The sequence below is a fragment of the Alosa sapidissima genome, chromosome 1 (genome assembly GCF_018492685.1).
Source record: "Alosa sapidissima isolate fAloSap1 chromosome 1, fAloSap1.pri, whole genome shotgun sequence".
NCBI classification, from domain to species: Eukaryota; Metazoa; Chordata; class Actinopteri; order Clupeiformes; family Clupeidae; genus Alosa; species Alosa sapidissima.
The window spans coordinates 48826227-48933621 of record NC_055957.1 but is presented as its reverse complement, the minus strand read 5'-3'; the positions used below and the strand labels follow the sequence as shown (position 1 = coordinate 48933621).

Below are 107395 nucleotides of genomic sequence, written 5' to 3'. Positions count from 1 at the left end.
GGTGGAGGAGAAGACTGAAGCATATTCCAGCTGTGGGTCGGAGGACGTTCTATTAATCTGGTGAATGGCAGCTCCCAGGTGGGCCTGAGTACAGCTTTGCCCTTCACAAAAGGCACTTAGTCCAAATTACTTCAGCAAAACTTTAACCTTAATAGCAGCCATAGTGTCTCCTGTCAAAGACAGATCTTAAGCATGCCAATCCAGATAATGTGATAAAAATAGGAATCACTTTATTATGACAGCGAAGAATAGTTTGCATCTGGACAATGTTTATCTCTGCAGGGTGGTTTTTCACTTCCTCAAATTCTGTGCCATTCCTCACAGATCTGCCTGATGTCTTCCTCCCCCCCCCCCATTCCCAACACAAATCAATTAGCAACTGAAAAAAAACAGAAATTCAGCAAGAAGCTCCATATGAGGTGTGAAAGTTCACATGTTTTAATTAAGCGTTGTGTCTTTCAACAGTGCGAAGGTCTCTACTTCTAACAGAAGTTGCAATGTCTCTGGGATGGTAGAAGAAAGTAAGCATAAAGCATAATTGATCCTCATTTCTTCAGCCTTCCTCTGTTCTCCAACTGTAATTTCATCCATCTATCTATCCATCCATCCATCCATCCATCCATCCATCTATCTATCTATCTATCTATCTATCTATCTATCTATCTATCTATCTATCTATCTATCTATCTATCTATCTATCTATCTATCTATCTATCTATCTATCCATCCATCCATCCATCCATCTATCTATCTAATCATCTATTTCCACTGCATTTGTCAGCAAAGCAGGGTTTTGAAGGTAAATAGTGACACAATAAAGAGCTTAAGATAGCTAAAAATAGACAGAGCTTTGGCTCCCAAATCATTTTTTTTTTCTCCTAACAAGCAATGGATTAGTGCTTCCCCAGGGGATTTTCAGTCCGAAAGCCTGATCTGGAGGATCGGGCAGCTGACCAACTGGAGTTGTTTTAATTTACAACAAGCTGACTAAAGCACTGAATGCCAGACTCAACCAAAGTTGATCAAACTAGACCAAAAGGAGAAAAACAGGGGTGGCTCAGGCATAGAACTGGAGATGTGGGCTTTGGGAAATCTGGGGCATGTGATCTAGAATAGATTATGCAAATATTGTTGCCAACCTTCAGGTGGTTGTAGAAGATTAGACACAAAACTTGGTTGGAGTTTAATTGTGTGTGTGTCTATGTGTGTGTGTGTGTGTGTGTGTGTGTGTCTCTGTTTGTGTGTGTGTGTGTGCGTGCACGCACATGCTTGAAGCGGGATCAGTCAGGATGTGTGCAAAGAGTTTAGACTAAGACACTGCCACTGCAGAATCCTCTTAATCTAACCCCATCTAATCAAGGAGAGAGGAGACCACCCCACAATTGCACACACACAGAGACAGACAGACAGACAGACAGACAGATGCACACGCACACACACACACACACACACACTACTGTCCATATATGTGGTGCTTGCTTGCTTCTCCATCAGGCTTTCATTGACTTGCACTGGACAACCCCAATCAGCGGAGCCACAGCACACACACTGGAGCTCAAACAGACTCACATACAGGGCGCCCACTCCCTCTAATCTGAACCACACCAGAGGCTGAAACATGCCGTGCAAAACCCTTGCAGCGACTGCAGTAATAAGCAAACTAAACAAGCAAGCCACAAAACAAAACAAACAAACAAACAAACAAGCGTGCAAGACAGTCAGAGCATGCAGCACGGCAGGACATTGCACACACACACACACACACACACACACACACACACACACACACACAGAGAGAGAGAGAGAGAGAGAGAGAGAGAGAGAGAGAGAGAGAGAGAGAGAGAGAGAGAGAGAGAGATGGGCATGCCTAAAAAGCAGTAGCTGATGGCAGATCTGGGATGACAGCCTCAGTAGGGCTGCTTCAGTCTATTTATAGCTGGGCAACATAAGCTGGGGTGACTGGCCAAACAATAAACTGGCCACTACAATAAGACACATGCACTATACATAAGGAACCAGCAGGACCATATATTGCAAAGGAGCTACCAGCTTCAAGAATAGAATCAAATAGAATAAAATGGAATGAAATGGAATAAAAAGCAAAGCACTGAAATGATTAAAATGTTAATCTGCTAAAATGGCAGTCCTGCCTACGTCTAGTGTATGTGAGAATAAGATGCAGATGATAGAGAACATCTATAATCAATAATCAGGAAAGGGGGAGAGGTGCCCTAATCCTAATTAGGCAGGGTTTAGGGGGAGATTAACAACCTGTGTACCTATCACAAACAACCACGGGACAACCAACCTACCTGGAAGCCAAATTACAGAGAAAACAAGCCTTACAGAAAAGGGGAAGCTGGCTACCCTCTCTCTCTCACACAGCACCCCCCCCCCCCCTTTTGTTGATTGGTTGCTTGCAGACTATTTCCCCTTTTCCGATTTCACTTCTCAGTAAATGTGTGCATGTCTGAACTTGCATTCCCTCTATACTTCAATCCAGTCGGCACTAAGAACAACTGCAACAAGACAACAGCCCACTGCTGTGATCAAATGTAAGCTGTCTCTCTCCATCCGACACAATATGCTCCAAATTCATTCCCAATCGTGCCCAGCCTCCCATTCTTGTCGCTTGCTGATGGGGATATGTGATAAAAGGAATCGACAAAGGGTGCTCATGGGAAACTGTCATGGCTTCTTAAATTAAAACAGTTCCCATGGTGACAGATTAGCAAGAAACCTGAGTGTCTGTGGCCCAGCACAGTAAACAGCAGCAGTTCCCAGTGAGGTTGGAGAAAGGAGATTATTCTCTCTTGCGCTCTCTCTTGCTCACTCTCCCTTTCAAGCTGTGCTTGTGTGAGAAGCAGCCACCTTCAGCCTGTAGTTTCAAGGGAGGCGGCGTATTGATGGTTGCTATAAATAGAAGCCACCTTGGTAAGCCTCAGCAAGAAAGCATATTTGACAGACAGCTGTGTGTGTCTGTCCCAATCTCAGACATTCAAATCCATAAAAACATATTTATTCACAATGCTATTAATGCAAACTGATTCTGATTAAAAGGCATCTTTCAGTGTTGGGCGAGGCTATTTGATTAGCATTTGACTACAATAAAAACTGCATCCCTGTGTTTCCTTGAAGCTTAATGAGGCAGCACATTTCCTCATCTTGAATCTACTGTCTGTTGATTACTCGTGCACATGATCACTCCTACCATCTATTTGTGAAGAGTAGGTCTGTCTTTTGTTAACAGACTGTAGCTGTGGGTCATAGGCTAAGCCCTGGGTGTCCTCCCCTGGACATCTGCCATGGCCTGGTCATAGACTGGCAGAAAGGACTGCACTTGCTCCTGTGCGGTCTGTCCAGATTGCTTTTCTTTAAGTCTGGGACTGATTAACACATCTGGCCACGGGCACTGATCCTTGGGCACATTTATTAAGCCCCAGAGTGGAGAACACAGAGAACCCTGGCAGGGCATACATACTACAGGCCATAGTAGATAGATCTCTAAACTATATTCCACGCTGAACCACTTTACATCAAGCAAAGAGCTCTTTTGTGAATCAGGAAGGGATCATCTAGCATAATATTCAGTCACACCCGCTTGTGACGCCACAATGGATCGATATTTATGATATGCAACCTTTCACATGGCCAAGAAGTCATATTTGACCAAGATGACCTTGCACGGACGAGCAAGAGAGATAACATACAAATGTACAAATATGTGTGTTGAGACATATTTTCTTTAGTTTCAGAGCATCTAGTCTTAGGTTGAGCCACGCCTCTCGTTTAAATTTAAATCAGATGCCTTGTTTCATCGGCCCCTCTTTCTTTCTCGCCTGGAGGAGCGAAGGGATATTCACAAAGCCCCAAGGCAGAAAAAAATCACTTCATTACCTCACTCATCAGTGGGTCACACTGTAGGCTACTCTCATCACCCCCACCCCTGCTCTCCACAGCAGTGTTCCCTGAATGAGCTGCCATTATTCTTTGAGTACAAGGGGTCATACTCATACAGCCTATCACCACAGGACTGCAGCAACTATATTGTTCAATATTTCTAGGACATTTATCACAGCCATGCTAAGTTATCATATGCTACTGTTTACTATGCACCCATTGGTTTGTCCACTGGAGCATTCATTCAATTTGAACTAATGTATTCAAAATAAGTAGAAATCGCAGCGACTTCCCGGTGTGCTACTGTATGTATCATTAAGTGCTGAAAGAACATGGCTCTCTGTCACTTGAGATAATAAGGTGCATGTTCATATATTAAATGAAATAAAGGACCTTAGATATTCATCTACGTAAGCAACCGTTGCAATTACCACATCTAAATTCAAAGCGGTTAAGCTAGGATCAACTCTACAGACCTCAATTATAATCATTACATTGACTTAGCACTACTGTTAAGCAATACCATAAAATAACAGCTTCAAACTCATTTTGATGCTAAACTGACTTACAATATGCAGAAAGGAGTCTATGACATTGATTGTACGTTCCCAGAACGCTTAGTATGCAACATTGAAGTCATGGGTAGGAGGCTAGGAGCATGACCATTTTCCTTGTTTAGAGATGAATTGATAAAATTGTCAAAAAGTGTAATTTCTACACTGTTACTTTAAGACAACTACATGAACTACATGACTCCATTAGCATAAACAATAAAATAGATAAATGACATACCGATAATATTTTCCAACAATGATATAAGATTACCAAATTCACACAGTTCATGCAAGGAAACACATCTCTAAGTTCTTTATTAGGATTCCAGATAAAGGATACACTGTCTCCCAAAGCATCATGCTGAGTCCTGAGTGTTATATGTGCTAAGTTTGTATTAATGTGTGCGTAATGAGAGTGTGTTTGCATTTAATTTCAGCTGAAGCGAAACACAGTAGTGATGCATAGCTATGCTTCCACAGTGATGTAAACAACATGTAGTTTGGATTGCGTTCGGATTTCATTGCACACTGAAGAGACTGTTCAGTTCATTAAAGAAGAATGTTATGAAATATGCATGCTAGATTTGGTCAAAGCTTGGTCCATCCCTTCTCCAATAAACAGTTAATATCATAGACCCTTGGAGCATGTTGAAAGACACCAATAGTGCTTCTGGACATAAAATTACATACCACACAGAGACGTGCTATAGCTTAACCACGAGGAGATCAAGGAGACATCAAGTAGAAGTGAGAGTATAAGTGACAAGAGACAAGGAAGGATGTCACTTGAATTGAACTTATAGAGCCATTGTGTCAATCATCACCTCAGAGCACATTCAGAGAGAGTCGGAATATTGCAAACTGTGAGAATTGTGCGTACACAGCCAAAAAAAAAAGAAAAACAGTTTTATATATATATATATATATATATATATATATATATATATATATATATATATAAAGGCAATATTGGCACTTTGGTCACCTCTTTAGACCAGTATAGAGATCCTCCAGTTTTTACTAAGGTTTGGAATGTAACAGAATGATCCGGACATAGAAACGTAGCAGTGTGAAAGGATCCCCACCCCCTCCTCTTAATCTCCTGGGGTTTTGGTACTCATTTAGAAAGCCTCCATGGCTTCCTCTGTCATTCCATTTGTTATCAATTCATATCGTTCCTCCATTACACAAAGTGCTCCATACAATGTTTGGTTAATCAAGAGTAAGGCAATAACTGTAAACTGCTTTGAAAGTGCATTGTGTTTATGTAACTAGCCATTGCATGGCATTTAAAGCTGCACTGCCTGGCTGATCCCTTGCATATCCCATGCACAGATAATGACACACTTTGCTTTGTCACTTCCAGACTGATTGTTGAAGCTCTCAGTACGTACCATCCTTACAAGTCACCCTGCGAACTGAGTGGGTCTAACCACATAGCTATGGCAGACTTTTTAATCTCCCTTTGCAGAAGCAGCACTTGAAAATCATGACTGTTAATATCCTGTGAATAGTCTCTAATGCACAGTCTGCACTGATATACAACATAAGAGTAGCAGTGTAAAACTAGAAGACACCAAAACGCGTCCCAGCACCTATGATAAGAGATGACAGCATTAAATGTAATGTGACAGTACCAGCTCATGTGAGATGACAGCAGTTCCCTCATTCACCCTACAAAAAAATAAATACAGCTCTGCATACTACATTTTATCACACTACAAACCCACTGTTAAACCCCTCTACCACAGTCCCACATCCCATTCAAGTTAAGGCCACGAAATAGAAGCTATTCCTAAAACTGGAGAATGTCTCCAATGACAAAATTGGCAAAGTCTGATGAATAAGGCAGTTGAAATAGCTTTCCAGTTGTCCAGAGAGACGAGGTGTATTTGTGCAGCTCCAGTGACCATGAGGGGTCAATGTCCTCTGGCTTCAGGTGCGTGAGTCGTCAGATGACCTCCGACCCATGACGTGCTAGGGCAAGAGGCAGCGTTGTTCCGCATGGCCCTCGAATGTGATGTCTGTAAACAGCCAATTGTGACAAGGACTAACAGTAAGGTTTTGCCAATGGTCATTGTGCTAAATGTACAACACACAAGTCTATCAAGATCTCTGCAAATATCATTTACAACTACATTTTACAAATGCTATTGGATTGATTTCCTTGTATGGAAATGTTTGTAATGCGTTTGGAATGTTTGTTGTTAGGCTGTTAAAAGTGAAATTTCTCTGCTAACCAGTGACCCGTTTGCTGTATTAGAGATTGATGTTAATACTTGACTGAAATTTGGCCTATATCAAAACCAGTAATAGCCATTAGAATAATCTAAATTCAGCCCCTTTTTTCAATATCACATGTTTACAAGATAATACACAATGTTTTAATGTTCCACTTATGTTTTCTGCTATTAAATCAAGTTGTATTGATATGCTGTGTTGAGGAGGTATCTACCAGTATAAAAAATGTTTGGGAAAGTACCAGGGGAAGTTGGTTGTAAGTTTGATGTAAGTTTGAAAGTACCAAGGGACAGTTTGTTGTAAGTTTGAAAGTACCAAGGGACAGTTTGTTGATAATATGAGCCTGTGGGCAGGAGTGTGACCACTATATTTTTTCCTTGTGTTTAATACTATCAGCTATGGTCATTCTACTGATGTAGCCATATGACCTACTGATCACTTGCTACATGAACAGAGTGTAGAAAGAACTCCACCTCGGGGGGGGCAGATAACTCACGTGAAGTAGGTGGTTTTGGGGGTGATGTTGGTGTTGAATTCAACCACGGGAATTCTCCGTGATGCCACCTGTGGGCCAAACATCGCCGCCGGGTACACCACTGAGGACGTGCCCACCTGAGCAGAAGGCAAAGAACCGCTGACAATTACTACACACCTTCACAGTCACACCATCAGATATTTCACACCAAAACTATCTTTCACAGCCCTTGACCCTGTGGAATTTTTGTACGAACCAAACAATTTAATACCATATATGTGCCATACAATTTAACATACCTTATTTTTATTTGCTGCTATTATTTTATATTAATTACAGTGCATGAAAATTGCAAAGGCCAACTCTCTCTGTGTCTCTCCATTCTACAAGAATACAGTATAAGGCAGATTCCATCCAACTTTCTATCCATTCATCTTCCTCAAACCATTCACTCATCCACCCATTAAACTATCTATCAATATCCATTAAACAATCTGCCTATCAACATCCATTAAACTATCTACATTCAACTTTTAAACTATCTACTTGTCTCAGGCTTTAAGCATACAATCGGGCTCTCTTAAGACTACAGATCCTGTTCAACTGTTTCCTTTGCCCACTACTGTTTCAAAACAACAGTTCTCAGTACAATAATTCCCTATTAAACAATTTAAACTATCCAACTATTTAACTGTTCAGCCATTCCAACTCTCAGTTGTCATCAACTATAACTTGTGCCAACTGTTTCCTCTGCCCACAACTGTTTCAAAATAAAAGTCCTCACTACAATAATTCACTATTAAATAATTTAACTGTTTAAACTATCCAACTGCTTAACTGTACTGCTGGGGATGGGCATTGTTAAGAAATTATCGATATAGATGCCATTGTCTGCTTATCGATGCGATTCCTTATCGATTCCGGTTCCATTTGCTGAACACTTATAGGATGGCTTTGAGAGTTGTTGGCTTTGAATGTCTAATTAAAGTGGTTTTAGAGAATGAATACCAAGTGTGCAATATCAATACAGAAGCTGAATGCTTTAAAATGTTCTAAATTTTGCATACTGTGACGTCGTGCTGCGACGTGGGAATGGACGGAACGGAACGTTCGGAATCTTTAGTGAAATCGTTAACGTGTGTACGATTCCGATCGGAACATTTGGAACCGGTTCCAAACCAGAACCTGGAACCGATTCCTAAGCCTTCTGCTATTCCAACTGTCAGTTGTCATCAACTATGACTCCCGCCAACCGTTTCCTCTGCCCACAAATGTTTCCAAATAAAAGTTTGTTTTGCATTTTATGTTAATATATGTTTTGCATTTTTATGCACTGATAATTCCTCGGATTACATTTTCTAGTTGATTAATGTACTATGTACAATCAGTGACCATGTCCATTTGTAAACACACTGGGTCTATCAGTTTCATATTCACTAGCGATCTGTGCTTGGCCATGCACTACCTCTCTACTAGTGCCCACTCATCCTGTGTTTGCCTGCAGGGGTGCTTAACCCGGGTCATGCTGTGCATGCAGAGAGAGTGTTTGAGTGTGTGTGTGTGTGTGTGTGTGTGTGTGTGTGTGTGTGTAAGACTCACCACCAGGCAGAGGTCACACATGTCTAGCTCCTTCTCCACCTGCGTCAGAACATTGGAGTCCAGGGTCTCTCCAAACCAGACCACATCAGGTCGCAGCAGACCATTGCAGCCACTGTCCTCGCACCTGCCTCGCCACAGGACAGAATCAGTCACACGCTGTACAGTAGTCCCCACTCGCCCACAGGACAGAATCAGTCACACGGTGTTCAGTAGTCCCCACTCGCCCACAGGACAGAATCAGTCACACACACACAAACACAACAGTAGTCCTCTCTCCCTCACATAACACTCAGATCTGGCTTCTCCACTGAACAAACCTATCAGGTGGATGATGCTTTGTGCACCCTTCTGTTTAGAAGGGATTCAGGTTAAATGTTCATCAAATTCTTACTTCCCCGAATGTTTGTTCAAGACTATGTAAATCCCATTTTAGGGCAGATTATTTAGCCAGTTGGTAAACATCACATAACACATTTTTTTAATGAGGGCTGTGGTTTGATATGAGCACTCTGCCTTGCTGTAGCTGCAGGTGGCGCTTTAATAAACCACACACGTTCTGAGAAACCCTCCCACTGCGGCCATTACATTCACTTTAAAGGATAAACAGTGTGGAATATGACTGCTCTTTAAACTGACCCCCTCCCAGCTAAACACAGCATTCACAAAACGGTGCCATCTTGTGGACTTATACGGTACTGCATGTTCCCCTTTAACTTGTGAAGCAGCATTCCTTCTGTACAATGCACAGACAAAAAAAAAACATCTTCATTGTCCTTAGAGAACAACATGACACATCAGGAGCTAAGAAAATGTTCTTCGATCACTCATGTATGGACTGGCTTATGTACCTGGGCAAATCATTGACAGGAATGCGGGCATCACTGGTTACTGGGTCAGGTGCACTGGGGTTTCAATACAAACATAAAACAAACAAACAAACAAAATAAATAAATAAACGAGACACATCAAGAAATGACCAGTGTTGTTGATGCATATGTGGTGTATCGAGTGAGTGAGGTGCTGTTGCAGTGTACCCTTTGCCCAGCAGCGCCGGACAGATGGGGCTCTTGTGATTGGCTTTTATACTTCCACAGCTGATACAGCGGGTCTTGAACAAATTACCTGAATTAGAACAAGAGAGAAGAGACATGGTGTCAACTCTCTTTAGTTTGAGCCTTATCTCTGCATGCCATTTATGAAAGAATCAGTATCAAAATCAAGACAACCCCCATATAGATACATTTTGGAATATTATGTGCTAGAAATTTCACTGGAAAGAATGTCACAGCAGTCACAACATTACACACCTTCCTGATGATATTCATGTTAATGAATGCAGTACAATAATTAGCATGTTTTATCAGCGTGTTGATTGCACTGTGATTCTCAGTGCACCTCGGGGTGTGTCGGGGGGGGGGGGGGGGGGGGGGGGTTGTACTGTAATGTATTCAGCACAGTTTGGAGAAGGCTAAGTCGAGAGGAAAGAAGTAGCACAAAGCAAGACCACACCACCATGCTTTACATAATCTCGCCGTTAAAAATAATTTGTGTTACAAAATGTTGACAAGAATAATTACATAGTCTTATACAAACTGGTGGTAACACAGTAAGGACAGGCAGCGTTTTAATGCTACTATGATCATGCCAATGCTGATGATATTGTTGTGGGATCACCTGACTGAGGAAGTGTATAGTTTAGTGGGTGAAAGGTGACAAAAGTCATTATGACAAAGAGCCAAAAAAAGTTTGTTTAAAAGGGAAGGGTTTTAAAATGAATACAGGAAAAGAAAAACAACTCTAACGTTTCTACTTCTTTTTCAGCCAGGCTAACAATGGGCTTCCTCTTAGCATCCATACCATGGATCTCTAGCACGTGTTTGGAGCCAGCTCTGGTGTGGAGTTCGTCGATGTTCTGGGTGATGACCACCACGGAGCGGCCCTGCTTGCTGAGGCGCGCCTCGCACTCGGCGATGGCGTAGTGTGCCGGGTTGGGGATCTTGCTCAGGGCCACCTCGCGCCGGTGATGGTAGAACTCCCAGACGCGGGACGGGTCCCTAGAGAAGGCCTCTGGAGTGGCCAGGTCCTGAGAGAGAGGGAGAGAAGGCACAAGGCCCATCAAGATGAAGGGTCAAGAGCGATAGAAAAAAAGGGCTGGGTCCAGAACAGAACTGTGAGGGCCTGCTAGAGATGGTGCCAAGGGATGAAGAGGATGTGCAATCCTGATATGAAAGATCACCTCCAACTGTAATTAATACATTCTCTTTTATTACTGCCATTTGGTGCAGCAGGGGCAGCCGTGGCCTACTGGTTAGCCCTTCGGACTTGTAACTGGAGGGTTGCCAGTTCATACCCCGACCAGTAGGAACGGCTGAAGTGGCCTTGAGCAAGGCACCTAACCCCTCACTGCTCCCCGAGCGTCGCTGTGACAGGCAGCTCACTGCGTCGGGATTAGTGTCTGCTTCACCTCACTGTGTGCTGAGTGTGTTTCACTAATTTGGGATAAATGCAGAGAGCAAATTTCCCTCACAGGATCAAAAGAGTATATATACATACTAAACCAGTGTTTCCCATACATTGACTTATTTGTGGCGGCCCACCACACTATCAACATTGACCACCACACAATGATTTTCCAGGTTGTACTAAATTGTGCTTAAATCTGGTTAGCATCATAACCACGCTGCGCTAATTTGTTAAAAACTGCTGCATTCAAGTTAATTCTACAAACCTACCACCACAAGTATAATTTAATTCTGTGGGAAACACTGTATACTTATATATAATACAAGAAAGACATATATACAGTTAGTAAGAAATTAATCTCATTGTGTGTGTGGCTTCAAAAGGAGCCAAATTAGACTTCTGACTTTCCCATAACATTACATTGCACACACAACACATTCAAACAGCAGTGATATTCATATTGACACTATGAAAGTAACAGTTTCATTTAAAACTGGTGCAGAGATGCTTGGAAACATTACTGAGGGGGTTCAACAGAGCAGGGGATGGGGTGGTGGGGGGGTGATGACAGCAAGACACCTGCAGCATCTCTGATCTCTGCTCTCGCAAATGGAAGCATCTGCACAGCTGCGGGTGTCTAACAGCATTGACTTGGGATGGATGGATAAGCCTGGTGTTGCACAAGTTGTTATTGCAAGCTCATGGATCATTGATGGGATCAGCGCGGAGGAAAATAACCACACAGCCTTACTCAACACTGACACACAGATAAAACATAAACTTTGACCAATCCACTGACGACAAAACAAGACCTTTGATGGTGGTCTGACATCCTTCATGTATGATGAGTTGAAGAAAATGTCTTGCCCTAGTCAATATTTACCCCCAGTCACAGTCAAGGTCACTTCATAACTGGTGAGGCTTTCACGAGTAATAAATGTCAAGATTTCAGCTGGTTAAAACAAAAGCCAAACTATCAAATTGTCTGAGCAGCATTTTAAATCACTTCGCTATTTAACATCTGGGCCTGTATTCACAATGCATTTCATCTTACTGCTAAAAGTACTCCTAAATCACACTAAGAGTTTTCTCGTACTGTAAATGTTATTCAAAATCACTAGGCTTTTGAGACCAACTTTTAGTATGGAAAATGTCATCTCCTTAGATTATCATGCACGAGCTTGCTTGCAGTGACCACTGTGATTGGCTGATGAGTGACAGCCTGTAGCCTGGTGATTAGACACGTGCTACATGAGAACCCCAAAGGACAGAGATAAATAGACAGAAATGACAGGCTACTAATTGATTGACACAGCATCTTTGCAATGTATTAAATTGATCTGTGTGAAGACATGTCTGCATACATAGAAAGTAATTCAATTTGATTTACAATAAATCCTTACATTTAGTTTACATTTCGAAAAACGAAAGGAAAGGCCAGCGTTATTGCATCCTTTACAAACTGCAATTATTCCTTCACCAATGCACCACCTGATACCAGCAACATAACTAATGGTCATTGGGCCTTTTTCATAACTACACCCCCGCCAAAGACAAAGAAAAAATAAATCAAACGTGTCAGACAGGGGGGGTGGTGTGTAGGAACAACTGTCTGATAGTTCGGGCATGTCCATCTTCTCACCTGTGCTTTCCATTTCCGCCAGAGGCCCCCAGCACCCCTGAAGGTGGGAATACCACTTTCGGCACTGACACCTGCCCCTGTGATGATGGCGATGTGCTTGGCCTTAGAGAACACCTCCCGGAACTTGGCCATGTCTGCAAGACCAAAATGAGAGGTTTAGAATGGCCTCTTGTTGTTGTTGTTGTTGTGGTAGTCTGGATTTTGGCTAAGCAATCTTGTGTATTCAATTATATTATAATTGATATAATAATTAATATAGTATAATTATATTAAGGCTTTTTGTTCAGATTTTTTTATTCAGATAGGACAGTGAAAAGTGACAGTAAGCAAGTGGGAGAGAGAGAGAGATGGGGTGGTATCAGGAAATGACCATGGGTCAAACCAGAGTCCCCTAGGGCATTTGGACCCGAATGTGGTATGGACAGTGCAGCCACTTGCACAACAGCTTCCAAAGTATTCGGTAATCTTTGGATTTTTGAAACAGACATTCCAAATGCCACCAGCAATCACAAAATGTTGTGACATCTACCTAATACTTTACCAAAGATAAAGAACATAGTGATAGCCTGATAGTGATTTTGACATCAATTAGGGTAATGATGAAACCATGGGCAAAGTCTCTATCTAATCCCAGCCCAAAGTATGGTTACTGTACAGGCCAACAATAGCCAACATGGAAATCATCCCATTGATAGCTAAACCCTGCATGTTCCATCACATGTGAGAAAAGGGCTATGCACCTCATCCATTCAATTCCATTCCATAGAGCTTTCATGTCATGACAAAAATACACTTTGTATTGCCAAAGAATTTCTACTTAAGTGACAAGATAACCTCTAGTACTGTAGGAAATAGATGGACACCTGAATTGTACCGCACCATCTCAACCAAAGGCCTTGAGGAAGGTGGACGGGCCCTGACTGCATCACTCAACCGAGGAGCTAGGGACCTGGAGGCAAGGTGGCAAAGGAGCATTTGAGATGATTCCAAGCTGCTGAAATCAAACAAATAATGAAGCATTCAGTTTATTTTTCAAACAGATCCACTGTGTTTAAACAGATTTCTTATTAAACCTGTTTATTAGCACCTCAATATCCATTCATTCAATTTCACATCATTTTTACTCCAACAGTGCGGCAGATAATACACGTCAAAAGCACTAGACCAGGGGTCGGCAACCTTTTCTCTTAAAAGGGCCACTAGACCAGAAATAAAAAATAAATCTGTTTGGGCCCGCCAATATATCGGAGGCATTTTAAAGAAATCAGTTTAAACATCTATCTTTATTAGCCTTAGGCATATGGCATTACTCATCATACTCTACATATGCTGTACAGTATAATATTTTCACAAACTGTTAATGTGTTAGGACAGCTTGAAACTTAACGACTATATGAAATTGTTAGAAATATTGTATCACTTCCATTTTTAGAGAACGCCAGGGAGCCACTAGAGAGGAGCTAAAGGGCTGCATGTGGCCCTTGGGCCGCAGCTGCCTTCCCCTGCACTAGACACTGGTACATATCAGCTAAATTCAATAAATCGGTATTTTGTATCGGAGGTTACAGTGTAGGCCTACAGCGCAATGCTATTCTTTGTCATGATTATTTTGACATTCACTTCCACTGGAACTACATGAGCTGTTTGCTAAAGATAAGTTACTGGCGCCAGCATTTCCCGTTTCATTTACAGAGTAAACTAAAATGTTATAAGGCCGGCTCTTATTTCGTGATTGTGGTATGGCAGGGCGATTATAAAACGCCTTTGGGAGTATGGTTGGTGCCTTACATCATTTTAGCATGATTCTCTAAAGTAACACAGTCGGCCGTAAACTCGTCATGGGGATGTCTCAACAGGTTAGCCATATGCCCATTGACAATGCGTGCAAGATTAGGTAACTTGTCAAAACAATTACATTGGGAAGAAAAAATGCAAAGTACGCAATGCAAGCAGCACGCTGTAGTTGTTCCGTCTCACTGTTCGAGGTTAACACTTTAGCTAGCTATCGTTAGCTGTAACGTCAAAACTGACGGTGAACTAGGCTACCACCACCACCACGGAAGAAAATAATCCTCCAAGATGAACTAAACCTGGTAGTAGCCGCCTACTACACTATAAACTGCACTAACACATGCTATGTCATTTTTTTAGCTGTTATCAACGGCAAACATTTCCCACTTAGGTACACTTACCTTCCCTATTAGATGTTCCTTAATTAGATCTACAGAGCCTCAGTTTGAAAACTTTATAAGCCAGTCAGTAAATGTGTGTTTACTGTATTTTATCTTGGAATGCCGTAAACATGGTAATCATGTCGTGAATCGTTGTATTCTGATACAAGTGAAGTTTAGAATGAAATAGCAAATGCTGAGTGGGCCACCTGCTGGTCAGTAGTGAGTATCGCAAAGGAAACCATGCAGTGAATTATTGTTCTGTGCGTGTTCATGGTCGTCACTGATACAATCAATAGTAAGTAGGCCTAAGTAAGTACATTTTATTTATAAAGCACATTTAAACTGACCAAAGTGCTGTACAGTGGATAACTAAAGATAAAGACTAAGACAAATAATACAGAAAAACACACTGGACCAATAGTCATAAAAACATAAATAAAAAGAAACCTTCAATATCAGGGCACACAACACAGAAATACATAGGATGAGCAGGAGTACAGGGTGAGGGAACATAGAAGGCCAGGGAGTAAAGGTGGGGTTTTCGCCTGGATTTAAAGGCAGAAATGAAGGAGGCGGATCTAATATCCAAGGGGAGCTGGTTCCACAAATGTGCAGCAACTGCAAAAGCTCTATCACCCCTTTGTTTGAGCTGTGAGTGCGGCACATGCAGAAGCTCTTTATTTGAGGATCTCAGGGACCTTTCAACTGAGTAGGGCTGTACAAGGTTGGTGATGTAAATACTTGTTAACAGGACAAATGTTAAGTTATGGGTTACTCTAACTTTTAACATGCGTGAGTAATAGCCTCATTAACCTCCTTTATCATAGCATAGCTTACAACCGTGGTTTGCGTTAGGTAGGCTACCTGTCCTCTGTCTGACAGAGAAGGTGCAAGCCTACAAAATCTTGCAACATTTATCCACGAGGTGGCGATATTTTGACTTAGCCCCGACTGAACCTAAACCATAACTTCTAATTTACTCAATACTCAAATACCCATGACAAGTCTTAAAAAGCATGAGATCAGCAAGATACCTTGAATTTCCCCTTGGGATCAATAAAGTATCAATAAGTATCAATAAGTATCAATATCTATCTATCTATCTATCTATCTATCTATCTATCTATCTATCTATCAGCTTTCTACAATCACACTTTATTCAGGCCTATAAAGTTAAAAGGGGCCAAAAAAGGGGCCAGGCTAGGTCCTAACCACACCAAAACAACCTGACATAGAAGCACCTGCTTTCCTACTGTTATATCACCCCATCAGTTATCATTATTCTGGCTTCTTTATACAGTCATTACATGCTGCTTCACATCTGCATTATGGTATTGCACTTCATACTGCATTTGACATGTTTATTGTGTCCTGTCTGTATGTCTGTGTGTATATTGTCTATATGCCAATGTTACCAGAGTGAAACCAACAGCCTGAACCAAATTCCTTGTACTACTTGACAAGATAAAATGTGATTCTGATCGTGGTTAATCGAAGACAACTCTCAAAGGCATTCTGACAGCATGGCAGGTTGTCACAGGCTTGTATGGACACGAAGCAGACATTACGGGTGAACAAGATGCTAACACATTGGGGCATAAATCATAATCTCTGTAAATCATCTGTAATTGTTAACAAAAAATACATAAAAACATTTATTTATTTACGATACATCTATATGCTTCTTTAAAGGAGACCACAAGACATTCCGAAATAGAACTCACACATTATGAACACTGCATCACCCTAGCTGCACCTGAGGCAGCATAGCAGGGATCATTGCACACATTTAGAGTACATATATGTCCTGGTGATAACTCACTATATATCCATACACAGTTCTAAATAGCTTGGAGACACGTACCCTAACCTCTCCGACCTCCTCATTCGCCACACTCCTGCCTGCCGCCTCAGGTCTGTTGATGCAAGCACACTGAAGATCATCAGGACTAAGCTCCGGACCTACAGTAGGGCGACAGGGTCTTCTCAGCTGCTGCACCCTCCCTCTGGAACGCCCTCCCCGACCACATCAAACAGTCAAATACACCATCCTTCAAACAGGCCTTCAGAACTCTTCGAACTTGCCTTTTCCTGTTAATGGACTTTCCCAGCTTCTCCTTTTTTTCATTGCTCACCTCTCTTTTGTTTTCTGCGTTGTTCATGTACTTGTGTGTTTTTTTTCTCGGTTATTGTAACCTTGTCCATGTACCTTGTCTGTTTGTATGTACCTATGTAAAAACGTCAAAGTGTCTTTGAGTGTAGAAAAGTACTATACAAAATAAATGTGTTATTATTATATTTTGTCAAGTGGCATAAATTGATCTTAAGTGTCACCATCTTAATCCTGAAGAGAATGTCTTTCAGTCTGGTATGGAGTTGAGAGTGCTCTGGAAGTGTTTCCAAGGCCAATGGCGAGTCTCTTGTGATGCCAGCCCCCATGCCAGCCACAGGATCCTGGCTCACAGGCAAGGAGGCACCAGTAGCTGCAGGATCTTGAGCTAGCCATCCGCAGTCTGGCACCGGTACTTGGAGATGGCTGCTTGTTGCTCTGGAAAGACCCACTCATTGGCTGGAGAGCAATTTCGCTGGTCTGGACGATTGGAGAGGCTTGCTCACTGCTCTCGCCAGTTGGGGAGTGCTACTTCTGGACAACTGGAGACACCTGTTCTTGCTGCTCTGGATGACTGGTGAGGGCTTTTGACACATTCAGACAAGGCAGCTTGCAGGACAGCCACCACAGGAACAGCAGTGCTCTTTTCTTTATTGGGCTGAAGAGGCTGGTACTATTCTGCTTCACATGGCTGTTTAGACATGTCTGCATGACCATTTAAATGGCTAGTTCAGTGATGAGAAATCTTGAGGAGTCTCAAGTCACAAAGCCATCTGAACCCCTCCAGATCTTTGAAATTCATTAGCCAGGCAAGGGATGTGGGATCAATGTACAGCAGGAAATGTCTTCCATCGAGGTAGAAATGGCAGATGCTCAGGATCGCCGGCAACAGCTCTCTTCAACCGTCACAGTAATTTTGTTCAGGGCAGCTGATTGAGCAGCTAAAGTAGGCGACTACTTGTTCACTGTAACCTACCTTCTGGGAGAGCACTGTAAGGAGTCCTAATGTTTCTATACTGATCAAACTCCTGATCATGTGAACTGTTGATTAATTACTCTACCACATGATGGTATGACCTCATGGTGGGCCCATTGTCACATATGGCTGCTACAACAACTTTTGATTATATCTATAACCTTTGCCTTTTTCACAGGAGAAACTAACTAGGAAGTAGGAAATGTAATTATGACCGCCGCGCAGCAAAGCGGTGGTCATATAGGTTTAGTCAGATTTTTTCTTTTCCGCATGTCCAAATTTCCGTCAAGGATTCCCGGGACACTGAAAGACCGGGGTATATGAAACTTGGTGGGCATGTAACCCCATATGGATAGCATGGAACCATCGTTTTTCGTTTTGATCTGTAGCCCCCCCGCTGTACTGGACCCCCCGAAAGGAGGGTAGGGCAGACACAGTTTTCTGTGAATATCTTGAGAACTGTAGGGCCTAGGATGACCAATTTTTTCCGTATGTTTGCCTCCAGGGGTCATGTTAACCCATTCCATGTGCACACATGTACATAAACAGATACACACGCACACACATACATTCACAGTAATCATACGTATGACACATACTCACACAGTAGACATATGTACGCATGCATGCACATGCACAAACACACATACGCAGGCAAACACACAAGCACGCACACACACACACACACCCACACACATAAACATAAACGTGTACACGCACACATGCACACAATTCAAGAATTTTTCAGAACTATGAACAGGCAAGATGGGGGGTGGGGTTGTATAAAATGAATTTTACATGTGAAATCTATGAACTAATCATGTTTTGGTACTTGTCTAGCAGATACCAGTGAGAATTGAGTGTGGATAATGCAATTTAGTAAGACAGTTAGAATCATATAGGCCTTTCAGCGTGATTTATTTTTGTGGAAAAAATGTGCTGGACTGGGCGGCGGTCATATTTTGTACCACTCTGCGGTACATCTAGTTCATTTAGATGTACCTTCTATAATGTATTGGATGAATAGCTTGTATCTGACAAATAAATTGTTATGCTTTGACCCGCATAGTTTTCTAGAATTTCTTTAGATATCCCTCAATGTTTAAGATGTGCCAGGGGGAACGGCTAGGATTAGTCCCTAGGGCCGTGGGGGCTAAATCAGTGAAAGTAGGCATGCTACCAGGAGAACTGGCCATCGTATTGTACTGTGGTGGGTCACTGATTTTATTAGTAGTCTGGAATTAGACAGCTAACCTTAGCACACCCTGAACCCTCTGTAGCTTCGGTAAGATGTTCTGTCCAGATGAGTATAGTGGTCCAGGCCAGCACTATAGCCTCTGACCAACTTTCACACTAGGATCATTACTCAGTAAATGGTGCCTCCCGAATTAATCGGCCGAGGAGGGCCTTGCACACTATTCTTGGGGAAGTTGAGTCTAATTAAATAGCTAGAAGGCATTCTTGTAACAGTATTGTGGGTAGGCCTACATCGGCCTACTATGGATAGTAATATTACTTTGACTGAAACTTCTCCATATCTAGCGGGGTCAGATTCATTAGGTTAACAGGGGTTCTATAATCAATTGTTATTTCCAACAGCGCGCGGAAGCTTCACGATTTCCTTCGACCACTCCCAGTTCCCTCATTGGTCCTGACGAGTGACGTCTTACAGCACTAACCAGAGCCCAACATCCCTGGAAACTGTGTGGTGGCCATAGCAACTCGGGGTAAGGGGGTACCACCACAGCAGCCACAGCCAGTGTAGCCCAAAACTGGTCAAATGCAGTGGTGCAGTGCGTAGTCCTCTCCCCAAGGGAATGGCTCGCTATCTGCGTTAGTCAATGCAGCAGCAGGATGGCGGTCGTGGCAAAATCTTTGACAAACCGTCTGTAATAAGACACCAGCGCCAAGAAACTATAGCTACATGTATGTAGTTTCTTCCACCTCTGACAGGACACTGGCAATGGTTGGCAACACAGGCAGTCTCTGGACTTTGAATGGCATAGAGATGGTGGTGGTATATGTGTGTGAGTGTGTCTGTTGTGACGCCCCACCTCTACCGTGCTGGGTCTGCCTCTTTCTCCCTTGCTGGCTATGATATTGTTTGTGGCTTGATCTTGTCTGTTCCTGTCTTGGCCTGTAGGAGGAGCTGTGGAGGTTCTAACGAGTGGCTAATTGATGGACTAATAGACCTCTGAAGTTCGCCTACAAAAAAGCTGCCATCTTTGACATCCGGTATCTGGCGATTTTTCCTATGGGAAAATAACATGGAGATTTTGAATGATCACACCTGTTAAACTCTCGCGGGGATGAAAAAGTCTGAAATGTAGACATTTTCCTGAACACACTTTTGTCCTCTGCCTTCGAGTGGATACTGTGATCTCCGGAAAGCGGCACACTTAGATTTTTGGAATGCAACTTGCCATAGGTAGTTAGGTTCAATTAACAACCGGATCTCCTTATATGGGCAAAGATGGCCGTTTTGGTTCATTTTTGTAGGCGAACTTCAGAGGTCTATTGGAGATTGCATAAAATCAGTGCTCTCCAGTTGGTTCTGTCTCTCTTGCACCACACTCATGAACACACTCTCGGCAGGGCTGGCTGCAGCTCTGCGCCTTTACTTTTTGCACTACATACCCATATGCTGACATATGGCACTTTGCTTTGCCTTGCACATACTGACTTTGTAAATATCTCATTTAATAAATATACTTTCGTTTAAACCACTTTGGTGTGGTCTCCCCTTCATGTCGTGCTTACTCCGAGCCAAGTGGTTTCAACACTGTGTAGAAAGCCCCTACATGGGCAGTGGATAAATTTCAACAATGCAGGCCTCCTGGATGTTGGCCAGTCAGAATGGATGCTGGACTGCTTTACTCGCAACAAGCACTTATTGGATGGGTCTTTTCTTTCTTTCACCATGGCTATCTCCTGTCACCGTGGAGATGACCTGGTGGTCTTGACTTCTTGGTACCTGGGAGGCGTTATTTGAGGATGACAGTCCTCCCATTGGGTCACTGTGTTTTAAAGGTGCTCTAAGCGATGGTACATGTTTTTTAGGCTAAACCATTTTATGTCACTTACTGCAAACAACACCTAACCAACCGCTAGCTGTCTGTGTCCTGAATACACTGTAAAAAAACACGATCTCTGTGGACAGCCCAGGCTCCAAAAACAAAACCAACCTGGGCAAACTTATCCGATAAAAACATAACAAACCGTTCCAGCAAATCACAGACGAGATGCGCGTTTAGGAGAGATTAAATTGCACGGGAGCAGCACGGGAGGGAGGAGGAGGAAGTAGAGAGCTAGCTCTCTGTTTTGTTTGAAAGTCAACAGAAGTGACTTTACCCACCATCGCTTAGAGCACCTTTAATGTGGGCTGAGGAGTGGGTTTATGGGTCACTGATTCTGGGCAGTAGTGTGCCACATGTGCAGCCTGTCCACAAGGGTAGGGGTTGCATCTAGTCTTGCAGCTCCCAGAACTCTGGTTTAGAGCACTGTGGGATGCGTGTTGATGACATGCTTCGCCTGCCCATCCACAACCAGACAGGTGGGAGAGTTTTGGGCAGGTGTCTTTCAGTCGCTTTTGCCACAAACCGCAGATGAATGCCTGAAGTGTGAGTTTCTTTAATTGGTTGTAGCTGAACCTGGGGTTGTCCCAATGAGTGTGGAGCCACAAATGCCCCCAAACTTTTTCTCTCACACCTGCGTTGAGTCGGGAGATTATCTAGGGCATCGTCTGCAAACACCAAGCAACCTAATTGGTGATTGTGGGCCAACTTACTTGTTCTCCTGGTGGCAGATCGATCAGCACCGAGAGGGCCTTTTCAGAGTGAGTGCCACTTGGACACAGGTTTCTTCTACTGACCATTGAGGTTCGCTGCCAGCTGCACTTGGACAAGGCAAGATTAGTAGCAGGCCTTCGCCATTAAATGCAGTAGCTTTGTGGCTGTTTGCTTTGGCATCTCCACTGTCATCAAACTGGTGACTCGCTGGTCGAAGTAGTTTCTCACCGAATGAGCATTCCTCCAGGCTAGTGCAGCCTTGCAGGTGTGTCCAGTCCTCAGTTTGACTCCAATGCAGGTGGTACGTTACTCTATTCCTGTGCTGGTTATGGGACTGACTGACACACCCAGGAAAACGTCACTGGGCTCTAACTGGGCAAATCACTAAACATTTTTTATATAGCCTAGAATAGAGTGATAAACCACTCCTTCACTCACATTGCAAATTAATTCACACAACAAGGAACACAGCACAAGCTAAAATAATCTGTATTTTGGTGTAGGAATTAGGAGTTGGCCCACATGTTTGAAATATGCAGAGGAAAACAAGTTTGTGCTATGGCCCATATAATGCATTTTTGTATTTTACAGAGATATTGTGCTTCCAGAAAACTCAACACTTGATACATTGTGACACTGAATAGGGCTATGGCATACAGGCTTTGAAATCAAAATGAATGTGTCTGCTATTTTATGTGAAAATCTAATCTATTTTAGAAATGTTGATATCAAATGCAGTGGATCATTTTGAATGTTTGAATGTTGCCATTGAGAGGAATGAGTAATGCTTGCAGAAAGAGAGAGAGAATTTCTATATGCAAATGATCATAATTTTGAGAAGTTTTGATATTTGGGAAAGCAGTTATAACAGTGTCCATCACTTGGAGTTATTTAACAGTGTGTCCTCGGCATTCTGAAATTGCACTATTTCGGAAATGTAGCCTATAGGCTACATAGCTATAGGCCTATTATATAGCCTATAAAATGAAAAACTAGTTTGAACTATAGGAGCCATTAGACCAAAATGCCAATGACATTCCAGTTTATGACGATTCTGTTTCAGCTGGTTGCAACTTGCCGTACGAGTCCAGTATAGGCTCATTGATTGTCCTCTATTAATTTCGCGATGTTCTCATAATAAACCATTGGTTTTACCGGTGGGCGGGATTTACAATATTGAGTTTGTATTCCTCTCCATCTGACGATTATCACAGTCAGATGGAGTGGACGCAGATCTCGCCTTTTCGCCTCTGAAATCCATCTCTCCCTTCCCTCCCTCCCCTCCATTTTTCCTTTTTTTTTTTTTTATAAAATCCGTTGACAATTCTCCTGTGACCGTGGCACTGTGCTTCCCTCAGCCGGTCAGTCGTCACTGGACGCTGCTCAAATTAATGGCGGCCTCTCCGGAGGGAGACACAGATCGCCGACCGATCAGAAGAGTCCGGTCCAAGAGCGATACGCCCTACCTCGCCGAAGCTAGGATCTCTTTCAACCTGCAGACAGGTAGGGTGCTTCTGGAGTATGCATGCGCGGATTCAAATTGTATAGTATCCTGGTGACTTGGATAGCCTCTAACATAGTTGGATGTGAGGTGCCCTGTAATGAATTTGGTCCACGACGAGCAGTTTTGTTCAGGGAAATCAGTTTTGAGCAATGCAATTGTTGGGGTTGTTCTCTGCGGTGCTGGATGCTCGGGCTTCAGCTGTCTGTCTGGCTGAAACATGCAGCTTAATGTCACGGCATCTCATTTCACACCATGACTGGTATAGCCTACGTATCTCAAACACCCGTTTTTAAACAGTAGGTTTAACTTAAGCAGAGTTTTAAAACGTGTTGCTACATTCTTTCCACAGATCAAGCTGGGTGGGATAAGATGCCTGGCTATTTATTTTAGTGGAAACAATGTAGGCTATGTAGCCTATTTTACAAATAACAAATGTAAAGTTTGATTATGTCTATAGGGTAGGCTACCTAAGAGCTGTGTAGGCTACCCTCGCTGTCCAATTCTGTTAGCTACATAATAAGACAAAGTCGAAAATCACAGTGTGAGCGAGTAGTCACATGATTTTTTGGTAGCCTACATCAGATTGTTTCTGCGTTTGATATAACGGTGCATGCACAATCTTGATATTTTCGTATCAGATATGAGTTGAGGTGTAGTATAGGCTATGGCTCATTAATTGTGCAGATGTTTTACCGCACGAGGTGCATTGCATCTCTTGTTGCCATGGTGACTTGGCATAAATGTATGGCTGAGTCATTAGCCCACACTGTTAGGCACCTGCAAGTCATCGACGGAATTGAGAGGTCTTTTCATTGTGTTAACTAATCTTCTTCACCGCGTTAATCAGTAAAGGCTAGTGTTAAATGCGCGGCATCTAGATTTAAACTCAGAAACATTTTCCTTAGCGCATCTCTTGTGGCGACATGTTCATTTTATGTTGAACTGGATTAAATTGGCATGAAGAATCAACACTCTTAAAATGTCTTAAAACTCTTAAAACAGTGGGATTTAGGCTATGTTCGCGTCTGGCTACTGCTTCACCCGCACAGCAGCCTGCGTTTGTAGCCTACGTGCGTGGTAAAGTAGTGTCACACCCCCTGGGATCCACTAAATGTTCATCAGTTGTTGTCTGGCCTTAGCAGCATCATGTCCCAGGATGTTTTGACTGAATTAGCCTAGGTCTACTGCATATCTGATGTAGCCTAATGGAGCTGCCTTCTCTGCGTTGCTGTAACTCACTGTGACATTAGATAGTCCTAATTGCTCTGACATTTACCTTGTTGTGTAAGCACAACCGTATTGATTTAAATAGAGCTTTGTGTGCCAAATTTAGATAGACTGTCTGGTCACCTCAGATGCACACGTCCACCCCTCCCATCCTAACCACTCTTACCAAATAGGCTTATGCTGTATTGGTCATAGCTACTACGCCCTGTGATTGAGCACATGGAAATACAGAATAGACTGCAATGCTCATCAGTCAGTCTTGTCTATCTGTCTTCAGAGACCAACTCGTCATTGTACCGCTGTTCTTGCTAGAGTAGTATGAACAGGAAAACAGAGAGAGTTTTCTTCCCACTCATAATTGTTGTTACAGTGTGCCCCGGTGACTATTTTTCAAGGCAACCAACTTGCCATATGGAAATTTGTCTCTGCTGGTCTTTGATGATGCAATACTACTATGAGCAGCTGTAATGATGCAAGACCTAAGATCCTGCTGCATCTTGAATCTCTGATGAGAGATGGGGAGAAATCAGCAAAGTTGGCTCAGATGGAGAGGGGGGGTGAGGGTGCTGAGTTTAGCAGGTGGTGCGAGGAGAGAGGAAGATGGCCAGGTGGTTGTGTGGAAACAAGGTCACACTCTGAGAAGCCCCACTGTGACCCTGTGCTCTTCCATCAGGCCTCTTTAATGAGCCCTCCACCCTGCAGAGAGGCGCCCGCTGCGAGGACTAGATGTCGCATTAGGAACACCCAAGGTACAGTGATGTGACTCATTTGTTGCCTTGATGATTTGAGCGTTTTTTGTTGCTGTTGCTGTCTGGATCCCAACTTCATAATTCTCATACACACTCACACAGCAGGATGAAAGATTATTGTATGTCCATCAAGTCTTTATGTTTAAATGATTGTAGACTTAGTGAGTTTTCATTGTATCATTTAACATTGTGTCTAAATATGACTGTATGCTGGTCTTTACATGTTTTATTTCATACTGATACACACACACACACACACACACACACAGACACACACACACAATCTCTCTCACACATTCTCTCTCACTCTTTCTCTCTCGCTTTCTCCCTCTCTGTCTCTCTCTCTCTCTCACACACACACACACATACACACACACACACACACACACACACACACACACACACACACGTAAACACGCACACTCAAACAAATCACAACAAGTAAGCAAGTCCTGCAGGAGAGACATACTTTAAAGATACACATTCCTGCTGAGGTATGCAGAGTGAAGCACAGAGTTGGTGAGACTGTATTGATCTGGAGTCAACAAAGTGTTTGCACCAACATACACAACAGCACCTTCCTCCTGCATCGATAAAATGCTAGCCCTCTCAGTTTCTCTGGGTCTAATTCTGTACCCCCTGGATGAGATCAGGCTGTTCGGTTGGGACTGCACAACCAGACTTTTGTTAGTTGGGATGGGATGAAATATTTTGGTTTGAATAAACAAATGCTGGAATGTAAAAAGGTTCTGAATGTCAAATAATTTGCTTATGTGAATGAAGAAGTTACATAAAGTAATGGGTGATTCATATCAGTTTATCCACCCCTAGAATAAATTAATTCTATCTCCTAGAAGGAAATAATCAAAACAAAAATCTGCAAAAAAGCTAAATGCTACAGATAAAAAAGGCCTTTAACTTTGTTTTTCCCAACTGCCTTTGACAGGAGTGCACAGGCTATCTGCCCTACTAGGACTGGCAGCCTCTTATCAGAAACAATGTTAATGCAACACTGCCAAACTGTAGCAGCCAATTCATCCCTGATGCCTGATCACCTCATAATGCAATCAGATGCAGGGGTGAGCTCTCCAGATGTAGTGGCGGGATAATCTGATCTCAGCCTGAGATTAGATAAGACTCCACATTGCCTGCCATTTGAATCACACTTAAATCTCAATTTGGATGAAGCATTGCTTTTAATAGACTTTGGGGGCTTCCTGTCTCTAGTTTCACAGTTGGTGGTGACTAGTATAAGTATAAGTATATATACTCTTTTAATCCCATGAGGGAAATTTGGTCTCTGCATTTATCCCAATCTGTGAATTAGTGAAACACACTCAGCACACAGTGAGGCGAAGCACACACTAATCCCAACGCAGTGAGCTGCCTGCTATAGCGGCACTCGGAGAGCAGTGAGGGGTTAGGTGCCTTGCTCAAGGCCACTTCAGCCGCTTACTGGTCGGGGATTGAAACGGCAACGGAAAACGGCCTCCGGTTCCAAGCCCGAAGCCCTAACCAGTAAGCCACGGCTGCCCCCCCCCAAGGTTAGGTAATGTATCAGTGTGAAGACACTGTGAAATTGCGGGGCTAAGTCTTGGATCTGAATGCCCATTCCTTTAAACATTGTGAAATCTTTGAGTTGAAACAATGTCAAACATGAGACGGCAGATAGGGTGAATTTCGGAGCGGTGCCTGAGTCACAGGAGGGAGCCCTCTGATTGGTGTGGGTGAGAATGCACACTGCACTAGCCCTGGGGCCAGCGGGCTGATGACATCATCGCTTTGTATTGTGTATATGGCTAGCTTTGGCACAGCTGTTCCAAAGATCTTGGAATACTCACCGCCTCAATCCTCCCTGGCGGTTCCAATGGCAAGGCCAGCTGGAATGGACCGACTGAACAGATGTGATCCTGAGGAGGACCAGGAAGGAGGCAGGGGAGGAAGAAAGGGCATGTCAGTGCGCATGCATATGAATACACAAGTAGTGACTCAGAAGAAAAACCCTGAACTCTATCTCCCTGTGCATACCTTTATATATGTGGGTATAAAGGTATGCAATCATGTGCATCATGTGTGATCCCTAAATATGCAAACATACACACTGATGGCCATGTTTGGAATCTGTGTAGAGACATATTGTGCTCCTATTGTAAGCACTGAGTCTTCAGAACCGTATTTATAAAGGACATCATCTTGCAGACCTGGTTAATCTTATGCTGTAGATATATGTTATTATGTGACCCTGCAACTGGTTATATAATCCCATCAGCCATCTCCACTTGTCCGGGTATTTTGTAATCAACTAAGCTTCCTTACCTCTCCTTCATGCCATGCTGTGTGTGTGTGTGTGTGAGAGAGAGAGAGAGAGAGACCCTGCCATCTTCCTAGCATGTGTGTAATTCTGTGTACTGTGTTCTGTGCATTGTATTAGCACGCATGAGTATCATTATCAGTGACCAACTACACTAAGTAGAGAGAGCTTTTGTGTAATATACTAATAATTCATAATTCATATAGACAAATCTAATATCTATGTAAACATCACTCCCTCTGGAGACAGAAACAGATGTGTGGGGATAAGCCTAGGCTATTTTCTGCTAACTGAGACTAAGTCCTCTTTTAGTTATTTTGTAGCAGATTAGATAGAGATGGATTAAAGTGAGATATTTTAGTGTGTTAGCGTTTCATGCAGAACACAATTTCTCTGCCATTCAGCACATTCTGTTATTTCTGTGTGCGTGTGGAATCTGCAAAAGGTAGTTCTCTCCTTATGTGTACACAAACCACGCATTACAGCTGTGTGTGTGTGTCTGTGTGCTACCATGCCCTTTTGTGTAATGTATTATTGTGAGATGCAGATGGGTTTGGGCTGCTTGGTCAGAATGCAAATAAGAGTCTGCATTGCAGAGGGTGGACACACACACACACACACACACACATACACACACCTTTACAACTACCCAGCAATTACACACACACACATCTCTAGGCAAATAATGAAGTAGTAGATGGTATGTAAGTGTGTTTGTGGGTGTGGCTGTATGAGAGTGTGAGTGTGAGTGCAATGTCTGATACATACAGTATTTGTATGGCTTTCACAGCATGGGTTCGGAGTGTGCCTCCAGCTACTCTCTGAAATTCCAGCCTGTGGGAATTCTCTCCCAGGAGAAAAAATCTTTCCTGCTCGCTTTCCTACTACTCTAGCGGTTTCTCTCCACCTCTCTCCATCTCTCTCTCTCAAACACAGAGAGCCAATTTACAGAACAGTAGCCTATATTCCTATATTAATGTTTTATGATCTTATTTCAAAGCCCTCCTAAGTTAAGAATAGTCTGGTCAGTTTAGGGCAAATGGCTGAAAAAAATGAATAACATTTGAGCCAATGTTTTTCTGTTCATTTAGGGCCTAATAAACAAAAAATGCAAGGAGCCCAAAAAATGATGTGGGGGAAGGCCGTGAAACGGTCTGAAAAGATGCAGAAACACCACATTTATATTAGTGTTATGAACAAGCATAGGCCCTAAAACATTTACTTTTTGAGATCTTCTCGAAAAAATAGTTTTCGAATGGTGCACAGGCCACGTTTCATGTATCATAGATTGATTGATAGATACGTTATTGATCCCCAAGGGGACATTCAAGGTCCCAGTAGCTTAAGACATCACAACATACACTACAACATAAACAGGATGACAAAATAACAAATCCACTAATAAGGACAGTAAAAGACACTAAATCAAGGATCCATGTGAATGTACGAAGGATGTATAAGCATGAAGCTCTTGCGTGACAGGGCAGGGACTGACCCTGTGTTTCAACATGCAGTGGTAAGGTGCTCTATGAGGTGTGTGTCATGGTGGTAGTGCAAATAAGTCCAACAGTGCAGGGATAAAGTCTAGAGACCAGCAATAAAAATGGACAATATAAGAGACCTGCATTAAATATGGACAATATAAGACAAAAATGTAAGCATAGTAATATAACAGTTATAATTATACAATAGGTTTGAAGTATTCAGCCATTGGTCAAGCATGAAGTTAGACCACAGTGGAGGGAGGGGTTGTGCATGTGGGTAATATAGCCCGTAAAGTAAACAGTGGCGAGTGGACAGTCCGTACACAACATTGTAGGATGTCATAAATGTGTAGAAGAGGGTGGAGGCAGATAGACTAAGCAGATAAGTCAATCTCTTCTCTTCCCTTTCGTGAAGTATTGAAGAGTCTGTCAGTTGTGCATGGCAGTGAGCGTAGTCTCCAACTGGTCAAGCTCTTCTGCTTGATGATAGTGCTGTGGAGTGGATGACAGTCATTGTCTAAGATGTTGATTAGTTTGTTCAGGGTCCTTTTGTCTGATATTGAAGTGAGGCACTCCAGTTCAGCTCCCACAACAGAGCCAGCTTTCCTTACCAGCCTGTCCAGTCGTCCAGCATCCCTCTTCTTAGGGCTTCCTCCCCAGCATACCACAGCATAGCAGAGGCCGTGGCAACAACAGACTGGTATAACATCCAGAGGAGCTTGCTGCAGACATTGAAGGACCGCAGCCACCTCAGGAAATACAGCCTGCTCTGCCCTTTCCTGTAGAGTGCTTCAGTGTTGACTGACCAGTCCAGTTCATTGTCCAGGTGTAACCCAGATACTTGTAAGTGTTTACCACCTTCACATTGACCCCCTCAATGGTGACTGGCAGCAGAGCGGGCTTAGACCTCCAGAAATCCACCACCATCTCCTTGGTCTTAGCCGTGTTGAGTTGTAGGTGGTTGAGTTTGCACCATTGCACCAGGCTCCTGTATTCCTCCTCTTGCCCATCCCTGATACACCCCACAATTGCAGTATTATCCGAAAACTTCTGCATTGGGCATGACTCTGTGTTGTAGCAGAAGTCTGACGTATACATGGTGAACAGGACTGGAGAGAGCACAGTTCCCTGTGGAGCTCTGGTGCTGATAATCACAGTGTCAGAGAGGCAGTTCTTCAGTCTGACGAACCGTGGCCGCTCTGTCAGGTAGTCTGACTGCAATCCAGGATACCAGGTAAGCGTCCACACCCATCTTCAGGAGCTTGTCACCCAGTCTGAGGGGTTGAATGGTGTTAAAAGCACTGGAGAAGTCAAAGAACATGATTCTCACAGCACTTTTCCCCTTGTCTAGGTGAGAATGTGTCCTGTGTAGGAGATAAGTGATGGCATCGTCCACGCCCACTTTTTCCTGGTATGCAAACTGTAGTGGGTCTAGTGCATGGCATACCTGGGGTCTGAGTATCCCAAAAACCAGTCGCTCCATGGTCTTCATCACATGTGATAACTGCCATCACCTTATAAAAACCTATAATTTTTGGACCTTCACTTGGTTTGCATTGTTTCTTAGAAGGTTGTTGGGGTCATCATCTTCTAACAAAGAGCCTTAATCAACATAAGCACTAGTACTGTATGCCCCATGAGTAGATTTAGAGCCTTTGCCCAAACAAACTGCATGGCTTTCATGAGTAGATTTACAGAAAAAGGTGGCTTGGGCGCTGACTGATTCAGTGATAGAAAGGGTTTTTCACGAATATCTCAGAAATAAAAGGTTTTAGGGCCTATGTTTCTTCATAACACTAATATAAATGTGTGGCCACGAACTGTGGCCGCTCTGTCAGGTAGTCTGCAATCCAGGATACCAGGTAATCGTCCTGGTACCACTAACAAGGCTCAAAATAGCACCACACTTCCACGGTAGCATAATGAGGGGCCCTACATGTAAACCGAAGCATTGAGAACGTTGTAAGTGTACAGACAGTTTATTAAAAAGATAGTTTAGAAACAGTACCGTTCACGTATACAAGCGGGTGCCATCTTGGGAAAACAGTCACGTGACAGTTCAGCTCGCGTTGCTCCAGTCCAACATCGTGCAACGTGAGCTGAATTGTCACGTGACTGTTTTCCCAAGATGGTGCCAGACTAGCGTTTAACGCTTATTAGCGGTTTGTGGTAAAACTGGTCACGCTCGATTAGCATGAAAACATATCCCAGAGAACGAACGAACTCGGTACACATGTGTTATTAACCCCTAGGTTCATTTTGCGCCGGAATTGTCCTTTAATCAACTTAAGCACTAGTATGCCCCATGATTAGATTTAGAGCTTTTGCCCAAACAAACTGCATGGCTTTCATGAGTAGATTTACAGAAAAAGGTGGCTTGGGCGCTGACTGATTCAGTGATAGAAAAGGTTTTTCACGAATATCTCAGAAATTAAAGGTTTTAATAACACTAATATAAATTTCAGCATCTTTTAAGCCGAAAACCAACTCTCTGTGACCTTCAGGAGCCAAGATACAGAAGTGGGTCTAAAAAGTGGGCGTGGCCGTTTCAGGGCCTTCCCCCACCTAATTTTTTGGTCTCCTTGCATTTTTTCTTTATTGGGCCCTAAATGAACAGAAAAACATTTGCTCAAATGGTAATCATGATTTGCAGCCTTGACCCCATTTTTGCCCCAAACTGACCAGACTACAAGGAGCTACTCACTTTTGTTTTCACATTTGTCTCTTCATATTAATCTTTAGTTGGCTTGTATATCTTTGAGAACAGAAGTGCATAATCATCTACAGTACATGCATTGTCAAGTGACAAGTACAAATGTCTCATCTTGTGGAACCCTTGTGAAAGTGAAATTAACTGCAGATGATGGACTGGTTATTTGCTTCCACAATGCCTTTCATGTGTAGCCTACCCCAGTGGAAATGAGTTCTCATGCAGTTTGCACTTCTGCTTCCCATTCCAGATACACAAGGTGTTAAATGCCTTGTGCTATAGGCAGGGGATTTCCCACAATGGCCAATCAACAACCAAGCCTATTTCACATTACACAGCATGATGCAAGATTCAACGACGGCAGTCACAAAGGATCCGGAAAGGCTCTCCTTCACGGTACAACATGTACTGCCACAGGGACAAACATCACATCAAACAAAGAAGTGCCACTTCAGAAACACAGCGACAAGATTAGCATATCTCAGAGTCTAGGAGCGCCTCGCCCACTTTGCTAACTTTGCTACAGTACAAAGCTCCTAACACTTTTTCTCCACTGGTCTTAAGTGTGTTTGCCAGCCTAGTTAGAAGAATAGAATATACTTTAATGTCCCCATGGGGAAATTTGTCTTGGACTCATCAGAGCATAACCCAGTGATAGACATACATCAACAAGTGCATGACAGAGAACACATTACATAATAAATAGGAACATTGACAACATGAGCTACACAACACAGAGGAGCCCATTGGCACAATAATGTAAACAGAGATTTTATAATGAGAAGACACAGCACTCAAAGAATCTCCCATAGAAATGTATGGGGTTAGTTCGTAACACAAACATGGCAGTTGTCTACACATATTCCCCCCCTTTTGCTGCCAAAAGTTGACATGTGAATACATTGTGCCAATCATGTGGTATGTTGTGAATACATCGTATCAATCATCTCGTGATCTCGCAGCTGGAGCGAGGTTGGTGTGTCGTGATTTGTGAAGCCCCACGAATCACGACACATGCAGTTCTGTTCACATGCAGTTCTGCTCGAAATAGATGCCCGATAAGTGCCTGAAAAGCGTTACAATATGGCCGCGGAGGGACTTGCCTAAAAGGACTTTGATGTAAACTGCCCCCTTGCTGGTTCAATTTAACTTAATCCTTCCAGAGACTTCCTCTATCGTATCTTCAAAGGGGATAGTTAGCTTGATACATGTGATGTGCTCATTCTCAGACTACAACACCATGTCTGGGGTGAAAGTAGTCATAACAATACATTGTGGACCTTCTGTTGCCTTCCAACATCTATCATGGGTTTCCAATCCCATGCTTTTCCCCATCTTACATATTACTTGTTTTTGCCCGATTCACACTTTTCTGTCCCTCTTGCAAACATTCTACTATCCCTGTCACTAACCGGCAAAGAGTTATCCTTAACTCTCTTGTTCTCAAGCAAAAAGACCAGTAATTTAAACATAGTTATGTCTCCAAGTGTAGCGACCCGGGTCAAACTAGTTTTACAATGAGATATGTTTTAAATAGTAATGATCCGTTCATAGCTTCCAGTTTCCGTCTTCACCAACCCATTGACAGAGGTTCTATGGAGTAGGAAGAACATTATAAGTGACTCCAACAATTACTTTAATGCAGTTAGCAACCATGGCACATAGTTCTCTCCAGCTGATCTTCCTTTATAAACACTATGCTAGTTCCTTGAGACACCACTGTTGATCGTGCTGTTCTTGTTTGCGATCTGTCTCTTCTGCTGTGCTGTAGTCTTACTCCATGATTTACTATTAGCAGACCAAACCCTGCGTTTCCACTCTGCACCTGCTGCAGTGGGCCTAGAGCATACAGTACTTAACTGCACCCTGCTGCAGTGGGCCTAGAGCATACAGTACTTAACTGCACCCTGCTGCAGTGGGCCTAGAGCATACAGTACTTAACTGCACCCTTGCTGCAGTGGGCCTAGAGCATACAGTACTTAACTGCACCCTTGTTGCAGTGGGCCTAGAGCATACAGTACTTAACTGCATCCTTGGGTTCCACTTCATCCCTTTTTCACTGCTAGGGCAGTGTTCTTGATGACTGGATCTTTAGACAATGAATTTCTAAGGTTCAAGACCTTTCCTCGGTCATTCAATAAAAAATTGAACCACTTGGCTAAACTCTTCACAGATTTTTCCAAAATAGATGGAATGACCTCAACATCAATATAAAAACTTGTCCTCCACCAGATATCTCCTCATAACTTTCTACATTTGCTCGGTATTGCTTTTTTAATTGAAGCATTACTGTGCTCTCTGTGTTGATTTGTTTTCGTTCTCATGCACCTGTGGACCTGTACTGCCTCGGCAGTAGTGGGGCTGGTAGCCTGTGCATGAGCCAGTATGGGAGGTTGGGAGGTGGAGCACCCAGACTGCAGTCATCCATCCTGGCTGTGGATAGGCAGTCAGGCAGGATCAGCTGTGTGGCCGACGGAGTGAGCGAGTGAGCCGTGGGCGAGCGGCGGCGTGGTGCGGCGGCTCACACAGCACAAGCACAATCACAGCGAGCTGAGGGCGGCACCAGGCCAGACCAGACCAGATGTCTGCTCAGAGCCCCCTGGTAATTATCAGGCTTGTTGTGCCACAGAGGAAGGTGTTGTGTTGTTGTCACACCCTGCTGTGCCTGACACGTAGACACACACACACACACACACACACACACACACACACACACACACACACACGCACACACACACACAGGCAGAAATGTGCTCCCTCATCCACACACACACACACACATGCACATGGGGTTACACTGCAATTGGAATCCTTGTCACATTATTTACATGGATGTCAAGTACATGTCACACTGCAGTCAAGGTATAACATCATTACCTCATGGTGTTACATAACGGTAGACATATTGTGGAGTTCTTTACACATTGAAGTCGGTATATCCATTCAAAGGGGATTTACAAAACATAATTTTATGGGGACCTGCAAATTGTATTTTCATTTAATTTTGAATGGTTGGAATAGTATGACTGAGGAAATGGTCAGGGTCCTTAGTTATTGGCAAGATGCGTGTCCTTGGATGCCTTTTAGATGCTTCCCAGTAATGTGACCATTTGGGAGCCAAACACTTGTGTGCTTTTCTAACTCCTCAAGCAATATGTAATGTCATTTTGGTGTAGTAATGTCATTTTCATTGCATAACGCAACCCAACAAAATTGACACCATTCCCGTCCTGTAATAGCTCGTGTGCACACCCAGATCCTGTCTCTCCCTCTTTGCTGCTTCCCTCTTCCCTGTCAGAGAGTGGAGAGGCAGTAGGATTCTGCAGTAATGGCGTGCCAGTGAACACCCCTGCTGTGCAGTCAGGCTTTTTCGGAGAGGGGAAGGCGGCACGGCCATAAAGTTATTGATCATAGTCGTAGTCACAGTGGCAGGTCTTCTCTGCGGCACGCTCTGCATTTCAATGAGGAAGGCAGGCACGCTGTTCCTCGGAATAGAAACGTGTTAGGAAGTTCCCCCCGGCTGACAGTGTTCGCTCGCGACTGTTACCCAGGCCCTTTGAGTCGTCTTCACAGTCCTCTCATAGATCTAACCTCACTCACTATGGGAGACTAGGTAGGTCGCGGGGTGGTAAATGTTTGAAACAGTTGCCTTGATATCTAATGAAGACAGCAACGTGCAGATTCACTTGAAAAATACCAAGTTGATGAGGAAAATGCATTCATTCATTAATTTTTTGCTGTGTTATTGTCCTGTATTGCTCAGGCTCTCGTACGTCACTGGGACATTTCTGGGTGTTGATGAGACAGCAGGCATCATGTTTGTATGTTTGGCTGGCTGAGTGCCAGGTCAGGAGTATGAAGTATACACTCTGTTATTAGAGGGTTGGTTGTGGCTACTGAACCGTGTGTGTGAGGGTCATTAATCTATAGTCTCTGGCCTGTCTCCCTCCACACGTACACACACACACACACACACATACACACACACTCACACAGACACATACTCTCTCTCTCTTTCTCTCACACACACACACACACAATCATACACACACAGACGCACACACACTCATGCACACACTCACATAGGCACACACACTGCCACTTGCACACACACACACACACACAAACCGAGCCTGCGGGTAGCAACTCCAGAGCTGAGTCATCATACGAGCCAGTAAGGCCAGACGGGCAGCCAGGGAAACAGAGTGAAAGAGGAGGAGAGAGTGGGAGAGGGTGCAGAGAGAAAGGGCTTGTAGTACTACCATACTCATAACAGTCCTGTGCATCTTACAGATAGTATGCCTCTGCATAGTGATCCACAAGCATTCAAATGCCCCTTACACTGCAGACTGTAGACTGTATTGGAGTGTAAATTATGCAGTGCAAAAGCATGAATAGACAGTGGCAAGAAACCAATTCATTTGTCTTGATGTAAAACCTCATGGTCAGTCCTCTTTCACTTCACTAGTTCACTGAGCACATCTGCTGTACAACCCCCCCCCCCCCACACACACACACACACACACACAGGTCCATGTGTCTCTCAGTCTGTCTGAATACCAACTCCTTTGTCCGACACAACAACTGTTTCTGAACCGGATGCGGCCCAGATCAGAGCCTAAGGCCCACCACACTGGGAGCCATGATCTGTAGCAGCGCAGCACCGGGCTGGGCAGGGCAGGGGCTCCATCCATAATGCATTGTGTTGCTGCTGTGTGGTTAGCCACCTCTCAGGAGATCGGGAGATCAGACACTCTCCTGGCAGCGGCTGATGTGCTGCGGCCTTACCGCCCGCTCGCTCGCTCACTTGCCACAGCGCCGCTGCTGCTTGCACACATTTGCATCATCTGGGTGTGGAGATCAGAGGCAGAGCTCTCCTCAGCACATCATCTGGGAGATCAGAGGCAGATCTCTCCTCAGCACATCATCTGGGCGTGGAGATCTCTCCTCAGCACATCATCTGGGCGTGGAGATCTCTCCTCAGCACATCATCTGGGCGTGGAGATCTCTCCTCAGCACATCATCTGGGCGTGGAGATCAGAGGCAGAGCTCTCCTCAGCACATCCATTAGTGATGAGTCAGGCTTGAAGTGGGGGATGCAAAAATAAGGCTAAAAAGTGGGAAAGCAGTTTTGTTTTGTCTTAAGATTTTGGAAGTGATTCAAATGGATTTTTGTGTGAGGGAAAAGTTTCTGGAAAGTTGTGTTCTTAACTAGATTTAAAAGTAATCTGTTGTTTTTTTTTTTATAAATAGGTGTAAAAGTATATATTTTACTCTACAACAAACAAAAAATATATTAAGTCACAGTGACTGTACTCAAACTGTAACCATATTGTTTCTTTTGTTTTAAACTTATTTTGTATTTCTACATTTTCCCCAAATTTATATACCAACAAATAATGACCAAGTATATTGAAAGCACAGCTGTATGTTGGCTACATCCTCATAAATCTCTCAGAATGAAATTATTATTATTTTATGTAGTAGTAGTGTTGGCTTGAGAGCTATTCTTACCTTTGAACAGTAGAGTAAACATACTAGGCGTTGCATAGCTTGTTGCCACTGCAAGGCATTCATTTGTAATCACAATATTTTGTCAAAAGAACATGTTCATAATGAATGAATGAATGAATGCATGTTTAACCTGTTGAGGAGTGAATTCTTTAAGACAATGCCGTTCCCCAGAGAGTGAATTATTTTCCTGGCTCCTTCTAGAATTCTACGCGAACGTTCTATAATTTCAGTGTTCTGCAGAAAAGTCCCTGAGGGTAATTGTTGCGTAATGTTATAGAACCTTTTTTGAAAACGTTCTAATCACATATTTGTGATCGTACTCCCAGGGGCCCAGCTGCATCTGATCACATATTTGTCACCGTACTCCTCAACAGGTTAATGCCCTTTCAAAGACCCGGTAAGGGGAAGGTTATAGGTTATGTGCATATACTTCTGGTCTGCTCTGATACCATTTTCTTCAATTCGAAATGTGTCATATTGTCCATGATATTATACCAGTAGAATTCCTCCCCATGATAAGAATTTTGGCATACTGCAATATCAACAATATAGTTGAAGTTACATATATGCCAACATGTTGGCAGCTCCCATATAGAACAGATGAAGCTTAACATCATTAATGTGTGTGACTACCGAAGTAGTTACTCTCACTTTAGCATGTGTGATAATTGTGTGCGTGTGAGAGTGTAAGTGTTGGTGTGTGTTCAAGTGTGTGTGTGTGTCTGTGTGTGTGAAAGAGTGTGTGTGTGAGAGCGAGAGAAAGAGAAAGGGAGCTGAGTATGCAAGTAATTGTGTGCTGTTCACTGCTTTTGCTGCAGTGCCTCCAGACACCTATCCTGCTCAGCTGTCAGACCCAACCGAATGAGCTGGAGTGAGACATCTCCATCAGCCCAATGCAATATGCATGATGAACCCAGAACAGATGTTTTCAGCTCACATGTGCCACACGCCAGTCTTTTTTAATGTACAAATGTACAAATATATTTTTCTAATCCTCTTAAGGTTCTCCAACCACTTACTCAATGCCCCCTTCATACACTCACACATACACACACACACACACACACATTCATTCATTATGAACATGTTGTTCTTTGCACAAAATATCATGAATGAATGCCTTGCAGTGGCAACAAGCTATTCAATTTCTAGTTTCTCTCCCTGTCACAACACATATCACAGCACATTATTTCATGGATCAATAATTTTTCGTCCGAATATGATATCACAGCCGTTGTTGGTTGTCAGCACAGTATGTTTTCTTACAGATTTGTGGAACACATTTTGAGTTGAGGCTGGCAGGTGTCATGCCCGTGAACGCTTGTTGCAGGGTCAGTCACTGCACCTATAACAAAAAGCCTCGCTACACACAGTCCGACACGTGCGCTGCCTCGGCCAGACCCCCTTTTTATATTTCTGCAGCATTGTTCTCATTTGCATCTCAATGCTTTCCCTGCTCTTGTGTGCCTGGAGCTGAGGAGGAGAGAGAGAGATTCTGGGCAGGTCTTCACACCACTGGCTACCTCTTCTGAGTAAGACAACAGAGTCACAAACCATGTGAACTAGCTGTGCATGGTACCGCATGGCTGCGTTATGTGTTCATGTTCCCGCTGAGAGATGTGTGGATGGGGCGACACAGCTCCACAGTGAAGAAGCCTCCAGCACTGTTCTAGTCCAAAGCCTCACAGAGCAAAAGAATGCAGCCTTTTAAACCAATGAATCATGAAATGAAAATGGGTTGTTTGAATGGTTACATCCGTTATGATGTTACTTTTCATTATATTCCTTTGACTCATCTCTCTTGTTGGCTCAGAGGTTTTGTCTTATTGAGGTGCGTTTGCCTGTATTTGACTTTTCTTCCATTTGGAGAGGGGATATGGGATTTTTGTTCATAACAGAGATTGCATCTACAAAAACATCTACAAAAAAACAAAAAGAAAAAAAAAAACCTTCAAAGGCTGACATTGCACCAGTGATCCAGTAATACCATAGGCCATTGAATAAGTACAGACACACACACACACACAGGTCTATTAGAAATAGTTACAGTTGAAAGAATTCAGAACCTGTATCAACTGCTGTGCACAGCTGGTGAGAACACACCCTCTGGGACTGTCAACCATGAACTCATGGTGAAGTACTGCCACCATGTGGTCCTTCTTGGAACTTTTTGTACTGTGAATGCTGCACTCTTTTGACTCACTTGTATGGGCATAAATAAATCAATGTTCTTCTGGTGTAGAAGTCCATACAGAGAAGCCAAGTTGACTTCACATACCTCATTGCAAGATAATGCATGATATTCATGTATGTGCATGGCTCAGGAGCATTATTTTGGTGAACTTGCCCTGATTTCCTTCTCCTCTCCTCCTTGCCTTTCTGTCAGTTCCATTGTGTTTGGAGCCATGAATAATCTGGAGAGCAAAAGCAGGGGAAATTGGAAGCTAGCGAGATGGATGAATATTTAAAAAGCGTGAGAGGACTCTGTAAATGTCATTACAGTAAATATCCTCTTGTATCACCACCAAACACAGAACTGATGCATCAAAACAAAAGCCCTCTGTGCATATCCTCTGTGCCATAGAGGTCAGAGGTACTCTGGACTTCACAGCGTCTCCTAATCCTCTTGAGGAGCTGAGGTGTAAGGGGCAGTCGTGGCCTACTGGTTGGGGCTTGGAACCGAAGGGTTGCCGGTTCGATCCCCGACCAGTGGGAACGGCTGAAGTGCCCTTGAGCAAGGCACCTAACCATTCACTGCTCCTTGAGCGCCGCTGTGGCAAGGCAGCTCACTGCTCCGGGTTAGTGTGTGCTTCACCTCACTGTGTGTTCACTAATTCATGGATGGGATAAATGCAGAGACCAAATTCCTTGTATATGCAAGTATACCTGGCTGAGAAACCTGATTTACATTTGCAGGTTTTTTTTTTCTCAGAAGAATCTCTCCTCCAGGTGGTCTAGGTCCAGGTGGTTGTCGAGAAATGATCTTTGTTTATCAGAGGCTTTCAATTTTGTGAAAGAGGGATGTTGCCTAAAGATAAAAATGACAGAAATGACCATTCATCAGCTGTATTTTTCTGTCATTCTGTTCTGCTCAACGTCATTATACACACATTATACATCAACGTAACATTCACACACTTTGACTGGCAACGTTGTTGAGAAGTATGTGACTGGTATGCTCAGTCAGGGAAGGATCTCTGAAGCACAGTGGGCTGTCTGGCAATAGCTTACCCTCCTCTCTATATAAGTACGTAATCTGAAATGGTAGTGAGGAAGTAACAAAAAAACATTCAAATTAATTTCTAAACTCACCTTTAAATGATTTTTTCTTGTATTTCTTCTAACTCAAACTCATTGACCTTGGCTCATTTTCTGTGAAGAGTGTGTGTGTGTGTGTGTGTGTGTGTGTCTGAGTGTAGGTGCCTGAGTGCGGCAATGTTGTCTTTCTGCACCTGCTGCTATTCCCACACAAAGTATCAAAATTGTTACATTTCAATCACTTTCACCTGTTCTGATTAAGTTCTAAGAAATAAGCACGAATAATGATCAAAAATCTTGTTTCTATTTTTTCACCTTTTTTTTTAAATGGAATTTCCTCATTTTCTCACAAAAAATTAAAATGATCATATGAACAGGGTTAAATGGCAAATATGAACCATAAATGATGTCTATATCGTTGGTAATTGAGCTAAAGGAAACATCTGTTAAGTATTTTTACATAAATTGTTATGGCTGTATTGATTTAAAAGCCTAATAATGTGGTTGGTCCACCAGACCCAGGAACATCTGCTGTGTAACAAAAATATGAACACCTTACAAAGGTTAATTTACCTCAGTGGTTGCAGAATGACTCTCGGCTTAGTCAAATGAGGCTCTGCAGCCCTCAGGTTTATGAATGCGTATAGTGCCCCCTGAGGTAGGGCGTGGTACTGAAGTTTTGCTGTTTGTATAACAAGTGGCCACTAGATAGAGCTATTGGCAAGCCTTTTTGCTCCCAGAGAACATAATTTGGGGCAGACACAGTCATTAACAGATTGGCATTTATCTTCCAGTTGATATGTAGAATGCTGAAGGATTCTTCAGACACATACAGCACATTCTGTAATGGCGTTACACATAATGCACACACTATAGACAAGCGTTACATATAATGCTCACACTATAGACAGATAACCGTAGTATTGGGACACATGCCATCACACCCACATTCTAAATCCATTGGTATTAATATGGAATTGGTACCCCTTTTGTGGCAGCTTCCACTATTTTGGGAAGGATTTCCTCAAGTATCTGTGGAAATTGTTGCCCATTCGTTCAAAAGAGTATTTGTGAGGTCAGGCATGGATGTGGCCTGGCATGCAAAGTCCGTTCTAGTTCATCCCAAAGGTATTTGATGATTTAGAGAACTCTGTTCTCTGCAAGCCATTCAAGTTCTTCCATACCAAAATCACTTAAATATGTCTTTATGGACCTTGCATTGTGCACTGCAGTCATGCTGTTGGAGAGATACTGGCATAATGGTTGTTTGTCATGTAGGGACAGGGCTTAGGTCAGTGAAGGGAAATCTCAATGCTTCCATATATCAATACATTTTGGACAATTATGTTTCCAACCTTTTGGGAACAGTTCAGGGAAGCCCTTTTCGGTTACAGCATGACTGTATGCCAGTACACAAAGCAAGGTCCATAAAGACATTGTTGGACGAGTGTGATGTGGAATAACTTGACTGGCCCATTGAGAACAGGTCTCTTTATGCCTTCAAACACTTTTGGATTTAACTGGAAGATTGGGAGCCAGGCCTTCTTGGCCAACATCCATGCCTGACCTCTTCTGAATAAATGGGCAAAAATGTCTATAGACACTCTAAATGTTGTGGAATTTTTCCCAAAAGAGTGGAATATGTTACAGCATTCTCTTTGGCAAGTGTCTGAATACGTCTGTATGTAGTGTACCTGTTTACACCTCTATAGATGAGGGGATTTAGTGCACAGCTATGGATAGCTGTTGTAATGCACACAAATGCAAAAAGAAAAGACAAAAAAATAGCCCCAGTCCTCATGGATATCTAAGCCAACACAGATGTGCTGTTTGGGGCTATATAAACCCTAACACTTTCTCTTTGCATTCTGCAGTTGCATATCTCTCTGAATGGGCTGTTGTATCCAAGTGCCAAGCCCTCTTCCCCTTCTTTGTGATGTAGATGAGAGATTTTACAGAGATTTACTGAGCAGCATCACCCTCAGGATAGAGGTTTTGTTTTGTCTGTGAATGTGTTGCACATTGACAGTTATAAACAAATCAGATATAGCTTGATTTTTTATGCATGGCACATAATACACAGAAGTGTGCGCACTAAAGATGCAGACCACAATACAAATCAAACACACTATTTTTTTGGGGGGGGAGGGGGGTGAGTGGGAGAGAGAGAGATGGGGAGGGGGTTCGAGAAATGACTTCAGGCTGGAATTGAACCTGAATCTTCATGCACTGCCATATGCAATCACTACAATACAGGACATTTCACATTCACAGTTCAGCTATTTGCATGCGACATCGCCCTGGGACTGCAGGGTTGGTTCTCAGGAAACTACAAAAATGGGATTCAACCTATTCCCGCCAATTAACACATTGCAGCAGAAGTGTGATATGAGTGCAATTTAAGTTGAGCAGTTGAGCGCAAACATCAACATCTTTGCTCTAGGATTGTGAACTTACTGAGGTATTGGGAACTCTAATTATGAAACAACTGAAACATGCACAGTAGCCGTTGTGACAAACCATATCAAATGTTCTGTTTGCTGAAGTTCCTTTATTCCACCCCAGAGTGCTCGGTGTGTGTGTGTGTACTGATGGAGGTAGAAAAGGCATGAGAAAACAGAGGTTCTCCTCTCTGTCAGCTGGTCCCAGCACTCAGTACTTTGGCCTCCTGCATTGGTGCTAATTGAATTTGCACTCCCTGCTGTAGCCAGACCCTTTTGTCTCCACATCTCACAACACTGTGCAGGTGTAATGGACAAAAATGGAACCAAGCTGGATCGCTCTTTCTTTCTCGGTGTGTGTGTGTGCTTACAAATCACATTTGTATGTATTTGCAAAGCCCTATTTACCCAGAGAGAGTGACATACATACAGATGGATGTGTGTGTATATGTGTGTGTGTGTCTGTGAGAGAGAGAGAGAGAGAGTGAGAGAGAGAGAGAAAGAGACTGCCAAGAAATTTGAAACGTTACTTTGTAAAGCACTTGGAGTCTTGGAGCGCCCTATCTTAGTCAACCCCTAACATTGACAATGTCAACATGGTTAAATATGATAGGAAACGTCTCTCAGTTCCATTTAATTCCATCTAATTTAATTACATGGTATACTGTGCGATTTGTTCAAATATATAAATGCCTTAACACAAAAAGTACAGCATATTATATTTCATGAAACAGTAATGGGTCTCAAGTTAACCTGTTTGAGATTGTACAGTTGCATTTACTAACAACAAGGGCTTCCAGGGTAGATACTTCAGAGACAAACTATTTATACAGTCAAAACATCATGACATGCTTAGTCTTTTCAAGTTTTTGTCCTCCGACATTTGACTGAGACACTGAGGGGTCAGTGTGAAGGTCGAACATCAGCCTCTCTCAGAGAAATGGGATATAGATCACAAGAGCCTCGTGGTGCGCTTGTTGTTTTCTTTTTGTTCCTTTGAAAGACAAGATGCAGCATCTTCAAAATGCCTGTTCTGACCTCTGCTGTCAACAACGGAAAACGAATAAATAAATAAATAAATAAATAAATAGATAGATAAACAAGCTTTACATAAGCGATTACATGCTGCTGCATGTCAGCCTAAGGAAGACTGACTTCAGTTTGTGGGGTGGAGCCAAGATCTGCCCAGCTGAAGAGCAACAAAATTAGGTTCAACCCAGATTATAATTACATAACTCCTTCACTCTGCCTAAGGGACATGGAACAAAATGAATCGGGCAGTTATCACACCAATTCCAATTAAGATTGTAAGGTTTATAAGAGTGTGTATAGCCTACATCTGCGTATGTGTGTGTGTGTGTGTGTGTGTGTGTGTGTGTGTGTGTGTCCACAGGGTTGCATGTGAGCATGGATACATGAGTCTCGCATGAATTTGCATTTTCATGATGACATACAGTCGAATGCAAAAGTTTGGGCACCCATGCTAAAGTTGACTAAAAAGAGGAATAAAAAATCATCTTTTGGAAATTGATCTTAAAGGGGTGGTTCAGGATTTTGGACATAGGACCTCATTTCCAAGTAAGCAAGTGTGATATTTATCAGTGGAGACCGTTTTCAACACGTTTCATCCAGTCCTTCTAATTGCAGAGTTCGCAGGTGCTAGGCTAGCGCAAGTCAACGGTATGTGCTAGCCTGCCACTAAAGACAGTCTTACCCACTCCAAAGTACACCCGAGGCAAATAAATTATAACGCCAGACTATCGATGTAAATGTCTGTATTGACAGTGTTATTTCTAACGTTATTCTATCCTTGCATTTCAACGATCGCATTACATTTTGAGGGACTAGTTTCTTAGCAGCGGCGGAATTATACTTGCTCCGGTTAGTAGTACTGCGCCGAAAAGTAAACAGTAAAGCGCACTCCAATGGGGATAGTAGTACTAGTACCTAGTAGTAGCCTTGGTAATATCAGTCCGCCGCTGAGTTGCAAAATGACTACTAACAACTTTAGGGACCAAAGTATAACTATTGCAACGCGATGCAAGGGTAGTTGTATTTCTTACACTATTCTATCAACACAGACATTTACATCGATTGTCTGGAATTTGCCTCAGGTGTACTTTGGAGTGGGTAAGACTGTCTTTAGTAGCAGGCTAGCACATACCGTTGACTTGCGCTAGCCTAGCACCTGCGAACTCTGCAATTAGAAGGACTGGATGAAACATGCTGAAAACGGTCTCCACTGATAAATATCACACTTGCTTACTTGGAAATAAGGTCTTATGTCCAAAATCCTGAACCACCCCTTTAATGCCTTAAAGGAACCATATGTAAGATTGTGGTCAAAACTGGTACTGCAACCACTTTCAAATGACTGTAGAGCGGTGTATCCCCTCCCCCTCCCCCCGGACTTGAGGTTGCCAACCCGGATGCCGAAACACTACTGACTTCGTGATTAGTACATAGGTGGAGGGTGGCGCATCAGGCCAAAACACAACATGACATGACAAAACACAACATCAACATCAGTTGAGGGCTGCAACTTCACTTTTTAAATGACAATATCCTGGCCGGACTGCTGTTGTCAGTGATATACGTGTTTGAAATGAACATGATTTCTTAATGTCTAGTGACATATCAGGGCCATTTTATGATTAATTGAAATTCATTTCTTACATACGGTTCCTTTAATTAAAGAAATGAGTAAACATCCAACCTTTAAAGACACCAATTTTCTTTGTGAATGAACAATGTATCGTAAATAAATAAATGTTCTTCCGTAAAATACAGGGTGCATAAGTTTGGGCACCCCTATGTTAATTAATAGAGGCAGACAGATTTTTATTTTTAAAGACCAGTTATTTCATGGATCCAGGATACTATGCGTCCTGATAAAGTTCCCTTGGTCTTTGGAATTAAAATAGCCCCATATCATCACATACCCTTCACCATACTGTACCTAGAGATTGACATGGGGTGCTTTTCTCTCAATGCAAATCAAACCAGCTATTAGGCTAACTAAAATAAAATCATGCCAATTCATTTTTATTCCTCTTTTTATTCAACTTTAGCATGGGTGCCCAAACTTTGCATACGACTGTATATGGAACAAAAATAACAATAATTTCCATACCTTTCTGGGCCGCATACAGTCCTAGTCTGTGCACAGAGAGGCAAAGGCAACTCGCTCTGAAGGTATTCAACTGGACCCATACCACATTAGTTCACCCTGAGGCCCAGGGGTATGACCCAGGGGAGCCAAACTTACGGCCAATGATCAGTTATTATGCTCAGCTGACTAAGATGGTGCTAAACACGCACAGTGTAGGAACAGCATTTCCAGAAATGGTGAACTATTGCGCCGCTTCGATAGTTCATTATTACATTGTGCCAGAAACATTTTTTTGGTAACTACAGTTGAACTGTTTGGGTGTTTGTGATTTGTTGAAGCAAGCTGTGGGAAAGAATGCATGGCTGGGAGCATTTTATCTGTCTTGTGATGTTGCTTTAGCCCTGGTGGACAGTGGAGACTGTAGTTTCATTCATGTGCCTTAATGGCTAATCGAGCATGATGTGCAAATAGATGAAACTGCTTGTGTGACGTACCTTGAGGTCAGCAATATGAAAAAGTGTGAAATGCACAAAAAGCATCAGCCATTACATTTATACAAGTATGTTTGTGTCTGTCTGTATGTATGTGTATTGGTAGGGCTGTTCTCTACAGAATCAATATTGTGATATTGCTGATGTTGCGTATACAGATGCTGGTGTGGAGATGATGCTGATGGTAAAAATAGGAGACTACAGAAAACGTTATTATGAGTTAGATGTATGAGTTCAGAATTATTTAACGATACTTTCAAGATTTCCATAGGCCTGAATGTTACCGTAATTTCCTAACTATTAGCCGTGGCTTTTACATTGATTTTGCAAAATTGTTGTCAGCTATGAGGTTAATACACGGGGACAGGTATTAATATGATTTTGTTTTTTTTTTACTTGCACAAAACACTGTTCTGCAAGATATACACAATGCAGCTAATCAGGAAATCACTGTAAAGATCCCACAACTAAAATATACTTCCAGTAATTTCCTGTGTATTAGCCGCATTGTGTATAAGCCGCAGGACAGTGTTTTATGCAAGTTAGAAAAACAAAACCATATTAATATAAACTGAATAAATTTAGCAAAATCAATGTTTAAGCCGCGGCTAATAGTTGGGAAATTATGGTAAGTGTTGTCTTTGCTGTTATAAATATTTATAAAGAATAGCTGTTAGAGTGAATTCTGTTTAGGACATAGTCATTATTATTCAACATTACTGGAACATGTAGTGTGACAGGTATTGTACCGACTACTGAGCCTCTGAATCGAGTTTGCTGGCAATTCCAAGCCCCTACTTTTGGGCATGTATGTTTTTGACACTGAAAGTTGTTTAAGATGTTTCTAACTAATGCTTTTAGGAAGAGCCGCACAACTCCCTGGCAGAGAAATAAATGTGTGGCTTGAACACAGCACAGTCCGGTTACTTTTAACAAACTACCCTGCTAAGGGGCTGGGGAAAAAAGCTGAAAACATCCTCTTTCCCCATGAATGAGCCTAGCTAATATGCTTGGGTGGACAACAGCTTTGTCTGCATAGTGCAAAGATGAAGTTATGCAACCGTGGGGTACTCAGTCCTTATGTGTAGCCCAATGTGACCCGTCGTCGCCTCAGTAGCTGACTATCCCAGCGCATGAGGGATTTAAGTGGAGGCGAGTCGTGTGGAAACGTTTGTTATGAAGACAGGCTTACTACGCATTCCTGAATTAAAAAAAGAAAATGTAGCCATACAATTGCATATAAATTTAAATGGTAAATTTTGTACTTTGGGGGAGTCTGACACACACACACACACACCACACACACACACACACACACACAATCCACGTGATTCTAAACAGTGTATACATACTATGAGCACACATAATGTGCTAGATATACACTGGTCAAGGCTTTGTCCCAGGGCGGATTGTTATGTCAGTAACAGGAGGGAGTGACTAGGAGAGTAATCACTGGGCAACTAGGGATCGCAATGGCCTGACTGTGACATGTCTCGGGACAGCTTTCTTACTGATTTTCTTTTTTTGTCTAGTTATAGGCCTATGTGTATTCAATATAAGTTGAGATTGTGAAGAAAGTGTTAAGAGTCTCAGAATATGTAAAAAATGGCAATAGCAATAACAACACTAGTGGTTTTGTAAAGACTTGCACATATGCTGTGATGTGACGCAGTGGTCTTATTAGACAGATACAGTTCATTTGGGGCCAGAATCCACACCAGCACTATTGACAACATTCCAACACCCCCCCATGGCTGCTTCTCCATATCTGCAGCTACCAGATCCCGCATCGCGCAGTGCTAATTTTGGAACTTAGCTCAGGGTGGGATTCTGAAATTGGGAAGGAAATGTACGAGAGATGTGACTGGTGCTCTCTCGACTGCAGCAGTGGAAGGAGAGCCCCATCCCCATCCCCAGCCTCCCGACCCTTTGAAGTCTGCAGCTGAGGCAAAGGCTTGTGGCGAGAGGCATCAAAGCCATGCTGCCGTGAACATAGCCTGCCTGTAACTTGATTATAGAGGGATGTGTGCAAGGGTTTTCTAATCTCTCTCGGCTGTGTGCATAGTGCTCATTCTTAGCCTTATGCACAAAAATGGAGGAGGTGGAGGATCGAGGAGGATGTGTCTTTGGGCTGTGTGCATTTGTTTCCCCTGGAATGTGAATGAAGCAGCCTCTGAATTACAAGCAGCATTGTATGCCTGCATGTATGCATTGATGCCTGGGGATTGACTAGTCTAAATGGGATGGAAGTTCAGGGATATGGCCAACTTCACCGGTGTTCATGGCAGTGGATATGAATATTCCTTTATTGGGATATAACCAGATAGAATATGACTTGGTCATCATTTGATCACCTTGGTCATCATTTAACAGCTTTTATAGTTATTTCTGCTGTGATTAACATAGCCTACTTAATTGTTTGGTGAGAAGAACACCTGTTGTAGAAGTTGTTGTGCTGCAATTATTGCTCTTACTGTGACAAAATGTAATTTGCACGTTCTAGGGCATTTGCAAATTCTCCAATTTGGAGATCTAAAGTCAGCGACACCTTTTGACCCACTCAGGATGCCATTGGCTAATAGCCTCCAGTAATAAAGCCTATTTATTCACAAAGTAGAAATCTACAGTAGCCTATATCAGGGATTAATACGCAGTGGCAATGGAGAATTATCTAGCTTCGCACGTTTGTCTTCTGTCAGCACCGGTTCATCATGTCCCCGCAGGTGAGGATAGAGGAGGACAGGTCTGAATCAGTTGTGGAATTGATAGTGATGCTGACGTAGTTTGCAGTGGGGCTGCCAGTGACAGGATTGGTTGTTGCGGCATGGGCAGGAGGGGGTGGACGGGAAGCAATCGGAATCTGTTCGTTTAAAACCGCCTCCTCACACGGCGCGCGCTGAGAAACGCAAATCCTCTCTGCTTTCTCCATGTTTAAGTCTGCGAGCTACCCGATGGCGGACCCTGCGCCTAATATCATGCATGGAAACTGGTTCACCACGGGATACAGGGATAACGCTACCACCACGCCCGCGGGGGTGTTTGTGGAGAAGCCAAAGAAGAAGGGCTTTTGCCTGGTTAAAATGATGTCCCTTAACCACAAGAAGGAGACGAACAATCATCAGCACCACCACAACAACAACATGCCCTTCATGATTCATTGTCATATTGGGAAGGAGATCAAGCATATATGCAGCAATTGTAGCCGCGGCAATGATACACAGGATGGTGAGTGTGCTTGTAGCACAGTACCGTGCGCCTCGGGGGCTCTTGCTTCCCAGTAGGGATTTTCTATGAGAGTAGGCTACAGCTCTTTCTCTCCAGGTCTGCATTTATGCGAAGGATCTCTCTGGACACCACCGTTAAGGATATCGCTAGATGTGATAGTTTCTTAATATTCGTTTATGGTGCCATAAACGTAGGCCACACAGTACCCGTACTGAGCTGAGAGTCGTTTACTGCACTGTTACATCTTAGCTTCCTATTGATTTGATACGCAAATGCGCTGCAATATGCAGATTCAACACAAGTTGTGAATTTCTTGTAATGTAGCCCATTACACGGATTTTGCATTACAACTCCGCAATGTCCATCCATGCTGACTAAATCATGCTGCTCCCAATTGTTTTGGTCGCAGCGTGTGGAGGGGTCATCTGGTTTGCCACTCGCCACCGTAGTGGTCAATGGCAGAATGCTTTTCCATTGTAACGTTATGTCCGTTGAAGTGTTGTATTGACCTATTATGACTATATATTTAAAAAAAAACAGCATTTGTAATACATTATTTTATTTCAGGATTATCTAAAAAAAAATCATTGAAGTTTGGCTTATTTTCCTCTCAGGGAGGCGCTGCTCATAGCATTAAAAAAATTAGGCTAATGGCCATTGTACATTTAAATCTGTTGAGTGTTTTATTTGCTCTGTCTCCTTGCTTTAATCCAAACATAACCAATGCATTCTTCCTACTCAGTTTCTTGAGTTGAAGCTGCTGTCACAGGGTTGAAAGCTGCCTAGATACTGGGATAGGGGAATGGTGTTGAAATAAGGGACAGCCTGAAAGGAATGGATGTTTAACTAAGTGAGACGGTGTTCTATAAGACAGATGGGAAATAGTTTCATAGTGGTGGATTTAAACAGAAACAGAGTGGAGTTTGAAAGGTTACAAGGTGAAGGTGTACAGCACTGTTTCCCTTTTCATCTAGCCGCTTGCTCAAACATCTCATCATGCAAAACACTGATAGTACAGTAAGAGAAGTCTAATTATGGATATTTATAAGTATTTCCCAAGAAGAGGCATCTTTGGGAGACAGTCCTGCCACCCAGTCTTCAGCAGACATGGAAGATGCACAGATGGTCAGAAGCAGATCCCTTTTCGAAGCCTCTGCGCTTTCCCTCCTATTTCCTTTGATTTAATTTGGGCAAGACTGATTAGCTCTGCAGCTCCACGCCGAGGCTGCTGCTATTCCTGGAGATGTACAAATCTTTAGCGTGGTGCTTTGAGTAATGAGCAGAGACTGCCTTAGCCCTCATTCATGTCCGCCCTGCCACGGGTTTTGATCGCTCGTTCGTCTTGCCCCATGCTGACCCCCCACCCCCCAACCCAGTTGCAGTCCTGTCTCAGTGGGGTGTCCAGTCACACGCCAGCAGTGGCTTGTGGGATGCAGGCTAATATTTAGTCTGGGATGTTGTTGCTGGTGGCCATCTACTGGCGTGAAATGTGAATATGCGAGTGCAGTGCCTGTCCTGCTGGCCGCCCTATGGTTTGGCAGCACAAAAAGCCTACATGTGGAGCGGCACAACGTCAGGTGTCCTGTTGACATGGACTCAAATCCTTAGCTCTGGCCAGACATTTTTCCACTCTTGACACAGGCCTGTGTCTGTGTTTCAAACCTTAAAAGCTCGATGACAACACATGCCGTTTTTCAAAGTTCTTTGTCATAATGGTCCTGAGTTCCCATTTAAATGTAATTTTATAGCCTTTTCATCCATTCACCTTTTTTTCCCACCCTCATCAAAAAGAGTGCACATGAAGTCAAGCCCCAAACGGTTGGCATAATCAGTGCAGTGTGTTCAGAGTTTGAAGGTCGTCCCCTCCCATGTTTTTGTATTTTGATACTGGTCTTTAAAGATCGCCTTCATCCATTTTTAACGGCTGTGGTTGGAGAGGCTGGGGAACAAATGGCCCACTTCTGTTGCACTATGTGTGGTGCTGCTTGTTTGTGTATTTATTTATTTATTTATTTATTTATTTATTTATTTATTTATTTATTTATAATATAATTTATTACGTGTGCTACTGTCTTGCTCTGTATGAGATGCTGAAATCATCCACTGCAGGCCTGCTTATTAATCTGTCCCCTTCAACCCTTTGCCAGACCTCCCAAGAGGGCAGTAGTGTGGCAGGGTAGGCGTTTAGCAGGGCTTCATAATCCTCTATGCCCAGGTGTCCCACACTGACTTGTTTTTGCAATAAAATGCCTTGCTGGCCTTTACCCCAAACCCCTAGCCTAAGGATGCTTAGGCTTGTGTAATAAGATTACTGTCACAATGTGCCATATTTTCCCTTCGCGAAGTGGAAATAGCTATGACGGCATGATGCTCCTTCATGATTTGTCATTAAATAATAGCAGCTTGGCTTATGCACACCATTTTTGTTCTCTTCTGCTCCTTTGACTCCGTACTGTGCATTTTTGGTCACACAGCACTCTGTGTCTCCCCTTGCAGCTGAGGAGGTGGAACGACTGTCTGCCATGCGCTCTGAGTCCCTTGTCCCCGGCACCCACACCCCACCCATCCGCCGGAGGAGCAAGTTTGCCACCATCGGGCGCCTCTTCAAACCCTGGAAATGGAGGAAGAAGAAGAGTGAAAAGTTCAAGCAAACCTCTGCAGGTAAGGTCCCGCTCTTCCTCTCTCCATGCCCTTACAACGCTCAGACTACCCTACTCTGGGCTTGGGGGCTTTCTTTGCCTCTCCCTACCCTTTTTCCACCCCTCTTTCTTTCTTTCTTTCTTTCTTTCTCTTTCTCTCTCTCTGGTGGAGCAGCTCTCTCTCTCTCTCTCTCTCTCTCTCTCTCTCTCTCTCTCTCTCTCCTCTCTCTCTCTCTCTCTCTCTCTCTTCTCTCTCTCTCTCTCTCTCTCTCTCTCTCTCTCTCTCTCTCTCTCTCTCTCTCTCTCTCCCCCCCTCTCTCTTCCCTCACTGGCTCCTGCTGGGTGGAGCTTGCGTAAGCGTTCTTTTAAAGCCAGCCCTAATGGCATCACCTGGAGTCTGACCAAGCCCTTGGCAACATTTCGCTCATTTGGAGGTCGGGGTCCTGGGTGCCTGCTATGGTAGAGCTCAGAGGCAAATATGCCACAGATTGACCATCTCATGTTAAAAGTATAGACTTGTGCTCTGTCCTCTGGACAAAGCAATGTGAACCTCTAGGTGATGATGCATAGGGCAACATTCTGAGCAATATTGTTGAGCAACCACATACTGTAACTGGTTCTATGTGCTCTGATTGTGCTGATTTGGACAACCAACACTTGCCCATTGCCCAGCAACATTGCTCCCAAAAGTTTCCATGTGTATCGTCAGCTTTAAGTGTTTTATCTTTCACATCAGAACATGGACAGAGAGCCTCATTCGTATTTGATTGTTAAATGTTGAATTTCTGTGCCTACGATGACATCTGCCAGAGCAAATAGAGTTTCTTTCTTCTTCTTTCTTTCTTTTCTTTCTTTCTTTCTTTCTTTCTACCGACACCCTTCTCTCTTTCTAGACTAAAAACACACAGACAGACAGCCCTTTCCACCAATATCTTGTCATCTCATTGTCGTCTTTGCACAGTCAGTGTCGGGGCTGTTTCTCACTTTAAATAAGGTTTTAGGATTGAGCAGTTCATTAGTATATTGCTTGCAAAGCAATCTGTTATATTGTGAAATGATGATCAAAGTCTCAGTAGAGCGCTGATGAAATATGTATGAATGGAGTGCTATTTGCAGAAAAGTCTGCAAGTTTTTTTTTTTTCCACCACACAAGCTCAGGATTGAGGAATGATGAATGCAGTTGATATATCATGTTCAAGGTGATTGAGACTGAGTAAAAATTGATTGAAGGAGAGTGCTGTCTCCTTTGCCAGGGAGCTATTTTTAAGGCCATTGATGTGCTGGTTCACTGGTCCATGGTGGTCAGTGGCAGGTTAAAAGCTTGCTTTTAACAGTGTGACAGAACTCTGCACCTCTGTGTTGATCTTGTTTGACAGTGCTGAAAGGTTAACTTGTTGTCCTGAGTGCATTTTACCTTATAGCTTAGATTCCATTAAACCCTGGATTCTGGACACTTGTGCATCTTGTGTACATTCATGAAGAAAAAACACATTTGTCCTTCAATTATTCTTGACTTCTTCCTGATTTTTGCAAGTCCGAGTCCAAGATTTTTGCCTCGAGCTACATGTTTGGTGTGAAGAGTCCGGAGGTTCATTCCTGGTTGTATATGGCCTCAGTGCGACTGATGTTCTTCTTTATTTGGCAAATTAAATTTGGAGATTAAAATGACTTCAGTTTGTTTTAGGGATTAAAGCAACAAGATCCTCTTTTAGATCTATAACGCAGTACTTAAAATGCTCTTAGCTGTTTTTTACATGCCATTAAACTGGGGCAATGAATTCAGTACTTTCCCCGAGCCACAAGTTAAAGTACTTTCCCGAGTTGTGCTTGTTTTTTTCCCCCACAGAATGTCACTGAATGATCAGAGGAAGCCCTCTTGGCATTTACGCCAACGTGACTTAAACCCACACAATTAATGGAACTGCTGGGAAAGGTTTCTGCTGTCTGTTTTTGTAGCTTTGCTTAGTATGTAATGAGCTATTTTCTTTTTTTTTTCAGGTAGTGGTAAGACTTGGTCACATTTAGGAAACTCTTCTTCTTTGCTGTCAAGTCTTTTTGGGATTTTCAAAAATTGTAGTTTGCCTTATCTGACAGATCAGTGGATGTATGCTTATAAGGGGTGGAAGGGATTTGGGATTCTTGAAGCAAACAATTCTTAAAGTGCCCATATTATGACTATTTTTCAACAAGTTAAAATAGGTCTAGGAGTTCCAGAAAACATGTTTCTGAAGTTGTTTGCTGGAAATAGCTTGTAGGAAAAGATTCGTACCTACCTCTATTACACTCTTTTTCAGTCCCTGTCAAAGTGTGCCGTTTCTGCTGCTCATTACATATTAATGAGCTGCTGCTCCCTTACCCACCGCCCCACTCCATTAACTGTTACCAGGGTCATTCGTGCCAAATCAACAATGCCTCCAGCCTAGCCTGACCATCTTGGCTACTGTGCAAAGGTATCTGACATTATTTTTCTTAGATATGTAGGCTTAAAATACAGTTGAACTCGTAGGCTTGGTGTGGAGAGGTGGGGTGTTGATTATGCAACGTCTGAAACACGCCAATTCAAAATCCCCTAACATCTACTACACCTTCGTTTTACATAGTACATCAGTAACACTTAGCCTACCATAATCTCTATGTAAAACGGTTAGCTTGCTAGCTAGCTATCTAACAGTGGAACTTCAGTAGCCTACAACATAAGCTTAGCTATCTCACCTAGATGTAGGAAATATGTAAGTGATGGAATAGAATGAATCCCATGAACAAACCAATAACTACACCAACCTGATTTTGTGCCTTTTATTCACGTTTGTTCAACGATTTATTAAGTATAAATCATTTTCCCCTGCCCACTTCGATGCAGTTCCATAGATTTCCATTATATCCCACGTAACGTAATTGCCCTAAAAGGAGGTGGTGGGTGGGAATATTGAAATGTTTCGGCTTGTGACGTCAAAAGCCTTGCCGATTTTGACCAGCTCACCCTGGAGGCTGAAGGCAGGATGCATCCAGAAACCCTTATCTCACTCAAAACAGCATGGGTGTTTTTTTTCCTAAGTTTGTATGCGTGTGGAAGCACCAGAGACACACAATAACACATCAAATCCCAGAAAAATTGATTTTTTTCATAATATGCACTTTAAAAAATCAATTAAAAAATCAATTCCCTAAAAACTGGATCTAAATAGAAGCAAATGCTTTATACCACTAGCCTGGGTGCCAGATGAACTTAGCCCTGCCCACAACATTTGAGGACTAGAATCTAAGAATGGCTCGCCAGGCTATTATACCCCTAACAGACTAGTATAAAATGGAATCTGGTCTCTTTTGTATAGGGAACTTTATCTAGTTTAGAAAGCTTAAGTTTGTAAATACATTTATATATTGTTATCTATATAGTATTAATTTAAATCAGAAAAATCAATATTGAATTGGCAACTTTTTGTTAAAAAAAAAAAATTGTAATATAGAATTGTGAGATCTCTGACCATTTGGACCCCACGGATGTATGAATTTATGTCGGTCAAGTTGTTAGTGAACAGTAATTAAAGCAAAGATCTTCAGTTTAGGTCATACTCTTGGGGTTAAATGTGGACTTTGAGTTGGTCCTGTCGGCCTACAAATCAGGTTATACCATGCAAACTCAGGATTCTGTGTTGTGTGGTATTTTAATATTTGCCCAGTTGTTCCATGTAAACTGATTGCCATTGTGGCCTTTTACATTGGACTCCCACAGTGTAGGAAATGAGAACTTTAATATTAGCACATGCTGGTCTCTGATATTATGGCTAGAAATTGACTTGTATTGGGGAGGCTAATGGGACAAATCAATGGAAGAGGTAGGCTAGTAGAACAAATCATGGTTTGTTATGGAAGGGGCATCAGTAAGAGGAAAAAAAGTGCCAATATGTGTGGTCACTGCTGTGTTCAATTCAAATGGAAGGGAAATGTTTTTTTTTTTTTCTTCAATGTCTGCATTGGAGAATCCGGTCAGTGTCTTAAAGTGGTGCACTATCAGTCTAAACACATAACCCTGTGATGGACATCACAAGCCTTGATCAATGGAGAGTGATGTTAAGAAGTTGACCCCTGGGTTGAGGCCTGTCCCTGTGGAGAAGTGACATTCGGACAGCCTGCTGACTGAGTGCTGATGGTGGGGTTCTTTACCTCGGTCCGTTCTCTCTTGCGCCTGCCATGTTAGTTTTTCTACCCGACTATTGAACTTTTGAAAGCACTTTGTGTTTGGCCCATCCTATATTTGCTGGTATGAAAGAAAGTTCAGTATGAAGGAAATGGTTTTCAGCGTATGGGTTTGTGCATTCTAATAGTTGTGCTGACCTATTTTTTTTTTTTCAGTTTCAGTTTTCAGTTTCTTGCCTAATCATCACATTAGACTTTTCAAAGAAAGTGAAATCCCATCAGACCTGTGTACGGTTTGTTTTATGGCAAGGTGTGGTAGTCCATTTAACTGTGCGTGTGTGTGCGCTTCTCTATACTGTATGTGTGTGTGGCCTTTGAGGCTGCTTGTGGCTGGTTGTTGGAGTGCTTTGTTGTGCTGTGCTGTGGGCAGTAGGGAGCTGAGGCTGAGGGTGCAGATGCTGCAGGTAATTGAGGGAGAGGAGATCACAAGAGGATTAGGTCAGATGCTGCTGGGGACGCTGGATGAGAGCAGACTGTGGGGCTTACCTCACAGCAGTGTACCGCCACTCCCTGACAGCTGTGTGTGTGTGTGGTGTGTGTGATTAGGAAGGAATGGATGGAACTGAGCAGTTGCTGATTGATCTATCCACTGGAAATTCAGTCTTTCTTACTGAAGTAGATTTCATAGGCATCCATAGTGAGGCCGTTCGTTTATTCATTCATTCATTTATTTATTTATTATTTAGCCTCGATATGGATGTAAATGCATGAAATCTACTTCAGTGAGACAGACCGAGATTCTAGTGGATAGATCCATCAGCCACCACTCTGTTCCCTTCATTCCTTCCCAATGACACACACATACACACACGCAGTGCGTGCGCATGCACACACACACAAAAGGGGGGGCAGTACTTTCGCCATTTGCCTTTATGCATTGTACTTGTCTTTCTGACATGTACAGCCTGGGCTATTGAGTATGGCTGTGGGAATGAACCCCTCTTTAAAAGCCTCGATTTGGAAGGAGCCTGAGTGGTAAGAAGAGAGCTGAATAACTAGGTCACTTTTCCTCTGGATATGACTTAAAAACCCACCCTTCACAACACCACTTAAAAGTAAGGGCCTTTTGATCACATGCTATGGTACATTTCTACACTCCATCCTGTACATATGAGTTACATTTCTCATAGCATTTGAATCTTTTGATTCTACATGAATGTTAATGGGCACGGGGCAAATAAATGCATACATCAGTGACGTGGGAGCAGCGCCAGGCGACTGGTTGGTGTGAGGCGCCGCAGTGAGGCGCTTGGTATGCCTCTGGAGGCGGCACGCTGGAACCTCTGAGGGGGTTTTGGACACCTGGAGGGGGGCTGGAGGGGGGCCCAGGCATTACTGCATTGAAACCTCTGCCATCTTTCTTTCTTTCTTTCTTCTTTCTTTCTTTCTTTCTTTCTTTCTCTCTCTCTGACATGGGGGCGGGTGTGTGTGGGGGGTGTGTTGCTGCTGCGGTACTAAAACTGTCGCTGTGCTGCACTGACCTTGTTAGCAGCAGGCTCAATAATGGAGTGTTGGAAAAACGAGAGCAGCAGTGTTGACCCAGCTAAGCGCCCTAACTGGTGTCGTCTCTGAGGGGTTCCGATGTTGTGTTGTGTCTCAACTTTTAATGCTTCCAGTTTGTTTGTTTACCACTGTTTTAGAGAAGCCTTTCAGCAAGGGGCTGGGTTATCACATTGCACAAGTCATTTAGAGCTTGCTTTATTCCTGTTGTAAAGTTGACAGTGTGTGTGCAAGTGACTGCATGTAAGTACTCAATTTAATTAGTGTTAAGATAAACAAACAAACAAACAAACAAACAAACAAACAAACAAACAAACAAACAAACAAACCAGTGTAGGAGTAATCTGGGGTGATAATTCTGTTTCAAAATCTTCATTTTGATGTCTGTAATTAGTCTTAAGTCCTGAAAGGAGGTGATGAAAGTGCCTGTGGGAAAGAAAGGAAGGAAGAAAGAAAGAAAGGAACAAAAAAAGAGGGGGAAATATCAAAATGAGCTAGAAGTTACATTTCACATATATATCCAGAGAAAACCTTTCGTAACCGTGCATTATTAACACATGTCTTTGGTAACATGGTTTGTTCCCAGTGCGTCTTGCTCTGTATGGGTGATGAGTTTGGCAGTGATGAACCTGTGGATGCTGCAGGTTGATTGGTCTACCGACGGCTTGATTATGCAATAGGTCCTGCTGTAGCTTGCCCTGCACAGTTATGTCATAAATCCTTTGGTAATTGCTTCTTTCATTTTGTCCTGTTTAAATGTAATCTGACGGCAGGGATGGTTATGACACAGACACAGACACAGACTGCTCTCCATTATTTGCTGGGTTCATTCAGAAATGTAATTTCAACCACTGACCGGCTCTGTGTCCAGTTAAACTCTTGAAGGTTTGGAGATATTCATGTGTCTTCGGTCCTGCAAATAAATTGGCCAAATTTGTGTAAGTGGAAAAAGCTTGTTTAAATCCCATTCAATGTTTTTTTTTTTTTGATAATTTCCTGTGCTTTTCTAAACATACTTAATTACATTTCCATGGCCTTTCAAAAACCTACAGTCATGGAAAAGTTTTGAAATGCCAATGAAAATGTGAGACAGAGAGAGACCACCAGGGAGAGAGACAGACTTCCACAGACTGCCACCTACTTGTCTGATGAAGTCATACACAGACTTTAAGACGACAAATGTAAATGTGATTTGTGACCCTCTTTCACTTCCCAGAAAGCATTACTGTCTTTACTTGGACACAGGCACAACACTCTTAACTGCACTGGCATGCTGTCTGCATAGGCACACTTACACAACTGCAAAAGTCATTAGCGTTGGGTCGTTGTGTTGGTGACGGAAGTACCTCATTACAGGAGCCCCTCTAGTAGCAATGCTTGACCACCAGCAGCACAGAGGAAGCGATGACCCTGTAGCCACCAACCCTGTGTGGGGAAACAGGGAAGAGGGTTATTGATCTGATACTTCTGCTGGTGCTGGACCTCACTCACATACACTCGCTTTTCTCTCAGGGGTCTTGCACACAAACACAAACATGCTGAAACACAAACATGTGTGTCTCTGTGTGTGTGTGTGTGTGGACACTGAGTATTACCTGACCCTTAGCTTTACTTCACCGCTTGTGTCATAGGATGCAAAGTGAAAACCTTTGATTTTACATCACTGTGTGTGTGTGTGTGGCGATGAGATGAACTCGTCTTCTCGCTGAATACAGAAGTGCTGTGCCGTGCAGCACTGCAGTGGGGGTTTGAGGGAGGCCGTTTTCACATGCAGGCGACGAGGGCGATGGGGAAGAAGAGGTTTTGGGCTGGGTGATGCAAACTCCAGTGTAGGCGTCCTCAGCCAGTGTGCCATGAGAGCATGAGCAGTCCCATTCTGAATGGTGTCAGCCACAGCATCTAGAGCACAGATGCACTCAAGTGGTCGTACAGGACATGTCATGCTTGTGACTCCAGGCAAGCGTCTTTGCCATTTTGTACACGAGCCTGATTTCGCTCTTCTCTATTGGGTCATATATGTTACAGACCCCAGCCTCTACACACACACACACACACACACACACGTGCACGTGTGCCGAGTTCCACTGGGGTGTGTGTTGTGCACGGAGCGCCGTTCCTCTGCCTGATCATCATTTCAGGTTCTTAATTGGTTTCTTTGCAGGGGTAGCTTTTGAACTGACTAGCATGGCGCTAAATGGACCCAGTTGCGTGCAGTGGCGGAGATTGTTAAGTCCCTCAACTGTTTTGAGGCTAAAAATAGATGGGAGCAGTCGCGCTGGGACATGCTAGCTCGTTTAGAAAGCATTTCGCCAGATAGACCGCCGGGGTGCATTCAAACACCATCCTTTTGTCATTCTCATCCCATGAAAGGGAAGGTGTTACATCGTGCTCTGGCTTTGTCTTTGGCCTCTAGAGATGACCGGCTCCTGTGACTCCACGGCGAAGGATTTGCGTGATGAAAAGAGAATGACTCTCTGGGTCTCCTCTCTTCAGTCAGTTTGGCCCGTGCAGTATTTATGGAGCTGCTGGTAGGCCTTTCCCAGCTAATGTGTGATACGCAGAGAAGCATTAAGGCAGAGATGAGTGCTCATGTGAAGCAATGCTCTCCATTTCTCCGCTGCTCTGCTGGTGGCTGCACTTAATGCACACAGCAAGCTCTCACTAATGGCAATAGAGCTGTGCGTTGATACTGAAGGTTCCCTCAAATCAGATTTAACAAAGGTGTTTGTTTGTTTGTTTGTTTGTTTGTTAGTTTATCTATATCTTTATTTAGTTTACAAGTGACTGGTGTTTGGATGTGGATTTTGTGCATTGCCCTAGTTTCAGCGATATGTCTGTAAAATGTGCCAGAGGAAGAAAACTGATGCGCCAACACACTAGTTAATAACCAGTGGTCCCTAACCATGGATTCAGTAATGTAGTTGCAATGTGGGAATCAGTATTTTTATTCAGTGGTGGTCCTGGGGTTACATAATTAGTCAATATGGTGAAAACCCCTGCTCCAACACAATCACAAAGGTCCTGTCTGACCAGCCCACAGGGTCTGGTGTTGATCTTGTCGTCAGCCTGTATTCATACAAGTGAATTGCCTCACTTTTACAGGGGCAGAGGCCATAGGGCTGTATGCGGTCTTCCACTGCAGTCATTCCAAAGGTACCACAGCGGCTTTTCCAGTTCATGCTTCTTTCTCTCTCCTCTTCTTTTCTCCTCAGCCCTGGAGAGAAAGATGTCCATGCGGCAGAGCAGAGACGAGCTGATCAAGAGGGGAGTGCTGAAGGAGATCTTCGAGAAAGGTGCGTCTAGTCGCCGCATTCAGAAGCTCACTGCTCCACAAAAGCCTGTAGAGAACCTGAGACCATTTTCATGGAGTTAAGTGTCTGTGTGTCTGTGTGTGTGATCGGTGACTCATAGGAAGGAACCAAATGAGTGGAGTGATTTCATGGGCATTAGTCACATGTAGATGGGAAGGTATGGAGGGCTAGAAACAGCCAAATAAGAACTGAGGGACTATGTACTTACAATCCATTTCAGTTCACTAACTAATAAAGAGGTGAATTGGTATGGTGAATAGAATTGGTTGTTCTAAATAGCTCCTCATGTTTAGATCGCTTGATTCTTTTGGCAGTAAGTCAGGAGAAAAACTTAGACCTCAGTTATCCATAAATAATCCTATAAAATGTCTTATATCCATATAAAATGCAAACAGGCACAGAATGCACTTTGAAAATAATCCTGCAACATGGGAATCAATGTTGTTTAATATAATATAATATAATATAATATAATATAATATAATATAATATAATATATCATAACATGTCAATGGGGACCAAAAGTGTATCCTTGTCAGGTTAATGGGGCTAAAGACTTACCACATTTCATGTGCTCCGGTGTTTCGGTATCGTGGACAAAAAATGGGGGTAAAAAACCCTCTGGTGTATGACGGCACTGTGCTAGTGGTAGCTGTGCTCATAGTAATAGGAGCGCTAATAGTGAAATGGTTTGGCATGTGCTGTTCACGGAATTACATACTGAAGGTAGTGAGCACATTGGGATCATGTAGCCCAATAGATGCATGACTGAATATTTGTTGTTGTGTAACCTTAGCCTCTCATGATGTGAATGTATTCTGTGATGTTTCACAGTCTTTGTTATTTAATGACTACTATTTCTCCTGATCGATCCCAATCAATCCCATTCCTACCAGTGCCAATGTTGGCTAGTATCTGCAGGTTGTGCGGGTGAGTTTCTCCTGCTCCACTTTTTTAAAAACTAGACAGACGGGTTCAAATCAATCCCTCCCCCCCAGAGTGTGACCTTCGCCATGCACTGTCATGACGACCATGAATCTATGGGAGATGGATGTTTTCCTGGAAGGCCAGTATTGCAGAAGGGGACATAATGAAAATGCTGTTTGTGCTTCCTTCTGACTCATTCTGTCAGTTAAAGCCTGATTTATGCTCTCCTCTTCCTACGAAAATAGATATGTCCATTTCAAACGTTGATCTCTTTAGTCTGTAATGTGCGAAAGACTGATGAAATGAGCATAGACTACGGATGGAAGACTGTCTGTATCCATATCCGTTTTTTAATAAATGAGCCTTTACTGATGAGGATTAATCAATTGTTCTGTGTGGTTTTTTTTTTTACTGTAATATGTTTTATTTTCTCTCCTTTTTGGGTAGCCTTCAAAAACTGTGTTAATCTTGCATCTGATTGGCTGTAGAGGCTTAATCAGCTTATGGACTTACTTGAGCTCATAGTAGCAGGACAAAATTTGAGAACTCCGCTTGAAAGCACCCATTTAACAGAGCAGCCCCGTGGATAAAGTTGCCTGACCCTAAATATTATAAGAACTAATATTAGACTCAGATGTGTTTAGTTGGAGGGCACAATGGTCTCTGCATGAAGCAGCTGATGCACTGAAGCTGGCAGAAAACTGGGGTCCACAGTTCTGGCCTTTCATACTGTTCCCTCTGCATCTTCTTTACTGAACATTTACATAGAAAAGAACACTCTGAACGATGCATCAACAAAGCAACCAGTGAGAAGATGGTCACATCTGAAAGATGCCCTGAAAGAATGCAACCTAAAAGGAAGAACACTTGTAGCTGAAAAGGTTTTAGGGTTTGTGCAATTCATCTACACTTAGCCATCACTCACACAGGGAAACGGCAGGGCACATTCCTGTGACTAGGAGCAGGTGTGTCTAACCCTCTCCCTAAGGCGGGGAGCTCATATTGGCTACTACGGCCGATATATTGGTTACTGTACAGTTGAAGAGGTCAGCACTGGAGCCATCTGTCAGATATCAGCTCTGAGTGATTTGAGTGGCCTTGGTGTTAGACAGCTCTTCTGGTACAAATACACACACACACAAGGAGTGGGCACCAGATGGATAGCAGCTTGTGTGACCATCTCCTCTTTCTCTGTTACATCAGGACTCCACAGTCCCCCTTAACAAAAAGAGATGAGGGTACAACCTGTGCCGCAGGCAGGCTCAGTGCCTCGCATGTTAGATGGCCACAGGACAGTGGTGTATGGCCACAGGGCATCTATGTGCTGTCCAGACAGGCACAGGGGCAGTAAGTCAGCGCACAGACCTGGGCCAAGTCCAAGTCATGGCCTGTCCTAATGTCCCTCAGGAAAGTTTCTCACTGCACTACACTGCCAATGAAATCGGGGCTGCCCTTGTTTACATTTGGTCTTTAGGGATTGAACTTATTGACCAAATAAATCCACAGTACTGACCAGCTTCTGGAATGATGTAATATCCCCGTCTATGTAAGAGGGCATGTTATCCAAGACTTTTGATGTGGGTGCAGCATCTGGCCAGGCTGTCATAGAGTACAAGTTTGTACAGTATAGTCGACACTGTGCTGGCTGATGTACCCTTGGCTAAGGACATCTGGTTAGCGGTGGAAATGCGAATTATGTGCAGGGAATTTGAATGGGGCCAATTTTCCTCAGGCATTGTCTTCTACCCTTACCGTCCTCCGCGGGGATTCTATCTGCTCTTTACCAGCTTGTCAAGTTAATTACGCTGGAAAAAAAGATCATCAACATCAAAAGGACACCACTTAATGAACTAATGTTGCAAATGGGACTTTTTTTTTCCCCCTCCCTCCTACCCTTTCAAAATGTCTTTGTGATGATGACACAGCCAAAAGCTCGCTAATGGACTTTGTTTTGCGTCAGCAAGTGATCTGATCACACATTGTTTTTTTTTTTTCAGTGGACCAACCGTAAAGTTCGCCGTTCTGCCGAGATGACATTAAGTAACCAACTTAAAACACTTGCACTGTAGTTGACATTAAAATGCAGAGTATGACTACATGCAGTGTTATGTCAACGTGTTGAATGGCTGAATTGAAGGACCATTATCCTTCTCACAAGGCTTGTGTCTTCAAATGAATCAACTTAAAAAACTGGCATTCTTCCTCACTGAACTTACCTTGACATAACATACTAAAGGAACAAATCTGTAGTTCAAACTCATGAGGACTCATTCAAAGACTACTTGATTTGTTTAGATGAGTACACGAATCCACCCCGTGTATCTGAAGTGTTAATGTGCTTAATTGACTTGCTGCATCAGTAATGGGTTCACTGGTTTGTCCTAACTTGGTTTGTTCAGGTCCCAGTCAGAATGCAGAATCGGACTGCATTCTGCCTCTGTGTCTCTACCATTCCCAGTCTTTGGCTGGAAGTGCATCCTCATTGTAGTGGGTTTGATTATTCTAATCTATTCTTTGTTCTAATGTATTCTGAAGTGTTTTTCAACATCTCAGATTGAAAATGTTGTTTTTTGTTGTTGTTGTTGTTGCATTGCAGCCAGCATCGACTTCCGGCCATCAATGGAAGGCAGCGTGTGCCCTCAGGACTCACTGAAGCAGACCGTGATCCTGCCTCCCAAGAAGTCTGTGGCCTTCACAGGTGACGTTCAGGACACGCCACCTAAGCCCCCGCTGTTCCACAAGCAGCCCCCGGCGCTCCCCCCGAAGCCCTTCTCCCGGCTGCCCAATCACAACACAGGTGAGCTTATCCTTGAGGAGAGGAGGGAGGAGGGGGGGTGGGAATTGGCTTGTGAAATGGGGGAATTGTTTAACGTGGTGGTGCCCAATCCCCTCAACGAGATTTCTGTCATCCCCTGGACAAAGGGAAAGTGGATTCCAGGGTAGTGCCAGCTGGGCTCCTTCAGGAGTGCCTGTCCACAGAGATCTGGGCCGCGGGCCAGTACCAGGGAGAGAAGCTAGGGCCGCTGGGGCAGGGCTTTCTGACTTTAAAGGTCTCTAGGTGAAGGTCCTTGTTAACCCAGCTTGGCCCTGTTGTTTGAATGGCCACGTTTGTGAAAAGAACAACAGAAAATACAAATTTCCGTCACATTGAAATGACTCTTTTCTTTGCATTGTCACATAATCTTGTTGAAATGTAATGAGCTGGTGGAGCAGCTCTCTCTCTCTCTCTCTCTCTCTCCTCTCTCTCTTCTCTCTCTCTCTCTCTCTCTCTCTCTCTCTCTCTCTCTCTCTCTCTCTCTCTCTCTCTCTCTCTCTCTCTCCTCTCTCTCTCTCCTCTCTCTCTCTCTCTCTCTCACTCTCTCTCTCTCCTCTCTCCTCTCTCTCTCTCTCTCTCTCTCTCTCCTTTTTGTGTGTGAGATCATGGGGGCTGCAGATGGTCTCTTTGTGAAATGAAATGAGCTGGTGGAGCAGGTCTCTCTCTCTCTCTCTCTCTCTCTCTCTCTCCTCTCTCTCTCTCTCCTCTCTCTCTCTCTCTCCTTCTCTCCTTCTCTCCTTTTTGTGTGTGAGATCATGGGGGCTGCAGATGGTCTCTTTCAGATTAGTCTAATTAAATCCTACTTTAGCCAGGTCAGCAGGACTGCCTCTTCCTTTTCTACTACTCTCTCTTACTCGCCCCCTCTCTTTGTCATAAATTATATTATAGGGTGAAATAATACAATATGACGTTGTCCACACCTATTTTGGCCTTCCTTTACCTTTTGAATTCATTTACTGCTCTGGTATCCAGTAAATGCATATTGGCTCTATCCAGTAAGTGTACTCTGTATTCTGATGTATTCTGCTTGTTTTTTTGTGACTCCCTTCTCTGCTGTTTAAGAGGTCAGCCTTCATTTATGGATATGACTCAGGCTTGACACACACAGCTAATGTCCTTGCCCCTGCATCAGGCGGTAACCGTGCAAAACATCAGATGGGTGCAGTTTAGAACATCCATCTGGTATGGCAGACATGAAGTTGAAGCAGTTCAATGATACTTATGTACTTATATATAGGAGCTATTGCTGTTTAATTGCTTGTATAGAGATCTCTGTTTACTCAGATGAAACTGATATATTCAGACTTCTCTCGTAGATTATAGTGATTTACCTATTTTCAAACAATTTTTCAAATCTGCAACACTCTCAAATGCATCCTAAAACTGTGTGTGTGTGTGCACTGACGCCGGCTGTTGGCGCAGTGAGGACATGCTTTCTCCCGGCAGACTGGCACCATGCCAGCGGGCTCTGATCCATAGATTAGCCGGGCATAATGAATCCGGTTAGGTCGGTAGATCTTGGGAGCGGATGGGCACACGTGTGGCTCCCCGGCCCGTCGCCCTGTGGGCTGCTTGCAGGGCCAGTGGCCTCTCCCCAACTTGACACCTGTGTCGCCTGCCCTTCCATCATGCTTAGCCCGTCTTGGCCGATCATGAGACACCTTGGCAGATATGACAAGCGGCCTTGCTGCACATGAGGTCCGGCTTAATGGGCGTCTTTGGACGTTCTTATGTTTAGCTCTGATAAGTAGTGTATGTGCTTATAACCCACACCCCCCCCCCCCCCACCCCCTTTTGAGTGTGCTTCATGAAGTTTTACAAACTAACTACCATACCAACATCCATTGAGGCAACAAATCTTAAAAATATATACATACAAAATATTATTATTACTATTGTTATAGTGTACATTTTTAATTTATGTTAAAATAAGAGCAGTTAAAACAGTACGGTCAAATTTGACCGCGAACAGTAAATTAGGGGGGTAGCAACGAACAGTGTTTAAAGGTTAATGGATTTATCTGACTGTTTAATTTATCTGACCGTGCTTGTCCATCTGTCCCATTTGCTGCCCTGCTCCAGACTCTTGCCACCCCTCGAAGATGTCCTGTATGGTGGGCAAGCTCTCTCCTCCTCTACCTCCCAAAAAGGTGATGATCTGCGTCCCTCCTGGAGGACTGGACTCTTCCTCCTCGTCCATGCCCCTCACCACGTTCACCCAAAGAAAATGCCCCCCGCAGGGCCTGTCCCAACACCACGCCACCATGGGCTGCCACCCGCACCAGCACCCATTCTCCGGGCACCCGTACTCGCACCAGCTGCAGTATGGCACCATGCCCGCCGGGCTGCACCCACCCAGTCGCATCATCGAGGAGCTCAACAAGACGCTGGCGTTCACCATGCAGCGGCTAGAGAAGTGAGCAGAAGTGTGTGTGTGTGTGTGTGTGTGTGCACGCTTCACTCAAACAATCCCATTAATGCATCATCTTATTTGCACTAAAATCAGTGGGAAGGAATTGTCCTCTATATTGGCTGATGACAGTCTGGGGAAATCAAACCATAGTCTTCTCTTGTTTTGGTGGTGGCAGCAATCATTTTTAATGCTTTGCGTTCGGACACAGGTGTTTGAGGGCATTGGCTATCTCAGTGTTTGAGTGTCAGGGGAATTGGTATCGCGCGTGTTTTATAATGGGCATCCCAGAGCTAGGCACGCTGGCCCGTACTCCACGGCAGAGCACTCCCTGAGCCGTAATGGGGTCAGGCTCGTGAGGAGGACGTGACCTAGCTTCCTGCACCCCTCTATGGGAATGGCCAGCCCACTTCAGCTGAGCGGCGTATGAAGGTGAGGCGCATGCAACCAGGGCCACTCCTAGGATAGGTGTGAGATTGCCGATGGAGGCGTGTGTGGAACACATCTGGCTTCATCTCATAGCAAACCTCTTTGGCACAGTCCCATTGAGTAGGATGAATGTCTTCCTTACTAGATGACATACTTACACCACCTGGTCCAACCCCACAAAGCCCTATCCCTCACACACAGCTTGTGAGTCATCAGTGCATCAGTGCACTGTACCACTGTGCATGCTTTTGATGCAATTTCCTGTAATGGATGTAATCAGTTGCTAGAAAGAATGATCTCAAGTGAATTGTAAGTAATTGTAAGTATATAGAGCCTAGTATCACTTCAGTGTTTCAGCAGTGCAGCTGTAACATAAATACTGTATGTTGTTACCTTTAAACCAGATCTCTTCATTTTATTTATTTACTAAAGACTAAACTACATACCTGCTTTCAGTGTATTCATTTGTGTTACTTTGGAAGTGGGAAGTATGGGTATGCATGCAGTGTAATGACATGTACTTTGTCCTCTCTGTAATAGTTTTAGCCTATGTAGTGAGAACATTGCGTTCGGGACAATCCTTCATTAATAGCTTCCTGTCTGTTATTGCAAATCTGTGATTTTGACGAGTTTGGTTTAAGAGACCTGGATGTCTTGTGCCTAATCCTGACTAAGATGAATTGCTAGTTGATGCAAATGTCAATCTCTGCCTTCCCCTTCGTAGCTCCGGACTGCACGTCGGTCAGTGCGGTCTGCTGGAAAGCCGGCAGGTACCCACCGTGGTCATCGACTGCGAGGACGACAAGGAAAACATGCCAAACGAGTCAGACTACGAGGACCTGCCCAGCATGTACAAAGATGAGGATGATGAGGACGACGATGAAGAAGATGATGATGAGGAAGACGATGACGACGACACCCTCTTCACAAGTAAGCCACGCTCACCAGTCAACCACTGTTCCCAGATCAGATGAGCCCAGATTCGGAGGTGCCATAACTCCACTTATGACTGTCTGTCCTCCTCTGATCTGGGGCTCAGGCTCCCGGTCATCCACACTGCCCAGACGTGTGTGTGTGTGTGTGTGTGTGTGTGGAGAGGAAGTTTCCCCTGCCGCTGACTGCCCGGGGCTGTGACGTGTCTCTCGTAGGTTCCCTGGCACGGAAGGTGCTGAGGAAAGACTCACTGGCCATCAAGCTGAGTAACCGGCCGTCCAAGAGGGAGCTGGAGGAGAAGAACATCCTGCCCATGCAGACGGACGAGGAGCGGCTCGAGTCCAGACAGCAGATTGGCACCCGTCTTACGCGGTACGACCCCCCCTGCCCCCACACGCACATACACACTCTCACTGACACATGTATTCACACACACACACACTTACACTCTTTCTCTCACTCTCTCCCTCACACATGCACATAGACACAGTCTCAATCAAATTGATATTCACATGGACACTAATGCTGGCAAACGAAGTCCACACCCACACAGCTGTGTCATATCAAACAAACACAAAAACACATATTTCAAACACGCCCTCATGCATGTACATATACATGTGTACACACACACACACACACACACACACACACAGACAGACAGACAAGACTGAAATAGTCAGATGCTGTGACTTTGTGTGTGACCATCATGCCAGGTGTTGCTCCTCTTCCAGCAGACACTAGCTGTGTTGAGCGATCAGTTGAAATGCTGATACATTAGCATGACTTTCTGTAGTAGCTTTAAGTTCACTTCCCAAGATGTGTGTTTCTTTGGGCATTCATTTTGACTGTTCAGGGAGAATTCAGTGTCACGCTCTGTTTGGTTTGATTGAATTGGGTTTGCCAGCCAAATGTTTGTGAGAGAGGGTGGCTGTTTTTTTTTAAGCTGTAGCTTCTAATCCTGTTAGCACTTGCTATGTCAAGCTCCTTCGCATACAGTGCACCATTCTAAATTTAGGTCGAAGAATTCCTGAGTGCGATGTTGCTTGTGGTACACACATAGATACACAGACTCACACTAAATGCCAACCAACCCAACAAACAAACAGCCAAACATTCCTTCCTGTCTATTGTGCCCACATTTGATGGGTGAGGAGGTGGAGACTGAGTGTTGCCCACCAGCTGAACTACCCAGCAGCAGCAGCAGAAGTTGGTGGATGTTGGGGGCTGCCTGCCTGCTTGCCTGCCTGCCTCTAGCTAAGATGCTGCTGAGTGTATCCAGTGTGTGATAATGGCGCTAGAGAACTGAGCCTCCTCATGGCTTAGATCTCCCCCAGTAAGCTGATAGGCTTTGATGTCTCCATTCAGCATGCGCGTCACTCACTTTCTCTGTGTCCTGGCTGAATTAGCCATGCCGACGGCCGAGATGACTGCCGCAACTAAGCGTCAGCCTGAGAGACACACACACACACACACACACACACACACACACACAAACAGAGCCATAGGCACGAGCAGCAAAGAGCGGTACCCAAAACCCAACTGACCTAGTTTCCAGAATGGTGCAGCAGATCCCTCCCACTCGTTCGGCTTTCTTTCTTTCTTTCTTGCTCTCTTTCTGTTTTTACCTCCTGCACTCGTTTCCCGTCTCATACAAGAATAATAGTTGTCCGTTTAGTTTAGTCAATTCAAAGCTACTGTAGTACTTTCATAGAGCTGAATCATTCTATGAGCACATGTATTCTAAAGGTGTCTGCCGCCCCTAAAAAGACTGCAGTGTCTTTTTGTAAAGATCGTATCACCTCATTGAATTCATTTTGTTTTGTAATTATGTTATGTACTTTATGTGGTTTGCTACGTCAGTCCTTTTTGATTTTATCATTGTATGCATTTGTGGAGGAGATCCCAGGGTTTATGCTTTGGACTGAAAACGAGGGAAGACGTGAGGGCAAAGATGGATGTCTTTATCCACACAAGCCCATTGCTTTGGCCAAATTTGAACCAGATATACCATGCGTAAAAATATATTAAATCTTATCCATTTTGGTGGGATCAAAATGTGATGTTCCAAGTGTGTGGTTGAAAAACAGATCTCTCCACATGGTAGATTTGTCTGCCTGTGGCACTCTTTATAAAGACCAGGCTGAGTCTGTCCATCTCTCATTCTTACTTTCTTGTTGAGTACCTTTTAGGGAGTGCACTTTAAAATTCAGGCTGCTAAGCTTCCTTACCCAGCATTAAGGAGTCTGACCCCTCTAGGTGAGATTGCAGTGGTTTGATAAGCCGCCATTGTCTCGCTTTTGTGCATCAAAAGCACATTTACGTTCATTGTCCCTTTCCTCAGTCGGAGGACAAGACAAATTGTTCAAATGATAAAAAAAAGCCGCCTTGTGTAACTCCTGTCCTTTTATGTAACATCATTACGGCCCAGCACACCCTGGCTGAAAGTCTTTGTGCGCCAGGAAATGCATTGTGTAATGACCGGTGAGAATGACTAGGTTTGAGATGGACTGGCAGAAGCGCACGCTCAGCCCGAGTGAGCCAGCAGGTCAGCGGAGGGCTCAATCCGCTGAGATCAGCTGGACGGGTCTGAGATGGCGGTGACGTGTCGGGCGTGGCGTGGCGTGATGTGATGTGCTATGATGTGGTGTCTTTGGTGCGTTTGGATGGAGCTGGGCCTGGAGCAGAGGAGACTCGGGGACATTCAGCTGACAGGGCAGAACAAGGCTGGGCTGGGCTGGGCGATCTCGGGCTCAGACGCTGACCTGCTCTCAGTGCGCTAGAGGGTTTGTTTTTGATACCAGAACCTTTATTCACCCCCCCCCCCCCAACATATGATGAGTCTCAACAATTTGCCTTGCGCTCTTTTTTTTTTTCTTGCCTTCTTTGTGCCGTTTTCTCTTCCTTATAGCCTTTTTGTCTTTCAGTTTCGGTTTTGTCTTATTTCTTTGTTCTCCTCTGTCTCTCTCTTTTTCTCTCACTGTCTTTGTGCTTGCTTTCACTCCCCATTGCCTGCAATTAGTTCCTCAAAGCCCTTTCTCATGTCTTGTCGGTTGCGGAGGAACCAGTGCAGAGGGTCTTCCTCCAATGACTGCACAAAGACGTACTGACAGCCTGTACAATTTGTCCAATAACCAATTTTTCACACACACACACACAGACACACACAGACACACACACACAGACACAGACACACACACACACACACAGAGACACACACACACAGACAAATTGCCGGAGACTTTAATGAAGCTTTCAAAAGCTAGGATCAGATTGTCCTTACTCTCCATGCCTCTCAATGGACTGCAGAGAGCCAGCCTGGCAAGTATTTATTTTGCCGAAGCTCCTCCATCTTCAACTGTCACCCCTTGTCTGTCAGTGTCACTTAGATAACAGCACTTGGTTCAGAGCCAAGTCTGAGAACAAGCGTCAGGAGCGGGCAATAAATATGGGACAACAGAATCTTTTGTCATTCAAGGAAAAACACAAACAATATCCACATGCTTGTTTGTACAGCAAAAAGTAAAAAAGGTGATGTTGCTGTGTGTGTGTGTCTGTGTGTGTGCTACAGTAGGTTTGATTGTTGTTTTGATTTGTGCTTTTGCAGGAGGTTGAGTCAGAGGCCCACTGCAGAGGAGCTGGAGCAGAGAAATATTCTTAAGCGTGAGTGTTCAGTGTACATCGTGTATATATTACATTACATTACATTACATTACATATATACCATAACTAAGAGCGCTTTCATACCGGATCGTTGAATTGGAACGTGGAGCGTTTCCCCCAAAGATCGGTTTGCTTAGGTATATGTGAAAGCGGCAATCTCTCTCTGTTTCCGAACAAAACAAACGGACCGAAACCGCCAGGAAGAGGTGATCTCGGCTCGTTTCCAATCGAACTCTAGAGCGGTTCGTTTTTTTAATTCGGGAAACAAAATAGGTATGAAAGCGCCCTAACACATGCACAAATACACACAGAAATGTTGTCAACTTAACTCTTGGCAGATGAAAGGGTTCTGGGTTAGGTAGTTAGCAAGCATCTCTCTCCCTTTGGTGTTTGGGAGGTGAGTGAGTGTGGCTCATTAGAAGAGGAGGATCCGTCAGGGCCACAGAAGGAGGTCTGGCTGCAGAAGGCGGCGATGCCAGGATGAATCAGGATGCAGTGCCAGACAGCCACAGACACACTCTCAGGCAGTCTCATCCCACTCAGCGCACAAGAAGTTGCTAGGCACCCATGATGAAATGGAAAAGGTTGCCTGTGTGTGTTTTAACACACACACATACACTATGCACATATATGTATGTGTGCACTAGTGGTTGAAAGTAACAAGTAGAATAGTATAGTACATAATACAACATAAGTTATTTGAATATGGATATGGGTAATGTAGATTAAACCAGTGGTATCTAAACTTTTGATTTCTGACATTTTACAAAAGCAGTGTGTTGAGGTATGACCCACACAGACTGGCGATATAGTTGAATCTGCGATATAGTTGAATCTGTGGTAAAGTAACACTCCAAGTGGCTGCTTGTTGCTGTTGTGGATCTTCAGTCAGCAGCTAGTATCACCAGGAGTATCAGCGTCAGAATCTCTCCCATGTTGCCATTATAAACCGCTCTGAGGGCTTATTTAAATGCCATTATGATTGGAATCAGGTCACGTACGGTGTTCTCCTTTTACCACTAGACAGCAGCGGATTACAGATGGGACTTAATATCCTGAGAGTAAAAGAGAACTCCAAAGCCAGTTGTGTGGCTTTAAAAAAGAGGAAGTAGTTTACTTTTAGAACAGTACAATCTGTGCTCTGAGCTTCCTGTGACTGGCCGTCTCATACATATTTCTATGGTCGGTGCACTCTCCTTGGATGGCAGAGATTGGCAGTGGTTTGGACATGTTTTCTAGGAACTTTGTCAGGCTTCATCTTTTGGTTAAAAATCTCCTTTAAAGGCTTGCAATTTGTAGTGGCAAACTGAACTCTAATCCTTCATTATTTAAAAAGGAGATGTTCCACAGACCACACGGGAATAGACAGAACTACAGGAGAGGCTTGTGCTGTTCTCATTAAAACAAATACAGAGTTGTCCTAATGAAGCAGACAGGCAGGTGAGACTGTGACCAGTACGAGGGCTTCCTCATAAAGTGTGAAAATGTGGGACATCATCATTATCGCTGGCGTCGCCGTCAGCGCTGTCCAGACCTTGCCTGGCATTCTGCTGTGCGCCCCCGTGCCGATGAGCTGTCCCGGCAGCCACCACTGCCCACTCAACATGTGGGGACTCCTTCCACATCTGACCTCTCTCTCTCTCTCTCTCTCTCTCTCTCTCTCTCTCTCTCTCTCTCTCTCTCTCTCTCTCTCTCTCTCTCTCTCTCTCTCTCTCTCTCTCTCTCTCTCTCTCTCTCTCTCTCTCTCTCTCTCTCTCTCTCTCTCTGCCACACAGCCCGCAATGAGCTAGAGGAGCTGGAGGAAAAGAGGGAGCTCAAGCGTAGGCTGTCGCGGAAGGTGAGATATGAACCACTCTCTGCTTCTTATTAACCGCACTTGTGCTCCACTGTCCCAGAGGGCCGTGTGTCTGTGTGTCATGTGAGGGCCGTTGGTTTTGTTCCTTGCAGCACGTGGGGAGCATACACACTAGACCAGGGGGTTGGGACAAATAAGGGAGTAGACCTCTCCCTGATCCACTGTGGCAGCCCGTGTGCAGGGAAGGGAGGGAAAATGGTGTACATGTCCCTGACATTATGGCATCCTTCCTGACACACACGCATAAACACAGATCCAGGCGTTTGTTATGAACTATTTGGAGAAATGGTGGGAAAGCCTTGTTGACTTGCCACTGAAGTGCACCTAAATGGATTTCAGAAAATACACACACACACTTACTTACTTACTGACTATTTATTTATTTATTTATTTATTTATTTATTTATTTAGAGAAAATCACTTTTGTGTATGAAAAGTGCATGTTGCCAATTTGGTGAAGCTCCCCTTCCTAGTCCCATTGTTGGAGTTTTAGATGTATAGTTACAGTATAACAGTATAGTTATAATATACTATAATAGTTAGATGTACAACTTGCTTGAGCCTTCCTGGTGCAGAAAGCTTTCAGGTTTAGGACTGAAGCTCACTGACACAAGTTGGATGAGTGAAGTGTGGTGGTCTCCCAGATGTGTGTGTGATCCAGTGCAGCTCACTGGCTTGTTTCTCTCTCCCAGCTGAGCCAGAGGCCCACGGTGGAGGAGCTGAGGCAGGCCAAGATCCTCATCTGCTTCTGCGACTACGTGGAGGTGGCCGACGCCCAGGACTACGACAGACGGGCCGACAAGCCCTGGACACGGCTCACTGCAGCCGATAAGGTGAGCGCTGGGGAGAGGGGACTGACTCGGGGTCGAGTAGGGCAGGACGGGGTCGAGTAGGGCAGGACTGGGTCGAGTAGGGAACATGCAAAGGCTCTCTGACCGCTCGCCTGGTTAGACATGTTTATCAGCCCTGTTCAGATTTCAGTTTGTAAAGCGTGAATCCACAGGGAGACTGGAAATGGTGAGAACGATCAAGTTTGTTGCGTGCCTTCACACATTTCTGCAATAACTAAATGTGTTAACATTATGTAATATCTTCAATTATTGTGAAGAGTGCATGCAGCTTGCATGGAGGGGGGGACGAGCCTAGCCAAACACATCTGTTTTGTTCTTGGTTTATTTTTTCATTGTTTCATTACACTAGAGCCTAGGAGCACAGACAAATATAAACACAACTGTATAGCTTAGTCACACATGATCTCCTTCAGGAGCATCCAATGGCATTGGTAGTTGTCTTTTCGCCAGCACGTTGGATTAGCGCCTCACTGAGCACCCCCTCTATGGCGATATAATGTTGCTGACACCCATGATGTGGTTAGTGTATTTTTATTTATTTTCTCCTGATGTGTTAGGATGAGTGCCTCCTTCAACTGCGTCTCAGGCTTTGCTCTCCTCCTCTTGTGTGTGTAGTTTTCTTCCTTCTCACAGAAAGCAAAAACAACGGCAAGTGCTCCAGGCATTTTCAGCTCATTGAGTCGTGGCTCAGATTTTTTTTAACGAGCATATTTGTTTTTGTGCCCCCACCCCCATCCTACCCCGCTCGGTGATGCAGTCAGGGTTTAAAGGGACACCAGGCAACGTTTTCGTGTTAATTAATCATCTTCGTAAGTCGGTATATGGTTAAATGACTCATTTATCTCAAGACTCAAATATCCCACTTGCAAGTTCGGTGTATCCTACCCGCCGACTGAAGCAGGATCAGTTTAAAGCACAGAGGCAGGCTAACAAAACGCTAGAGATTGTTGCAAACGTGTGTATAATGGTAGAGCCGGCGAAGAAGCAGCGAAAACCCTTGACTGAAGACGCAAAGAAAAGGAAAAGAGCTTCAGACCGAGCGAGGGGGAGTTTCGTAGAGAAAAAGCATCAGGCTTGCCTGGTGTCCCTTTAAGCAGGGACTAGGTCTACTACCCCCAGAGCTGGCCACGTCTGGGGTCAGCACCTGAGACACATGTGGTGTGACGGTGCGTTGCGTAACAGCTGTGTTGCATAAAACCGGAGGAGGAAGTTGGGGACAGGCAGAGCCCCAGGGCTACAAGTCACTTTGTCCTGCACTACGCTGATGATGTCCTGCTCCTTTCCAGGAGGGGGGGGGGGGGGGGGGCTGGTGTGTTTGGAAATACAGATAATATTATTTTCATTATTTTCATATATCATTGTTTTTTTCCAGTAGGTCTAATACAGTAGTTTTGGTTATCTATAGTACCAGTCAAAAGTGGTACTATAGATAACAATCAATGCATCAATGCGTTCGTATCTTCATCTTCATTATAATTATTTTATTATTTTATAATGAAGGTTAATTTTTACTTAGCATTATGCAGTTGAGTAGTAAGCAGAAAGAGTGTAAACAGAGCTACTTTTTTAATATTTTAGATTCTTCGAAATAGACATATTTTGCTCAGCCTCTCAACCAACTTCATGTCATCACCTGGAATGGGTTTCCAACAGTCTTGAAGGAGTTCCCATACGTTTTAATCACATTAGTTACTTTTCTTTCACTTTTCATTTTGTTCAAAAAACATTTAAATTGGCTTTAAAAATGCCAATAGAATGCAAAACTGTCAGGTAGCTAAACAGGGAATAATAAACATAATTATTTCCGAAGGCCTTTGAGTTCTTTGGCATTTTTCTACTGTGTGCGTGTGTGTGAGATATTTATAGTACTACATACACGTGCAGCTCTACATGTTGAGATATTTTTGGACCATTTAGAGGTTAACAAGGAGGTGCCGTTTCCTTTTGATGTCGTGCTTTAAAACTTAATCCATTCAGCTGCACATAACAGGCCCACTACTCTCAGCATGGGGAAGTAGTGCAGGGTCCATTTGAACCGGTGTTTTTGTGTTCCTGCATGGGGTTGGGGAGAGGGGGGTGTTTGAGGAGATGGACCAGGAGAAAGAGAGGAGTCTGACTATTAAATGGAGTATGTCATGAATCATGTAGGTCCAGTGGATGCAGGAAGAGGATGGATGGATGGCCGGCTCTCTGCTCTGCTCTGTAAAGAGTGTGTGCACAGTGGAGTGACTCCATCTTGTGTTGAGTGCTCATCACCTGTCTATAGCTCTACTCTCTCTGACTGAAGTGCTCTGTTGATCTGTTGCAGGCAGCCATAAGGAAAGAACTCAATGACTTCAAGAGTAATGAAATGGAGGTGCATGAATCAAGCCGCCATCTAACCAGGTAAAACCATTTGGAGTTTATGCAGCCCCATTCATAGGGTTTTTGAGTTTTTGTCTTATATTAGAAGTGTGCATGTCCCTCATTCTGCAGACCAGCAAAATGGCACAACAGTTGTTAGTAAGTTCTTATAAGGAATCAGACATACTGTATGACAATATATTAATGCCAGTGGCAATCTATTAATTGCCACTCAGCTCTGTAGAAGGGAGCTGCAGAATTTATGAATTTTAATTTATCATGCCTCTTGAATGTGTCTTTTCCCCTCTGGTCAAACTGATACTGGTGCACTTGCATTGTGTGCAGAATGTATGCATGCATCTAATAATGGTGAGGTCTTGGAAATGGTGCTCCGTGTTTGTTTATTTGCGTGTTGCTGAAGCTGCTGTTCTGTAATTTGCTTGCAGGTTTCACAGACCGTAGAACACCACTGTCTTGGGAGCTGTGCCTAGCGGGGTACTACTCTCCTCTCTCTGAGAACCATAAGTGCTGGACGGTTCAAACGGTGCCCGCATCTACAAAAAGGCCATGCGTTTTTTTTTCAAATGCCTTTGCAGATCCCTGAGACTCGGACGGTACTGTCCACCTTTGTCCATGGAGACTGTTTATCTTTTTTTTTCACTTATGCCAAGACAAGTCATCCCAGATATGGCATACACACACACACCCACCCCAAACCTGACCCAGCCCATCACGTTTCCCTGGGCTCTCAGGCAGGAGCCTAGGGGGCTGTGGACTGCAGAGGAACTGGGATGGGATCTCATGTGGACACCTGTTCCCTTTTGCTATTGAATGACACAATGCTGATGGCTCATATTCAACACTTTTTTTGTTTGTTTGTTTGTTTGTTGTTTTTGTTTTTGTTTTGTTTAATTTTGTTTTGTCATTCATGTGATTGTCACACTACCCTCAGGGGTGAACACTGAACCCATCCACTGAACCCACTTGACCCTTAGACTGTTTGGCTGGGCACGGTCAGTGCAACCATGTGTCCAGACCCTGTACTAGTTTTTGTTGGAGGTCTGGACATCATAGACTCTTGTGCAATATACCTAATTTCATGTGTAATATCAACCTCTGGTGGCCAATGTATGCTATTGCCCATGTAGTCATTTGCTCCCCTCTTTCCTACTGACAATGTGGACATACTCTGCTAACTGTGAATTCTTGAGTGCCAACTCTGCACTCGCTTTTACTTGTATATTGTGTTTATATTAAGGTCTTAATAAGATATTTTAAATAACTTTCTCTGGCATTATTCTGTATGTCTGTATACAAATGGTATTTGTCAGGGGTCATTTAACAAAGCAGAATTGCTCACAGAGTTCTATTTAAGGACTTGTGGAATTTTTATCATTATATTTTAAGTTATTATTTTTTTAAAGTGGCACTTCTTTTTTCGGCCAGCGGCTGAGGTTTATGGAGGGCGTCACAGATATATCTGTGAAGAAGCGCATGAGTCTAAGCAGTGCTGGCTATCCAGGGATTTTTTTATTCATATTATCAGTGTTTCATTTTTTTTCTCATTAATGGTGTAAAGAATCCTGCCTAGCACTCAGACCTTTCATGAAATGCAGAGATGCACTGCACTCTACGGCCTATCATTCATTCTCGATGCTATTAGGAAGAGCAATACTCATTGTATTAGCAAGCATTTCTGTTATCTTTTATCTTTTTGCAACAGACCTTATGGTCAAAAACAGTTTGAAAACATTGAAGTTTTTTTTTGTTTGTTTTTTGGAAGGGGGGGTGGGGGGTAGAGACATTTTTAAATGCTTGCTGTCTCACTGTTCCTTGCATTAGTGTTATTTGCAATATAAACTTTGGATTTGTTTTCCATGTCTAGCAATAGGTTAGGAGAGGAAGAGGATTAGGACTGTAGGTGCAGAGTACACCAATGACGCATCCTCTATCCCCTGAACGAAAGCTCATTGATCAGTTAGAGCAGCTAGTTTGAGTAAATTCAATGTTCTTTGCATGGGAAGATGCATAGTGAATCAGGCTCTCATCTGATGCTCAACCCAAAATAATTTTGAATCCAACAACATAATGGCACCAAATTGAATAGGCTACATTTCTTTTTTCCTATACCAAAACAAGTCCTGCACAATGAGCTAAACTTGATTGTAGCTTACAAAAATGGTAACCAAATCTTTGAGAAGACCTGATGATTATGAAGCTATCCTTCATTTTTGTGATCAATGGTTCCAAAATCAAAGTGGTTGGGACTTGGGTTTGTTATGACTGTCATTTTGTTGGATTAAGGAATGTGAATTCAGCAATAAATAGTAATTTGTCACATGTACAGAGAATGACTGGACTTTGGTAGTGTTTTTTCCTACTTCCCATATCTCAACGCCACAGTACATAACAGCAGGGTGTTTACAGTTACAACACTTTAAAACAGAAGCATCCAAGTTGCAGCACTTGATGGCTTTAGTTACATAAAACTGCCTACATGGTCATGTTTTACTATAGGACCATCATTAAAATAAAGAGCATGCTGGATCATTTCAGCTAAGACACTAGACTTGTCATTACCATTTTGCCATCTAGGAAGAAATGGGGTGTAAAGTTCTGACTGAAAGGGCACACATGAGGATTGAGTGGACTCACAATGAGCTACACAGATAATGAAATTATCAGTTGATGCTTTTACTATGAGCAATTTTCAGTCTGGCTAATACCTGACCGATTCTCAAAAGAGAATGGGTCTGGGGAACTTTGTTCACTTCCTATTTCCAGTGTAACCAAAATCCTTACATTGGTACATTAAACTCTTTCCAAATCTTTTTGGAAGTACAGTATAGCATATGTCTTGTAAATGAAGGTTTTAAATACAGTTCAATCAATTCCAAAATAAGTCAATTTAGCTTAATTAGCACCATCAGCACAGCCACTGCAAATGCACTCAGATATATTTATATGATTTCACCCAGGGTAAAATTTCACCATTTGAGACATTAACACTGAATATTCTTTCATCTCTAATTACGAAGGAATATGATTGAATGCTGACAGGCTTTAGGTTGTTATAGGAATGTTCCAATATATTGACCAACATCAGTCTTGTTGACTGATAACTTCAATCGGTATATTTATATGATATTTACCGATGGCAGAGGCTGATGTTAATCTGTTGCATCAATTCTGCACAAGGTATGTTGTGCTGGCTTGGAATACTTGAAAATGGTTGTTTTCCTGAATATTTTGTTTGTACTCTAAGGGTATAAACAACAAAAACTAAGAAAAAAATATCAGTATCGGCATCGTTTATTGGACAAATTGTTATTTTAAACATCAGTATCAACCCAGAATTTCTCAATCGGTGCATCCCTAGCAATAGAAATAAAACACAAATTCAAATCAAAACCATAGGCTGTATTTGGACTGTCTCTTTCCATTATAGTCAAGTTTTAAGCCATGACGATTATGCAATTGAAACCTTGGAAATGTATTTATGTGTTGCCCAATTTACCAATGTGTATTATGAGATCTTTCATAGTTTTTAAAAGATGGTTCCATCTGCAGTTGATGACTGAAAATATTTATTTTTCTGAACAGTGTCCATTTGTATTCTGATGGTTATTTAAGGGAACAGTGCACAAACCCATGTTGTCATAATTTGTCCTTACATAAAAAACATTGTTTCTTTGTTGTTTCATTGGTTTAAAAAGGTGATGTCACCCTCATTACCCCATGCTGTATTTCATTCGAAATGTACAGTGTAACAGATTTTGTAATGTACAGAGTGAAACTGCATGTAGCTTAACTAATCTGTTTTGTCTTGGTGTATGCAGTTTCATGAGCAGAAACTTTATTAAATTCTTTTTTTTTTTCAGCAGTGAGCGAGCAATGAATCAATTTGCATTTGATAAGTAGGCCTAGCCTACAAATGTTTTGTGTGCATGTGGTTCACAGTCTACATACATATACACATACACTAGATAGGCCAACGCAAAATAATTCAGAAGTATATGCAGAGGTTGCACAGAAACCACCTCTCAAAAACACTGATATCCCTTTGACTATTTTGAAGCCATTTTAGCTGGATTCAAGTGTGTGTGTGATAAGAGTAAATATATATTTCCCCATACCACTTCATAGGTACTTTTTGGTATTGTTTTACACAGAAAACACGTGGTTTACACATTAGTGTGTAACATTTTAAATTAATTTCACCTACATTAATGAGGACACTAGGGAAGAGCATAGGAGCACATTCACAGGCCGGACTAGTAGGCCTATTAGTCCCACTAGGTGGCGATAAATTACCACCAGGACTTGGTCTGCCGGACCTATGGCAAGGACAATCGCGAAAATGGCGTTTTGCCCAGTTGAAAAGACAAGCTTTGATGGCATTGATAGCTTTGTCACAACTTCGTAGGCCTACGAAGTCTGCATGATCAAATGCGATCTTCAACCAGCCTATGTGGTCTAAAAAGTAGGCTACGCAGACTAAAGTCTAAGGGTTAGCCTACACAGTTCGCCTCAACTTAAGAATTGTATTTATCAGAGCACTTTTTAAAAAATAAATGTAGCCAGCAGCCTGCATGTTTCTACTGGGGAAATTATGTCACGGCTGAGTTTCGTGCGGTTCCGTGCCTGTGGCGACCTAGTTGCTGAAAAATATCGAATCTGGTGCCTGCGAATAACAGATATTTTACCGCCAGTAGTCTCCGGTGCTGTACGGAAGATGAAGTTTTACATCATGAATGTGCAGACGTTATGAAGTAAAAAGACTACATTTCCCGTCGTCAACGGCAGCGTCGATCGCGGCACCATTTTGGTGTCATCTCATGAATATGTAGCTTTTTTTTATTTGCGTAAGAGGTCGGGCGACGTTCATTTTGTATTCTCACGTCGCTACTATTTCATGCGTAATGAGGTTCGCTCCGCCCGCCCCTAGATTACACTCCTACTTGAGTTTCCTTGTGGCGATAGTCTCCATGATTTGACATCGGGTGGTTGGGATAAGATCTCGACAAGAGAAGATAGACAACTGGATGTATGGCGGTATAATTTCGCCATTAAGGCTGCGGACGCAAATGGTGTTCATTTTAGCCATAAATCACATGGACTAGGGGGTCTTTTTCTAAGTACGTATCAGCGGTTTACTTTGTAGCTACTTGCGGAAGATGGAAAGTGCGCGGACTGTTGTGTCGGCCGTCAGGCTGGCAGAGGGCAGCTCCATGGCGGTAGGCGCAGCGAAATCCAGCTTGGACGCGGGTGGTGCGAAGTTAAAGAAACCAACTGGACTGGCTACCGCTCTCAGATCGGTTGTGGATGATGGCGGTGGAGGTGAGTCCAAGACGGAGAACGGGGGACAGCTGGGTGCCCCTCGCGTGGATGTAACGTTACGCAAAGGGAGTAAACAACCGCAGGCAGCTGCAGAGACAATCGTCGCGAATAAAACTACTGTCAGAACTTCAAAAAATGGCCGCGGTTTAACCAGCAATTCGAATTCGTTGCTTTTAAAAAGGAGACGACTGAAGAGGAATCTCTCCGCTGCAGCAGCCACCGCTGCCACCTCAGCTGTCTCTGCTGGGGGTGGAAAGATGAACTCAGCCTCATCTTCGTCGTCTTTGCACACACGAAGCCTTGATAGGAAGACTTTGCTTCGGCACCGACAGAACATGCAGTTGCAGCCATCAGATAGACAGTGGGTGCGCGCGGATTTACACAGGGGATCCATACATGTCCACGACAAACTCACGCCCTCATATCCTAGGCCGGTGTTGTGTACACTGGAAACTACGGCCGGTGAAATAGCTAGTCGGCTAAGTCAACTAAGTAGTAAGTCAGGATCTGTTGTACGTCTGGTAGGTAAAATCTATCCAACGACTGATCTGAATGGCAATTGTAATGGCAAGTATAACTTTAACCACCCGCTGTGTAAACATAATGAAAATGTAAGCTCGGGGTACAGCCATTTGAGTCCCCCCAGACGCTCCGAATACAGAGGCCGGCAGACAGACCAGCCAGGTGACCGATTGAGACTCCTGCTCTTAGACAAGGATGATGATGGGCACAGACCTGAATTTGATATCAGTTTGTACTCGTCTGATACCCAGTCAGACGACAATATCCTACACCACTCCTTGTGCGATTTTAATTCTAATATAAATGCGGACACGCCGAATGATGACGATTCAGAGAGGAGATTCAATGGGAATGACATCTGTGGGAGAAACTCTGGTTCAGACGTCGAGAGCAGCGCGTTCGACGACCTTAGTTCTGGGGCCCGACTTAGCGAGCATCGGGACTCCCTTAGCGATGACATGATCTTGGGCACGGATGCATCTGCTCTGAGCCCCACGTTTGACAGTGCCACAGAGGGCCTCGACACATATGGCAGTTCGTCTGATGAATTGGAGCATGACTGCCCTTCGTCAATCACAGCCACTGACACGTGCCCTCAAGATCTTAGCAAATACCCAAATGGTAAAAACAACAGTGGCAGCAGTGGGATATTTGGCGAGCACTTAAACGACAGGTCAGGAGATACTGAGACCGACAGCAGGCTCGAACCACAATTTCTGGGCTGTATGCCACAAAGCAGTAGCTCCAGTTCTTTGTCCAGGGCCTGTTCTACAGGTAATACAACCGACACACAAGACCCCGACAGCCACCCTGGCAGTGAGGAAACTGGGTCGGCGGCAGACGATGATGCCACCCCGGCACTTTATGTTCAGCTGCACGGCGAGGCTGCCAGGAGACTGGGCCGAGACGAGAGGCCTTTGCAAATCCAGAACGACTTTCTCTTCAAGTTGGGATTTAAGGACCCGTGGCGAGTGCAAGAGGAAGGCATGAACACCGAATTGGGCTCCTTGCTACGGTTTTACGCAGGTAACAACTTCCTTAAACGTTCTGTACTGAGCAGAAGTTCTTTAACATGAGGTTGTAACAGTCACGTGAGTGTCTCACACGCCCCTGTTTGAGCGGGCTGTCAGTGGATAGTAGCAAGCTGTGTGCGGTTAGCAAGCTTGCATGGGGGTTTTTCATGAGTAGTCTGTGTGATAATTCAAACATTGCTTGCCAAATTGTTGGGTTTTAATGGTTGCACATAGAACAGACAAAACTGGTACCAAAAAAGGAATCTTCCCTCTTAGGTGCTTGTGACTTATTTCTCACTGTTCCTGGTGGCCACAGACATTGCTTGATATTGGAGGTGTAGTCCCATCAGCTGGGTTTTGCAGAGTGGTTCTAGCTCTGTTGTTTACACAGCTGATGGTGTACATTAGCGTAGAAGCCTCACTATCCATGGCTATTAGTTCACCTTTGTCTGCAAAGATAAGCTTGTATACCATGAACCTCTGCTGACAAATGCTGGACAAATACCATTACATTAAGTATCAACCCTGTATCCCTTAGCCCATACTTTTGAAATGGGGACACACTGATTATGCTTTTCACATGCCAGCAGATTCCACAGACTACGTCTTGGAAATGTTAGTCTGTGTTAGTCATAAAAATGGCTGTAGTTACGCTGTGCATGTTAATAATATTTATTAAGTAAAGTGGAGAGATGTGAAAATTCTTCCTTCCCTCCGTAATGCTTGGCCTAGACTTGGTGGCATTGGTATCACCGTTGTGCTACTAGCACATGGACTTACAGTCCAGGCACTGGCTTGTAACGTGAGCACCGGCCTTTCACACCTTCATTGTGGCATGGTTAGAGTTCCCAGGCAAGGCCTGCCATGCAAAGCAAAGGCCAGGGCAGTGCTTGAAGGCATGGTCTTCCTCCCTGAAGGCCGCTGCCAGGATACAAGATGAGGGCCTGCCCATGATATCCTCTCTCTCTCTCTTCCCTCCCTCCCTCTCCTGTGAATGCCTTACTTCTTTTCTGTACGTGCCGCTGTTGTGAGTAATAAAACATGGCAGCGCACTCTGCTCCCACGGACGCACATGACACAGCCACAATGGCCGGCGTGGCCAACTTATGGCATTTGGACGCAGGCCTTTTTCCGGCTCCTGCTTCATTACCATCAGAATGAAAAGGGGGCCTGAATGCACTGCTGGAGGAGAGGGTGGGGTTGGTGGTGGGCTTCAACGAGAGTGAGAGAAAGAGAGAGAGAGATGGAGAGAAAGTAGGGTGAGCTGAGTGCAGTGCAGGGCCGAGTGAATTCTGGTCATTGAGATGCCGCTGGGCTGCTGGCGTGCTCCTCCTGTCCTCCCTCTTCTGCGCTGTCTCACGGAATGGCCCCTGCCAGAGCCCATTTGCCAAGGGCCAGGGAGAGAGAGAGAGAGAGAGAGAGGGATGGAGAGAGAGGGAGAGTGGGATGGAGAGAGAGTGAGAGAGTGAGTGAGTGAGAGGCAGCAGGAAGCCCTTTCATTCACTCAGCTGAGGGAGAGCAACATGTCCTGAATACCAACAGGGCAAGCTTTAGAAAAAGAAAGAGAGGAGGGCCTTTCTGCTTGGCCAGTTGTAGTTCATCGCTCTGAACATTCAATCTGCCAATCTGGGTTGGGTGGGAGTCGTTGGGCAGTGTTAAGTAACAGAGGACAGCATCCGAATGTGTGTGCAGGGAAGCCTCGTGTCTGGGTGTGGCTGCTGCTTATGTGGTTCTTCGATGAGATGGGGGAGAGCTCTGACCAGAAGAAGACCTATGGAATGTCCTCTCCGAGAGGCCCTTACTTCTAGCTGCATTTCTGTTTACGGTTGACTTGAATGGGGGAGTGCAACTGGTATGTTGCATGACTCTCAGTTCACAATCTTCAGTGGTGCGTGTATGTGTGAGCCTCTGTTTGTGTGTGTGTATGTATGTGTGTGTGTGGGTGGAGGCTTTATCAAGTGAGTCAGCGTGTGTGTGTGTGTGTTATGTCCATCCTGGGCTTTACTCAGCTTTTTCCTCATGCCATGTGACTGTGATTAACTCGAGTCACCTGAGCCCTCTACCAAACTGCCTCATGTTCACTCTCATTCACTCACTCCATTTCGTTCTCCTTTCTTCACTCACTCACTCACTAGTCCCTCAGTTAGCAGAAAAGAAAGTCCCTCCCTCCCTCTCAGTCGCTTGGTGTCCCTGTCTCTCCGGAAGCTTCTTTGCCGCACCCCTCCCCCCGATCTGCAGGCATGAGAGGAATGTACTCCAGCTCCTCTAGAATGTCAGGCATGCCTGGCTTGGGGAAGCAGTGGGGTTTTGGGGTGGGGGGGGGGGGGGGTTAGAGGGGGATACCAACACTGAGCAGTCACTTCATGACTGGCAGCCACTGGGAGGAGGTGTGTGTGAGTGTGTGTAGAGGAGTGTTACTGTCCCTCCCTATCTGAGTAGGTCAGAGCACAGCTGCCTAATGCATAGTAGGCTGTGACACTGAAGGCCTCGCTGCATGTCTGCCTGATGTGTCGAGAGAGAGAAAGAGATATGTTTGAGACAGGAAGTGTGCCGTAGCCTATCTAATCTTCTGTAGGCCTCCCAAAGGCCGTAGCCCTGGCTTGTTTGGCCTCTCTCTCTCTCTCCTCCTTTCTCTTCTCTCTCTCTCTCTCTTCTCTCTTCCTCTCTCTCTCTCTCTCCCCCCCCCTACCCACCCCAAGAAACGGCCATTAAAAGTTTGTTCCTTAAAAAGTCAGATTGACTGCTCAGCCGGTGCAGACTGTCTGCATCACACAACCAGGCCATTGCCCTTAATTATTTACTCTTATTGCACACAGCAGATTTCAGAGTCATACTCCTAAGGCGTCATGTTGTAAAAAAATGTGGCTTTTCTCTAACATTAGTAGTTTGACATCATGATATTTAAATAATGTTGAATGTGTAATATGCAATATCTGCCAGTCAGTTCTGCTGTCCAGAGATTTGAAAACAAACGTGCCTCTTCTCTGCCGCCTCTCCTTCCTTTAGCCATGTAAAGCCCTCATCTATCATGCACATGTGTTTGATTCGCAACCTGCACTCCCAGTTCCTGAGCTGTTGTCATGTCTTGATTGGTTTAAGGCTCCCTGTGGATTTTCAGGAAGGAGTTTCTCTAGCTGTTTTTAGATAGAGATCACCCAAAATTCACGGGGGGAAGAGATGTCTTTATGCCGCATTATCCGTCTAAAAAGGAGGTGAAAAAATTGCCGCCTTGGTGTGAGTGTTCACATACAAACCGGCATGTTGAGGAGTCAGAAGGCAGGACCCAAATGAAGCGTGACATGTAACTTTGGGCGTGAACTGTAATGCATGGGAACAAACGATGCCCCTGTTATAAACTGTGCATGATTTTCAAACAACGATAGCTTTGACATGCATGTGAAGTGTGGAGGTTTTTTGTGCCATTATAACTTAACATACTAATGGGTGTTAAGATGTTAATATGTTGCTTTTAAAAGTATAAATCATGAGCACAGTCCAGCATAGAACGCAAACCTGCAGTGCTAATGCTTGGAATTCTGCAAGAGTATGAGAGTATTACTTCAAAGCTATCTGTTGTCAGATATGTCATACGTCCCACTTGTTTTAGCTTGTTAGTTTGGCTGTACACAATGCATGTGTATTTGGGCTTAACAGCACAGAACAGGTGAAAATGTGAGGGGTAACGTGATAATGTAAAATCTTGCTAGGACAGATGCTCATGGTAGTTCATGCTTTTTTATCGCTAGATTTTAGGATATATGGCACCCGATTGCATTCAACTCTAGAAGACGGTAAATGACTGGAAGCTTTGTGTATTTAAAAATTGTCGTAGTGTGCTGTCTCTGATATGGGCTCTGTGCACTAGCTAACTTAAAGTCGGCAAGATAGTTTTCTGTTCGCTGACATCGCAGTCATCAAGCACCTGAAGAGGAGTGCTTCACCAAAACGTGTGCTCACCGAAAATCTTTCCCTCCTTATTTGATGCAGCCACTGCTCATAGGTTGGCGTTTTTAGAAAAAGGTGGCATCTAAAATCGCTTTTATAACAGCCATGTCAACAAGCAGGAAACTGGTTTGCCAACTTCAATTAAGCTCATGCACAGAGCCCATTGCTGCTTTTGATCAGTCAGATATATATTATACATATATTATACATGTATTATATATATATTACATGTCAAATTTCAACCAAGCAAATAAACAAAAAAGGTTGAAGGGTATTCTATAGGCTAAAGGCTACTTCCACATGCACTCCTGGTAAAGTTGGAGTGCTGGGTGCCAGCGGTTTGAACTTGCCTTCCTCGGTCCATTTGACACGTGACAATAGACACACCTTCTCCTATCCGTTACCAAAGGCTTGTACTAGCATGACATGGGCAGCCTCTGACCCTGAGGCCACACCCCAGTCAGTCCTACAGTCCTATCTGCCAGAAGCCAGCTGGGTGGGGGGGGTCACGCCACGAGCATGTCCAGTCAGCTGAGAGGAAGACCAGACACCTAGGAGCCGAGCTGCCCTCTCCACGTGTCAGTCCCACCTCTGGCTCTGCTAACCCCGCGTCCCAGTCCCGCTGCGTCAGGGGGTGTTACCCAAGGACGTTACTTCGCTCAAGTGGAACTGATGGCCGCGCTGATGGTTAACCAAATGTTAAGTCCGAGATGTCCGAGACGCCAGCACGGTCAACCCTGTGGGCTTCATGATGTAATTCTTGATTTTTGTGTTGGCCATGATTTGGATTATGTTGCACCCTGTAACTAAAAAATGCCACGGTTATTATTTTTGCATGGTCACATGGCACTAGCTAGGCTAGATCTCTGACACCACATCTCTGCATGCACAAATTGAGCCACATGCACACATCTGATTGCTCCCTGAATAAACTTTGTTTATGTCACTTTGTTAAAAAGCTGGCAGTAGGAGATGTACTTGCAGGGCTTGTGGCACCCTTGCACTCTCATGCTGGTGATTTCAGCTGAGATGGAATGAAGAGAGATAGGGAAAGAGAGAGAGAGAGAGAAAAGGTGCTTGCCGAAAGACCAAGCCTTTTAAAGCTCCATAATGAAGCCTTGCCATGTCTGAGGAAGTCACGACGACATCTATTATGCACGTATCAGCCTTTCTCACTCGCTCGTTTGCTCTCTCTCTCTCTCTCTCTCTCTCTCTCTCTCTCTCTCTCTCCATTCGCTCTCTCTGTCTCATGTTTGTTCTCTCCCTCGCTCTTGTCCTCCTCACCTCCTTCTCTCCAGACTCGCCACCACAGATGGGTCACACATCCACACATAGCATCTTCGGCCTTCTCCAAGCCTGCTCCGTGGCGCCGGGCCAACATTTGTTTATCTGGATGTGTGCGTCTGATGCCATGTGCACACTACATGCATTACAGTGCTTTTTAACCTTTTACTGATGGTTGTCCTGGCAACAGGTGTCAGGCAGCCATCCTCTTTTGCGCTTTAACAGCAGTCATTTGTCCAGACATTCTATTTGTGTGTGTGTGTGTGTGTGTGTGTGTGATGGAGACGAGGTGTCTCAGTATGGATAATTATAATTCTTGGTAGAAACAGTAATACAGGTGCAGGTGTGGTGTCATCTGAAGCTTAGCCTCCTGTAGACATGACTAGTAAGGCTGCTATCCTTTTCTGTCTCTCTCTCTCTCTCTCTCTCTCTCTCTCTCTCTCTCTCTCTCTCTCCCTCTCTCTCTCTCTCTCTCTCTCTCTCTCTCTCACACTGTGTAGCAAGTGTATCCACTGGCGAATGCCAACATCTTTTTCCTGAACTGCCACTTTGAGACCCATTATGTAATTGTCTAATCTGATTTGACACTGTGTGTGTGTGTGTGTGTGTGTGTGTGTGTAAAAACAAGGCAAGGTGGCGGGGGAGTGGGGTGTGACTGGAAGAGAGAGGAGAGGAAGGGGTGGTGGTAGTTGGTGGTGGGGATGAAGGATGGGATGTCTCCGCTTTGAGGAAAAACATGCAGTTATGTAAGTGTGTGTGTGTGTGTGTTTGGTGTGAATGAGGGCTTGAGGAGGTGGGACTTCGGAGTTCTCAGTCAATTTCTGTCTGGCTGAACGGAGGGAGAGAGATTCAAGTGGTCTGTGAATGACTTCTAAAACCACTTGGACCGTCTTTTTTTTCATATGTCTGTTTATTATGGAGCGTTGTGGTGGGCAGTGTTTGTGAAGTGCTTGTTTTGTGTTATGTGTTATATGTGTTTGTGTGTGTGTGTGTGTGGCTGGGGAGGGGCCGCTTTCACTGTGTGGTGTGGGAGAGTGCAATGCAAAGTGACTTGCAATTTCCAAATGTATGATAACATGAAAATATATACATCACTTATAATAGTTATACTGAATTAGCCTGCTTTCTGTTCTCGCTGTGCGGTTGCTGTCCTTAATTAGGCATAGGTATTCTGATAGTAGGCCTCTGTCATTAATCAGGTAACCCCCCTGTGTGGAAATAGGTCTAGACTAGACATCATGGGCGCTATTATTCAGGCAATTAGTCAGAAAGTGGAGCTTCCCTCTCTTGTTCTGTAAAATGACAGTCAGACTTGTTAAGCTCTAACTCTGGAGTCAGGACTAGTGAGAGAGTGATTGGGAAAATGCTGGCTTCTGAGGCATCCTCATCCTTCGTGGAGTCTCTCTTTGCTTCCTCTCTTCAAGCTGTAGTCTGTTCAGCTACGTCTTGGGAGTTTATTTGGTCAGTCTCATCTCAAGGAAAAGGAACAGGTCTGCGTACATAAGTGGGGCTACTTCAAGAATCTCATTTCCTAAAGGAAGAAAAAGAGTGCTGCACTGGATCTGGGTGACTAAGAATTATGGAGAATTATGGAAAACTATTTCAGTTAAGTTTGGATTAATTGCAGCGACCAGTCACTTTAAGATGTCCGGTAATGATGTAGAAAAGGTTCCATTGTCCGGGTTGCCATGGCAATGATTGGACATGACGGACATCATGAAAAAGTAAAATCTGATAACATGGCTATGTTTGGGGAGTAAGAAGAGCTTTTTGAATGGTTTATTTTCGATTGAAGTCTGACAAAAAGAGAAAGAGGTATGCTCATTTTTTTGTAAGTAGTTGGTCCCAGAATGCTCAAGGAATTCTAACAGAATCAGATCGATCACCTTCTCTCTTACGTAACCTGAAAAGAGGGAATGGCCACTTCTCCATTGTCCAGCCAAAGCTGGTTGAATTAAGGTGTATGGAGGCTAATCCCTTCTCCATGATCACTTCTGGTCCTTAATCATGTCTTTGCGACCCGGGGCTTCCTCTGGGCTATTGTCTCTGGGTTTCTGGCCCCAGCGTTATCCCTGGCAAACCTGTGCTTAGTGGTGCTTGAGGCGGTGTCAAGGTAGAGGGCTGGATTAACTGAGTCAGGCAAAGGCGATTCCGTGCCAAATCAAGTCAGATAACTAAAATAATCACTGACGTTATGTCAAAGCCTGCATTGCTAATGAGAGACAGTGACAATGACAGTGTTGAAGTTAGTTGAGGGATTGTTGGGGGAAGTTCCATCCAAGTGCAGGGCCCGGCCTGGCCAGTTGCTCTCACCGTTGCTCTGCCGTCACTCCTGGCTCCTCTGAGCGGCCTCACAAAACTTCTTTCGTGTTTGCTTTAGTTCTTGTCATTTTATCTCCCTTGCTCTCCCTTACTCTGTCTGCCTCTTTCCTGTGCTCTCTCTCTCTCTCTCTCTCTCTCTCTCTCTCTATCTCTCTCTCTCTCTCCTCCCTCTGAAGCTGATGTGTGTGGTTTATTTTCATCACGCCATATCTCTCACGATCGTTAAACAGTCACCTTGATTATTTTGCACCTGGAAATCAAACAAGCCCCTCTGCTGCAGTGCAGTAGACTGTCGTGTCGGCGTAATATTTAATCATATTTAAATATGTTTTGCTTTGGTTTGGTCTCTGGGCCGCAGAGGGGGGTGGGGGGGGCACTCCACTCCGGAGAGTTGAGAGGCCTGCTGATAAAAAAAAAAAGTCCATTCCTCAGGTTCCTCTCCATACTTGGCACACACCTAAACAGAGGTGAACGGCTTTTGATCTGTGCAGTGCAGTTTTGCAGTGAATAGCAGTGTTGTTTTTTTTTTCGGGGAAGGGGGCTGTCATTTTCTTCCAAGCTAGTTAGTTAGTGGGTTGTGGGGGTGAGGGGTGGTGATGGTTGGTGGGGGGGAATCAGCAGTCTCTTTCCCTGTCAGAGCACAAGGGGGAGATAGGCATAGCTGTCTATTCCCAGCAAAAAGAAACCAAAATAGCTTGAACAGTAAGACTGTAAACCTGATCTGAGCTGAGTGTGGTATCTCTTCCCCGCCCCCTCCCTGGCTGATAAAAGCCTGCAGTTCCCAGTATCCAGTCATGACTGATATGGAATCAGCTCTGAAGTTTTTAAAGTGTCATCCGAACGTCTCTTCCAAAGCCTATTTGCAATGGAGTGGCAGCGAAGGGGTCTAAATCCTTCCCTCCTCTCCCCTCCTCTCCTTTCCTCTCCTCTCCTCTCCCCTCCTCTCCACTGTCCATGCCATCGTGCAGGCCGACAGAAAGGAAAGATTAGGCCCAGAACAGTGGGGCGCTCGGCTCACACTGCCCAGCTTTGATCAACAGCGGCCTGCCTAATGCCCTCCAACATCTGCAACTTTAAGCATTAAAGCCGTCCAAATTTTCTGATTGGAAGCGACGCTGCTGGATTTCGGAAAATGATGTTTTGGGCAGATTTTTGTATTTTGTGCCTGCGTGCGTGCGTGCGTGCAGAGGCCCAGCTCTTTTCCTTGTGCGCTTGGGACAGCAGTGCACATGTGTGAGTGTGTGTGTTTGCTTCATTTCAAATGTTCAATCATTTGGATGAACAGAGGCAGAATTGGCAATCATGGGTGAAGCGGCTTAACAAGCATTAATGTAGTAAGCGTGATCATCATTCGCCTGCTGCCTGCAACACTTGAGGTTGTTGTGGTGAAATGTGCTCTTGTAGTTCCTGCTACTGTGCTGGACTCTCCTGGGCCCGACTGGGCTTGCTGTTTGTTTGTTTGTTTATTTATTTATTTATTTATTTATTTATTTGTGTGTGTGTGTGTTGGCACACAGCTGATAAACAGCCCTTCGGGTCTCATTGATCCAGTGCCACCGCCCATGCCTATGAGCCCGCACCATTAGCCATATCAAAGGAGCTATCAAAGTTTACCTCTAATCAGTGAACCAGTGAACCTTTGGCTCAAAGTTGTGCCAAAGTGAATTGCGTACAGGGAAGTCCTTGTGCAAGGACCCTGCCAAGGCTACCTACCTAGCCTTGGCAGGGAAAGAGTTGTCAAGTAGCAAAATGGTTTGAAGAGTCATGCTGCGTGAAGTGCACTAGCCATAGCTGTGGCCAGAGTTGAACTTCTGTTGCCCCTTCCTTTGTCACATGACTTCTCACTTTCAGTGGCTTAAGACGGCAGGGCCGCTGTAATGGCTTCATCGCTTGTGCTAAAGGTGGGGTTAGGAGCTGCCACTCAGTCTAACGAGCCCTTAATAATTAACACTTTTCTTTAATTGTTGTTAGCCGCGATCTGTGAGAGTGACTGAGCCCTTGGGAAAGAAGGACCAGCCTTCAGTACAGAGAGAGTCTCTCTCTCTCTCTCTCTCTCTCTCTCTCTCTCTCACGGCACTTGTTCACTGTTGTTTCTGCTCCCTTTTGTCCTCCTTCCTCTCCCTTCTGACCTCTCCCCCCTACTCTGCCTCTTTTCTCTCCCTCCCTCCTTCTCTCTCTCTCTCCCTCTCTCTCCCTCCCTCTCTCGCTCCTCTGTGTGTGCCACTCTCTGCACATGGCCGCAGCATGTGACACAGAACCGTGCCAGAACACCCCGGATGCCCGCAGCCTCTGCTGTTCCAGGCCTCGTTAAATTTTAAACAAAACAAAGAGGGAGGGGGTAATGGAAGGATGGATGAGAGGAGGAGAAGAAAAGAGAAAGAAGGAAAGCTCGAAAGAAAGCACGTGGGGCCAGGGGAATTTGCATTAGCATCAGTCTCATTCATTCCCCTGCTGGTCCATGCAGCAAGGACAGTCTTTCTCTCTCACTTTCTCTCTCTCTCTCTCTCTTTCTCTCTCACTTTCTCTCTCTCTCTCTCTCTCTCTCTCTCTCTCTCACTGTCACTTTAGCCTTTCTTTTAAAGTGCTACCTTATTCCACTCTGTGTCTCGGAGGGCGTGAAGTTGTGTTACTCATGTTATTAAATGAGCTGAACCTGACTGATGGGGGACTGTGAGCATGTGCAGTGCTGCCTCTCTCAGCCTCTGTTCGCAGTTGACCTCAGTATCCCGCACAGCCAAGCCACTCTCTAAACTCTGTGAGGCGCGTTTGCCAGCCGCATCAGATGAGACAGAAACTCCCCTGTTCCCGATGATGAATCCTCTGCTCTCTCCTTGCATGCCAACAACTTGCCAGCACCCCCCCCCCCCCCACTTCCCCATGCAATATCAGGGTGAGAAGAAAGCCTGTCCCAGAAGAAGGCACGCGGTGGTGGGCGTGAGACCCATCACCCCTCATCTCATAACGTCTCATACAGTAATATCACGCCACGCTGAGCTGAATCACCCCAGAGTCGCAGAGTGGCAAGTACCGGGCAAGTTGCGTGCAACACGAAGCTGAATCGGACAAACCCCCACCATGAGATTCGGTGCCAGGAGAGGATTTGGGACAGTAAACACAACCTTCCAGGTAGCGGCTTATCCCACGGCCTAACTGGTCCAGATATCGGGGGGGGTGTACCATGCCAGATCTGAGACAAATCTAGGCTAAATCTCTCCTCAGCTACTAATGGTGAGGGTATGTGTTCACTTGCTGCCTGCGGAGTACTCTGGGCCAGGGAGTAAGAATGCATTCTGCTTATTGATTATCTATTGATAAGATTCCATTGTGCATCTTGGCCATGGAATGCAGGGTTTTCATGCAGATAGAAGAGAATCAGTGGGAGGTTAAAAGCCTCAGTGGTCCTGGTGCTCTGCATTGGTCAGTGTTTATAAATGCTGCTGCAGGTATGGGCACCAGCAGGAGAGGAACAAGTGAGTATCTTTGTTTAACCCACAATGCATTTCCCCTGCCAACTCATTGTTCTGTAATGCCCATAACTGCAGTCCCCCCCCCCCCCCCCCCCAGGTTTTTAGCCCATGACTGCAATATCCTCAGGTGCATCTGATAAACACTACCTGTTTGGAAAGACAAATTGGAGCGAGGTATGTTTGTGTGTGGGTATAGTATGTGGGCTAACACTGTATGAAGCACTTCTTCATTCACAGAATTATATTGGACATCAGTCAACCTATAGACTGCAAAGAGCCAAGCAGTTAAATCAAATGTTGGAGTAATACTAAGAAATAGGCTGCTCTCCATTTTGAAAACCTCAGCAGGCTGTGAGCAAGCACCACATTCAAGCACTCTTAAAATAGTTCAGAGCACCCATTTTAGAAATGCTAGCCACCCCAACCCCCGTCTCTCAAACCAATCACTACATTACAGTCTAATAGACATGAATATGTTACTAATTCATTGCTGTACAAGTTCATTAGTGGCCTCAGAGGAGAAGTGGTAGAGGTAGAGAACACCATTAAAGGTAAACTATGCAGTATTGGCAATTTCCGTTTTTTGCTTCTTTTTTGCTGGCTCTGTCATGATGAATGTCTGATAAACTCCATCGCTACCTTTTTCTAGCCGGTGCCTGGCGTGTATGTGTATTTGAATGCAGTAAAGCAATTCGTTACAATCGTTATACTTCCTGACACTGAGGCCGTCGGCCCGCCGGCCCACAGTTGCAAGGGTGGTTTTTCCGCTCACAGGCGCTAGGGGGAAGTGAGACGGCCACCATTCAACCGGAAAAAAGTCATATAACCATTCCAATGACTAAAGCTGTTAAATGAAGGTAAATTAAGCTAAAACACTTGCATATTAAGCTAAAAAACCTGCATAGTGTGCCTTTAAAACCAGATTTAAATGCAAATTTGTTACAGTTGGTAAAGGAAAATTCATTCCTGAGTTTTCGTTTGTTTTTGGACTCTTGATCCCAGCTGAGCCATAAAGCCTGAAGCCGCTGCGCTGATTAATGATTTCTCCCAGGTCTTTCACACGCTAATGCACAAATATCCTCTGGAGTGGTGTGGTCAGAGATGCCGATTAAGGAGCCACTCCCGAGTGAGTGAGTGAGCAAAGGATGGAGGGGTGGATGGAGGGAGGGAAGGGGTAAAGGAGAGGGTGAGTGGGAAGGGATGGCTCCCGGGAGGAGTGAAAGAGAGGGAGACGGGAGAGTCCCTCTGCTCCACTTCTGTCAGCCCAGCCGCGAGGGCATTATTAATTCAGGGGGAGCCGGTGGACAGGGGGGAACCCAGGGAGGAGAGCGGGCAGGAGTCACCGGCAGGAAATCAATCACGCACCAATCATGCACCCTGGCATCACCAAACCCCCCCCCCCCCCCCAGCCAATCACAGAACCGTGCCTCTTTCACAAGCCGCCTATCAGAGATGTGAGAAGTGTTAGACCTGCTAAATGTGCTAGTTTAAAGTTTAAACTCTTAAAATGGACCATCCCGGCTGGTGCTTCTTCCCTGTGTCTTTCTAGGTCTAAGTCAGGACACCTCTCCAGAGAAGATCCAAATTTAGTAAAGAGGAGCAATTATTACACACTAGCTAGCGCTCCTCAGACCTTTAGAAAGCTGCAATATTCTCCTGAATTGGCATTGGCCTCAATGGCAGTAAAAACTACCTCTGTGATGATACTTCAGACTTCGGTTGCTGCTATTTACAACTACCATCGTTACCATCTAGTTTCCAAGGTGTGTGCAGCTAGATAGATAGATACTTTATTCATGTGACAGCAAGCTATTTAAAAATCACAAACTCTCGCTGGTAACGTAGCCAGGTTAATTTCCCTCTCTTCTCAAACTGACTATTCAAACATCATGTTTATTTAAGATGTAGGCTAGGCTATATGAAATGCCTAAATGTGGTTGATGTCTGTATAGAGGCACGCATGTGATGGGAAAAAAAAAACTCCTGTGCACGACCTGCCTGCGCGAGGTTGAAATTTCTCGTGCGACAGAGGAAATGGCGCAATTTTGATGTCACATTGTTGCGCTACCGGTCGAAGTGGCGAGTATGTAGTACCCTTTACCTGTGGTCAGCTGTATAGGCCCTGCCCGCCCGCCCACCCGCCCTCCTTCCTCTGTCTGATGGGTCACTGTGACCTTTGTCCGTGGCTACATTTTAACATGACCCCTCTTAGTCCTCTGCTGTCGTAATGTCATTGTGGGAGTGAATGACACACCGGTATGATTTAGGGAGCAGTAGTCTGAGAAATTGTCAGTAATCTGAACATTTTTGTTTTCATTATCAAACTAGCGTGACTAACTTTTATATCCTGAACTGGGTCTTTATCTATCTTTGCTAGGCCAGGAGAGGGACGCTTGTGTGCAAATATTATCCATAAATAAACACATAAACAAGTAAACCTGGTTAACATGTTCTTTAGTGAGTGTCAGCATGGGCCTTACCATGGCTGACCAGTGACCAGCCCTAAAGTCTAGGCCTACACGCAGGCAGTATTCCAGTTGCTGGCTTATCTCCTTGGCCACTGACACCGAGGACGTCTCTGTGTCTCTCTTTATGTACACTACAGTGTCCACATTGCCACCTGTGTAAGGCACACACACACACACACACACAGACACACACAGATGTGGGTAAGCCCACCTTCTGGGTTTATAGTGTTTCATTACATTTGCATTGCCCTGTTAGCAGAAGCTTTTATCTGGAGTGATCTGTGTAGCACAGCAGGGCTAGCCTGTGCATGTCATCAGATCAGGTACTCTGGGCATTGAATCCTTTAGCTTGGCATTCTGTGGGCCGTGCTTTAGCTTTTGAGTCACATGGGGGGCGTGGTGGGACGTTGGCAGTGCTGCTTGGCAGAGCTGTTTATAGCCGTCTCCATGTGCTTTAGAGTGGTGGTGCCAACAAAATGACATCGAAGTGGGGTCACGGACAGCCTCAGAGAGGTACAGCTGGCTTAATGCAGCATTTTGACCATCATCCAGAAAAAGGAACGTTGACAGACAATAAGAGAGACTTGGACTTAAATGATTCTTTCGAGTCCATACAAACAACAGTTAATCAGTCAGTGTTATCTATAGGTGGGGTTCCCAAACTTTTCCTTGACAAGGCCCCCCAATTACCACTAGGTTCTGGCCAAGGACCCCTTGATGTGTTATTAAACCCATCGACAATACAACGGCAAATTTAAAAATACATTAAGCTAATCCTAATAATTATTTTAGCCACAAGCACTTTGTGATGGAGCATACAGTGTGTAAAATTACATTTGGGGCTTTCTGCTATACGAGAGCTATCACTCTACTATTATTCCCAGTCATTATCATGGAAAATAATGTTCAGATATGCGACAAATTATTATAATGGCATTGTATAACAACCCTCATAGTAATGGGCATATTTAAAATTTTTCAAATGTATTTATTTGTTGCTTTTATTTTTCTTTCCAACTTGCTGAGGCCCCCCCTGGCACCCCCCCGCGGCCCCCACTTTGAAAACCACTGATCTATAGTGTTATCCCGATTATGGCCACTTCATGCATAGGGTGCTTATTTCCGCAGTTTCACATTGAGGATGCATTCCCAGCAGTGTGCAATCTCATCTGGCTGTGTTGTTGTTGCACCCCTGACAGGAATGTGCAGTTGATAGATACTGAGCTGAACACCAAGCGTGTCAGGTGAGTTGTTTTTTTTTTTTTGCTTTGGGGTAGGCAGATAAAGGCTTGCATTCAAGCACCGCCATTATCAAATGACCCCATCACTGCACGACACCATCGTCCCCACAGAAACGGGATTGGCTTTCCCGTCACACGGCCGTCCGTGTTGACTGAAAATGAAAACATAAGAGAAACTCGAAACCAAAAAGCACCACTGCACTGCACTGACAGCCCATGGCATGTGATCAGCCTGATCAAAATGGAAATGTGGTAATGTTGGCCATTAAGGTGCAGTCCGGACTTTAACACGATGTAGTCTGGACCAAGCCTGTGAACACAACTGGAAGGTGTGTGTGTGTGTGTGTGTGTGTTGGGGGGGTGAGGGGGGGAATCTTCAAGGAAAGTAGGAAACTACAGTTTCCTACTGTCTGTATTCAGTTTAGATTTAGTGATGGCCATTTAACCTGGTCAGCCCTCCACGTCGTCTTCTGAGCGGTGCCTGACTGGAGCGTCTGCCGTGGCTCTGCTCTGCTCTGCACCTGACCCCGTGGTGACCAGCCTTGCGTGGGCCGGGCCGGGCCGGGCCCTTTCCTCTTCCTGTTCCCCTGTTCCTCTTCCCCTCTCGGGTGTCGGCCTCCCCCACCCCCACTGTCGTGGCCCGGAGGGGATTACAACACCAGATCCGCTCCGAGGGAGGGCTCAGGGGCTCAGACGCTCCAGCTATTGCTGTCTCACTCTCACTGACTGTCTCGCTCTCACACTGTCTGGACACTGTCCTGTCTGGCTGTCCCTATATGGGGACATCCTTTTGGTTGGCATGTCGCCCTTCTGTCATAGTTTGTCCCAGTGCAAGCTGTTTTCTGCCCACAGGTCGAGAGGATGGCCTGAGGGGACAGCTTGGTGCTAGCTAGCTAGCTAGCTTGTTAAGGCTACACTGGAAGCCTGTTTAAACCCGGCCTGTGTGTGCAAATGGATTAGCGCGACACATGCTAGTGAGGAGACTGCTGTAGCACGTGTCTGCTGTGCTGTGGATGTGGCTATGCAGTTTAGCATGCTTTTGACAGTTAACCATGCTTTCAACAGCAGGAAGGCATTTCACTTAAATTTACCCCATAAGAGTGTGGTGGTGTGTGCTTGTTTGTTCATCAAAGTGGTTGTGTTGTTTTAGCATGTGTGCTACAACAACAAGAATGTCCATCATTGCAAACACTTTGTCACGCTTTGGACTTTCTTCAGCATTCCTGTGTGTATGAGTGTGTGTGGAGGTGTGTGTGTGTGTGTGTGTGTGTGTGTGTGTGTGTGTGTGTGTTTGCACTTGCACAGTGCATGTATATATGCAGCCTGTTAAGTTGAGCTGCCTTGTCATGGTCACATATTAGATGTCTTATTTTTGGGAGGGAGTTAGCAGTGGAATGTTGTCATCTAATGGTCACTCAACTGTTCAGTGTTAAAGGCATGTGTGTAGGACGCTTCTTTTTTCAACATCTTTTCCATTTGGCATACAGGTTTTGTATGTGGGGGCGAACTGTGTAGGGGAAACGGAAGACAATTTATGATTGAGAAAATAATCTGACAATTTCCTGTATGTGTTTGTGTTCCATGAATGTGTTTGTGTTCAAAGAAAAGAAGTCGTCCTCACTTCCTTAAAGATGAGTGAAAATGGCATACGTTTATTTGTAAATAGCTTGCGTCATAACCCTGTGGCTGTTTTCAAAAAAGGAGGAGAACACGACTGCCTGTAGGCCTACACTTCTTCCAATGACCTGCCACATTCTGCTAGTAATCCACTCAGATTAGTCATAGCCAAGGTGATGTTGAAGATAAACAAGTGAAAATGAATGTCCAAAGCCCAGCAGAATGGTATGTAGTCCTGTAGCCTATACATAGACTTGGCTATAGTCTGGTCTCATGCCGTGTCACTACGTGCATGCACTCTTCCCCATTCGCTCCTTCTCACTCACACACAATCTCACTCTCTCCGCCTCTGCGTCTCTCTCTCTCTCTCTCTCTCTCTCTCTCTCTCTCTCTCTCTCCCTCTCTCTCCCCCTCTCTCCCCCTGTCCCCTGAGGCCACTCACTCTAGCGGTCTTATATAACAGGAATCCCAGCCCTGCTGTCAGAGCATTATTCTAGAGGAATCACTGTGGCTGGCTGGGCTGTGTGAACTGCGTGTGTGTGTGTGTGTGTATGTGTGTGCCTCCATTTTTCTCTCTCTCTCTGTCTCTCTCTCTCTGTCTTTTTGTCCCTCGTTCATCTACTTCAGTGTGTGTCTGGGTGGACTTGTTTTCAGTCCAAGGGTTAAGGCCTAATCAGGTGAGAATGCCACCATGCCAGGTGGAAGTGATGCAGATCCAGTAAGAATCCGGTAGTTATTGCCAATAGGGTGAAAAAGGAATATATATTTGTAAACAAAACTTGCTTTGCTAAATACCAACTTGAAATCCTAGTGTGGGCTATCTCTCTCATGAAAGAATACGGCTACCATGCATGTCTCGCAAAATAAGCTAGTGTTTGGAGAGACTGCGCGATGCCTGGCCATGCACATGTTTGATTAGGCCATCTGATTCACACAAAGCCGCAGGCACTGGGCACTGCGCTTGGTCAGAAGCAGAAGTGAGAGAGCGAGTGGGCAGTGCTCACACTGGTATGATGAGACTGGCGCTTGTGCCACGCCACACCACCAAGAGTGAAAGCGTAGCGAGGGTAGAGGTCGTGTGAACGCCAGAGCGAGACGGCCACCCACGAGAAATGACATCACAATCCAACATATTGATGGGAGCAAATTTAGGTCGACAAGTGATTGTTGGATTGTTATCGTATGTATTGGTACGTTTTCAGTGTATTGTCTGGCCTAAGGCGTTATTGAATTGGGCCATGCACATGTGCTAGCATGACTAATGCATTTGCCTGCCTTAATGCAAATGTACATTGGTGTAATTGTAACTGTGTTTGTGTTTGTGTTTGTGTGTGTGTGTGTGTGTGTGTGTGTGTGTGTGTGTGTGTGTGTGTGTGTGTGTGTGTGTGTGTGTGTGTGTGTGTGTGTGTGTGTGTGTGCGTGTGTGTGTGCGCGTGTGCTGTCCCTGCCCCCTGTAACTGTAGCATGCAGCTGATGCTCACTTAGCATCACACCACTCCAGCAGTTTGGCCCCAGGGTGTGCACAGCGATGTTCTCACTCTCTCACTCCCACTCTCACTCTCTCTCTCTCACTCCCCCTCTCTCTCTCTTTCACTCCCCCTCATTCATTACTTGTTTCCTCCATTCACTTACCTTCTCTCCCTAGTCCTCCTCTATCTCAGCTTAGTTCTCACACACAAAGTAAGCCTCTCTGACTGATGGACCAGTTAAGAGTCTTGAATATAGTTGATGCTCTTTACAAATCACCACTATGCACATTTGATCTCCCCTTATGTTTCCAGACAGTGTGTACACACACACACACACACACACACACACACACACCCAGGCTAGTTCTGAATCAGGGCTTGAAATTAACTTTTTTTCTCAGTGTCCCGAAGCTGTCCAGAATTCTACTTGGCACTGTCCCGGACTTAACCACCAGTGTCCCAAATTCAAGTTCTTGTTTTTTCCCATTCTATATAATAAACAGCATAATAATCAGTAACTTGCATCACATAATTAACTTATTCTGGTCCACCATGTAAGTTCTGAACACTTAATTTATTAAACACACAACACTAATTTTCGGAGTTTGGGACCAGTTTCTTAGTGAAAAGTAGGATGGGAAATTACCACAAAGCTGTCAGATAGGCTACTCTCCGGTATTCGTTTATTTTCTTAATAGCCTATAGCTTAGAACTGCCACAGCAAGATGTCAAATGCTAACTTAAATAACCGTTTTCATAGTTATAGGCTACCTTGCAAACACTCGTTTTGTCAAATCACAGTTGCAGTAGGCTATTTAGCTCAGCATTGTATTAGTGACGTTTCGTCCGTCACTGACAGAAAACACGCAGCGTTTTAGTCAAAGAGGACTGTCATCTCGTTTCTTTTTAGAACACCATTGTAACCATAGGCCTACACTATCAGTCAAAAATGTTCACAATGTCATGAAAAAAAAATGCTTTTTCCTAGCCTACCTGCTTGCTAGTTAGGTAAGTTAAGGAATATCGGAAAGTGAAAGAATATCTGAGGCATATCGTGGCCCACTGGTCAGCACTCTGGACTTGTAACCGGAGGGTTGCCGGTTCGAGCCCCGACCAGTGGGCCACGGCTGAAGTGCCCTTGAGCAAGGCACCTAACCCCTCACTGCTCCCCGAGCGCCGCCATTGTAGCAGGCAGCTCACTGCGCCGGGATTAGTGTGTGCTTCACCTCACTGTGTGTTCACTGTGTGCTGTTTGTTTCACTAATTCACCGATTGGGTTAAATGCAGAGACCAAATTTCCCTCATGGGATCAAAAAAGTATATATACTTATACTTATCACCTGTGCCCTATTTTTGTGTCGGCCTATGTGTCACTTAGGCTAATTCATTTTTATACAGAACCAAGATGGCAGATTCCTAAGGAAACGCAAGCACCCATCCCATTTGGGTATCTTATACTGTATTTGTACCAAAAATGACATTGTAGCCTTCAGTGATTCGAAGAGCAGTAAACAGTGTTGTAAGGCTGCGTGTAGCCTACAAAACAGATTCTTAACAGAGTAACTATTTTGCAGTTTTCTTTGCCATTTTTTCTACTGTCCCAGAGTTGTTCCAGACATCATTCTATTGTGTCCCGGAAGCATTTTTTATGGTCCCCGGGACGTTGGGACATCGCTAATTTCGAGCCCTGGTCTGAATGTGTATGAGAGTGAGTGAAGGGAACATGGAGAGACTATAATCTCCCCTTCTGTGGTTGCCGATCAAAGGGCTTGTGTTTTCAATGAGGAGTTTCGTAACACACTCTCGCACACACCAACACTAGGCCGAGATCTCGACCCCATTCTCCCTCTCCCTCTCACACACACACACACACATATTACATAACAGAAGTAGAGAGCGGGCACGGGCCAGTTGATTTGCGTCAAGATCCAAAGGCCAAACACACACACACACACACACACACACACACACACACATTCGGAGTGACACCTGAGCTCACATGGGAACGTGAGCGCAGAACAGAGTGCTTGAGGGCCACCAGAAGCTTGTTAATGTAATGGGATTGCCAAACAGGCTAACATGATGATGGCCCTTCACTCCCTCTTCCTAGTAGCTTTGAAGTTCCAGTTTGTAGAAAAGGAGGATCAACTGCGTGGGCACACGGACATATCCTTACCAGTGGCATTAATGGGGAAGTCAAGCTAAAGTTCATAGCCTTGTTTTTACGAATCTACCAATTCACATACAGCCTCATTGTAAATAAATATAAATCTTAGCCACACACACTCTCTGCAAATGGCTTGGCTTGTAATGGTTTATTGCTTTATATTTCATGCAATATTGCGTGCTGTTAATGGCAAACACTACAGCTGTTGGCACTGGTGAGATCTTTTGCAAGTAAAAAAAAAAGAAATTGTGTCTCCTTAAGACACATAAGTAGGCTTAGCAAAGTAGGGAGTTGATCTTTAAATAGTCGGGGAAGAGCGCTAGACACGTGCGTGAGCGAAAGGGATAAGCTTCACCGGCCGTCAATGGACACTCTTTCCTGTCCCAACCACTATGGATTATCCTCTGCTTTTCTTTTTCTTACTTTCTTTTTCTCTTTTTTGTTCTTTCCTTCTTTCTTTCTTTCTTTCTTTCAAAAAATTATTTGATCTCTCTCTCTCTCTCTCTCTCTCTCTCTCTCTCTCTCTCTCTCTCTCTCTCTCTCTCTCTCTCTATCTGTACAAGAACTAGGCTGCTTGCTGTCAACCAGTCTGATGGAACATGATGATCTCTTTGCCTGCGCCTCCCATCACACACACACACACACACATAGCGAGCGTATGAATGCTGCTCAGGGAGTACTGTGAATGTGAAGGAATCCTGCCTGTATAAGCACTGTGTGTGTGTGTGTGTGTGTGTGTGTGTGTGTGTGTGTGTTTGCACACATACCTGTGTGAGAGGCAGATGTGGAGTGGGGAGACACTGCTGAAGCCACTGCCCACTGCCGTGTGTAAGCCACAGTTCCATAAAGGCCCCAGAGTTGGGCTCTACGTGTAAGTGGGCCAAGCGCTCTCAAGTCAAACAAAGATTATCCAGTGTTGTAAAACACTCGGCTGCTTCAGGTCGGCCAATGAGGCTCCTCTTGTTCCCCCTGCTCGCTACTGCCTCTAGTGGCCCCTGATGGGACAGTCACACTGAAGACCGCTGTTAGTCCGTCCATCCATCCGGCCAGTAGCCAGCCCCACAGCAGGTGATAACCGCACGTCATTGTCTGCAGGAACAGCTGATAAGGATCATTAATCAGATCTGGGCAAGGTGGAGATGTGTGCACACACACACACATAGCCAGCCAGCCTCCACAGTTGAGCCCGTCTACCCCTGCGGGGCGGCTACTCCGGTAGCGGGCCGGTAGATGGACAGAAGGAGCAGGAAAAGGGAAATGGACTAAAGCAAGTCTTGTTTAAACATTAATGGGAACATCGGTATGGGTTCAGCACACACACACTGTACACACTCGTACTGTACGCAGCCTGCTTTTGTTAAGTAAACTCTAAATGAAACATCCGGTGGCGTGAGGTGGGGTGAATAATTAAGTTGGCCACTGGACGAGCCCGGCGTGTCTGCCTTGTAAAACGTGTCCCAAGCCTGCTGACTGCGGAAGAGTGTGCGCCTGTGCCCTTCGCTCTCTGCAGCCACACAAGATTAACCAGTAACCCACATTAGGCAGCGCCCATGCCAATGCAAATCTACATGCTTATTGCTATCGCAGTACTTTGCATGGACAAACCTCCGTGTGTGTGTGTGTGTCTGTGAGGGTGTGAATGGCAGCATCACAATGCAAGAGGTAGGCCAAGGCCAAGCACACAAGTAGTGTATTATGTTTGTGTTTTTCAGGTTGTCTTTAGTTACATGCAGAAAGTGTGTGTGTGTGTGTCCGTGTGCGTGTGTGTGTGTGCGCGCGCGTCTTACAAGCCTGCACAGCAGTGGCAGTCTGGATGCCAGGACATCACTACGACATTCATCAGACAATTAATTATCCTCCCCACCCCTGCCTGCGATAGGACGAGCACTCGCGCCATGGAAACCAGAGAGACAGATTGGAGAGGAGAGCAGGAGGAGGAGGCGAGAGAGAGAGAGAGAAAGGGAAAAAAAGGTGTGGAGGGCTGTTTTTGGATCTCTTCCTGGAACATGTCTTGAGTTAGTGTAGGCTGAAAGATGCTCCGTTGTTTGTGTGACGGGAGGCAGAGGAATGAAATAAACGTCAGTTTTATGTCATGCCCTAAGAGACTATGCAGTGTGCTTACATCAGCATCTGTCCAAACTGTGTGGACACCTACTCTCTCACACACACACACACACACACACACTGTCTTACTCTTACACAAAACAGAATGACATAGCACCATACCACACATAGGCTAAATACTTGAGCTCCCTCGGAAACGACAACACCCACCATCATGATGCGAATAGCCATAATCATCTCACACGGCGGAGGAACGCCTCTCTTGTGTACTGCGGGTAGGAAATGCACACGGAGCACAGTGTTGCTGCTGCTGCTGACAGAAACGCGTTCAGGGTGGGTCATCACAAAAGGTTAAGGGGTAAAACGGAGACATGGGGCTGCACAGGTCGACAGAGTACACGGACACACATGTACACACACACACACACACAGATTGTTTAGCAGACACACTAACCCCCAACCCTCTCCCTCCTCCGCCAATCTCACCTCCCCTCGCTGCCTCGAAAATCTGTTGCGCAGGAAGCTTTCGCCGGGGAACGTCTGGGAACGTGGAAAGCGGGGTATTTAGCAGATTTAAAAGCCGCTAATTGAGGATTAAGTCCCTGGTAACAGTGGGAAAGTGTCAAATTCAGACTGTGCACTATGTGCTCTCTCT

General features: G+C 44.3%; 3 protein-coding genes across 6 annotated transcripts in view; 2 read left to right on the top strand and 1 right to left on the bottom strand.

Annotated features, from left to right (window-relative positions):
* Positions 1-5403: 5403 nt before the first annotated feature.
* On the bottom strand, positions 5404-15202 carry LOC121719675 (NAD-dependent protein deacylase sirtuin-5, mitochondrial-like). Of its 2 annotated transcripts, none has more exons than XM_042105485.1 (9): positions 15067-15202; positions 13738-13868; positions 12875-13008; positions 10627-10852; positions 9804-9891; positions 9618-9671; positions 8770-8893; positions 7192-7307; positions 5404-6478 (listed from the first exon to the last, which is right to left on the bottom strand). In XM_042105485.1, the coding sequence occupies exons 2-9, from the start codon at positions 13847-13849 to the stop codon at positions 6406-6408; spliced, it is 927 nt and encodes a 308-aa protein (XP_041961419.1). In that variant the 5' UTR covers positions 13850-13868; positions 15067-15202; the 3' UTR covers positions 5404-6405. The 2 variants fall into 2 exon arrangements, with proteins under 2 accessions (XP_041961419.1, XP_041961422.1); XM_042105488.1 differs by having other exon boundaries at positions 13738-13865.
* Positions 15203-23153: 7951 nt separating this feature from the next.
* On the top strand, positions 23154-80172 carry LOC121704754 (phosphatase and actin regulator 1-like). 3 transcript variants are annotated; one of them, XM_042085225.1, is made up of 13 exons: positions 23342-23425; positions 25327-25402; positions 52445-52609; positions 61497-61577; positions 65119-65319; positions 67420-67753; positions 68901-69106; positions 69325-69481; positions 72717-72772; positions 74548-74609; positions 75320-75460; positions 77787-77863; positions 78268-80172. In XM_042085225.1, the coding sequence occupies exons 2-13, from the start codon at positions 25336-25338 to the stop codon at positions 78281-78283; spliced, it is 1563 nt and encodes a 520-aa protein (XP_041941159.1). In that variant the 5' UTR covers positions 23342-23425; positions 25327-25335; the 3' UTR covers positions 78284-80172. The 3 variants fall into 3 exon arrangements, with proteins under 3 accessions (XP_041941150.1, XP_041941159.1, XP_041941142.1); XM_042085216.1 differs by lacking the exon at positions 25327-25402 and having other exon boundaries at positions 23154-23425; XM_042085208.1 differs by lacking the exons at positions 23342-23425; positions 25327-25402 and adding an exon at positions 49585-49948.
* A 2583-nt stretch (positions 80173-82755) lies between these two features.
* Positions 82756-107395, top strand: part of LOC121706973 (PH domain leucine-rich repeat-containing protein phosphatase 1-like) — a 54619-nt gene continuing 29979 nt past the window's right edge. The window contains 1 exon segment of the mRNA XM_042089191.1: positions 82756-84709. Within this exon segment, the coding sequence (XP_041945125.1) occupies positions 82999-84709 (1711 nt within the window). The 5' untranslated portion in view covers positions 82756-82998.

Bases quoted from the DNA above. Each gene is read 5' to 3' on its own strand.
- LOC121719675 (XM_042105485.1), bottom strand. From the start codon at position 13,849: ATGCTCCTTTGCCACCTTGCCTCCAGGTCCCTAGCTCCTCGGTTGAGT. The intron at 10,853-12,874 runs GTGAGAAGATGG...CCTCTCTCTCAG, and splicing joins GGCGGAAATGGAAAGCACAG to GACCTGGCCACTCCAGAGGC. The intron at 7,308-8,769 runs GTGAGTCTTACA...CCTTCTGCTCAG, and splicing joins TGTGTGACCTCTGCCTGGTG to GTGGGCACGTCCTCAGTGGT.
- LOC121704754 (XM_042085208.1), top strand. From the start codon at position 49,651: ATGTTTAAGTCTGCGAGCTACCCGATGGCGGACCCTGCGCCTAATATC. The intron at 69,107-69,324 runs GTAAGCCACGCT...TGTCTCTCGTAG, and splicing joins CGACGACACCCTCTTCACAA to GTTCCCTGGCACGGAAGGTG. The intron at 72,773-74,547 runs GTGAGTGTTCAG...TCTGCCACACAG, and splicing joins GCAGAGAAATATTCTTAAGC to CCCGCAATGAGCTAGAGGAG.